At 57.8% G+C, this 121,472-nt stretch overlaps 7 protein-coding genes across 11 annotated transcripts; 2 read left to right on the top strand and 5 right to left on the bottom strand.

The window, feature by feature from the left end:
* Nucleotides 1-779: 779 nt before the first annotated feature.
* LOC144938089 (uncharacterized) lies at nt 780-12,557 on the top strand. The gene is made up of 11 exons (XM_078865787.1): nt 780-785; nt 944-1,048; nt 2,460-2,538; nt 2,812-2,865; nt 6,414-6,613; nt 6,785-6,977; nt 7,604-7,703; nt 8,290-8,377; nt 11,577-11,709; nt 11,812-11,859; nt 12,187-12,557. The coding sequence occupies exons 1-11, from the start codon at nt 781-783 to the stop codon at nt 12,304-12,306; spliced, it is 1,125 nt and encodes a 374-aa protein (XP_078721913.1). The 5' UTR covers nt 780; the 3' UTR covers nt 12,307-12,557.
* Nucleotides 12,558-13,042: 485 nt separating this feature from the next.
* Nucleotides 13,043-20,384, bottom strand: LOC144938282 (serum paraoxonase/arylesterase 2-like). The gene is made up of 9 exons (XM_078866160.1): nt 20,250-20,384; nt 18,682-18,758; nt 18,165-18,220; nt 17,552-17,723; nt 16,927-17,071; nt 16,060-16,260; nt 15,148-15,229; nt 14,700-14,828; nt 13,043-13,725 (listed from the first exon to the last, which is right to left on the bottom strand). Exons 1-9 carry the CDS (start codon nt 20,312-20,314, stop codon nt 13,555-13,557), a joined length of 1,098 nt encoding a protein of 365 aa, XP_078722286.1. The 5' UTR covers nt 20,315-20,384; the 3' UTR covers nt 13,043-13,554.
* Nucleotides 20,385-26,309: 5,925 nt separating this feature from the next.
* LOC144938088 (uncharacterized) lies at nt 26,310-46,907 on the bottom strand. 4 transcript variants are annotated; one of them, XM_078865783.1, is made up of 4 exons: nt 46,802-46,907; nt 33,265-33,527; nt 29,752-29,820; nt 26,310-26,957 (listed from the first exon to the last, which is right to left on the bottom strand). In XM_078865783.1, the coding sequence occupies exons 2-4, from the start codon at nt 33,481-33,483 to the stop codon at nt 26,913-26,915; spliced, it is 333 nt and encodes a 110-aa protein (XP_078721909.1). In that variant the 5' UTR covers nt 33,484-33,527; nt 46,802-46,907; the 3' UTR covers nt 26,310-26,912. The 4 variants fall into 4 exon arrangements, with proteins under 4 accessions (XP_078721909.1, XP_078721912.1, XP_078721911.1 ...); XM_078865786.1 differs by lacking the exon at nt 46,802-46,907 and adding an exon at nt 46,203-46,220; XM_078865785.1 differs by lacking the exon at nt 46,802-46,907 and adding an exon at nt 34,081-34,121.
* Nucleotides 46,908-53,168: 6,261 nt separating this feature from the next.
* Nucleotides 53,169-64,884, bottom strand: HSPD1 (heat shock protein family D (Hsp60) member 1). The gene is made up of 12 exons (XM_078866159.1): nt 64,729-64,884; nt 62,329-62,509; nt 60,946-61,198; nt 59,783-59,865; nt 59,046-59,141; nt 58,361-58,454; nt 57,697-57,865; nt 57,271-57,370; nt 56,511-56,756; nt 55,371-55,545; nt 54,915-55,093; nt 53,169-54,551 (listed from the first exon to the last, which is right to left on the bottom strand). Exons 2-12 carry the CDS (start codon nt 62,503-62,505, stop codon nt 54,390-54,392), a joined length of 1,734 nt encoding a protein of 577 aa, XP_078722285.1. The 5' UTR covers nt 62,506-62,509; nt 64,729-64,884; the 3' UTR covers nt 53,169-54,389.
* A 394-nt stretch (nt 64,885-65,278) lies between these two features.
* Nucleotides 65,279-68,341, top strand: HSPE1 (heat shock protein family E (Hsp10) member 1). The gene is made up of 4 exons (XM_078865782.1): nt 65,279-65,377; nt 66,628-66,792; nt 66,910-66,999; nt 67,216-68,341. Exons 1-4 carry the CDS (start codon nt 65,375-65,377, stop codon nt 67,264-67,266), a joined length of 309 nt encoding a protein of 102 aa, XP_078721908.1. The 5' UTR covers nt 65,279-65,374; the 3' UTR covers nt 67,267-68,341.
* A 1,358-nt stretch (nt 68,342-69,699) lies between these two features.
* Nucleotides 69,700-85,723, bottom strand: CS (citrate synthase). The gene is made up of 11 exons (XM_078866158.1): nt 85,592-85,723; nt 83,840-83,890; nt 81,455-81,562; nt 81,126-81,191; nt 80,842-80,973; nt 76,555-76,743; nt 75,208-75,407; nt 74,147-74,276; nt 72,802-72,903; nt 71,692-71,901; nt 69,700-70,906 (listed from the first exon to the last, which is right to left on the bottom strand). The coding sequence occupies exons 1-11, from the start codon at nt 85,637-85,639 to the stop codon at nt 70,736-70,738; spliced, it is 1,407 nt and encodes a 468-aa protein (XP_078722284.1). The 5' UTR covers nt 85,640-85,723; the 3' UTR covers nt 69,700-70,735.
* A 4,844-nt stretch (nt 85,724-90,567) lies between these two features.
* Nucleotides 90,568-113,312, bottom strand: RFTN2 (raftlin family member 2). 2 transcript variants are annotated; one of them, XM_078866156.1, is made up of 9 exons: nt 112,200-113,306; nt 106,272-106,510; nt 98,106-98,286; nt 97,404-97,512; nt 96,599-96,989; nt 95,083-95,286; nt 94,381-94,523; nt 93,821-93,924; nt 90,568-92,927 (listed from the first exon to the last, which is right to left on the bottom strand). In XM_078866156.1, the coding sequence occupies exons 2-9, from the start codon at nt 106,414-106,416 to the stop codon at nt 92,828-92,830; spliced, it is 1,377 nt and encodes a 458-aa protein (XP_078722282.1). In that variant the 5' UTR covers nt 106,417-106,510; nt 112,200-113,306; the 3' UTR covers nt 90,568-92,827. The 2 variants fall into 2 exon arrangements, 1 of the variants encoding a protein (XP_078722282.1); XR_013637833.1 differs by having other exon boundaries at nt 92,892-92,927; nt 106,259-106,510; nt 112,200-113,312.
* Between the last annotated feature and the right edge of the window lie 8,160 nt (nt 113,313-121,472).

The following is a 121,472-nucleotide window of genomic DNA, read 5'->3' as shown; positions in this document are numbered from 1 at the left end:
TCGCAATGTTCGTCGCACTGCGTTCTAACTGTCGCGCCGCCGCTCCCCACGGCACGCGTGCAGGTGTTCGCCACGTTCTCCACCGAGCGGTACGAGCGCAGGAACGCGGACGTGGACCCCGTGCGCGCGTCAGCCGAGATGGAGCTGGAGACGCGAATGGAGGCGCTGGACGTGCAGCAGATTGCGCTGCAGAAGGGTGAGGCCATGCTGTGTCCGCTCGCCACACCACTTGGGGCTGCCGCCTCTTGAGGTACAAATAAAACCAGGGCAAGCTACAGATTTCCCACGGTAGCCAACATGGACAACCCGGTGGAAACCAGTAGGGGTGGCAAACGCCCTTCGCTCAGCAACACCGCCAAGCTCGTCACGCAACCGCTCCCGGTCACCAACGCCGCTCATCCAGCCCTTAGATTACTCGAGTAATCGGATTACTCGAGTAATTACTTGGGTAATCTCGTAACGAATTACGCGAGTGATCGGATTACTCGGTAATGGATTACTTTAGTACTCGGATGCGTCCCGGCTCTCACCCAGGACTGCTGCGGCCCGGCCCCGTCTGCGTGTGCAGGGCCCGAGGGCCTGGGCATCGCCATCGTGGGCATCGGGGCGACCGCAGGGGCGCGGCCCAGGGCGGGGGCCAAGCAGCTGGGCGGCATCTACGTGCGCGCCCTTTCCCCGGGGGGAGCGGCCCACGCGCACGGAGGGTGAGGAGGGTGAGGAGGTGTGGTGAGCGACCTGGGGCAGCTCGAGGTGGGCTAGAGGATGGAGTTGGACTTTGAAATGAGGTGACAGGGTGAAGGCCAAAGGTCGTCATAGGCAGTGAAGCGCGTGGGAGATTTGATTGTGGAGTGTGACCAATACCCCAGGTGTCCCCGTGTCCCCGTCTCCCGTGTCTCCGTGTCTTCATGTCTCCGTGTCCCCGTGTCTCCGTGACCCTGTGTAGGATCTGCGAGATGGACCAGATCTTGGCGGTTGACAGCACGAGTCTCGTCGGGGCTTCGCAGGAAGTCGCCACCCGCGTCCTCCAAAGCACCGGGGAGACGGTGAGGTGAGGCGGGAACTCACCCGACACTCGCCCTCCCGTCGCGACACTCACCCCCGCTCCTTGCAGGGAGACACGGCGAAAGGGACGAGAGCGGATGGGCGACTTAGCAGGCGAGAGATGAGAGGGCTGTGTGCTGCGCGCTCCGTTAGTGGTGTGGACGTGACCGAGCCCGTCTCTGGAATGCGCCACGCGATTCCCGGAGCCACGGTTTTGCCGTTGGACCAGTCGAGCTTCCTCCTCCACCACCACGCCGCCGGCACAGCCACACCGACAACCACACCACCGCTCACACACACATACCATCAACGAGACCCTCACCAGCAAGCACAACAACAACAACCGCCATTCGCCACTAAGTGGCGGTGACGTCACCACGACGCTTGTGCCAGGCCATGTGCACCTTGAGGCTGCCACGTGAAGTGTCGAACGCCCGCTGGCAGGAGGTCACGGGGCAGACCCAGCAGGTGCCACGGGTCGACTGACCGAGATGACCGAGATGACTGGCTGATGCACCACCTGTGCCCCCTACTGTACCAACTTGCTGTGCTTTAGCCGCCCGGCGCTCCGCTCGTTGTTGTGAGCGTCGCTCCTCCGCCCTCCGTTGTTGTTGGAGGGCGACTGCCTCCAACTGCCCAGCAGCTTCTTTTACGAGCCTCCTCCACAGAGGCCGATCTTGACACTGCTGGTACCAGTCATCGGCAAGTCCACTCAGCTCCACATCCTCCTGTACCACATCACTCCATCTCTTCTGTAGCCCATGCCGTGCCCGTTTAGCCCCCTCAATCCGGCCGAACAAAAGCTGTTTGGGCATGCGGTGATTGGGCATGCGGGCTACATGGCCCAGCCAATGCAGCCTTGCCTGCCGGAGGAGCTCACCGATGGGACTTTGTCCAGATCTTTCTAGGATTTGTGAGCTCCTCACACAATTCAGCAACCACACCACCGCTCACACACACACCATCAATCATACAGTCATCAGCAAGCACACCACTGTTCACACCCACTGCTTGGACATGTTCCACTGGAGGAGTCTACGTTTTGCAAGCATAGACAAGGGAGGGCACATACATGTGGCCGAGAAGACCCAGAGCTTCGTGTGGAGCGACAGACCAGGCAGCTCCTAAACAGCATTACGCAACTGACGGAAGCATGAAATGCCGCTCGACTGATTCGGAGTGAGATGCCTGCTACCAAACCGGTGCTGGTCATGAGCACACTGCCAAGGTGTGGGAACGGCTCCATTCTGTTCAAAACGTCCCCACTTACTCACACGCGCACACCACCACCTACATCGTCACACGAACACCAGGGCCAGGGATTGACACAAGCCCCGCCCTCTGCCGGAGCTGGCCAATCAGGCTCTGGGCTCTTTCGTGCACACTGTGACGTGTACACCACTGTGTGCTGTGTGCAGGCTTGTGATTGGACGAGAGAAGGGAGCACATGTTGTGGGTTCAGAGGGCAACTCGGAACTTTCTGTGAAGTACAAAGAGGTCAGATCACCCCACCACCCACTCACTACGACACTCACCCTTACCACCCAGCCAAAATCCATGGCGACTTATGTGTTGACGATGATTTATGTATGTATGTTGAATTTCTTTTGTACCGTTCGTAGCCAACCGTGCTAATTGGAGGTGCGGGTGAGAGTGATGGCGATGATGACGAGCTTGCTGCAGAGACCATGACGATGGTGTAACTCTGATGTTCTGACGATGATGTTGCTGTGATGTTCTGACGATGATGTTACTGCCGTCCATGCACAGCTGCTGATCAGATTTGCTGCCGTCACTAACGAGGTGAAGGCGCTCAAGAAAGAGGTGAGTGCCACAATACAACCAGGGGGGTCGGCGGGGTAGCGGGCAGCGCTGGGCGACCTGAGCGCCTGTTGGACGTCGATGCCCAGAGCCACGTGGAGGGCGGCCGTGTAGCAGCCTGCAGTCGCCTACGTTCCCACGCACTCGTGTGTGTGTGTGCGTGTGCGTGTGGGGATGTGTGTGGGTGTGTGTGTGGGTGTGTGTGAGGGTGTGTGTGTGTGTGTGGGGGTGTGTGTGTGTAGGGGTGTGTGTGCGTGTGTGTGTGGGGGTGTGTGTGTGTGGGGGTGTGTGTGTGTGGGGGTGTGTGTGTGTGGACCAGCGGATGCGAGCCCATGTCCTTGACACCAGGACATACCGTGGAGCTGATCTGCCCTCTGACCATCGACTAGTCATCTGTAAGATGTGCCTGCCATTCTTCCACTCCGGTGGTGGGTGTACACCCAGGATCCCATTCCAACCAAAAGTGGCCTGGTCTCAGTTAGCTGATGAAAGTTGCAAGCGAGAATTTCATCATTGCTTGCAGCTGGGGTTGGCATCGTCCCCCACTCCTCCTGATATCGAGGGGAAATGGGCGAGGTTTAAGACTGTGACTCATGCAGCTCCAATGGCTGCTTTGGGTACGCGGTCCAGACCTCCCCAGAAACCCTGGCTGACGGAGGAGGTGTTCAGGTTAATTGAGAAAAAGCGACAGGCCCACTCTCATCGCCTACAGCATCCCACGTCAGAGAATGAGGAGGTTTACCGCAGCCTTCGCTCGGAGGTTCGGAGAGCCGTAAGGCGCTGTAAGGATGGGTGGTGGTCGCGGGTTGCTGAGGAGATGGAGTCTGCCTCAGTGGCCCGCGATCACAAATCACTATTTAACTCCATCAAAAAAGTAACCTGCAGCGCCACACCTATTACCATCATTAGAGGAAAAAACGGTGATCCAATCTCCGACCCCCAGGAACAGGTTTTCAGATTTGCTGAGCATTTCTGTGAGGTCCTGGGGGAGGGAAAATCTCTCAGCCAGGAAAACATCATGGCACAAAGTGGGGATAACCCTGCTGAGGCTGCGGTGCCTCAAATATTGGAAGAGGTCACCCCCTGTGAGTGGCTGGCTGAGGTGCCAGCTGTTGAGGAAGTACTGAGGGCGATCCGGAGTCTGAGACCAGGGAACGCACCGGGCAGAGATGATCTCCCAAGCGAAATGCTGAGGGAGGGTGGCGTTTGTGCACAGACTGCCCTACATGACATCATAACAACAGTCTGGACCACTGGACGGGTTCCGCAGGACTGGAAGGATGCCCTGGTGGTCCCCCTCTTTAAGAAGGGGGACCGTACCGACTGTAACAACTACAGGGGCATCTCACTCCTCAGTGTGCCGGGTAAGGTCCTGGCAAGGATTATTCAACATCGCCTTGCTAGGCACGCTGAGGAGAGGCTTGCGGAGCCCCAATGCGGTTTCAGGAAAGGGCGGTCCTGCACAGATGCCATATTTTCTGTCCGTCTGCTACAGCAGAGGTGTAGGGAATTCCAAAAAGACCTACATCTCTGCTTTATTGACCTGGTCAAGGCCTATGATACCATCAGTAGGACTGGGCTCTGGGTTGTTCTTCGTGCTTTCGGAGTCCCTGACCCTCTGCTCACGATCATTAAGGACCTTCATGATGGTGAGCGGGCCCGGGTAAAACTACGTGGCCGGGAGTCGGAGCCTTTCCCTGTACACCTTGGGGTGCGACAGGGATGTCTTCTGGCTCCCACATTATTTAACATCTATTTCGACTGCGTGGTTCGTGAAGCCTTCAATAGCTGTACCGGGGGAATTTACATTTGGTACAGATATAATGGGAGGCTGATCGACGCCCGGGTGCGATCAAGGGATGGCTCCCTATTGGTCAACCACGTTATGTATGCCGATGATTTGGTAATAGCTGCTCATTCAGAAGAGGAGTTGGAGACGCTGCTGCTGAGACTGGAGCGTGCCACTAAGAGGTGGGGCATTACCATCAGCCCCACCAAAACTAAGCACCTGCCTGGGTATTTTGTACCATCGGACACTCCACCCCCACAACTCCCAATTGGTGATGGGGCAGTTGTGGAGAGAGTGGAGAGTTTCCCATACCTGGGCAGTGTGCTTATGACCGGCTCCAGTTTATCAGCAGAGGTCTCACTCCGAATCAGTCGAGCGGCAATATCTTTTCATCGGTTGCGTAACGCTGTGTGGAAGCTACCTGGTCTGTCGCTCCGCACGAAGCTTCAGGTCTTTTCGGCCACGGTCATTCCCTCCCTTCTCTACGCTTGCGAAACGTGGACCCCCCTAGTGGAGCATCTTCGCCGGTTGGAAACATTTAGGCTGGCTTGCCTACGATCCATCCTGGGTTTAACCAGGCTGGATTGTGTGAGGAGCTCACAAGTCCTTGAAAGATCTGGGCAAAGTCCCATCAGTGAGCTCCTCCGGCAGGCAAGGCTGCGTTGGCTGGGTCATGTAGCCCGCATGCCCAGCCACCGCATGCCTAAACAGCTTTTGTTCGGCCGGATCGAGGGGGCTAAACGGGCGCGGCACGGGCTAGAGAAGAGATGGAGTGATGTGGTACAGGAGGACGTGGAGCTGAGTGGACTTGCCGATGACTGGTACCAGCGGTGTCAAGATCGGCCTCAGTGGAGGAGGCTCGTGAAGGACGCTACTGGGCAGTTGGAGGCAGTCGCCCTCCAACAACAACGGAGGGCGGAGGAGCGACGCTCACAACAACGAGCGGAGCGCCGGGTGGCTAAAGCACAGCAAGTTGGTACAGTAGGGGGCACAGGTGGTGCATCAGCCAGTCATCTCGGTCATCTCGGTCAGTCGACCCGTGGCACCTGGGTCTGCCCCGTGACCTCCTGCCAGCGGGCGTTCGACACTTCACGTGGCCTCAAGGTGCACATGGCCTGGCACAAGCGTCGTGGTGACGTCACCGCCACTTAGTGGCGAATGGCGGTTGTTGTTGTTGTGTGTGGGGGTGTGTGTGCGTGTGGGGGTATGTGGGGGTGTGTGTGTGGGGGTGTGTGTGTGTGGGGGTGTGTGTGTGGGAGTGTGAGTGGGTCTGCCCCATTACCTCCTGTCAGCGAGCCTTCGACACTTCATGTAGTCTCAAAGTGCACCTGGCCTGGCACAGGTGATGTCACCGCCACTCAGTGGCGACTGGCGGCTGTTGTTTTGTGGGTATGTGTGTGTGGGGGTGTGTGTGTGGGGGTGTGTGTGAGTGGGGGTGTGTGTGTGTGTAGGGGTGTGTGGGTGTGTGGGTGTGTGTGTGTGGGGAGCGGCAAGGTAGTGGTCGGCGCATAGCGCTACGGACCCAGCGACGGTGATGAATATCTGAACCAGTCCCATGCCTCTCTTAGGTCGACTCAGTCTCAAATGAGTACCTGGTACAATGTGTAAAGCATTGGCATTGGGGAAGCCTTTATAGGTGCTTTCTAACAGCACTTGCCCCAACAGCCTATGAAGAGTATACGGGGGATCTTTGTCTTTGTACGTGCGCCCGTGGTCGTGGCCGTGCTTGTTTGAGCGTCCAGGTTGCATGTCCCCGTGCCAGGTGTGCGAGGCGGAGGCGGCGCAGGCCAAGGGCGAGCGCCAGCGCTACCTGCTGCAGACGAAGCTGAAGGAGGAGCGGCGCCGGGGAGAGGCGATGGAGACCGTCATGGCCACCAAGGCGGAGGAGGCAGAGAGGCGCCACCGGGAGCTGCTGCGGCGCTACCGGCGCGCAGTGGCGCTGCTCGCGCCGGCGCTGATCAGGCAAGTTCGTTCTGTCTGGAGATGATCTGAAAATCCGAAACGTTTGAATCCAAAACGCACCCCTCGTGCACGCACGGCCGATGAGACTTGGGTGGCACTGCTCTCGCCCCGGACGATCTCTCTCCAAACGGAGACCGCGGTCGGAGATGCTGCGATGTCGATGTGCTGCAGGGAGCACGGCCTCACTGCCGGCAGTCACAGTGAGGATGGCGGCGGCGGTGGTGAGGATGGCGGCGGCGCTGGTGAGGATGGCGGCGGCGGTGGTGAGGATGGCGGCGGTGGTGGTGAGCTTGGCGGTGACGGTGAAGATGGCGGTGACGGTGAAAATGGCGGCGACGGTGCGAATGGCACTGACGCCCACCAGGTAGGGACTCCGTCGTCAGCAATCCAACCACACGCATGCACACACAAATGCCTTTCTGTGGCCATCTGGAACGCTCTTCCTTCCGCTATAAGGAAGTCAATGGAGTGATGCACTTTTAAATTTAGTTTGAAAACGAATTTCTTTAGATCTGCTTTTTGTGTTGAGTTTGTTGTCCTTCCCCCGCACCTCCGATTAGCACGGCTGCCTCCGTACGGTGCGAGAAAGGTCAACACACCTCCATGCACACAGCCGCACACACACACACAAAGACCCCCCTATAGCGTTAAGACTGTTGAGGCGAGCGCTTTAGCGAACACCTCTGAAGGCTGCAACGGCGCATGAGGAGGTGCATGACCAGTACCGTGCCCAGCCGCCTTTGTCTCCGCAGTGCTGATGTTAATACACCAAATAAGATAATCATTTAAGATTGAGTCGACCTAGGGGAGGCCCAGGACGAGTTCAGATATTTCGTCACTGATGCTGACCGTGAGCGGCAATCGAACTCGTGGTACGGTACGCTGACCGCTGCGCCACCGCTCCCCACATGCTAGAGTGAGTGGCGGGAGAATTAATGGATGTGCAGATGAGAGGAGTCTCACGGCTCGTTGCGATGATGATGTCGCCAGCAGCAGCAGGAGCAGCAGCAGCAGGAGCAGCAGCAGGAGCAGCAGGAGCAGCAGGAGTCTTCAACGGAGGAAAACGGCAACGTAACAGCCTCACAGACAGGTACACGCAAAGACAAAGAGCTTCCTTGTAGCCTCAACAGACTGTTCAGGCAAGTGCTGTTAGCCAGCGTCTATGAAAGCTTGCACAGCACACGAGGGGGTGGTTGGCCAACACCATGGCCGGCCGCCTTTGTCTCCCTCGTGGTGATCTGTACACAATGCACCAGGTTCTCATTTGAGGCTGAGATGGCCTAGGGGAGGCGCAGGACTGGTTCAGATCATTGTCACTGGTGTTGACTGAGTGGGAATCGAACTCGGGCTGCCGGGTTCGTAGGGCAGTGCGCTAACAGCTACATTACTGCTCCCCGGTGCACACAGGTACACGTACACATGCACGCACACACACGTATACACGGGCACCCACAAAAACAAAGACACACACACTTGTACACGCATGCTGGTACACAAATTTTTTGGATCTTATGTTTCGTATCAGGGCCCGATTTCTGGATTAACTAAAGACATCAACAACACATTCCTGACACGGAGGCGCGTGTCCGTGTATCCGTGTCCGCGTGTCCGTGTCCGCATGTTCGTGTCCGCGTGTCCGTGTCCGTGTGTCCGTGTCCGCGTGTCCGTCAGTCCAGGTGCTCAGGGACCCCCCGAGGACGGCCCCCGCCCCCCGGGCCCCCGCCCAGCCCCCTACATCAGCAAGGGACCCCTCTGGCGGCTAGGGTAGGAAGGGGAGGGGTACCTTGCACCCCCCCTGGTGACTTAACCACCCAGGAGCAAACGGCTCCAACCGCACCGCTCCAACCACACCACTCCAACCACACCGCTCCAACCGCACCGCTCCAACCGCACCGCTCCAACCACACCGCTCCAACCACACCGCTCCAACGACACCGCTCCAACCACACCGCTCGAACCACACCGCTCCATCCACACCGCTCCAACCACACCGCTCCAACCACACCGCTCCATCCACACCGCTCCAACCACACCGCTCCAACCACACCGCTCCATCCACACCGCTCCAACCACACCGCTCCAACCACACCGCTCCAACGACACCGCTCCAACCACACCGCTCCAACCACACCGCTCCATCCACACCGCTCCAACCACACCGCTCCAACCACACCGCTCCAACCACACCACTCCAACCACACCGCTTTAAGCGCTCCACGACTCCACGACTCTGACCGCACCGCTCTTGAACACGTTGTACACCACGGGGGTCCCCCCCACCTGGATTCACCACAGCTCCACCACCACAGCTCCACCACCACAGCTCCATCACCACAGCTCCACCATCACAGCTCCACCATCACAGCTCCACCATCACAGCTCCATCACCACAGCTCCACCATCACAGCTCCACCATCACAGCTCCACCACCACAGCTCCACCACCACAGCTCCACCACCACAGCTCCACCATCACAGCTCCACCACCACAGCTCTGGCACCAAACAGTACCACCACTTATACATTGGTTGGTATAAAAAATATTATATATTTAAAAAAAAATTCATTTTAAGTGTTATCATAAATAAAAATTTAAAACAAATTCATAAAATTCAATGATTAATTATTATGCATATGATCAGGAACAATTGTGGAAAACCATAATGAATAGTGATTACGGCTACTTAATTCAAGATCATTTAGTGAATTAATTTAAACAATTAATAGATTATCGCATTAATCAGAAGTTATGATTGGCTTTCACGTTGTCTATGGGTATGCATTATCAATTGTGATATTAATGATTTTCGCTCATCAATTATCGACAATTATGTCAGGTCTCAGAATTCAGATCTCTCCTCAGGATAGTTCTCGAAAGTGAGAAATATGATGCATGAGTTCGGAAGGAAGCATTCAGTTGCTTTTTAATCGAAGCAACTTTAATACCAGCTTACATTGACACCTACAATTCCTTATCAGAGTGCAATTACATTACAAATGCAAATACACGTACAGTACTCATCAATGCGTAGCAAATGGTTCAAAAGGCATCAACGAGCAAATCATAAGATTATACGATTTTTTTTAAAGCAACAAGGCTAACGTCCCGGGGCAATGCGACAATACACAATTGGTTTGTTACGATGTGCGATGCATGGAAGCTAAGATTCTTCAATTCTCCCATGCAAAGCTTGGCCCGCGACCTGTACATAGTACAGGTGAAATGGTGAGTGGAAAGTTAACGTCCCATCTTGCATCTTACCCGACAAATACCTCCAGTCCCACGAGGATGCGTTGAATAGCAGGGTTGGTCCACTGCTGGAGTGCGCTCGCGACCACACTGCTCGCCGCTCGCGTTGTCTGTGCACCAGTCTCGACCTGCAGCTTGAGCTCGCTGCGGCCGCGCTGGCCCGGCGCTTCTTGCTCGTCAGCAGCTGTGGAAGTGGCTTCTTGGTTTGCTGCCACCAGTTGCTGCTCACGCTCGGAGGTCAGCGGCGCGCAGGCAGCCACAGCTCCTGGCGGAGGCTGCGTGCGACAATTCTGACCACACTCCCAGCCTCTTCACACCTCGTACAATGTCAGGCAGGTTGACTTGACAACAACAGAACTCTTCCAGCCTATTGCTTCGACAAAGAATTTACGTAATTAATATGGAAAATATATAGTTCTCCTGAATTATCCTTAGGGTCAATACTTCAACACGAACTTCCATAATTCCATTATCAAATTACAGATGCTTAATCCAGACCTCATGGTAATGATGTACGGATACCAGTGATTGTTAATAAGAACACGCAAAAGTAATAAAACAACCTTCTGACCCTGCGCTGCATTGTCATGCAGCGGCACGTCCCCGAACACACATTCAAGTTGAATTCAATGATGCTCGAGAATATTCATACGCGGTGGTTGTCATTCTGAACGTTTCAGCTCTCTAAACGCCAGGACTTAATATTCATTAAAGCAGCTTAGATGCTGAGTGTGGCCGGTTTCCTGCCATGGGCCCTGTTAAAACAGCAGGGTGCCCATTTATGGCTTTTCTGGTGATGTCCGTGTTTACTCCAGGAGGGCCACTTGTTATCATCCCAAGCCATGAAGCCTCTTTTGTTTTCCAACTCCTCACTGGTGCTCATTGGTTTTTGGTGCACCAGTTGTTCTTATTCTTGGTTCTTTCGGTAAAGTCACGTAACAGATACGAGGGTTTGTGAAATTAAAAATAGATATAACATTTTAAAATTAATCTTGGAAAAAAGCAAATACACAACACCACCACCATACAGCTCCACCACCACACAGCTCCACCAACCACACATACAGCTCCACCACCACACATACAGCTCCACCACCACACATACAGCTCCACCACCACACAGCTCCACCAAACCACACATACAGCTCCACCAACCGCACATACACCTCCACCAACCACACATACAGCTCCACCACCAGGGTTGCCAACGATTCCCCAGGTCTCAATGTTGATGCTGCTGCATCAACTGGCGTCGCCTTTGAGGCCACCTGTGCCCAGCGTCGTCACCCAGAGCCCATCGCTACTTCTCTTCTGCTGCTGCCGGTTGGGGCTCGCTGCTGTTTTCTCCGCTGCTGCCGCCGCCGCCACCGCTGCTTCGGTTCCCGCTTGCGCCCGGATCTCGACCTCGCCGGCATCGCCGACCTCGCCGCTTGGGGCCCATCCCTCCCCTTCTCGCTCCCACTGTGGGCGGCCTGCCCGTGCCCAGGGGCCCGTCGTGTCGTCTCCGTGAGCCCGGCGTCACCATCGCCCGTTGGCGCCTGGTGTTGCTATCGCCTGGGGTCCCCCGTGGATCCCTGTGTCCGTGCGTCCCTGTGGGTCCGTATGTCCCTGTGTCTGTATGTCAGTGTCCTTAGTGTCTAGTCCGTATGTCCCTGTGTGTATGCGTGCACCTGGGTGTCCAAGAGTCCCTGTCCCTGTGTGTGCCACCCTCCAGTGGGCGCTCCTCCGCACGTCCGCTCTCCTCCGTGGTCGGATTTGAGCTGCCGTGGGGGCGGAGACGTGAACCCGGCGGGCGGCACCAGGCCGAGACGACCCCCGACCCCGCACGGCCACAGCAGGAGACGGGGGTACGCGCGGCCTCGACCGCTCACCGTTTTTGTCCTCGAGACTTCTCGCTCCACCGAGCATCCACCCCACGCCTGCGTAACCGCCGTTCGTTTTCCCTACAGATAAGAGCCATGATCCCGTCCATCTTCAGGCACCTCTCACCCAAGCAGGTGAGACGACACCGAGTCACTCGTCACAGCTGTCACCAACTATACCCCCAAAAACCTGATTAACCACAATCCACACCCGTCCAATTACTCACGGTGCCATCCGATTATCCGCAATCGACTGAATAAATGATCGCTGAAATGTAATTAGCCACGACTCCCGGTGCTCCGTGTTCCACGTGACCAAGCGCGACCTCACGAATGTGCGTCGCAACACAGAGGCGGCGAGATCCACGTGCGACATTGACAACACGTGGCCAAGATGGCCTATGACCCTACCCACGACTTCCACGTGACCCACGACGCTAACCTTCGCCCCTCACCCCGCAGAGGCGCAAACACGGGACGAACGGCGAGGGCGTCCAGGAGCGACTCCGCACGGAGGCTCCGGAGGACCCGCAGCAGGACCCGCAGCAGCATCCGCTCCGGCTTCACGCGGACACAAGCTGACCGCCCCCGGCCTCGGCGTCTACACGCGCGCACCGGGGTTGACGTCGCGCCACCGGGTAGACCGGAGCAGGTGGCTCATGACGAGTCGAAAAGCAGCGACAGTGAGGGAGGAGGTGAACTGGACGTAAAAGTATTTTCTGGTCGCCGACCCCGAAATGGAGCCCTGCACGGTGCCCACGCTGGCACCCGTCCGGAACCGCAGCTTGACCCGTGCCACGCCGGTGATCGGGACTCTAATCCTGGCCTCGCGAGTTCCCTACTGGCTCCACGATCAACTCGGTGCACGGAAGCACCGATTGCCGGGCCGCTGCTGCCCGCATGTTTCGTGATTAAATGCACTTGGGACCGTAGACTGGCCGTGTGCTCTGTGTCGGGAGAGAGAGGGAGAGAGAGGGAGAGAGACGACGCGAGGAGGTGGGGTCAGGTAAGGGCCAGGCACCAAGTGACCCGCAACGTGCGCCACGCCGCGCTCACGGCGCCTGCCGGGAGGCCGAGCGGTGAATGAACCGCGGAGGAGGTGCACATCCGCGGGGGCGGGGAAATAGGGGGCGGTTGTTTCAGTTTCAGCTGCGGTTCCCGACTCAGGTCTGTGGTCCGCAAGGTCGTGGGAAATGTCCCGAGGGTTGACGGCGACCGTCCCCAGAAAGGTCAGGAACCACCATGAAAACATCGTGGAGATTGTTTTTGTGAACGTGAAATTGCACGTAAGGAATAGTTCTTGATCTATTTTTCATGTTCGACACCTTTAATATTACCGTACATAATAAACCCTTAAGCGAAAAGCAATCGGTTTTGATTCCCGAAATAAGCAGCTTTCTATTACAGTAGAAACAATATGGCTCCTGTGGCACCGTGAACCGGGCGTGCCACCGGTTCCCACGACGTTCACGGTTCGACATCGCCCTCGACTCTCCCCCACGGCGTGCGAGCACCGCCGCCACGCGACGTCGCGAGCACGCGGGTCGGGGCGCGAGCCGTCTCCGAGTGGGGCCGCCACGCATATGGGCAGAGTACGAATCTCCGCAGCGATTTAGATCCGCATTACCAACTACTTTGAGGTGTTTAATTTAAAGGCCAATTACAAATTACGCATTTAATGAAATAACATTTTAAATTCCACGGTAATTCGGACAATGCCCTTGTCTGCCATCCTCTGGCTGGTGGGGGAGGAGGATGAGAGGAGGGGGTACACGGTGGGGGCGGGGGACGGTGGTGGGGTGGGGGTTGTGCGGGTGCCACCGGCGCCGTCTACACGAGCAGGTCCGCCCGGCAGTGCAGCGTGCGGTGATACACGGAGCCCACGAGGAGGTGGGCCCCGTGGCGCGCCGCCACGGAGGAGCCCTGCAGCGTCCCGTCCAAGCTGAGCAGGACCTGGGACACGCGCGGCTGCGGCGACGCGGCGTTCTCCACGCGGAGGACCTGGCAGAGGGACGGGGGCGAAGGCGTGTGGGGGGCGGCGTGGGACGCGAACCCCGGCTCCCCCACGCCGACCGCGAGCGGTGTCGCCAGTCGGTGGGCGCGGGTCAAGAGGTCGCTCGATGCTTCACTTGGGAAGTCCCCCCACCCCCCCGGCCATATTTGCTCCCGTCATCTTGCTCAATTCCAGAAACACGTTCTACTCGGCTTCATGCCGCGCTTCCTCCACCCACGTCGAGGTCTCGTGCTGCCAGACACGGAGCGCTTCGTCCCGTCGCCACACTCTCCGACCACCACACTGCAGGTCACAACAACTCGCCCACCCACTCGCCCACCCACTACGCCAGCCACGTACTACACCAGCCACCCACTCACCGCACCGCAGGGCACCGCACTTCCCTTTCTGCTTCTACCATCGCTTCCAACGTCTCTTTTTCCAAGCTCTCACAATAACCACGCTCAATTCAATTAACCTGTTCATAACGTCCACTGTGTGCTTTTTGTTGCTGGCCGTCCGCCCTTCTGAAGTGGTCACAAATATCACCGATTGACTGTAAACTATTTAAAACAAAAATAACTTTACAGGGTAAGGCCCACTGAGCTATATATATATCCTTTTCAGAAACGGCCTGGCCAAAAATGATAGCTCAACGAAGTAGCTTATCACGTCGACATTATAGCAGCCAAATACTCTTTGCGCATGTTCATTCTAAATGTGGAGGACCTGGAGAAAGATCGTCGCCACCATGGGGAGTGCATGCAATAAACAGCAAATCGAAGCCATGACCTCCTGCATACCCAACGAGGGAGTTGACGCCTCGCCACGGCGGCCCCGCGAAGGACACGGAGGCGGCACCGCGTCCTCCTCCCAGATCCCTTCCCGCAAGGAGTCCACAATGCCGCGGCACGGAGACCGGTCGGGTCACTGGGGGAAAGCGGTGGGGGGGGGGCTATTTATGGGTCACGAGGGGGGCTACCTCCATTCCGGGGGGGCTGCTGGGGTCCAAGCGGACGATCTTCCACGCGTTGGGGTGGCACGCGAGCCACACGTCGCCCGTCGCCGAGTCCACCGCCACGTTGTCCGGCATGGACGGCAGCGCCACGACCTGCGCCCAGAGACGGGAGGCTCGCGGTCAGGGTCAGGGCGCACGCTGAGGGTCAGGGTTCGTGGTGAGGGTCAGGGTGCACGCTGAGGGTCAGGGTTCGTGGCGAGGGTCAGGGCTCGCGGTCAGTGTCAGGGTGCACGCTGAGGGTCAGGGTTCGATGCGAGGGTCAGGGTGAGGGTGCACGCTGAGGGTCAGGGTTCGTGGTGAGGGTCAGGGCTCGCGGTTAGGGTCAGGGTCAGGGTGCACGCTGAGGGTCAGGGTTCGTGGCGAGGGTCAGGGTGCACGGCGAGGGTCAGGGTTCGCGGTGGGCCCCACGTACCTGAAGTGGAACGAGGCCGGGCCCGGGGCTCCTGCCGAGCACGTGCAGCTCCGCTGCGGAGACATCCGCGACGTACACGTGTCTGTGGACGGCGACACACACGGTGACACACACGGCGACACACACGGCGGTACACACGGCGGTACACACGGCGACACACACGGCGGTACACACGGCGGTACACACGGCGGTACACACGGCGGTACACACGGTGACACACACGGGGACACACACGGCGACACACACGGCGGTACACACGGCGACACACACGGCGGTACACACGGTGACACACAGGGCGGTACACACGGTGACACACACGGCGACACACACGGCGACACACACGGCGGTACACACGGCGACACACACGGTGACACACACGGCGACACACACGGCGGTACACACGGTGACACACACGGTGACACACACGGTGGTACACACGGCGACACACACGGCGACACACACGGTGACACACACGGTGACACACACGGTGGCACACACGGTGACACACACGGTGACACACACGGTGACACACACGGTGACACACACGGTGACACACACGGTGACACACACGGTGACAGCAGACAAAGATCCCACGAATAGCATGAACAGACTCTTGTGGCAAGTTGCTGTTAGCGAGCGCCTAAGGAGGCTGGCAGAGCACACAAGGAGTTGGGTGGTCAACACCATGCCGGACCAGCCTCGTCTCCCCAACTTTCGAAAATGTAACTGGTCATAACCACACTGCCCATGGATGGGAACTCCTCCACTCTCTCCACAATGAACGATAACACAAAGGATAAAGTAAACAGAGTACTAAGTACACACACGCACGGCCGCTCCCATCGACCACCGCCACTCGCTGCGGCGGCCAGCGAGTGTCGGGGAGGGTTCAACGCGGGGGGGGGGCCGCACCTCCCGTCCGGCGACCCGGCGATGCCATTGGCCGAGCGGAACCCGGTGGCCACGACGGCGACAGTGCCGTTTGGTGCGCGGAAAACCACGTTGGTCCAGCGCAGGCCGAGCAGCACCTCCAGCGGCCAGAGCGCCACGGGCAGCGCGTGGTCATTGGTGGCGTAGAACGAGTCGGGCCCCACGGCCCACACGTCGTTGACGCTGCGCGCGGCACGGGGACGAGAATCGGGGCAAGAGGTCATCGCGGCCAGGGCCACCGATGCCACCGCACCTCCAACGCTCTTTCCCCTCCGCCAGATCCCGTAGCTGCCGCACAGTCGAGACACGCGGCGACCTCCAGTCTCCCATCGCCACCGTGCGCTCCGAGGCCTTCCCTTGCCCTTGGTCACGGGACTCGTGGAGGCCGCTCCGATGACCGTCTCGGCGATCGGCCCTCCTCCATCCCCAACGCCGCCCGCGGTCCCACCCAGCGGGGCCGTTTCACCCCTCCATCTCTACGACGCTCGCCTGCAACAGCGACTTGAATACTCTCTGGTTCTTGCGGTAAAGTCACTATTTTCTATCTACGCCACTTTACCGAAAGAACCAGAGAGGATGGATTCCTGCCGTCACGAAAGCTTCAAATCAAGACAGCGACTTGAGTATCCACAGGATGTGAACTTCCGCCCACATGCAAGTGAAAAGGTCGAGACCGTTGGGCTCCTGCCAAGCACGTGCAGCTCCGCTGCGGAGACATCCGCGACGTACACGTGTCTGTGGACGGTGACACAGGGGACTCACTGGGCTTTCACAGGGGACTCACTGGGCTTTCACAGGGGACTCGCTGGGCTTTCACAGGGGACTCACTGGGCTTTCACAGGCCCTCACCTGCTCAGGAGGGGGTCCGTGACGGTGTGCTCGTGGACGAGCGAGCGCGACTCCGGCTCGTAGCGGTAGATCTTCACGCAGCTCCCAAAGGCGCCGCCCTCCATGGGGTGGTGGACGACGAAGAGACGCACCACCTCGTCGCCGCCTTGTCAGCCACGCCGGCCGCGAGGGGACAGGAGACACGCGTGAGCGAGCGGCGACCTCACCACGGGTCGTCATCTTCTTCCAAACCACAGGTCCTGCGATTCCCTTTCTCCACGAGCGTCTGGCATCCTATCCTCCCACCACCTCAGCCTCCCTCAGGGGCCTCTACCACCTCGCGACGCCGAGAACCCAAGGGGATCGTGGCGATGCCGGCTTAGCGCATCTGACCCCCGAGCGAATCAACCCTCTCGTTATTCTGCTCGTGGTGCCTCACCGGGGGCTTGGCACCCTTTCTTGAGCACGGTCCTGCTAAGTTTTCGCAGCTACCGCCGCTGCCGCCGCGCGACCGGGGATGTCGCATCCCGGGCCCGGCGGGCACCACAGCGACCCTCCCCCCGACGCGGTCAAATACAGAGCGCCAAATGCCGAGCGCCCGCAGCAGTTGGGGGGCAGAGGGGCGGGGGGGCTCAGCCCCGGTCACCTGCGTGTGACACGTGCAGGCTGATGCCGTGGGGGTTGAGGGCGGACGCGTCGGGGTCGCCCACGACGATGAGGGGCGAGGGCCGCGGGGCACCCGCCGCCGTCACGTCCACCGTGAAGATGCCGCCCGGGCGGCCCTCGTTCAGGTCGGGCATGCCGGGGTAGCGCAGGCCCTGCGGCCCGCGGGGCGCGGGAGCAGCGCACGGGAGAGGAGGGCGCACTCACGTTTCCCCCCGAGATTTAAAACAGACGGCGAACACGGGAACGGAGTGGAGGTCAGCGAGAGAGAGAGTGAGGGGGTGGGGGGCGATCGAGGGGCAGGGCCACGCGAAGCGACACGCTGCTTTAAAACACGCGAGTCTCCTCCTGCGTGAGTGCGTGAGTGAGTGCGTGCGTGAGTGCGTGAGTACGTGTGTGAGTACGTGAGCGAGCGAGCGAGTGCGTGCGTGCGTGAGTGCGTGAGTGCGTGAGTGCGTGCCAAGCCACGGGCTCTAGGTGGCGCTGGAGGCTGCACATTATTTGCTGAGTTTTAAACGTCGGACAAAACCAAAACACTTCGAGACTTTGCAAACGTTTAAAGGGTTAAGCCGTCAACACAGTGGCCGGAGACTCACGGAGGAGATGAAGGCCATCCCGTTCGGGAGGAACTCAATGTCCTCCGATCCAAACCCTGCCAATGGAACAAAAAAAAAGAAGCACAGCAGGGACGCACGGAGTCCACGTGTACAGCTGAGTGTGTACAGGTAAGCACAGGTGTGTACGGGTGTGCAAGTACAGGTGAGCGTGTGCAGGTGAGTGTGTGCAGGTGAGTGTGTACAGGTGTGTACAGGTGAGCGTGTGCAGGTGAGTCTGTACAGGTGTGTACAGGTGAGTGTGTGTACAGGTGAGCCTGTGCAGGGTAGCGTGTACAGGTGAGCGTGTAGAGGTGAGTGTGTGCAGGGGTGTGCAGGTGAGTGTGTACAGGTGAGCGTGTGCAGGTGAGTGTGTACAGGTAAGTGTGTACAGGTGAGCGTGTGCAGGTGAGCGTGTGCAGGTGAGCGTGTAGAGGTGAGTGTGTGCAGGTGTGTGTGTAGAGGTGTGTACAGGTGAGTGTGTAGAGGTGAGTGTGTAGAGGTGTGTAGATGTGTGTACCCATGGGCCCATGGTCCAGGAGGCTGCAGGCGCTGAGGTCGGTCTCGCGGAGCTCCCGGAACACGCCCAGCTTGGAGCTGGAACGAGCGGCCACAATGCTATCAGTCACAATACCTGACTTTACAAATGGAGTTGAGCCGTCATGTTCACTGCCTAGAAGTGCACCACAAGGAAGCGTGGAGGGTGCCCGCTTGGAGTCGCGCGGAGCCCGGGGGAGGCGGCAGGGACACCCCGGGGAGGGGACGCCGAGATCGGCTCGCGGGCGCTCCTTACTTTTGCGAGAGCCGTGCCAGATGGCAAATGGCTTCGGGGTAACCTCCATACAGCAGGGGATTGATGTCGTAGCTGATGAGAGAAGGCACAGCAAGTCTGGGCACTCGTGGCGCTCACTCCGGTCTACAGCGACATCTAGGCCAGCGACGATCAGGACGTCTACACGAATCGATAGGGAGCAGGGGCAGTGACGATGATGGCGAGTTGTGTTGATGGAGGCGCTCCCCTTCACGCCAGGGCGTCTCAGAGCGCTTCACGTCTCATCATCGCAACGCAAGTGAAAGGGGCAACCCCAGTGGCAGCTGCCTCTGTGCGGCGCGATGGTTCCTGCTGCGTGAACTCCCCGTGGCAGACTCGGCACCTAGCCTGGCACGAGTGGGCAGGTATCGGCTCCAACCCCCATCCCCAAGGTTCGTCCGTAGGCTGACGTTTCAGGCAAAACCACTTTTTCAGAGCAAAGACAAAGGGACTGGCTTGTAGTTGGAGATGGCCACCTTACCAGTGAGGTCCTTCTGACAAAACTGTAAACGGTTCCAACAGAAGCCACAACATCCAGGGCCTCGTCAGCAGCAGTCGGCTTGGCTTGAACCACCGCTGCTGAAATCCCGACGTCATGGGCACGCGTCCTCCGTGTCAAGACACGGGTCCGAGCTCGCCACAGACCTCCTCGATGCTACAGCGCACACACTCCTCCACACGCTGTCACTGCCTCCACACTCCACCACACTCCTCCACACTCCTCCACACGCTGTCACTGCCTCCACACGACTCCACACTGTCACTGCCTCCACACTCCACCACACTCCTCCACACTCCACCACACGCTGTCACTGCCTCCACGGGCTCGCCGTGCTTGGCCCCCGCTTCGCCTGCGACGTTCGACCCCCCCAGCCTCAGCAGACGCGCATCCTGCTGAGGCTGGGAGAGGGTGAGCGATCACCACACGCACACAGATGGCGGTGGCGGTGCTACAGGCTGCAGCTGCCGCTGCTGCGGAGTTGTGCCGGAAGCATGTTGCACTAGGAACAACAACCGCCGTCTGCCACGCGGTGGCGGTGACGTCACCACGGCGCTTGTGCCAGACTAGGTGCACCTTGGCACATTGTTGTACTACACCTCTGCACTCTCTGCACTCGCTCCACGCCTCCACCACCATAACCACCACCATCAGTTGGCCGACGGCGGTGGTGAAGACTGGCCAGGCCAGGCGCCCCCTCCCGCACGCATCGCCCCCACATCGAGCAGTGGAGTGCCGAGGCGCGCCGCGTGGCTGTGAAGAGGGCGGACGCCGCTACCTGAGGTCGTGAACTCGCGCGGCGACCACCGCCAGCGCCACCACGACCGCGACGCCTCCCCACATGGCCGCGCTGAGTTCTCCCCGAGAAGTCTCCACAAACCACGTGGGCGCTGTGGGTGGGGGCACGTGGGTGGCTCCAGTGGGTGGGGGTAGTGGGTGGGTGGGGGCACGTGGGTGGGTCCAGTGGGTGGGGGTAGTGGGTGGGTGGGGGCACGTGGGTGGGTCCTGGTTCCGAGTGCCACTGATGACGAGGTTGGAGACGAGAGCACGTGGCGTTACCCACGCCGTCATCATCACCGCACTCGCCTCCGCTTCCTTCCTGATGCTCAAACCCCAAAGAGTTGCCGCAGTCAGACACTCGCACCCCTCCCCGAGGGGGGCAGGTGCAGGTCTCAACAGGCGCTGGTCTCTGGTCTCAACAGGTGTTGAGACCAACAGATGTTAGTCTCAACACCGGCCTCCCATCCGCCACCATCATTCCCATCTGGCTCCGGGCCTCCCCATCGTGGTGATGTCTGCCAAAGTCGAGTGCGGGTCAAAGTGCATCACAGCCCGATTGGGAGTAGCCACGGACAGTCGCGTGACACGGCGAGAGACGCCATCGCGCTCGTCAGCAACCCACTCCCCACTCCCCGCGGTCGCCCCGCGTGGGCCCGCAGCGCTCCTCCCTAACCCCACGAAGGGATAGAGACGCAGCCCTGCAAGTTCTCGCTCACGCTGCTGCTGGCAGAAGGGCCTCCACTCGAGGGCACTTGGTCTAATCTTCCACGCTGACCACACGAGTTGGAATAGACGGGCCGCGTACCCACCACACGAGACCTGCCGGTCGACTCAACCCATTTGCACTGCTCGGTGCGCAGAGGCAAATGTGGGGGGGGGGGCGGTCGGGAATGTAGAATCCCGTCCCTATCGTTGCAACTGGAAGTTGGTATTGAACCGGTGTCCGATGTGCCGCCCATGACGGCAGCGTGGCAGCCACACGGGATGGAGCGGCACTGCTCAGCTCGCCGAATAAAACTCCACGACGGCCGTGGGATCAACCAACAAGAGCCGAGAAAACCGAGTTGAGGATTGGTGCGAAATCGAATTACGTCCACCGCTCCCAAGACATCGGCTGGCGGGGAACAGGCGGAACAGGCGGGACAGGCGGAACAGGCGGGACAGGCGGAACAGGCGGGACAGGTGGAACAGGCGGGACAGGTGGAACAAGCGGGACAGGCGGAACAGGCGGGAAAGGTGGAACAGGCGGGACAGGTGGAACAGGCGGGACAGGTGGAACAGGCGGGACAGGCGGGCAGCCACCACCGGGTGGCGCTCTCATTGCGCCACAGCGGCGCGCGCGCGGTCGTGGTCCTCTGCGTCGTCCGCGGTGCCCCCCCCCCCCCCGCTGACTCCACGGGGTGGCGCTGTGACCTTCGCAGCAGACGAGGGGCAGTCCCGGTAGAATCTTCGCCGCCGCGCCCTGGACATGGCTCGGTCGGGGATGGCCCTGTGAGCTTTGACGACCGACTAGCCAAGTCGTCGAGCGGCCACGAGGACGGGCCCTCCTGTCCGTGACCCGCTGCAGACTCCGGTGCCGCGAGGCCGAGCCGCCCTGCCAAGCTGCACCGAGCAAAACAACGCAGAATGCGCCGAATCCCACGGCGTCTCAGATCAAGCAGGGCTCAGCCAGGGTGGCGTTCGCACGCGTGACCACCGTGGACGCCTTGCGATGGCAGTGGCGTGAGCGACCCATTGCGGGGTTGCGCCTTCACCCACCTGCTGGATCTCCTCTCTGTTTCAAAGAACAAATGTGACCTAAGGTCTTCGCTCATTTACAGCTTCACATTCCCTATTGCCGTACAAATACTGGAGGAAGGGCCTTTGCTATTGATGCCCCCAGGGTCTGGAATGCTATTGCCAATAAACTGCAACTTGAAGCACTACCTATGAGATCTTCACTCAAAACTGCTCTAGAGGAGTTGTACACCCCTAGCTGCCACTGCAATTTAGTGGCATAAAATACAATGTTTCGCTCCGGATGATCGCTGCAACGTATGATTTGTGTTTTGATTTAGTGCGCTGATCTTAAAGGTGCATTGAAAAATGTTGATACTCCGACTGATGCTCCTGCTGTTGTGGAGTGACTCATGCAGCCAGCTATGGCTGCAGAGTTTGGTGGTACAAGTTGTTTACGTCGTTTATTGTGAAAATTCGGTCACAGTTCCTATGACCTGCACTGTTTCATTGCTTTTATGGCTTTATTTTGGTGATTTTCGAAAAGTGTTTTGGTTTGGCCAAGTTTGTTTGTTGTAGTACAGAGTTAGACTGATGGCCTTAATCTAAGTTGTCTTGTGGTTGTTGTTTCACTTGCTTGACTTGGATATTTGCACAGGGTTGGTGTACAGTGATTTTGTCTGCAATATTTTGCTGTATTTTCTTGGATTTTCTGTTTGCACATAGTCACTATAAGATGTTTTCTTGTTCATGTTTTTGTTTTTTGTTTGTTGCGGTTGCACCCGATTCAAGAGCCGAATGGCTCACAGGGCTATACCTAATAAATTAACTTTTAACTTTTAACCTTATACGCGCCCAGGTGGCTCCGCCGTGGAGCGAGCGGCTCACAGTCGGAAGGGCGCGAGTTCAAGTCCTGGCTGGGGGCCCATCGGCACTCGGGGGTCGATCAAACGAGCACCACTTCGTGGGGAAGTCAACAGTGACTGTCCATTGGAGAGACTCGCTCCTGCCGTAGGAATGTGGAATATCCACGACTGGCTCAGAGTTGTAAGCGGGAGATGAGATGAAATCCGCCAATGACTCAATGCTCATGAGATTGCGTTGGCTTTGACCAGGAGCGCACGTCCACGTGACTCTTCGGAACGGGCGGCGTGGCTTTCCCGGCGAGGGGATGCCCTCACTGACCTCCAGTACACCGATCCTGGGTCACCCCCCCCCCCCTGTGGCGCAGGGGAAGGCGTCACACCAACACAGCAAAGCGCCGCCACTGCTCACCTCGACGTTCCCGCTGAGCGCTCAAAGCGAACTCGCCCGAGATGTTTGTTCTATCGGGGCGTACCCAGAATGAGTCATCTACATTTACGTGTGTGTGTGTGCGCGTCTTTGTGTGCATGTGGGTGTGCTGGCCACCCACCCCCTCTTGTGCCGTGCCGGCCGTCATAGGCGCTCGCTAACAGCACTTGCTCCTTCAGTCTGTCAAGGCTACACGGGGGATCTTTGATCTTTGTTGTGTGTGTGTGTAAGATGGAGCGGTGGCGCAATGCTTAGCGCTGTTTGTCGCGAGTTCAGCAACAGACGAACTGGTTCTCTCCCATCGGCCAACTCGGCCTGGTGCGGCGTGGAAACACCAACTTTGAGGAAACAAAGGCGGCCGGGCGTGATGTTCTCAACAGGTGCTCGCTAACAACCCTTGCAGACAATGTCTCCTTCACGTGAGTGCCTCGCCACATACAAACTATCAAGTGTCCCCTGCACACCCCATCGGCGCCACGGCCTCCTTCTGGGAGTGAATCATTCAGCAGAATGTCTTCAACACAAGTGAACCCCTGGTTGGGTTTCGACATTCAGTGCCTCGCCAACAGCGTCAGGCTCGCTCGAATCAATACCGGTGAACTGGCAACTGTGTATCGGCAAGGGCCCTCTCTTCAAGGCGTGGCTCGTATGGTCGTTGTGGAAGATATTAAACAAATCATGAACCTGTCCCCGTGGTTCAGCTATCTCGCGTGTGGTTACCTCGCGGCCGCAGCCCCACTGTGCACACACTCACAAAGTTGCGCAAGCACCACGCGGTTGTGCAAATACCTCCGATTCAACATCCAAACACACAGAGACATTCACCCGCAGCCCTCCCTGCAAGGACCTCGAGATTCGTGGCGCGGCAAGTGACGCGGTCACCGAGACGACAACGGCGGCAGAACGTGAAGTTGCACGACCACCTCCTCGTGTTTCTTCCCGGCCTGAGTGGGCGTTGGCGAACAGCACTTGGCCCAAAAGACCTCTGATCGGCTGTTGAAGGTTGCGGCGTTACTGACGAGATGCTTCTACCGGGCAGGCTGGGTGCAGTTCTTTGGTAAAGTTGAACGGATTGCTGCGAAGCAGCAAAGCAATCGGTCCACTGCTGGATGAGGGCCCTTCCAAGGCCACGCGAGCCGTGACGCTGATGATGACGAGGATTCTGCGTTGTGCATTTTACAGTTTGCGTCGAACCAGAACCCATGTCTAACAGAGGCAGTGGCCCGTGTCTGCCAATATCTGGCAGATCAGCAGCATTGTTTTAAGCGAGCCTGACTCTGATGATGAGACAGCGAAACCAAGCACCGGTCCAGAGGTCGCTTCTAATAAACCGATGCTGTTGGTAAGATGCACCCCCGGAAGGCCGTGTGGCATATGGGATGTGTTACATAATCGTTTTCATTTTATTTTTTATGTCGAGGGACAGCTGTAAGAGGCGAATTTTCCGCTAAACTCTCCTGTAGCTGGGTGCGATGGGTGGTCGCTAACAGCGCCTGGCACGCCCGTCTGTTCCGGGGGTCTCTGTGTGCGTGATCGTGAGCCCGTTTCTACATCGACACAAATCCACAATGAGCGTCTCGTGAATGATTCACAGCGCCAGGAGGCAGGAGCCAGGGGCAATAACCGTCACCGCGATGGCAGAATCCGTGGAGTGCCACGTGGAGTGCAGGAGCAGGCGACAGCCGTGGAGTGCCACGTGGAGATGGCGGCGACGATGAGGGAGGTTTCTGATTGAGCTGCCCTCCTTAACGCCGGGGTCGTCTCCGAGCGCGTCACATCGCATCTCATCTAAAACACATTTGAAAGGGCACCCCAGTGCCAGCTATCCCTGTGCGGCACAAGGCGACTCCACACCTGGGCCTGCAGGCATTAGTCGGTCAGGAAAGTGATGATTTCTGCTGCTGCTGTGCAATCCCACGTAGTCGTAGCGATGCTATGAAGGTGACGAGTAAAGGCGCAGCCTTGCAAGCACTCGCTGAGGCCAGCGCTGGTGGAAGGGCTTCCGGTAGCGAGAGCTCGACACAGGGTATTTGGCCTACTCTTCCACGCTTTGGCTGTGACCAAGAATCAAACATTCATCAATGTATTGGACTGTCCAAATACCGTAATTGCAGCAAGATCCTCTCTAATTCCATGCAGCTGTGCGGCGGTTAGGGGCCGTAAGATAGCGCCTGGAAGGGCAGGTGTGAACTTTACAGCGGCATGGTCGAGCAGCAGGAAAAAGCGATGGCGAGGTTTGTTGACGCCACCAGCATCGGCCGTGAGGACCGCTCAATCTTGGCTTTTTAGTCGGTCGACAATGGTGGGAACACCGCGAGCCCCCCCCCCCCCCCCCGTGATCTTCACGTGGAGTTTACAACAATGGTGGCTCAGGGGCTCCAGTGAACGTGGGTTTTCGAGTCTCGGTTTCGCCGCCCGCCGCAGGGAGCAGCGACGAGGCGACCGCTCCACGCGGTCCCCACTCTCCTCTCCCGGCTGGAGCACGCCATGTACCACACACATGTCGGTGATGTGCAGCGCGTCTTCTTCGAACGCTGGGGAGCCGTAAAATATCTGCGCCAGCGTGGACGGCACCCTCGTGTTCACCTTCTGAAGCGCTCGCTCGTCACCGTGGCGTGTGCGATGACCACCACCACCACCACGTGACTTTTCTTTCGTGTGGTGCGCGGTGCTTTTAGTGCCACAGCGCGTGGATTTGTAGCGTTTATTTTAATTAGTTTGCTGGTGACTTTGTGTGTTTCATATCGAAATCGCCTCCAGTGCTGTTGCTGCTGGCGGCAATAAAAGTTGTCTAAAAAGTCAAAGTCTCCTCTCTCTCTCCCTCTCCCTGCGCCCACGGACACCGACATCCACCAATTAGAGCGCCACGACCACTCAGGTCACCGCCGATGACCCAATCGCCCGGAATGCGCCACAACTCGTCTGCGCTCAGATGCTAGGACAGCTTTGTATGGTGAAGTGTGCTTAAAATAAACCCGAGACGACCCCACACAGCGTGGCCAGGACCACATCCAGCAGCGGATAAAAACACAACAATGTCTGTCGGGGAACACACCTTGTATTTTATTGGGACCCATGAACCGTGTGCAATTAAAAAGACACACGGACAAAACCACGGAGCAAATGATCGTTTTAAAAACCACAAAAACACCACACCACTCTCAAGCGCACACACACCTCTCAACACACACACACCACCCTCAAGCACAAGCGAGGGAGATGCAGCGACTGCCCATGCCCGCAGTGGTTGGCACGCTGCGCTCAAACCCGGCGACCTCAATGAGTCCCGGGCACGGCTAACATCAGTGGCGAGGGATATCGGAACCGGTCCTGGTCGTTGCGTGCGGCTCGGGGCCAATGCGAGTCTTGTTTCCTGGCGTGTTGGGGGCGCGCTGGGATCACACCGATTATTACACAGTTGCTGCTCAGGGACAGGGAGGGCAGTTGTGGATGTTGATGGAATCTTCAGTCGGGGGCCATGCCCTGCTTCCTCCCCTGGGAGATGTTACCGTGCAGGGTGCGGGCCAGGGAGTGCTGGGCGCAAGGAGGGAAGTGATGGCTGGAGGGAGTGATGGGTGTGCGAATGGTGCAGGAGATCGAGTGCTGCGAACGGGATGCTGGGTGTGGGAGAGGGCGCTGGGTGTCACTCCATCTAGGATCTGTGCATGTTCTGTGCACCCGGTGCTTCCTTCAGCTCCTGCAGGGAGGCACGGTCATGCAGGGAGAAAGAGAGAGAGGTCAGACACGATCATTAGGCCAGTCAAGTGTCCCTAGAACCACACTGGAGCGTGCCCTGACAAGAGGCAGAACTGGCCATGTAGGTACAAGAACGAGTCTAGACGGTACAGCGAGGAGGAGTCCATCCAGAGATTCGCGATCACACTGGGCAGCGACGTAGCCATCATCGCGGTGCAGCACCAGGGACACGTGCCCCACAGGGGCCCGTGCCCCACAGGGGCACAGGCGCCGGGCTACCAAGAGGCGCGAGAAATTGGGCAGCTGGTGGTAGGGTAGCATGGCGGGGAGGGCAGCAATGCCATCCCTTGTTCTGGACAGCGATCGCTTGTTCAGAAGCCTGGGGAAGTGGGGGCAAGTGAAGCAGACGCAGCTCGGAACTGGAATGCAGAACAGAGCGGCGGAGCCAACGAGCCCAGGCCTCGCGAGCCCGCGACCTCGCGAGCCCAGGCCACGGCGCGGTCGCAGCCGACACGAGCGCTGGTGGCTGGGCCGCACGCGGCACCGCTCGGCATCCTGTAACTCAGCCCTGGAGGCAACGAGGGGTGGTGGATCGCGCACAGACGGTGTAAAACTCCCTTTCTGTAGGCGTCGAGGTGCCATTTCCTGTCTCGCCAGGAGAAGACAGGACAGCAAGTGGACTAATCGCCATCTGTATGGGGATTAGGCACTTCCCTCTCGTGCAAGGCATGGACTTTCTCCAGGTGCTCCGGTTTCCTCCCATTTATATAAAAACACTCATCATGAATTGGTTGGAAACATCTTAAAATCAAAACCCAGTGCAGCAGCAGGATCCTAATGAAAAAACGAGTCCTAGGACTGCGTGTGGCTCTACTAGATAAGTAGATTATAATAATTGTTATCATAGGCACACCACTTGGGGGCCTTGCAGCCCAACAGCTGCGCCAGACAGGAGGACAAGTCGCCGATGACAGATTGTCCACACTTGTTGACAGACACACCGGTACGTGTGTACGACCCTTTGTCAATCCACTGCTGGATGAAAGAGTCCCCACGCCGTGCGGTAGCCGGGTTTGTTTGCCCGCGCTTCGCTGCGCGGGCCACAGCGAGGGTCCGCGTTGCCGCTGGACACTCGGGCTATCGGTGGCTGGGAGCCGAACTCGAGTCACTGGGCCCATAGTGCAGTGCCCCAAGCACGGCACCATCGCCGGCACGAGAGCGGATGTCAGCAGGCGGCCTCTCGTCGCGACCGTAAAGTTTACGGCGAGCCACGCGGGACTCCCTGGCACCGCGGGGCTGTAAAGCCGCCGGCTCGCAGGGCACAGGGCAGCTTCAAGGCCACGCGGCTTCCGCAGACGGTTTGCTAATTGTGTAACGTGCATCTGCGTGCCATAAACAGGCTGCCTCCCCGTCACGGTAATGTGGAATTTTCACCACCGACTCAGAACCGCCAACAGAGCGTGTTCGAGCAGCAGTCACACTTTATCCCGACTCCATCATCACCACGTGAGCGATGATCAATCTCGTGCGACGTAACAATCGGCCCGAGCCGATTCCCTCGCTCCGTCTCCCTCTGGGGCGCACTGCCCCCCCACGCGGCCCTCACGACGGCCGTGCCTCCCGCGCGAGACGCCGGCGGCGAAGTCGACCGCGGTCGGCTCCCCGAGGTCGTGACCTTTGCCTTCAAAGGCCGCCATCCCCGCGGGCGGCGTCCGCGTGGATGGCGGCGCACGTGCCCGAGCCCCGTCGCGCGCTCCGGAGTTCGCTTTGCGCGACCGTGAGAACTCGGGAGGCCAGGACGGGAGTCTCAGTGGAAGGAGTGGCGGGGGTCCCCAAAAGGGGAGAAAAGCAACAGCACCGAAGCAAAACAGAAGTCGGAACAAAAACAACCGCGTCGTCACGTGAGAAATAAAACATTCGTGTCTGCGGCTGCTTCACCCCGTGACGCGTCACTCCTCAAACTCCCCCAGCCAGCCCAGCGAAACGTCGAACATCGTGCCCAACAACGCACAGCGCAGCGCTCCGACATCGCCCGCGAGAGGGAGTTGGCTACAAGGCTTCATAGCTCTCCCACACGCCGGTGACTCGGGGCTGCGAATCTATTCAAAAACACGCTCCCCCACGCTCCCCCACGCTCCCCCACGCTCCCCCACGCTCCCCCACGCTCCCCCACGCTCCCCCACGCTCCCCCACGCTCCCCCACGCTCCCCCACGCTCCCCCACGCTCCCCCACGCTCCCCCACGCTCCCCCACGCTCCATCGATGCCGCTCAGCCCCGTGGGCAGGGATGCCCAGACGTCTATGGAGGCTGGGGGCAAAGCCGCCTCCCCCGGGGTCACGTTTCTTAACCCCATGCCTGGCAACGCCCTAATCTTCACCTTTCGCGATTACCAAACGCTTTGGTTGCTAAGCAAATCGAGGCACTGCGCAATGCGCGCCGCGCTGGGCGTGCGGTAATCGCAGGGCGTGGACGCGGGAGTTGGGAAACGCTGCGCCAGAGGGCAGGTTTTGGGTTTCCGTTTGGGCAACGTGCCCACAACGAAATCAATGGCCACGGGTTCTGCCCGAACGTCGTGGAATGTGGCCTTCCACAACGTCAAGACTTTCCTACTGGAAGAACAATGCCCACTTGCAGGGACAGCTGCCAGTGGGGGTTCCCCCCATTGCTAGATTGCAGCAGCGCATTAGGAAGCATGACGCAAGGCGCTTGGAATCGCCGATTCATTTAAGCCGTTTAAATCCAAAGCGTTATCGTTTAAGTTGTGACATAAGGTCAGTGGGGGTGGGGGGCTCACCCTCGCTGTCTGGATGATGACGCAGCACGGGCAGAAGAGGGAGTAGACGAGGTCCATGCAGAAGGAGCCCTGCGCACACACACGCGCACACACACACACACACGCGCGCACACACACACACACACACGTGGTGCTTTACACACGACACGTATGTAGAGGGGGGGCAGCATCAAGGTCTTACCTCGCTGCGTGCGGTAGAATGCCACGTGGAGCAGCAACCAGATGTGTTGATCCCGCAGATGTATTGATCCCGCAGATGTGTTGATCCCGCAGATGTGTTGATCCCGCACTCACAAAAGAAGAACTCCAGCCAATCGTGGATAGTCGCCTCCTCGTCACTCGTTCATCTCTACTCGCATGGGGTGCCGTGAACTTCACTCTACTCGCATGGGGTGCCGTGAACTTCACTCTACTCGCATGGGGTGCCGTGAACTTCACTCGTCCATGCCCCGATACTGACTGGGTTGTCTCATCCACCACCACACTGCACGTCACACCACTCCCTCACCCACCCACCACTTGCAGGTCACACCACTCCCTCACCCACCCACTCACCCACGTCACACCACTCCCTCACCCACTCACTCACCCACCCACGTCACAGCACACCACTCCCTCACCCACTCACTCACCCACCCACCCACGTCACACCACTCCCTCACCCACGTCACAGCACACCACTCCCTCACCCACCCACCCACCTACCCACTCACCACTGCACGTCACACCACTCCCTCACCCACCCACCCACCTACCCACTCACCACTGCACGTCACACCACTTCTCTTTCAAGGTTCTTGCGCCACTTTGGGATCCCCTCTTACAGCAAGACTCCCGCACAATGCAAGACACGTGTCCACTCATCCTGGACAACTCTGATAGTGCTTTTTGTTGCTGGCCGCTGGACGTTGTGGATATTTGGCTCCGGTGCTCAGCAACCATTTAAAAATATCATCTAAAATATGAAGAATGTTCAAAAAGACAAAGATCCGCCATAAAGCAAGTGGCCAACACCACACCCGGCCGCCTTTGTCTCCCTAGTGGCGATGTTTACACACCGCCGCACCAGCTACTCATTTGAGGCTCAGTCGACCGAGGGGGAGGCCCAGAACCGGTTACAATATTCGCCACGATTGTTGGTCACGAGCGGGAATCGAACTCGGGTCGCCGGGTTCGTAGCAGTGTGCGAACCGCTACACTACCGCCCCCACCGTTACACACACACATTATATATGTATTAGTTTCAGGGCCAATATCTTAATTGGAAAATGTGTTAAATTTTTTAACATTCAAATGCGCTGGGTAAGGGGCCTGACTTCTTAGCCATATTTGCAGCCTCCGACGTGGCCCGCTGGCCCAGAGGGGCCCGAGTCGGTGGTGACGCCGCAGAGCACCGTGGCGATGCGAACCACGTGGCTCTCGACACAAACACGACGATGGGTGACGATGACGACGACGAGGATGACGAGGCGTGATGAGGCGTGATGACGCCTGCACAATACATCCGAGTGGCGTCGTCGTCATCATCATCAGCCATGATCGATCAACTGCTGGATGATGGTCGGCGGCTCCACACAGCCCCGGCTCCACACAGCCCCGGCTCCACACAGCCCCGGCTCCACACAGCCCCTGCTCCACACAGCCCCTGCTCCACACAGCCCCTGCTCCACACAGCCCCTGCTCCACACAGCCCCTGCTCCACACAGCCCCTGCTGCTCCACACGGGGAGCCGACTTCGTCGGCACCGTGGGCCGCGAAGCCTCGGGACGGCTCGTGCCCGGCAGCTGGGATCACGTCGCAACACCGCGGTGGCGGCTCACTGCGCGTCTCGCTCTCGAGGCGGGAGCGAAGTGACGCGTTGGCTTCGTTTCGTGCTCCGGGCGCGTTTTACGTGCCCGGTAAAAGCGGTAACCGGTTTCTATAGCGGCTATCGGAAATGCGCGAGATGGGGACCTCCCGCGTGCAGACGACGACGTGTGGAGGGAGTCGGCGCCACTCCCCCCGTCGCCTCGGGCTCGCCAGTCGAGGGGCGCGGGTTGATTCAATTGCATCATCACCAACACCACCGCCACCACAGCCATCGTCACTGGTGTTGTCACCATATTACCATCACCACCATTAGTTTATGTACGTGTGCGTGGGTCGCTACGAGTTTACAATACGGTCCATCGTTTGGGTTGCACGGCCACAATCGCAATACTGCGGCTCGTGTCTCTAATTTGGACATCTGTGAAAAAGCGCTTCATAGCTCATCGGATTCCCCCAGTATAAAAACATCTGCCGAGATGTGGTGCAGCATCGGGCTGTAGTTGATGTCCTGATGCGATCGGTGGTGACACCGCGAGAGTCGAGGAGGAGGAATGCGAGAGGCAGGAGGGAGTGCGACGAGGCGTGTGGGTCTGGGAGGAGGTGGACGAGGATGAGGTTTGTCTATTCCGGAGGCCCTCGCTACTCGTGACCCAGGGCGCCGCTGAGCGGCCACGCACCCTTCGCACGGCGACTGCTGCCGACGTCGGGGTTAGGATCCTGGTCCCGCGAACACCAAACGCCAAGCGGGCAGCAACAAACAGCACAATTGCCGTCGCAGTTTGTAAAAAAACACGTTTCTTAAATAGAGCGAGGTTATTTTTAGAAGACTTGAAAGAAAAGCCGCGGGGAGGGACCTCTGAAATCACAAATCGCTTAGTGGCCAGCGACGTCACCCCTGGCTGTTTATCAACTCAAAACCCTGGCGCCGTTTGCACAGGCTGCCGCCTGCCCCCTGCCCATGCTCGAGATGGCACGCACACTCACGGAGCCTGCAATCGTGTTTAATGTGGTCTAACAGCGAGCTACGTCATGAGTGCAGCGATGATCGTGGCGATAATGGTGGCTGCGGTTTTAGTGGAGGTAATGTGTAATGGTGATTATCATAGTGGAAGTGATGATGATTAATATAAGTGGAAGTAATGGTAATGATCGCGGCGATGGCGGCAATGGCGGTGATGACGATGGTAACATAGCGATAGCGGAGGTGACGATGGTCGCCATCGCCGTGATGGACGTGACGGCTGCAAACTGTTGAGTAGCTCGATGCCAATGTCGAGGTGTGCCGGACACGACGAGGGACTTCAGGAGAGTCCGCGTCGTGTCGCCGTTCCTACCCCTCCCCCGTTGAAGGTGCGCAGAAGACACTGCGAGTACTCGATATGGCGAGAGCTGCATGGCCACCGTGACACAGTGTTTGGTCTTTAACGCATCTCTGTGTCGCTGTGCATCTCCATGGGTCTACATGTGTACACAGTTTGAGTTGCATGGTAAGACTCGTCCCACCGTGGTTCGTGTTCAGTGGATCTCTACGAGTCCCTATCGTCGTGTTCAGTGGATCTCGATGGGTCCCTATCGTTGGAGTGTATGGTCCATATTTTGGCGGTAATGATGGTGGTGGTGATCAGCCAACGCGCGCGCCTACAACCGCCACCGCGTGACCCACGACGCAGCAGCAGCAGGAGCAGCAACAGCAGCGCGACTCACGTCTATGCCGCGCATCTCGCGCGTCTTGGTTCGACTCTGCGCCACGAACCACCAGCCCAGGCAGTAGACGAAGAAGGCGGCGCCGCAGAGGCAGCAGCTGCCCTGGCCCGTGTCCTCGGCGTTGTGCCCGGCCAGGATGCACGGGCAGAAGTAAGTCTGCAGGCACATGCCGCAGTTCCCGAAGCAGCCGAACAGCCCGTAGGTCCAGTCCCCTCCCATGGCCGATCGAGATGAATAACGCGCAGGAGATGGAAGTTTCGGATCTGTTGGAACACCGCGAGCGTCGCTGTTGAGCTGCCCTGCCGAGTGAATCGCGGGGCTGCTGGTGCTGCTGCTGGTGCTGCAGAGTGCGGTGCGAGCAGGGACGGCGCGCGCGCCTATATCTGGAGTAGGGAACGGGGAGGGGATCACCCGGGCGCCTCCTCCGCACCCAACCCCCACGACTCGCGATCCCACCGCCACCGCCACGCCTCGATTATTGCACTCGCTCGCTCACCTCCCTCGACAACACCCGCACAGCCTCTCCCATCGCCCAACCCCTCTGCGTGTCTCTAAGCCCTACATATATACACAGACACAAACATTCATGGACGAACCGGTAACAGTCTTCAGAATGGGTGACCAGTTCTGAAATAAATCGGTTAGGAAGGAATGCACGACCTGGCACGCGCCGACGGACAAGCCGCACGGCGAGCTGAGTCGCCGCGTGGTGCCGCGTGTGCCCTGCTGCCTTCGGAGTTCGTGCGTAGCCAACCGCGCTGTGCCACACAAGTTCAGCATACATACAAAGGGGCAGCCCTGCAAGTGCTCGCTCACGCCTATGTTGGCGGAAGGGCTTCCGCTCGCGGGTGCTCTCGTGGGGTGTATTTGGTCTACTCTTCCACGCTGCCCAGACGTCTGAAGAGGTGGGGGCGCGCCCACACTCGACCCCTACGCAGTGCGAGCTCGTCCCAGTCGACTGGGTGCCCAGGCCCAGTTGTGACGCCGGCCACAAACTCCGCTGAAGCGCCCTTCGCGTCTCAGGTTAAAAGGTCAACGTGCTGTGTCGATCACTGCTTGGCACGTGCGGTAAACCGGTAACCGTTATATTCGAATCATTGGTTTCCATTCGATTACTGATAATTCAGAAGAAACACGATTTTAATAGCCTCGTAAAATACAAAGGTCCCCCCGTGTAGCCTGACAAGGCTGCTGGGGAAAGTGCTGCCACAGCAAGCACCGAGTAGGGGAGCGGACGAGAGGCGGGGACACGCGGCTACACCGCGGGGTAAATGATTGGCCGCGAAGTCCCGGAGCCAAACAGGACGCCTCATGCACCTACCCAAGACAGTAATACGAATACCCCTTAATATTGTAGCATTAGGTTTACACAGCCCATCAGCCACACGCACGACATTCTTTGTGGGAGTGCAACATTTTAACCAGCGCCGGTTTAAACTTTAAACACACAGCGTGACTCTGGGGGGCGATTTAGACATCAAGTTACTTATCAGTGAAGCGTTGCTCGAGCCCAATGTTGGAGAGCTGCCATCTGTTTATAGGCATCGTCATAACCGTGAGATTAATGTCGATGGCTGCACTCGTGTTGACACATCCATGGAATACTACAGCCTCACCTTGTCGTGACGAGTCCCTTATCTGAACATCGAACTGAATGCCAACTTATGACCTGCGCCGTAAGGAGGAGCACCACAATCTGCACTGAGACTTTGAACCGCGCCGATGCCCTCAGCACGGAGTCGGCACGGGCCCAAGTCGAGCCATGCCCGGAGCCCGGAGCCCGGGGCCCGGGGGGCACCTGCTTGCTGCCATGCCAACTGGAGCTGCGATTCGCGGTGCGGTCTCACTCCGTGCTCAGTTCCTCGCGTTAATGCGCAACAAAGGACGTGACCCCGCACGTGACCCCGCACGTGACCCCGCACGTGACCCCGCACGTGACCCCGCACGTGACCCCGCACGTGACCCCGCACGTGACCCCGCACGTGACCCCGCACGTGACCCCGCACGTGACCCCGCACGTGACCCCGCACGTGACCCCGCACGTGACCCCGCACGTGACCCCGCACGTGACCCCGCACGTGACCCCGCACGTGACCCCGCACGTGACCCCGCACGTGACCCCGCACGTGACCCCGCACGTGACCCCGCACGTGACCCCGCACGTGACCCCGCACGTGACCCCGCACGTGACCCCGCACGTGACCCCGCACGTGACCCCGCACGTGACCCCGCACGTGACGTGGCGAGCGCAGCGTGCCCCCCCCCCCCCCCCGTGGGTGCTGTGCGGCCAGGCAGGGACCCCACACGAACTGGCGAGTCTCATTGTCACGCGCGTGGGGACCCGAGCGACACAAATGACAAAAGCAAAACGAATAAAGTGCAGCAGTGGAGAACATGGAAATGGCAGAAAACAACAATATAAGCCGGCAAATAGAAATCTGGGCAAAAGTAACATAGCACAAATCAGGCGTGTAGTAGTGTGTAGTGGTGTGTAGCAGAGGTGTGGACTCGAGTCATGTGACTTGGACTCGAGTCAGACTCGAGTCATGAATTTGATGACTTGCGACTCGACTTGGACTTGCATAACAATGACTTTGTCCCACCTCTGGTGTGTAGTGTGGTGTGTGTTGTGGCGTGTAGTGTGGTAGTGTGGTGTGTAGTGTTGTGGTGTTGTGTGGTAGTGTGGTGTGTAGTGACTTGTCCTCAATTACAGTCGGGTAGAGTCATACAGAAACGTCACAAAGAGGCGCGCCTTGTACTCTAGTGGTAGTGCCTTACGTCGATGACCATCTCGCCTGAAAGCCATCGCCACGTGCATGGGGATGTGCGGGAAAGCTTTCACGGTCGCGATGTGTTGATCTTCGACGTAGACAGTTACGCAACTCCTCCGCCTACACTCGCAATTGTCACGGACACTGACTTTGAATGGTGACATTTGAATGGGGAGGGTGGCGGCTGGGCACACTCCTACATTCTATAAAGTCCACTCAGAACTGCAGCACACCCCCCCCCCCTCCAGCTCCAACACAAACGACAGCGCCGACCTGCACCTGCATCTCGCGCGTGCGCTCTGGCGTCCCTCGCTCGCGGCGCTACTGTTGCACCGTTTGAGACTCGTGCGCGTTCTGTTTATGACCGTTAAACGCCTCCTCGTGTCCATTGTGCAACATTCCTTACGGCCCTTATCTCGTTCTCGACAATACCGACGTTGCTACTGTGCTCACGCAGCGCCACGGACCTCCCGTGTAGAATAGCCGGGCAACTGGCGAGACGGGACCTACATCCGCCTAGGTTGACTCGGCCTTAAATGAGTACTGGACATCTGTGAGCAAGGGTTTCATATTTTATTATGTTTTATTTTTATTATTTCCCTTCTACGTGACTTTACCGAAAGAACCAAGAAGATGAATCCCTGCAGTCACGAAAGCTTTAAATAGAAATTTAAGGGTTTCCTAGCTCGTCGGGTTTCCCGAGGATAAATAAAGATCCAGATTCTCAAAGCTTCCGAGTAAAAGAGGAGTCGAAGTCGAGGGCGTCTGCTGGAGATGCCAGGCGAGTCGCCCCGCGTGGAGCGACGTCGCCTCTCCGCGGAGTTTCCCTCGCGGCCCCACGTGACGAGACTCCCCCCCCCCCCCCAGGAGGGCGTGGTGCTGGCCACACCACCCCCCCTTAAAGATATGCTCTCTAACAGCACTTGCCCCAACATGCTGGTGAAGGCTATGCAGGGGATGTTTGTCTTCGTGTGCGCCATACCTGTTCGTCTGTGTACAAAAGGTGGGAAGAAGTGCGGGCGGGCGGGCGGGCGCTGTAGGCGCTAAAGCACACAGCGGAGTGACGAGCGGCACTGCTCTTGCATCATCCAGCGGTCCCACCTCATGACGGACGCTTGTGTTGCGCCCGAAACGTCGTGACTTGTTTTATTTTCTACCTACGTGACTTTGCCGAAAGAACCAAAGCGTATGGATTCCTGCAGTCACGAAAGCTTCAAATCAAGACAGCACAAGATCGTTAGGAAATCCTCTTTAAATGCCCAGCTGGTAGATAGACAAACAGCGAGTCTTGTGGATGTGTAGTTCACGCGAGATGCACGAGGCTTGTGACCAGCGCACCGTGACACGCACCAACCCGCCCCCCGCCCCCCCGGCCACACCGCGTGGCGGCTGCTGCTGCTGCTCGACTCGGCGTGGATGCGCGCGGCTCCCAGCGCAGCAACACCCAGCGGAGTGGCGCTGCACGGTCCGCCTGCCTTCACCAGCCCGCAGGGAAGTACGGCGAAATGTACAAAGTGATTGGGAGGCTCTCATCCAGCAGTGGATCGACAACGCGGACTGTGCACGAACATTTCACATTATCCAGTGGAGATGTCGGCTGTCCGCCATCACGGCTGAGGGCCCCTGCTCACGGCAGAAACCGCACCGCGCCCGGCCCCATTCTCGGCTGGGTGCGGCACCGACCTTGATCGTCACCAGTGACCACCATCATGATCAGCAGCAGCGATCAATGAACAGGGACTCGTCACTAAGATAATCACCGGTGCCCTTCATCATCACCAGCGACCCTTGGCTTCTCCAAGAGGAAGCGTGGGAGTGAAGTCGATCCTCGCTCCAGATGTTTCCTCTCCACTCGCTCCGAGGTCCCCATCACAGGGAAACACGGGCGCGCTTTCACCATCAGTGGACCACAATCCAGGGTAACGGGAACATTCAAACTCAAGTGGCTCTCGTTTCTATTTGACTCCGCGCTCGCGGGGGTGGGGAGCTGCGTCCGTCTCGTTCGCCTCCTCTGCACATTTGACAGCGCGTGTGCACACGGTGCAGAAACCACGAGCCAGTGGTGAAGAACTGGATTGGTCTCCTCCCGTCTTAGGTCGCCATCGAAGCACATTTGGTCAAATGTGACAGAGCAGCAGCGATGCAAAATGTGGACCGGGTTTTGTCCTGTTGAGGATTCCTCGGCAAGATGTAGTCCCCAATGCTCACTGCTGCAAAGTTTGCCTCTGGAAATCCTACACGTGTGGAGTTCCCCCACTTTCACGATACGAGTTTGGCTAATGCCAACCACAACAATGTCACTCGTAAGCGACGAGGCACACCTGGAGGAACAGAAACATATGGAGGGGAGAGTCTCGTCATTGACAGCCGTGACGCCTCGACGGTTTGTGTCCTCCCGTCAAGCCGAGTGGTGGTGGCGGCACGTGACTGCTGCTGCTGCTGCTGCGGCACGTGACTGCTGCTGCTGCTGCTGCGGCACGTGACTGCTGCTGCTGCTGCTGCGGCACGTGACTGCTGCTGCTGCTGCTGCTGCTGCGGCACGTGACTGCTGCTGCTGCTGCTGCGGCACGTGACTGCTGCTGCTGCTGCTGCTGCTGCTGCTGCTGCGGCACGTGACTGCTGCTGCTGCTGCTGCTGCTGCGGCACGTGACTGCTGCGGCACGTGACTGCTGCTGCTGCTGCTGCTGCGGCACGTGACTGCTGCTGCTGCTGCGGCACGTGACTGCTGCTGCTGCTGCTGCGGCACGTGACTGCTGCTGCTGCGGCACGTGACTGCTGCTGCTGCGGCACGTGACTGCTGCAGCGTTCAGCTGACAAAAATCCCAACGCTTAACAATTACACCGCAAATTACTGGGTGGATGACAACACAGGCAGGAGCCACACACACCTGACAGCAACACACAGGCAGCAGCAACACACACAGGCGGCAACACACCTGGCAGAGAACCCGACTCAGTGTAACTTTTCTGGGTAAACACACGAACTATTGGCGATCATAAAAACGTCGTCGTCATCATCAGCAGCAGGAGGGGTTGCGCAAGAGGCGCGGCCGACTCAAGCGCGACCTCGCGGCGCAGACTCCGACCGCTCGGGGGCGAGGGGGGCGGGGCTCGCGGGCGCCCCCTCCCCCGGCGCGTCTCTCTTTGCCAACACCCCCCGGGGCTGGGAAATTGTATTTACAACTCGCCCCCGCGGCAGTCACGGCGGGGGCTGCTTTACGAGCACCGGGGCTTTGTAAACTTAGCAACCAGCCGGTGGCAACAAGCCGAGTCCCTCACGCCAGGGCTCCTCCTCAAGCTCGCTGCACCCCCCCCCCCACGCGGTCTGCCCCCCCCCCCACGCGGTTGTGGGGAGCGGTGCTCCCCGCTTTCTCCCACCCACGGTCTCGAATCCCCGCGTCCCTAAAATCCCGTCCGCGTGAGATTTGAAGCGCGCGTATCTCCATGTCCTCGCTTCATCGCACCGTTGCTAATTTCGGTTCCGTTTCCGTGATCAGCGTCCACGACTGCTCCCCACCACGATGGTCCCAGCGGCAGCAGCAGCAGCAGCGTCCACCCACCGTCACCGGGGGCAAAGCCCTGCTCGGGGCGCGCCGGTGACTCGATGGAGCATTATGGGGTCTCGTGACATCTAGTGCAGGTTTAAATAAAACATTTTTTTTAATGTATCACCCTCCAGAAGGTTGAGTCAGATGTTCACACGACGGATCACACGCGTGAAGGAGACTGAACGAGCAGAACCGGTTTTGATTTTAAATCCCTCATTTCAATATTTGTTGCATATTCGTAATCACGTGACGAGATCAAGGACATCACAGCGCGCAACCCTTTCCTCGTGTTCGAGAACGGCCCGCGGATGCGGATACCACAGAACGACCACCGAGACGACTCCTCGCTCAAGTAGCCTCTGGTCCACACGCAGTCGAGGGGGCAAGCGCTCTCCCGCTCGCTCCGCAACATCGCGAGCTTCGTCGCGTGACCGTCAACCTGATATTGACATTCTCACCGCTGGAATTTGGCGGAATCAAATGTAACGACGCGGTGTGTGCGTTGGGTGTAGAGTCACTGGTGGCGGGGCTGAGGCCATCAACTCGCTGCGCTCGAGGACATCGACCTCGCAGGCGGTGGCCGAAACTCCGAGTCACGTGCAGGCCCTCGGCTGCGGCGGCTCGGCGCACGAACCTCCGAGCCACCACGGCCACCCGCAGAAGCGAGGTTTGATTGCCGTCTACCCACGCATCCCTTCAACAAGCCACAACGCCCCTGCGGGGTGAAGTATGGTCAACAACCCGCACGGGCGGCACTGGAGAGGGAGGCTTTCGTCCAGTAGGTGATTGACAAAGGGCTGTAAATCGTGATGAGGTCCATTAACCCTGGACCTTGCACGGGGCTGTTGTTTCGTATGGCGTTACCAGACAAGGGAAGTCACGACTCGCTGGACACAATCTCATGTTCTCGGCCATTCGTAGGTGAAGCTGGGAATCCGTTGGCTTTCCTCGTGACAATCGGGTGAAGTCGGCCAAGAGAGTTCCCACGAGTGACCTCTGCTGCTGCCGCCGCCGCTCACCCCCCCCCGCCTCGGGTCGCAGAGGGCCGCGACCCTTCCAGAGGTTAATGCACGCACAGCCAGAGCCACCCTCGCCTCTCCCATCACCAACATCCGCAACACCGTTCTCAAAACCACCCTCACTCAACACGCTCACCACAATCAGCACCACGCGCACTCGATGCGAGTCCATGGGTCCCTGTGGAGGTCCGAGGGACCCCAAGTGGCGGTGTGCGTCTCCCATATTCGAGTGGCCGGAGGGGAGTTCGTGTGGGTGGCGGGAGCGGCGTGGGGGACGCGAGAGATTCCGGTTCCTCCCCGCCGCCTTTCCCTTCTTCTCCTTTGAGCGGCGGCGAATGTTCAGCGAACCCGAGCGCTGCTGTGGCTCCCGTGTGGCTCCCGTGCGGCTCCGTGGTTGTGCGCGAGTCGACATCTCGCACCGTGCACCACCGCTCAGCTACGCCACGGTCCCCGCTCGCATCATTCGCCGGGAGCGTTTGAGACGTTCACCAGGAGGCGGCTACTCCTGAAACCCGCACACTGGCTCGCTCCCTCCACGCGGACCAACCACTCCAACAACCAAACCGCAGCAGCTGTACAGAGCCCTGCCCCCCCCTGTACCCCCTCCCACCTGAATCCTCACCCATTACACGGAGCCACAGCCTCACCTGCAAACAGGGACCGGTGGTGCACCACTCCCCACCACCATCACCACTCCCCACCACCATCACCACTCCCCACCACCATCACCACTCCCCACCACCATCACCACTCCCCACCACCATCACCACTCCCCACCACCATCACCACTCCCCACCACCATCACCACTCCCCACCACCATCACCACTCCCCACCACCATCACCACTCCCCACCACCATCACCACTCCCCACCACCATCACCACTCCCCACCACCATCACCACTCCCCACCACCATCACCACTCCCCACCACCATCACCACTCCCCACCACCATCACCACTCCCCACCACCATCACCACTCCCCACCACCATCACCACTCCCCACCACCATCACCACTCCCCACCACCATCACCACTCCCCACCACCATCACCACTCCCCACCACCATCACCACTCCCCACCACCATCACCACTCCCCACCACCATCACCACTCCCCACCACCATCACCACTCCCCACCACCATCACCACTCCCCACCACCATCACCACTCCCCACCACCATCACCACTCCCCACCACCATCACCACTCCCCACCACCATCACCACTCCCCACCACCATCACCACTCCCCACCACCATCACCACTCCCCACCACCATCACCACTCCCCACCACCATCACCACTCCCCACCACCATCACCACTCCCCACCACCATCACCACTCCCCACCACCATCACCACTCCCCACCACCATCACCACTCCCCACCACCATCACCACTCCCCACCACCATCACCACTCCCCACCACCATCACCACTCCCCACCACCATCACCACTCCCCACCACCATCACCACTCCCCACCACCATCACCACTCCCCACCACCATCACCACTCCCCACCACCATCACCACTCCCCACCACCATCACCACTCCCCACCACCATCACCACTCCCCACCACCATCACCACTCCCCACCACCATCACCACTCCCCACCACCATCACCACTCCCCACCACCATCACCACTCCCCACCACCATCACCACTACCACTCCCCACCACCACTCCCCACCACCATCACCACTCCCCACCACCATCACCACTCCCCACCACCATCACCACTCCCCACCACCATCACCACTCCCCACCACCATCACCACTCCCCACCACCATCACCACTCCCCACCACCATCACCACTCCCCACCACCACTCCCCACCACCATCACCACTCCCCACCACCATCACCACTCCCCACCACCATCACCACTCCCCACCACCATCACCACTCCCCACCACCATCACCACTCCCCACCACCATCACCACTCCCCACCACCATCACCACTCCCCACCACCATCACCACTCCCCACCACCATCACCACTCCCCACCACCATCACCACTCCCCACCACCATCACCACTCCCCACCACCATCACCACTCCCCACCACCATCACCACTCCCCACCACCATCACCACTCCCCACCACCATCACCACTCCCCACCACCATCACCACTCCCCACCACCATCACCACTCCCCACCACCATCACCACTCCCCACCACCATCACCACTCCCCACCACCATCACCACTCCCCACCACCATCACCACTCCCCACCACCATCACCACTCCCCACCACCATCACCACTCCCCACCACCATCACCACTCCCCACCACCATCACCACTCCCCACCACCATCACCACTCCCCACCACCATCACCACTCCCCACCACCATCACCACTCCCCACCACCACTCTCCACCACCACTCTCCACCACCCCCCCACCACCATCATCACCACCACCACCCCCCACCACCACCACCACTCCCCACCACCACCACCACTCCCCACCACCGCCACTCGCGCGGCAGCACTGCGCTGGATTGCGCTGCACCGCCCTCTGCTGCCCACACCACGCCACACCACGCAGCAGCAGCAGCCGACGACGACGACGGCACCCCCCGCCCCGCTGCTTGTGAGCGGTGGACACCCACCCAGGCACTCAGACCCAGCCCGATGCAGCCCATGGGACACCGTGACCACCGAGACGAGTTGTTGATCAACGAGGTTATCGAGGAATTCCAGCGATTCGAGAAACTCAGAAAAGCGAAGTGAACGAGGCGCGCCCCCCCCCCCCCTCATCGTGCCATGGCGGTCCGTCCGTCAGCTCGGCTGTCGTTGCACAAAGACAAAGACAACACGCGAAGCGACAACTTCCTCGTGCAATCCGCCTGCACATTCCCACCGTGCATCTAGCAACAACATGCCCCCCCTCCCCAACTCCCTTCTTTGTTCAAAGTGCACCCATTAAACACGGCGGACAACCGCTCGTCCCTCCACATTCTCATGGTGCACGCGCTGATGATGATAGAACACACGACGGGGAAATATCACGCCAGTCTGCGCATTCCCATCGTGCATCCAGTAATCGCGGTGGCGGCCTATGCCCATATCGACGCATTTTAGAAGTGCACCCAGAAACAGGGGGAGCAGAGGGAGCAGAGGTGGCCGGCTGGCTCGGAGATTCGAGCGTTGAGCCGGCACCGCCGAGGTCCGGGTCTCGACCCCGCGTGGTTGAGCCTGGCTCGCCGGTACGAACCAGGAATGCTAAAGAACAACATGCCCGCCGCGTGTCGTGCAGCGTCATTGACGCCAACCGCATCTCAAGAGTCTGCCGCGGGACTGGCGACGCGCAGCGTTCCTTGCGGAGGCGCAGGGACACACGGAGCAGCGGGAAGGCAGCCGGGACCGGCGCCACCAACGAATGCTCAAGCTCTGGGGTCCGATCTTGGGATGTTTGACCAACCCCACCGATGACGAGTGTGGGTACACGTGGGAGGAAACCCGAGGCAGTTGGGGTGCGACGGGGTTGGGTGACCGATGCGCCGATGGGAGAACATCTCCCTGGAGCAGGGCGCCCCGAGTGTGGGCGAGAGCCGCGTGAAGGGACCTCAGGAGTCGTTCTGTGACAGCTGCTTTCGCGGGACGTTCTCTGACACGACGTGGTGATGCATCGCTTCCTGCGGGAGATGTCAGCAGGCACTCTGTCCGGTGACATCTAAACAGAGAAACGCAGGCGCCAGACGACCCTTGCAGAGTCCCAGAGTCTGCCAGAGTCTCCCCGAGTGAACCTGGCGGAGCTGGCCCATCGGGGTGGACATCGGTGTTGGTCGGCCTCGTGTACGGGTCACGACGAACAACGTCGCACAGATCTTGAGCGACGCTTCGCGCAGTCTCGCTGTGGCAGCCCGGCCGAATGTGTCTCACACGCCGCTCGCAGAGTCGCAGTTTGCTTCTGTCGGTCAGATCGTCGTGTAGGTCTCATGCCGGCGGCCTGCAGCTGGAACCCGGCTCCAGCAGCCGGCAGAGCCAGCCCAGGTCGCCGTCACGGCAGGGGGGGGGGGGAAGGTGCCCAAAATGCTTCGGGTTTTCAGCAACACCGGGAGGAGGAATGTGGCAGATCGAGCACCAGTCGACAATTCTCTTTCCGAGATTTCGCTGGAGATTGCATTCAGCGTCCGCGAGCGACGGTCAATCGCGCCACAGACAGACACTGCAACTCTCTACAGAGCTACACAAAGACACCGCAACTCTCTACAGAGCTACACAAAGACAACGCAACTCTCTACAGAGCTACACAAAGACACCGCAACTCTCTACAGAGCGCCACAAAGACACCGCAACTCTCTACAGAGCGCCACAAAGACACCGCAACTCTCTACAGAGCGCCACAAAGACACCGCAACTCTCTACAGAGCGCCACAAAGACACCGCAACTCTCTACAGAGCGCCACAAAGACACCGCAACTCTCTACAGAGCGCCACAAAGACACCGCAACTCTCTACAGAGCGCCACAAAGACACCGCAACTCTCTACAGAGCTACACAAAGACACCGCAACTCTCTACAGAGCTACACAAAGACACCGCAACTCTACAGAGCTTCACAAAGACACCGCAACTCTCTACAGAGCTACACAAAGACACCACAACTCTACAGAGCTACACAAAGACACCAAAGCTCTCGCAAGAATCCAAATTCGTTGACACCTGATGATGCCGAGCGCAATCTCCAGCGAAACTTCGGGATATAAAATTGTCAAATTATGCTTGGGCTTATCAACATCCCTCCTCATCCTTCGGTGTTGCCCATATAAACCAAATGACTTGGCACATTTCCCCATCATGTGGCGACTTGATTTGCTGTCGCTGGGTGGCGGAGGGTACTGATTAAAACTGGCACCGGACCCACACGATGCAACCCAACAGAAACACATCATGAATCGGTGCAAATCGGGGCCATGAAAACGATCTCTGGTTCGCTGCCGACAGGCAAGCTGACGAGACATGGTTCCGCAAGCCTCGGAACGACAAACACGATATTTTTAGCGGGCAGGATTCTTTGTCACCTAATCCCTCTGTCTTTCACTCTTTATCTCGCGCACCTGCCATGCCGGCTATGCGCTTCCTCGTGTTTCTCTGCGCACTTCTCAGCTCGCGTGGCGCCTTCTGCGCGCCCCGCGCGTTCTGCAGAGGCAGCAGCAGCAGCAGCTCGCCAGCGGCGCACGCGGAGCCGGCGCGCTCCTCGCTCTCGACGCGGCGGCGAGGACGGTCGCCCATGTCGCCCTTGCCACAGCGCTCCAGTCCGCTCGCATCCCCACCTCGTTCGTTCATCATCTAACGCCGACCCCCCTCCAACAACACTAGTCCTGGGCATAACGACTCTGCGGCCTTTTCCCATTGCGCATCTCCGATAGGAGTCGAGTGGCGCAGTCGCACTCGGCTATTTGCGAATCTTCTCGCCCAGGAGCTCGCGTGGCCTGGCCCCACGATGCCGCGTGGACTCCCGCGGGCGGCCGCGGCCCGGAGCGCCGTCGGCCCGAGCCGCGCGCTACTCAAGAATCGCACGCACGACTCCCTTCCCATCAGCAGCAGCATCACCATCATCAGCAGCAGCATCATCATCTAACAGAGAAACTCGCCTGCTGTGGACTGACGCTGAAGCCAGTAGATCGCTGGCGGTGCGCACTCACTCACTCGCGCACGCGCACTCACTCGCACACGCGCACTCACTCGCACACGCGCACTCACACGAACAGCGGCAGTGATCACACAGCGTGGGATAAGAGATGGTCAGCAGAGCCCCGTTTGCGAGCACCAATTAACGTCGGCGTGGTCAAATCGACAGGACGGACCCACGCACGGCCGCCTTTGTATCTCCATTGCTAAGGATCACGACCAAAGCGCCGCACAAAAGAACCCTACAATTTTATCCCGAGTCGACCTAGGGGAAGCCCACCCAGCATTAATATTGTTGGCCCAATGGCCAGGCTGGAGTCACAGCCACGCACGACACCCGAGGTAATGGAGTCTCCAAAGCAGGGCCGGGCCATCCCGAGCTCGGCTCGGCCCAACTTGGAACAAAGTCGTTCTCGCAGTCGGCAGCGGTGCACAAGGCGCGGACAACGACACGAACCTAACACACTTCATGGAAACAATGTATGAAAGGCAACGTTTCGGGCAATGTCCCTTCATAGCACATGGTAAGTGCACAGTTGCGGTCCGGGCTGTTCCGACTTACGGTGGAGGCCTCAATAGGTGCTCGCAAACAGCCTCGCTGTCCTCACGGGTCGCTGTGTCGCCTTCTCTGTGTGAGAGATCGTGCAGGAATGGGAGAGATCAGCTGATTCATTCACCTCGCACGTGGCGACCCGGCGGCAGCTACAATTATATAATTATGTTACCATAATTATGTAATCATTAATTGTATGAGCAACGGGGAGCTGATTAACTGCACGTGTTGCCAGATTCATCAGGCGTGGCGCTTCCAATCAAGAGCCCCGAGGCGAATGAGCGAGCCAGTCGTGAGTCATTGCACTCCTCTCGCAAGTGCTGCGTGGGGCTACACGAGGGATTGTTGTCTTTGTGTGTCTGTGTGTCTTGTGTCTGTGTGTCTGTGTCTGTGCTTGTGTCCGTGTGGCGGGATCGGTGGCGCAGTGGTTAACGCACTGCGCTGTGAACCCGGCCTTTCGAGTTCGATTCCCGCTCACAATCAACAGCAGTGGTGAATATTTCCACCCAATACTGGCCCTCCCCGAACTCAACTCGGCCTTAAATGAGCACCTGGTGCCGTATGCTAAGATCAGTACTGGGGAGACAAAGGTGGCCGCGCGGGGTGATGGCCACCCATACCCGACGTGTTCCGTGTCGGCATTGAACGATGCTCCTCGCTAGCAGCACATCCCGCGACCATCTCACGGCGTGCACAAAGGACGAGCACGAGGCACGGCTCACGGGGGGAGTGTTTTATTGGCACAGTTCGTGACACCGCGTGATTGACACGACCAGAGGCCGAATTCGCCACACTCTACGACGAGATCGCTCGTCACACGTCAATCAAGATGATATACATTATATAGACTGTGATGATCAGATGTATATATATATGTACTGTAATTGAGGTATAATTGTATATAAATATACACCATCAGCTTGCTTTAATTGAGAACCCCATTAAATATGTTTAGTTTGCTTCGTTTGATGTCCTTCCCCCGCGCGGGTGGCTGCGCGCGGTGCGAGAGAAGTTCAAAGCAGAGGGGCGCCGACATCCCGGATTGAAGCCAGGACCTCGGCGGGTGAGGTAATGATGGGAGTGAGATGTAGGGGGTGAGATGGTGCTGGGAGTGAGATGACGCTAGGAGTGAGATGTAGGGGGTGAGATGGTGCTGGGAGTGAGATGACGCTAGGAGTGAGATGTAGGGGGTGAGATGGTGCTGGGAGTGAGATGACGCTAGGAGTGAGATGACGCTGGGAGTGAGATGGTGCTGGGAGTGAGATGACGCTAGGAGTGAGATGTAGGGAGTGAGATGGTGCTGGGAGTGAGATGACGCTAGGAGTGAGATGTAGGGGGTGAGATGGTGCTGGGAGTGAGATGACGCTAGGAGTGAGATGTAGGGAGTGAGATGGTGCTGGGAGTGAGATGACGCTAGGAGTGAGATGTAGGGGGTGAGATGGTGCTGGGAGTGAGATGACGCTAGGAGTGAGATGTAGGGGGTGAGATGGTGCTGGGAGTGAGATGACGCTAGGAGTGAGATGACGCTGGGAGTGACATGGTGCTGGGAGTGAGATGTAGGGGGTGAGATGGTACTGGGAGTGACATGACGCTGGGAGTGAGATGGTGCTGGGAGTGAGATGGTGCTGGGAGTGAGATGGTGCTGGGAGTGAGATGGTGCTGGGAGTGAGATGTAGGGAGTGAGATGGCGCTGGGAGTGAGATGACGCTGGGAGCTGTTGGGTGGCTGGCTCCAGAGTGTTGATGCAGGGCGCCGGTGCTGCTGGGTGTCTACGACCTCTGTATGGGTTGTTGAGCCGGGGGTTCTTTGAGCTCCTGGGAAACAGAGCGAGACGAGCCACGTGAAATTCACGCAGACTGACACACAACAACAACCGCCATTCGCCACTAAGTGGCGGTGACGTCACCACGACGCTTGTGCCAGGCCATGTGCACCTTGAGGCCACGTGAAGTGTCGAACACAGACTGACACACACTCAAAGACAAACACTTTGAGGGACTGTTGGGGCGAGTGCTTTGAGCGAACACCACGAAGGCCGGCGCGGCACACGAGGCGGTGAGTGGCCAGCACCACGCCCGGCCACCGGTATCGCCCTAATGGCGATGTTTACACTCGCCAGGTATTTGTTTGAGGCCGAGTCGACCTACGGGAGGACCAGGGTCGGTTCAGATAACCATCACTGGTGTTGGTCGTAAACAGGAATTGAACTCCACAAGCAGGAGGAGCCCCCCCCCCCTCTGCCCCCCCCCTCTGCTCCCCCCCCCTCTGCCCCCCCCCTCTGCTCCCCCCCTCTGCTCCCCCCCTCTGCTCCCCCCCTCTGCTCCCTCCCTCTGCTCCCTCCCTCTGCCCCCCCCCTCTGCCCCCCCCCTCTGCCCCCCCCCCTCTGCCCCCCCCCCTCTGCTTCCCCCCTCTGCTCCCCCCCCCTCTGCTCCCCCCCCTCTGCCCCCCCCCCTCTGCTCCCCCCCTCTGCTCCCCCCCTCTGCCCCCCCCCTCTGCCCCCCCCTCTGCTCCCCCCCCCTCTGCTCCCCCCCCTCTGCCCCCCCCCTCTGCTCCCCCCCCTCTGCTCCCCCCCTCTGCTCCCCCCCCTCTGCCCCCCCCCTCTGCTCCCCCCCCCCTCTGCCCCCCCCTCCTCTGCTCCCCCCCCCCTCTGCTTCCCCCCCCTCTGCTCCCCCCTCCTCTGCTCCCCCCCCCCTCTGCTTCCCCCCTCTGCTCCCCCCCCCCCTCTGCCCCCCCCTCTGCCCCCCCCCTCTGCCCCCCCCCCTCTGCTCCCCCCCCCTCTGCCCCCCTTCTCTGCTCCCCCCCCTCTGCCCCCCCCCTCTGCTCCCCCCCCCTCTGCCCCCCCCCCCCCTCTGCCCCCCCCCTCTGCTCCCCCCCCCCTCTGCCCCCCCCCTCTGCTCCCCCCCCCTCTGCCCCCCCCCTCTGCCCCCCCCCTCTGCTCCCCCCCCCCCTCTGCCCCCTCCCTCTGCTCCCCCACGTGGGTCGCAGGGCTGGCGGCGCTCGCCGACGAGGGCGTCTGACTCACCCGCGCGATCTGCACCATCGTGCACCACGGCAGGAAGCAGGCGAGCAGCAGGTCCTGGCCGAACGAGCCCTGGGCACGCGCGGACACACGGGGACACACACGCGGACGTGAACACCGCACACACCAGCCGCCGTTCGCTAATGCATGGCGGTGACGTCACCACGGCGCTTGTGCCAGGCTAGGTGCACTTCGAGGCCACGTGACGAAGGCTCGCTGCTGGAAGGAGGCGACGGGACAGACCCAGATACCAGAGGGTGACCGATCGAGATGACCGGCAGATGCACCACCAGCTGTACTGCCCACTGCGCCGTCTCGCTACGCTTTTATCCGTCAGGCGCTCCGCTCGTTGTTGTGAGCGTCGCTCCTCACAGCACACAGGCAAGTACACACACACACGTATGTGTGTGTGTACACACACACGTGCACACACATGCACACACGCGTACACACACACGTGCACACACACGTACACACACACGTGCACACTCAGGTACACACACACGTGCGCACACTCAGGTACACACACACACGTGCACACACACACACGTGCACACACACACGTGCGCACACTCAGGTACACACACACACACACGTGCACACACACGTGCACACACACGCCCATGACACCCGACTGCCATTGAGACGCAATGAAGAATCCACTCGCATCCGACTCATCAGCAGTGCTGCCCCTCCCGGCCGGGCCGACTCTCGCTGTCAGGCTGACGCGGCCGAGGGCAACAGCGGTGGTGGTGGCGGTGGTGGTGGTGGTGGTGGTGGCGGTGGTGGCGGCGGTGGTGACGGTGGTGGCGGCGGTGGTGGCGGCGGTGGTGGCGGTGGTGCTGCCCCAAGGCGAGGGAGGGAGTTACGCGCACCTCGTCATTGGGGCCCCGCTCCTCGCAATGAACAACAGCCGAGCGAGACGGTGACGGGAGGGGGTGAACAATGGACATGCGGCAGGTGAGGACAGAACAGAGATGCGGACAAGGTGGATGTGATTGAGGGTGACGCGCTACGTTCATCGAGCTGAGATGATGTTTGACGCCCTCGTTTGTTCACGATTCCCTTGGGGGGGGATGGGGGGGGCCTTGAGCTGCTTGGGGGGAGGCGCTGCGGCGGAGTTGACTCCCCCCGTGGTGCTGGCGGCGGCGTCTGTCTGGAGACGCCGCTCCGTCTCCTCCTCCCCACTGCTTGTCTCCGCGCGCTGGGGACGACGAGGAGCTGGGACCGGAGTCGCGGCGCACCGAGGCACCGCGACGTCTCGTGGAGGCTCACGGACATTCCAGGACGCGTACCGCACAGTGCGTGTCGCCCGCCTGGCCACTACGGTGCGAAACGAGTGGAACATACATGGCCACTCGGCACTGCCGATGTGGGTGATGATAGCGGTGGCGATTGTGATGGTGCTTCGCCGCGATGCTGTGTGCTTGTTGACGGCGGTGGCGACGATGATGATGATGTTGGGATGTTGGTGGTGGTGTTACCGACGTTGTGACGTGGAGAGTGTGAAGTGGCTGACGTGAGACACAGATGTCGCCGATGGCGAGAGTTATGGTCCAGCTTCTGCTGCCGATGAGCACCACCACCACCAACAAGGCAGGTGGCAGTGCTGATGAGAGATGAAGGCGGCGCTATAGCCGCTGCATTGCAGGTGGTGCTGTCGTTGAGACAGAGTTGGTGGTGGTGACGATAGCGGCCATGTGAGATGCTGGTGCATGCCGCTGGTGACGATGGTGGCGGTGGTGATGATGGTGATGGTGGCGGTGGTGATGATGGTGATGATGGTGATGATGGTGGTGGTGGTGGTGATGATGATGGTGATGATGGTGGTGATGGTGGTGATGATGGTGATGGTGGTGATGGTGGTGATGATGGTGTCGCTGCTCACATCGATGCCGCGCATCTCCCGCGTCTTCTTGCGGCTCTGAGCGGTGAACCACCAGCCGGCGAAGGGGAAGACGAGGCAGCAGGCCACGAAGCTGCCCTGGCCCGTGTCCTCGGCGTTGTGCCCGGCCGTCACGCACGGCGCCAGCCACGTGAGCAGGCACAGGCTGCAGTTCTCGAAGCAGCCGCACAGATCGTAGGTCCACTGGCCCATGGCGAGGGGTCGTGGCTGGTGGCCCAGGAGTGACACCGCGAGCTCCCAGGGGGGCTTGGTCGTCCGAGAGGAAGAGGATTTGGCCGTGGCGTGGAATCCCTCCTCGCTTTATAGGGGGGGGTAGCCCAACCCCCCGTCTACCCAGTCCCACCCACAGTCCTCGCCTCACCTTCGCGCGCCCGGCTGTGCGCGCGTGGGAGGAGGTGGTCACGAGTCGTGGACAAGAGACACGCGGAGGAGGTTTGCAGTGAGGCAGGACGAGTGGGTGGGTGGGTGATGGAGGAGGAGGCGAGGATGGAGCGAGGTGGGTGCGGGGCGTGGAGGAGTGCTCTCGGCTACACCACGCGGCGTCTCTCTCGCTCCACGCGAGGGAGGCAATGACAGCGCGAGTAGACGGGTGGTGGTGGTGATGGTGGTGGTGATGGTGGTGGTGATGGTGGCTGCGCACGTGGTTGCCTGTAATCCCGCACTGTGGAGGCAGCGAGGGTTGGTGGCTCACCACGCAGGTTTGTCCATCTCTCTTCCCCGCGGGCGTCAAGGAGCCGCACCCTGGCTCGAGAAAGCAGCAGGGGGGGGGGGGTAACACTCTAAACCCGCAAAGTTCAGAGCCCAATCGCTGTGCTGCTGTCGTCTGGGCCACCACGCGGCCCAGGAGGTCAGGAAGTTTCACAGAGATCTTCGTGATCCACCAACCCTTGGCCTGCACGACCACCGAACCGCGGGCAGTGCGTTCACGGTGCCACCGCAAGCGCCGAGCGCCGTGCCGAGGCGCGGGACGCAGCAGCAGGAAGCGGCGGCGAGGCGGTGGCGTCGACAGCTTCGTCCATGATGACCGATTGACCGAGGCCGAGAAAACAAGGTCACCTCCATCTTTTAGACCCTTGTCCAACACGCCGGGAGGGGGGGGGTCGTGGCGCTCTGGGAGAGCTCCGAATGGATTCTTCACCTCGCGACGCCGAAGGCAACAACCACGGGCCGAGAGGAAGAGGATTGGGCCCGGCGTGAACACGGCCCTCTCCACCGCCGTGTGGACCAGAGGTCACTCGAAGAGGGATTAAGATGTAGCTCAGGGGTATCCATTTTCACGGCCCATTCCAGAACACGTGGAGGGGGGGGGGCTCGCACCACCGCAAGAATCGTCTCGGGACGCCGCCAGCAATCTCGACGGATCTCCTCCACCACCCCCACCACCCCCACCACCCCCACCACCGCGCCCCCATCCCGCGTCCCCCCGAGTGAGGAGTCTGTGGTACGCCGGCTCAGCAGGTGCGATCACAACTCCACGTTTATTTTTCCTTGCTGTTTTTCGTACAAAAGTTCAAACGCGCGACCGGCCCAGTGCCTGCTTCAGTTCGCCCGGGCGCCGCGCCCGCCATCGTCACCACCACCATCGCAAGCCACAAGGACGTTAACCAAACAATACGCGAACACGGCGACACAATGAGAACACAACCTACGACCACGACACAAACATTTCCGACACCCGGCTTGACACTTTCAACGCCTGGTGGACAAACCCCGCCCGCTCCACCCCCGGAACTTTACACTCGAAGCTGGTTTAAACAGCAGCCATCTAAACGCGGCGTGAGCAGCAGTTTGGTGTAAACTGGCGATGCCGATGTTGTTACCAGGCTTGACGCCCGCATTCACCTGTGAACAACACACCACCACGGCCGTCTAAACCCGCGCTCAACGCCGACCAATTTGGTTAAGCAGGGGCCCGAATCCCGGAGACGCACGGGGGTCACGCACGGGGGTCAGGGGGTCACGCACGGGGTCACGCACGGCGCCGACTTCAGCAGCTTGCGGAAGTCTCTGCTCGGCGAGCGCCAACGCGATCGCCGTGGCGTCACCGCGCACTCGGGGAGAGGGTCATGCCGATGCTCCTGCGGTGTTTTGTTTCCATGATCCCAAGCTGCCCCGCGCCGCCCGATGGAAACGAAATCGACAAAACCACCCCCCCCCCCCCCCCCCCCCGTGAGATCTACCGCGGCTTCGCAAGCCACAGCATACGCGGGGCGCTCGCCGTCTAATGCACAGATTGGTTGGAGCGCTTTCCCCTTGGCACGCGGTGGGCACTACGGCAAGAGGTGAACACAGGGTGTGTGCACGTGCGTGTGCGCGTGCGAGAGTGCACGTGTGTGCGTGCGAGAGTGCACGTGTGTGCGTGTGTGTGCGCGTGTGTGCACGTGTGTGCACGTGTGTGCACATGTGTGCACGTGTGCGCGCGCGTATGTGTGTGCGTGCGAGAGAGAGCTGGGAGCAAGCCGCGTACATTTTTGAATTCGGGGTTTTATTAGAAAAGGGGAGAGCGGGCGAATGTTTGTGTTCACAGTTTGGCTGTCGGGGCCGCGAGAGGGGGACGAGCGGAGAGGGCGGTGCCGCCGCTCCGCGTGTCCACGCGTCTCTCGAGCCGCTGCCGTCGTCGTCGCCGCCGGTGTCGTTCGCCTCGGGTCGATCGTCGGGTCACCGCGCCGCGCTCAGAACATGTCTCCGCCCCCCATGCCCCCCATGCCCCCCATGCCGCCGCCGCCCCCCATCCCGGCCGCCTTCTCCTCCTTGGGGATCTCCGTGACGACCGCTTCGGCCGTGGCGAGCAGTGACGCCACGCCGGCCGCGTCCACCAGCGCCGTCCTCACCACCTGCGCGACGAGGACGGAGGTTGGGGGGGGGGGGGTCAGGGTCGCGCCAGCGAGCCACCGCGTCGAGAACGACGCCGTCGGCGAAAATAGCGATGGCGCCCCGCCGTCGCGAAACGCTCCGGACGGCAAGACGGACGCACCCCGAACTCGTGCGCGACGTCGGCGTGGCGATGAGCGTGGCCACAAACTCGGAGCCCGGCATCGGGACCGGTCACCGCACCGCGGCGTTACGTACGCGGCGCCGAGAAGTACGATGCCGCGGCAACCTGCGGCGCCCCTTCCACCCCCACCGTGACCCTTGCCCCCCACCGTGACCCTTGCCCCCCAGCCCCACCGTGACCCTTGCCCCCCAGCCCCACGCACCTTGGTGGGGTCGATGATGCCCTTCTCCACCATGTTGACGAACTCGCCCGTCATGGCGTCGTAGCCGATGTCATTGGACGACTGCAGGATCTTCTCCACGACGAGGGAGCCCTCCACGCCCGCGTTGCGCGCGATCGTCATCGCCGGCACGCGCAGCGCGTTGCGGATTATCTCAATGCCTGGGGGGGCGGGGGGGGAGGTCGGGGGGGAGAGACGAGTTGGAGAGTCGAAGGGTGAAGTGAAATGGCGGGAGGGGAGGCGAGCGGGTACGGCGACCGAGCGAGCGCGGCGAGCATGCGAGGAGCCGAGCCGGTGCGCGGTGAGCAGTGGATGCGGCGAGCACGGTCAGCGTCGAGTAGCGTTGCGGTGAGCTTGGTGATTGTGGAGTGCCGTGAGCGCCGGCGAGCGGTGGTGGCGAGTCGTAGCGGTGCATGGCGGCGCCCCGCCGCGCCTCACCGATCTTCTGGTCGCTGTTAGCGGCGGTGACGGCGTCGAGCGCGGGGAGGCAGCGCAGCAGCGCGCAGCCCCCACCCAGCACGATGCCCTCCTCCACGGCGGCGCGCGTCGCGTTCAGCGCGTCCGTCACGCGGTCCTTCTTCTCGTTCACCTCCACGTCGCTCGTGCCGCCCACCTGGTGAGGAGGAGGAGGAGGACACGGATGGGGACGGAGGAGGAAGAAGTTGTGGCGGGCGCATTCCACGCGTATTATTTATTTGCGTTTACTTCCTCGTTTGGGTGCGATATTCACTGGACATCTTCTTGGTTCTTTCGGTAAAGTCAGACGCTGTCTTTCCGACAGACCTGTTCTTCACCTGAGGACAGCTGCTTGCGTTGTGGCCAAAACGTCGTGAGAATTGTATTTTATTATGTTTTACTTATATTATTTTATTATTTCCCTTCTACGTGACTTTACCGAAGGAACCAAGAAGATGAATCCCTGCAGTCACGAAAGCTTTAAATCAAAATTCACTGGACACAGACAGTGCGTACGTTACAGATTTAAATTGTTTGTGTACGTGTCATGAGCTTGCTACGCTTGTGTCAGCGAGTGGGGTAGGTATCGTACCCGCCTGTGTGCATGCGAGTGTGTGTACTTGTCACGTAGTGCGTTTGCTCTGTGTGCGCGCGCGCGCGCGTCCACCGACACCCTTATACGTGAGACCCGGGTACTAGAGTGTAATTACATGCAAAGAGCCCAGCGGCAGGAGGGAAGAGAGCACCCATAATCAAATCATCGAGTCTCGTCAACGTTTTCCTCATCATGAGGCTCAGGGATGAGCCGGACCCAGACCGCCGAGCTGCCACGGCCCTGATCATGGCTTCCAATCGCTGAGGTCCAGACAGAGACCCGTAGGCTCGCATCGAAACCCGTAGGCTGGACAGAGAGACCCGTAGGCTCGCATAGAGACTCATAGACTGGACAGAGAGACCCGTAGGCTCGCATAGAGACCCGTAGACTCGCACAGAGCTAGGGACCGGCTGTGGCTAAACCGGATTCTCTGGTGAAGCCAGGCTGCGTGCGACCCCCCCCCCCCCCCGCTCCACGGAGTGACGAGGCCTCGGCTCCGTGAAACGCCCCCTTCCCGCGCCGCTCACCTTGAGCACGGCGACGCCGTCGGAGAGCTTGGCGAGCCGCTCGTTGAGCTTCTCCTTCTCGTAGTCGCTGGTCGTGGCCTCCAGCTGCTCCACGATCTCCTCGATGCGCTTCTCGATGGCGGCACGCTCGCCCTTGCCCTTGAGCACCATCGTGTCGTCCTTGGTGATGGTCACCTCGCCCACGCGCCCAAAGTCGTGCAGCTGCACGTCCTCCACGTTCACGGACAGCGCCTCGTCGCCAAACACCTGGGGGGCGGCGCGGGGGGTGGGTAGGGGTGACGAGGGGACGGGCGACGAGGGTGAAAGGGGGTGTGGGTGGAGGGGGGGGGAGGATGGAGGGTGCACGAGGGTGGAGGGGGGTGTGGGTGGAGGGGGGGGATGGAGGTTGCACGAGGGTGGAGAGGGGTTGTGGGTGGAGGGATGAGAACGGAGAGGGGATGAGGGAGTGTGGAGGTGAGATGAGAGTTAGTCAATATTATTCCACGTGTTTACCCAGGAAACCTCAACACTCGATATCAGTTGGGTGCTGCCCAGATGTTGCAGTAGGGGGCGATGTTGCTTTGTGCGCGTTTCCCAACTCGGTGAATCCATTGAGTAATTGTTTTATCTGGCCCCTGACGCCGGCACACAATGGCCGCCAGCGCCCGCGGCTGCACTGCCACCTGCTGGCACCGTGCGGCAAGCACGTTCAACCGCCCCCGCACGGTGGGAGAAGCGGCACGCACGCCACCGACAAGGCAAACCCCGCGTCGCTACGTACGGTGCCGCCGGTCGCCACCGCCAGGTCCTTGAGAGTGTTCTTGCGGTTGTCCCCGAAGCCCGGGGCCTTGACGGCGCAGACCTGGAGTCCGACCTTGAGCCTGCGGGGGGGGGGGCGGGGGGCGACCTCGGCTCAGCGCGACCGAAAACGCGCGCCCGTCTGGGGACAATCCGTCCGTACGTCCCTCCCTGCTTCGTCCATCACTCCTCCGCCGTCCGTGCCGCTTGTCCGTCCGCCCGTCCCACAACACCCGAGATGGGGTCAGGGAAAGCCGCGGGCGAGCAGGGAGGAAGCCGAGTGACGAGTTGAGAGAGCGATCAGGCGAGTCATTGAGCGGGCGAGAAAGCTGGTGGAGGAGCGAGCGAGAGAACGAGCGAGCGAGTGCGAGGTCGCGCATCCCCGTTCGTCCCGGTGCAGTGCGCGTACCGGTTGAGCACGAGGGTGCTGAGCGCTTCCCCGTCCACATCCTCGGCGATGATGACGAGCGGCTTGCGCTGCGCGTTGGCCAGCTCCAGCGCCGGCACGATGGACTGCACGCTCGAGATCTTCTTCTCGCTGATCAGCAGGAATGCGTCCTGGAACTCGCACTTCTGGCCTGCACAAAGAGAAATGTCCCCCGCGTAGTCTTTAGCGCGCTGTCGGGGCAAGAGCCGCGAGCGAATAGCCCTACGAAGAGCCGCTTGGCTTCCGGGTCACGTCTCCGCGAGACCGCAGGAGAGAACGAAGCTGGAGGCGCCGCGTTGCTCCGGCCACGGGGGCGGCCGTGCGCCTGCCGCCCCGGCGCGTCGCATCCGGGGTTGGTGGATCTCGCAGAGATTCGAGACTCCCAAACCCCGCGGGGGCCCAGACACGGCCAGGCGGCGGCAGGACGGGAAGTGGGTCGTCCGCGAGCGCAGTCGGACGTGTCGAGCGACATCCACCGGGGTGGGGGGGGTGGCGACCTCCGAGGGCTCAAATTCCCTCCCACCCCACGAAGCAAAACGGTGCAGCAGCAGGAACCTCCCGGAAGCGAGTCTCGAGACTCGGCGCGGCTTGGCTGGGTAAACGAGGGACGTCGTCGTGGTGGTGGTGGTCAGTGTGGGCGTCTCACCCTTTGCCGAGTTGATGAAGTAGGGGGAGATGTAGCCGCGGTCAAACTTCAGTCCCTCGATAATCTCGAGCTCGTCGTGCAGGGTTTTACCATCCTGGAGTACGCAGCAGCAGCAGCAGCACCACAGCACACACCACGAGCACGGTCACCACCACCATCACCACCATCACCACCGTTTTCATCGAAACCACCACGGTCACCACCACCTGTACCAACCACCTCCGTTTCCACTATCAGCGCCGCTGCCGTCACGACCGGCACCATAATTCACCCGCGATCCGTCACGGTACGATGGCACCGTGCAATTCAAGACCCGACTCTCCTCGCGTTGGTATTCTCCATTCCCTACGAGATTCCCGTCCGCCTCGCTCCGGACTCGCATACCAGACAGAGCAGTCGGAACAAACGGCACAAAACGAACCGATTCGAGAATCGCCTCAACACTGATCGAGGGCGCAGGAACGTCAATCGACGGACCGCTGTACGCACGGAGCCTCGGCCTATCCACGGTCGTGACCCACGTGGCCCGCACGGCGCGGGGGTCGGAGTGCACGCGACGATGTCAGCAGTGCCCCCCCGCCCCCGTGTCACGGCGCCCCTACGCCAGGGTGTCTCCACACCCACGGTGCCCCCCGTGCACGCGCCCCAACGCCCCCCCCGCACCACAGCGCCCCCGTGTCGTCACCTTGACGGTGATGACGCCCTTGCGCCCAACTTTCTTCATCGCGTCCGAGATGAGGTTTCCGATTTCCTTGTCCCCGTTCGCCGAGATGGTGGCCACCTGTCAAGACACCGCGTGCGGACAACGAGCACCGGTTAGCCAGACGGGCGGGGCAGGCGCTGGAGTTAGCGAGCACCTATTCAAGCCGGAACGGCACACGAGCGGGCGGTGTAGCGAGGAACTCGGCTGCCCACCCGCCTACCCGACCGTCTTTGTATCCCCGTGCCAAAGGTTTTAAACAGCGTACCCGGTTCGATTTCAGAAGGCCAAAGACTGCCTCGGATAGGAGGTGGCACTGATAGTTAATTGTGGCTGCGAGATGAACTCGGGTCGGGAGCAAGACAGTGTGGTGCTCTTACGACACAGACGAGTGTGCACATCCACACGTGTGCAAGATCACACACGTGTGCAAGATCACACGCGTGTGCAAAATCACACGCGTGTGCAAGATCACACGCGTGTGCGAGATCACACGCGTGTGCAAGATCACACGCGTGTGCAAGTGCAGTTTTTATAGACCCATGGGGGCAGGTGTTTTTTCCAAGCACCTATTAAGGCCGGCAAGGCACATGAGCGAGTGGCACGCGTGTGCTAAGCACGGCGCGAGGCCGTCGCGCGCCGCATCGCCGTGACCACAGCTCAGGCCGCGAGCGGTCCACTCCTCCTCGGTCCCCGCCGTCGCCACGAGTGCCGGCGCTTACCTGCGCTATCTCCTCGGGCGTCGTTACAGGCTTGGAGTGTTTCTTCAGCTCAGCCACCACCGCCTCTACGGCCATCATGACTCCTGCACACGCACGGTGACGGCGGAAGAGTGAGACGCAGGCACGCCCCCCCCCCCGGGGGGCCCCACCGGGTTCATTGTCGTTTCAGCTCAAATCGGATTAACAATTCCCACAACCAAATTTTTATTTCGACAGCTTAATTCCTTTGGTTGTGGTCAGGTGGTGGAGTGTCTTATGGCACAAATTTGACCCGATCATTACATAGCAAGCCAAAAATCTATTGTGAACCTTAATATTGGTTAAAATTTTTTACTGTATTACCATTATTATAATAAGAGTTCATGATTATTATCACCAGCCATGATCAATCCATTACTGAAATAAAGGCCTCCCCAAGCCGACACCATCTCTGACAATCCTGCGATACCAAACATCCAAACCACGGCAGGATCCCCCCTGAAAACGAGTCTTGAGCCTCGAGGAATCCTTGCCGGATAAAAGACGCAGATCGTCGTCATCACAGGAGCCGACGCGCAGGGAAGTCGCTGTGCCAGGAGCACGACTCCCTGGGCCCTACGACTACGACGTGACCTCCTCCTGTGAGGACGGGAACCAGTTCCCACCGGTTTCCCGTCCCTGTGCTCTACAGGAACCGGTTCGGACCGGTTTCCCGTCCCTGTCCTCTTACAGAACCGGTGCGGAGCGGGCCCCGTAGTCACGCTTCTTGGTGGCCGTGCTGCCAGAGCGATCCGGTACAACGCCGGTGCGGTGCGAGCCCGTCCTGCTCACGCCGCCCACAAACTCTCACTGCCCGTGCTCCACCACCGCCGCCACCCGACATGCGCCGAATTACACCATTCCGGCAAAGGAACCGATAGCCATAATTTGGGGGCTTTGAATGATGAATGAATTAAACTCACATTATCGACGAACGTGCGGAGGTTTTGTAATTTACATTCCGCGGCGCGTGCTCCTTCCATTGGGAGCGGCACCGCTCTCTTGAGCACGAGGTCAGCTCAAGTGCAATTACGCTACGGAAGATCCAGCCATCGGCAGGCGCCGAGCGGTTGCGCCGTCGCGCAGGGCACAGCACCGTGGCGGCAGACGGTGCTGCGCTGGTAGGGGGAAGGGGCGGCACCCACCTCTGCGGATCTCCACGGGGTTGGCGCCCTTGCTGATCTTCTCGAAGCCCTCCTTGGCGATGGCGCGCGCCAGCACCGTGGCGGTGGTGGTGCCGTCTCCGGCCTCCTCGTTGGTGTTGTTGGCGACGTCCTGCACCAGCTTGGCGCCGATGTTCTTGAACCGGTCCTTGAGCTCGATGGCTTTGGCCACCGTCACGCCGTCCTTGGTCACCTTGGGGCTGCCCCAGCTCTGCTCGATGATGACCGTGCGGCCCTGTTCGCGCGCGCCGATGCCGCCGCTGTTAGCAGGTGCTCGGCGTGGGAACCCGCGATGGCTCGGGTCGGTTTCAACAAGAATCACCGATTCCCAAAGACGGGAACCGGAATTGGATGCCAGTGGAATCGTAAACGCACCAATCGGCACGTACAAAAATACAAACCGCACCGCGGTAGGCCCAATGGCTCGCTTACGCTACTGCTGGTGGAAGGCTCCTCCAGCACAGTGCTCTAGTGGACAGTACTTGGTCTACTTTTTCACCCGAACCCGATGTGTCGCAGAGGTGGGCGTGCCCACACTGTACCAAACCACACGCAACCTGTGTCCCCATTCATGCCGCTGGGTGGACAGAAGCGGATTTAATAAGCTCGCTGGGATATGGACTCTAACTGGCATCCTCTGGATCCCAAGTCCCACATCAATAAAGGCAAACAACCACCACCGCCACCACCACCGTGTGCGAGCCCCATAATTCCGCACGCATCCTTGCTCGAGTGATGCGGTGGCCGCGTCGCACCAAGGGAATCGAACCACGTGTTTGGATCTGTGCAGGGATTCTACCCGTGGCCACGAGAGCCCGGAACAAATATTAAACATGCAGAGGAGATACCGAGCCGGGGGTCAAGGGTCATGCAAAATCCACAAACCCACAAAAAAAATAACTAAATTATTGATAAGTCAGGGTTTGTTTTCCAGAAAGCAGACAATTAACGAGAGAGCGAATGGGCTGAGCAACGCAGAATTGGGCTGAGGTGAGCGAGCGGGTAGGAGGCCGGGTGAGCAAATGAGTAAGTGTGAAGCCGAGTGAGTGAGCGAGCCAGCCAGTGAGCGAGTGTGCGAGCCGGTAGGAGACGGAGCTATTGAGAAAATGAGAGAGGGGGTGTGAGGCCGAGTGAGCGAGTGTGCCAGCCATTGAGCGAGTGACCTGGTAGGAGGCAGAGTGGGCGAGCGGATGAGAGGGCATTAAGAAAGTGATTTAAGAGGTGCGAGCTCTAGTGAGCAGGCGGGGAGAGGAGCGTGGCCTGTGGAGAGCTAGCAGTGAGAGCGGGTGGGCAAGCGGAGAGGCGGGCCAGCGGGCAGTTGGACGTGCGGGTGAGCTGGCGAGCCAATGAGCGGGCGAGGGCCACCTTGGGCCCCATGGTGACGGCGACGGCGTCGGCGAGGAGGTCCACGCCCTGCAGCATGAGGGCGCGGGCCTCGCTGCCGAAGCGGACGTCCTTGGCGTAGGCGCGGGCTCCCCGGGGGGGCGCCAGGGCGCGCGTCACGGGGCGCAGGGAGCGCGCGAGAGCCGGTACACGGAGCATCCTTCTGCAGCCGCCGCGGTGGTGAACAACAACAAAGGGGCAACAGGAAAACCGGTCAACAACACGCATCAATAACTCGGGTCACATGCGTTTCTGCGCAAGGTCACATGCCCAAGCAGCTTTTGTAAAGGGGCGTGACACGGGCTGGAGAAGAGATGGGCCGATGTGGACATGGAGCCGAGTGGACTCGCCGCTGTGAGAGGCACGAGAGCCTCGATGGCTGCCGTTGAGCCGCTCGGCGCGTGTGCATCCCCCCCTTGTTTGTGGCCGGGGTCTTTGGGTGGCAGGGCGCCTATCGGGGTGGGCCCTGGTAGGGGAGGAATGTGGGTGGGGGCCCTTTGCCCACAGGCCCAGAACAAATGTTTTACTTGATGGTCCCACTGAGATGGCAACACTCGAGTGTGGGAGTTGTACCGACGGATTCAAATCACCAATGAAAGTGAATTATTCACGAAACTTGTTTGATGAGAACGACATCACCCTCCTAGCCACATACACAGACTGGCGACTCCTGTTTGCCTCCACACGTGGTGCCCACATTCGCTTCTGGCTCAAGGGCTAAAGGTCCCCGGGGGAGGATGGGCAGCCCCTGGTAGGGGCAGACTCCCAGAGGGGTAGGGGACCCCTCGTGGACTGGGGTACTAGGCCGAGTGAGACCCCCCAGTGGGGGTAGGGGTCCCGATGGATATGGTAGAAATGCTGGTTGGGTCTCTGCGGGGACCGCTGCGACGGCCAACACTCTGGGGGGTGGGGGGACCTGGGGGGCGAGGGGACCTGTGGGGTGGGGGGGACTGGGAGGTGGGGGGACCCAGAGGGTTGGTGGTGGGGGCGGGGTGACTGGATCAGGCGAGCCGAGATGAGGATCTTCTGCTGCTGTTGTTTAGAGAAAGTTCTGGAGTCGTAATCAGCCGTGTGACGCAAACCTCTCGACACGCGCGGTGCCCACGACGCACATGGGGGGGGGGGGCTCTGCTCCAACATTCTCTTCTCGGGAGATTTCTTGCACCGATGCATTAATATCGAAGCACATCAAACAGGCACCATTGTAGCAATCTCTCTACAATAGTTTGTTATTCTAACATTACAAGGTGTACGTTTAATATTGGTGATCTAACCTCATACCCCAGAGTCCTTGACTTGCAATCCCAAGGTCACGAGTTCAAATCCCAGTCGATAATCAACCCATTATCACCACCATCATAATCATTCATGCTGCTGAGTCGCAATACAAATTTGTGCCGACTGTGCTTGTCCTACTGACAGACTGGGCACTGTCGTGGGAATGTGGAATTCCCACCAGTGGCTCATGGCTGACATATCTGACGAGTCATCATAGTCCTGCGTGAAGGGGGAGAGCGGTGAATGAGTTACCCGCCAGAGCAGCGCCACGCGGCTCCGGCGTGTCGCGTCCCCTTGGATCTGACAACAACACGTGGTGGTGGGTGGAGGAGGAACAGCTGGGATGACCTCTGCACCACGTGGCGCCAGGGTCAATGAGCGAACTGGGGATGATCCCATTGCGAAACCAACCCTCCACCACTCATCGCCAATTAATCAACTCGCTAATATCTCACGCGTGGGTCAGACAACGACCCGGGAGGGGTCCGCGAACAGGAGACGAGAGCGGCGCTTATGTAACCCACGAGCAATGTGTGACATCACAAGATGGTGAATGCGGCTGCGCCAGGGGAGGCCGAGGAGAGGAGAGGGCGGCCACTCGGCCGCCCTCAGCGAGACCAGCGCGGGGTCACCGCGCCCGGCGGCGACGTCTCCGCGTCTCGCCATCGCTTCCTTCCCTCTGCCGCATCAAGATGTTGCCAACTTCACGTCGTCGGCCATTATCTATCCACTGCGGGCCGCTCCCCGTCCATCTCACTCCCGACACGTGGACGCGCTGCACGAGTTGACGACTGCAGCCGTCACCGATTGCCAAGGTCTAGCGGCGTTACCGGCGCGGAGATGCAGCGCCGGTGGCGTCGCTAACCCGTCCAGCAGTGGATACAGATCGATGCTGCTGCTGAACCGCACGTGCAGTGCACGTGTACCCGCGTGTCCCGCACCGCGTCTTTATACCCACGCGACTTTAGGAGCGGTGCCCACGACAAATTAATGAATGGGTGAAGTATTCCAGATGCCTTCATCAAGCAGTGGACTGGCCGTGTGTGTAACTATGATGCTGATCGTCGTCGTTATTGACGCGCGGCCTGCAAGGAGGGCTCTCACCTGAGTTACGTGGCACGAGGTGGTTGCTGCTGCTGCTGCTGGTGCTGCTGCTGTTGCTGGTCACGGCGTGGAGTGACACCGCCTCGGAGCTGCAGGGCGAATGGACGGGGCCGCGTGGAGCCCAGCGACCACGTGCGGTGCATCCGGGCACCGGGCGCGGGGCCCCGAACCCTGCATCGAGCCGCGCCTCCCGTAGCCGCGCGCGCGGCCGCTGCCGCTATGCAGGGTTCGGGGCCACCCCCTCCCCACCCCCTCCCCGCCCCCTCCCCGCCCCCACCCGCGAGGATCCCCCGCTGCTATTTCCGGCCCCGCCCCATCTCTCGGCGTTTCCAGAAAATTCGCTCTGACCTTGATGCGTGACGCGGCCCGAGGACGTGTGCGTCCGCACCCGCGCAAATAATCCCCTCCGCCCCTCCCCCCCCGGCCCATCAGCTCCGCTCTCGGCGGGGAGCGCCTCGCTCCGCCAGCCGATTGGCTCATCGAGCAGCGAATGAGCTCCGTCGGCGATCGCTTTGGTTGCGGTTGTGGCTGCGCGTGACGCGACTCCCTCTCCAGCGCGGCGTATCCCTCCGCGCCCGGTGGGGTTACCGCGCGTGCGCAGTCGAATCCGCGCTCCACGTGGTCAGGACGGGATCAGCTGAGAGTCATGGTGAGCGCCGCGCTCTGCACCCTCGACACAAACTAACGAGAATTAAGCTGCTAATTAACCGCCAATTAACTGCTAATAACGAGTTGATAAGGATATCAGTCTGGCGCGTTCGTTTAGCAGCTCTGCGTGCTGTAGCAGCGCTTGTTACTGCCGTGGTGGTGATGGTGATGCTGATTGTTGTGCGCGTGGCTGGCGCGATTGCGTTTGCCATGAATGACACTCCGTGTGCAATTGCAATTTCAGTCGGGAACGCTTCTGCTGCAGTTGTGATGGATGTTGTAATGTACCACCTGTCTGGTGAAGGTTGAAGTGTGGTCTGGTGGCGCCGTGGCTAGCGAGGTAGTTGCGCTATGATCCCCGGCGAAACCCGAGTTCGAATATTACCGGCCTCGGCAAGCATGAGTGGCAAGTGATGAGTGCCTCTGACCAACGCGGTGAAGTATGGGGAAGTGTTCAGTCAGCAGTGGATAGACCTGGGGGGGTGGGAGGAATTGGCGTTGAAGAGTGCTCCTTGTGTATGGTTGGTGCTGTATGTCAATGGCGTCGTTGCGTGAGGCGCGGTCCATTGTGCAGTGCTCGTGACGCAGCGCGCCGCCGCCGCTGCTGCTGCCGATGTCTCTGCGCCCTCGGTGGGCGCGGGATCTCGGAGGTCCATTCCACAATGAGATTATTTTGACTTAAAACTTTCGTGACTGCAGGAATTCATTTTCTTGGTTCTTTCGACTTTACCCAAAGAACCAAGAATATGAATGGGATTATTGGCCGACCTTGGGTTAATGGGGATATGAATTGACGCGATTATCCGGAGGAATGATGAATGATCAACGTCTTTGGAGGAGGATGCTGGTAATGGTAACGCTCTCCTTGGGAGCTGTGGAGGACGCTGATGGAGCCGCGAGTCGTCGTCTGACGAGAGCGGAGATGCTGCGGACATCGCAGCTGACGATGTAACCAGTTAATCGGGATGGCGGAGGAGGTGATGGTAGGTGAGCACGTGCTTTGGATGCGATGGTGTTAATGGCGGTGACGGTGGTCGAGTTGTACTCAGGGTTTATTTTCACACTCAATGTATTCCTGGTCTGAGTTGGCACGTGACCTGCAGTAGCCACAGCTATCGCGAGGTGTTTACCGATGGCGCTGTGCCAGGGGCGGATCGCATACCTGGACAGACCGGGCAGAAATCAGGACCTTGGTTGTGCTGAGAGAGATGGTCATCCGTGGCCCTCTCGTACCGTCCCCTCCACCCCCAGGCAGCTCAGGCGTTCAAGCGATTCCTGCCCATGTTTGACCGGGTCCTGGTGGAGCGCTTGGCCGCGGAGACCAAGACCAAGGGCGGCATCATGATCCCGGATAAGGCGCAGAACAAGGTGGTGCAGGCCACCGTGGTGGCGGTGGGGCCCGGCGCCACGACGGAAGTGAGTCTCGCCGGGAGGAGACGCGATGCGCACTCGGCTCACGCGCACAGCCCTCGCTCAAAGCAAAGAGCGCGCAGAAATGACGGGATGCATGCACCCTGTTGATTCGCTCTGCAGAAGGGGCACGTGAAGCCCTTGAGCGTGAAGGTCGGGGAGAAGGTCCTGCTGCCCGAGTACGGCGGCACCAAGGTCACGCTGGAAGACAAGGTCAGCGCACCACGTGGGCACAGCTGCATGCCTTTGCGCCGGACACCGGCAGCTTTGAATGATTACAGAGGGGGGGGGGGGGGAGATTAAACATTTTACTGATTTGTTTTGACGTAGAATTTTTGTTTATTCGCGTGGTTTGTGCAACAAAAACATGAATGCGGCGTGTTTTTTTTATGTAAACCCCACATGACGTGGTCTCATTTTCTCTTTTAGGAATACTTCTTGTTCCGAGACGGTGACATTCTTGGAAAGTACGAGGAGTAGGTGGGCGTGTGGCGGGCGGGGGTGGCGGGGCTGGGGAACAAAGCGAGAGCTGAAGAACGAGGGCGTCGTGCAGCCCACACGCTTCGTTTATTCCGCGCGAAAACTTGTCTCACGATTCCGTCTGCGTGATGACAGAGGGGGAGGGTAGAGGGGAGTGTATGGAATGGGAGGGGGTGTATGGAATGGGGGCGGTGAGGGAGGGTGTGTGGCAGTGTCGCTGGGTCCTCGTGACCTTGAGTGCCGTGTGCTGCTCTGGAACGTTCCGCACGCCGGGGACCAGGAGGGGGCGCCAGCAGCGCGCTGCTTTTCCAGAAAATAATAAAACGTGAAAAAAATGCAACCTTTGCCTGAGCATGTAGTGTTTTTTTTACTCTTGTGGTCTTGTTCAATTAACACGTGGTCATGGGTTCATAGCCATGCGAGATGTTACACGAGGATGCATTACGTCAAGATAATTACTCTGTGATTTCAGACCACGTACAATGTCCGGAAACCCCAACGGGTTATGTGGAATTTCCACCGCTGGCTCAGGGCTGTAATAGGAGACAAGTTCGAGGCCCGGCACTCGTTTGAGCCAGGGGACGACTACGAGGGGGCTCTGTTTGCCCAGACAATGCAGCCTTTGTGTGAATCGGATTAGTGGCGAGTGGTGGCACTTATTTAATTGTAATACATCTTGCATTGGGTGCAACCCAAGCCACACATCTCTGGAATCAATATGGGTCGAGCAAAGCATGGCATTTTATCATTTGCCCCCCACACCTCCGATTAGCACTGTTGGCTAACATGCGGTGCAAAAAGTTGAACCAATACTGTACACGAGACTGAGCGGCACATTCCCCTGTGCTCTGGGGGCTCCGCAGCAGCAGTGCGGGTCACAGCGTGCACACTGCAGGAGATGATGACGGGGGACAACTGGAAGAGTGAAGGGTTTGTGATGGCTGGATCTCCCCTTCAAGTGGCAATTTGTGAAGACTCGGGGTCGACTGAATATCACGTTTTACCATTTGGCCAAACACCTGTACATCTAAAGTCATTGTAATGTCTTGTTCAATAAACTGATGTCTTGTCTCAATCTCCTGATGCGACTGCCTCGACTTCTATTCATGTTTCTCCACCCTCCATCTTTGTCTATCTTATCACCCTCCGTCTCGTCAGTCATGATCAATCCACTGCTGGACAAAGGCTTCCCCAAAGCACTGCCACCTCTCGAGATCCTGCAATGTGACTGCATCCAGCACCTGCAGCCTATCCATAGCTAGGACCAGAGCAGCTGTGATAACTTAGTAGAGCAATGGTTATACTGGTAGGAACCTCCTGGTTACACCAGCCCACAGCAGATTATTGTGTCCATCTGTCGTGCATAAAAAAAATGGAGGGGAGGGGCTGGTCACCCCGTGGTGCCCTTAAAAAACTCGACGTTTAACCTACTCACGCCAGCTTGTGCCCACCCTCAGTGGGGCATATTTGCGGAATACACCACGCCGCCATTGACCGAGCAACCCAACGTTCCTACCAGCTCCCTCCGCAGGAATGTCTTCGCGCAGCAGTTGTCTCGCTGATGGCAGTGGGAAATGAGCACACCACCTTGAAAAGCCATGTGACCTTTGGTTGATTGGAAGTCGCCCAACTCGAGGGAGGCGCAATCAGATTTGTCCATATTACAGCAACATTTTATACATTAAAATGGTGCAACAATTTCCATTAATTTCCTACAAATAACGCTCTTATCACCTTAATCATGTTCAATCCCAACCCAATATCCCATTTTCCCCACACATGATCATGTCACAGGTATGAGCAAACCTATCTGTGCCCCAATATACCCAAAAACGAATTCTGATTGACAAGCAGTACGTTTCAGTGGCAGTATTATTCTCCACTGCTATTTCAAAATCTTACACCTGAGGTTGCCAGGTAGCTCAGATCAGAGCACTGAGCTGGTTCCACGGATACCCTGGGGGTTTACATCCATCCAGGCAGCACCCTCCAATTAAAGCGGGTCCTCCAGTGAGTGAAGGGAGGGTTTGTGGTCTCGGCCAGGCTACAATTGACAGAACAAAAACCTTTCGCATGAAATGTGGCTATACGCTTCATTTGGCTATATTCTATCTCGGACTAACAAACACGGTGCGTGAAGGACATAACTCAGCAGCAGCAGCAGTGGCTGAAAGAGGGCTTCTTCCTACCGTGTAGAAAACAGTCACAGGTCGTTAAGTGGTATCCACTCTCCCGTGAGATATTTTACATGAACGCATCTCTGCCAGAGATCCCAATGGATACTTCGACTCACGGAACCAATCGCACAATCGGGATATTGGTGGAAAAACAACTCGATAAGAATCCTTGTGTATATCCGACACTTGACCGCGCACCCATTCACTGCAGCACCGCGCGATTTGCCGGATTGAAACGAGGGGCCACACCGCTGTAAACGGGAAAAAAACTGGTGTTTATTGTAAGATTCGGAGCGCACGATCTTACACAGGGGGGAGGGGGGCACGCAGATCCCCTAGGTGTCGAGGCCTTCTATGTGCACAAGCCATTGGCCAAAGTCCCTTTGCAGCCAAGAAGAAAAACGACAAAACACGATCGAAATAAAGTTTACAGGATTTAGCCGTAAAATATTTCCTCAAACAAGGTGACTGCATGTCTGAGCAGTGGGGTCAAGAAATTTATTTTAAAAATAAGCATATAAATACTGTATAGCCAGACAAGAGAGAGGAGGCCCACCACGTGGTCAGTGAGAGGAGAGATGGTGATGATACCTTCACAAACCTGATGATCGGGCCCCGTGTGAGTGTGGGAAAGCTTGGAGAGGACAGCACATTCACCAGATTCACCGGTTCATTTCTTAGAGGAAAAAATCACAGCAGCCAGCTCGTGGACACAGCTTACACCAGAGGTGTCAGAGATCGGGCTGAACGGGACCAACAGAGAAGACGAGCCATTCTAGTAAATTCCGCTCAATATATACTGTAATTTGTATACCTAATAATTACATATGCTTGGTTTAAAACGTTATTATCTCACCCTTCGTCTTACAGTGCAGACATATCCCTGATGCTCTCTATTGTTCGTGGAACAGGTGCGCGATTGGCGGGATGACCAGGTTTGTAAAGCACACGTTGGGCTGCGATGACTGCAATGGTGGTTGATATGGTGGGGGGGGGTTTGTGCGGGTATTCTGCTGGGGCCAGGCCCGTGTGCAACACGACGCAACGCAACAGGGCTTGATTTCTCACCGAATAGTTTCCGGGTCGCTGTAGAGACTGGAGTGGGAGGCATGTGACTATTAGCCAGTCATAGCAGCGAGAGGGTTATACTGGATGTGGTGTGCCGTGAGGCGCGGAAATATTTTCCGGGTCGTGGATATCTTAAATATTTTCTGGAGCCAACCCGGACGGACACGGCTGAAATCAAGCCCTGGGCGCGGCGCGATGTTGGCGCTGCACCGCGTGCGGTACGCTCAGCCGGATTTCTTGCCGACGAGCTTCATGAGGCCGTCCGTGCTCATAGACTTGGGCCTCTCGAGGGGGAGGCCGAGGGCCCGGTCCCACACGAGGGAGGCGAGCACGCCCAGCGCGCGCGACACGCCAAACAGCACCGTGTAGTAGTTCATCTCCGTCATGCCATAGTGCTGCAGAGACACACGGGGAGACGCAACGGTTACGTACAGGGAGACGCGACATTGAGAAATCATGAGACATGACGGGGAGACACGCGGGGAGATTGGACGAGACAGACGGGCAGAGGCACATGGGTAAGATATACACAGCGAGACGCGACAGTGAGACACGACGTTGAGACAAAGATCCCCCGTATGGCCTTACCAGACTGTTTGGGAAAGCTGTTCACAAGCACCTACTAAGGCAACCACAGCACATGAGGGTGTGGGTGGCCAATACCACACCCGGTCGCCTTTGTCTCCCCAGTGCTAATGTTCACACACCGCACCAGGTACTCATTTGAAGTCGAGTTGACCAAGGGAAGGCCGAGAACTAGTTACAATATTTGGCACTGTTATTGGTCATAAGTGGAACTTGGGTTGCCGGGTTCATAGCACAGTCCACTAACCACTGCGCCACCCCCACCGTGTGTCTCACACGGAGATGCAACGGTGAGACACGACTTTGAGATGCGACAGTGAGACAACGGGAGGGCCCGGTCAGACACGCGGTGACAAGGCACGTCTGTGAATATTGACGCTCTCAGCCCAGGTGCATCGATGGTGCCGATGACAAAGACGACAATGCACATGATGACGATTGCGGCATGTGTGATGATGATAAACATGTTGACACGTATGACGAACTAAACAACGACGGCGAGGACGCTCATGACAATGATGGACAGCCACGATTACGACGACGATCGACGCAATAACGGCAACGATGACGAAGATGGCGGAGGCGAGGCGGGCACCTGCAGCAGCACGCCGCTGTGCGCGTCCACGTTGGGCCACGGGTTCTTGGCCTTGCCCTGCTCCAGGAGGATGTTGGGCACGATCTCGTACAGGTGCGACACCAGGCGGAACATCGAGTCGTTGGGCAGGTGCTTCTGGGCGAACTCGCGCTGGCACATGTACCGCGGGTCCGTCTTGCGCAGCACCGCGTGCCCGTAGCCCGGCACCACCTGCACCGCCGGCAACGGTTCATTCATCCGGCAACGTCACGATTCCTGTTTGTTTTTGGGAGCTCCAGACGATTGGAGGTAGCAGTCGAGAATTAACTAATTATTATTTTAATTTGCGACAGCACTTTAATGAGATGGATCGATTAGATCAGCCTTCGTGCAGGTGCTATATGCACTGTTACATTACAGGAATCGTAGGGTGGCGACGGCTTGGGGAGGCCATCATCCAGCAGTGGATTGCCCATGGCTGCTACTGCTGCTGATGATGATGAAGCCAATGCGCTCAGCTTAATTTCTTTGTCCCAATTAGCGGCACCACACCGCCCAAGCGTGCAATCCCGCACACACCCGCTAGGAGCGGTGCGCTGCACGAGGAGATCGTGCAGCATGGCGGAGGGCAGTGCAACAGCGCCACCTCGCGACGTTGCCCAATCACAGGCGACGCGGGTGTCAACATTCGCCCCTTCGAGATTCAGTGAATGTTTGCAATTCCAGAGCCTTGATGCATTCAATAATCAGTTCCTACTTTAAACAGTGCTGGGGAAGCGAACCGTCCCCTAGCATCTGGAGGAATTACGAGAACCCAATTAATACGACGTACAAATCTAAAACATGATAATTCTTACACCACCACTCCAGACACGCATCATCATGAGCCAAGCAATGCAGATTCATATCCATGCGCCGGCCATCAATAAAAGTACTTTACAGCCAAGTGAGTAAACAACTGGAGCTGTCTGTGGGACGAATCCATCGAGGAGACAATAGCAGACTCGCCGGACCTGAGACTGTTATTGTTGGCAGACCAGGATTGAGAGACTGGGGAGTGGAGCGCCACTAAGACTTTAATCAGTGAACGATCGACTGCCTGGCCACGGCTCGTGTTGTGACGGGACTGACCCGGCCGCTCTTGAGCGTGTTCCAGATAAAATCGCGGAGCTTCTCGATCGGAACATCTGCGCCCAGTTCCTTCTGAAGCTGCGTCAGCCACACGAGCACCTCCTGCGCTCACCGGACACACACACACACAGTGTCAGCATCGCTGCCATTTCAGATTTACAACCACGCCTCCCGCACAGCAACTACATCTCGAAACACCAGGACAGCAAGGAAGTGACCACAGACCAAATGCAACACGCATCACCCTCCCTGCAGGACCTCTACGGTTGTTAACCAAATGTTCAATTTGGATGATTGTTTTCAGAATCAATAATCAATCCCGAGAGCGATGGAATCGATTATCCGGTTCATTGCGATGACTGAACTCCACACCAACGTTCAAACTGTGCGGCGCATCCAAACGTGATTGAAATTTTGATGTGGCAACTTGATCATTATCAAAATTTAAACTTTTTAAAACATCGTTATTGATTACGTAAACATGCAAATTTAACCATCCTTAGGCCCACCCCCACATTTTGACATTATCATCAGCCACGGTTATTCCACTGCTGGATGAAGGCCTTTCCAAGCCACCGCCACCTCTCACAATCCTGCGATGAAACTCTCCATCTGGCACCGTTGTTGGCAAACCCTCAGACACGTTTCCTTCCGTGGTGGCCACTCCATTATGCTTGACCATGGTCCCCCCCCCCCTTGTAGCCATGACATGTCCTGCTCAAGGCCACTTGCTTGACAGTTGGAATAACAACTCTAGTCTGCAAATGTTCTCCAACCCATCTCTAAATCTCTCCAATTCCGTCTCACAATGTAATTCTAAGCATAAGTAACATTATTGCTGTGACAAAATCTTGTGTGGTACGCACGGAGAACGTCTTTCGTACAATTCGTAGCCATCCACGCTAATCGGAGGTGCAAACGAGTATGCAGGAGTGCAGGTAGTTCCCACGTTTATAGCAAGAGAGCTGGTGCATGTGCCATCTTTCTGGCACGTATTGCGCTGCCTTGTGCCATCTCAGTGCATCCGTTTCGTGTTCATAAATAGTTGTTATTTTTCGGATTTTTTTTAATTAGGCCTTGATTTGTAAGAGCGATCCACCAACCCTTGCAGCCTCCACAAACACTGGATCGCAGGAGTACATAGCCACCATCGCCCATCTAATTTATTCCTTAATAAGTCTGCTATTCATTATTAATTGTGAAAAGTCAGAATATTACAAAAAACGTATAGCACCAACGATAATAGCGATATTTTGAAAAACGGACAATGCGATGACCGCTGACCTCATCGCCGTGAGATAATAACACGGCGACCCGCTACGAACATCACCGCAGGGTGCCGTACCTGGTTGGCGAGGCCGTGCAGGGGCCCGGCCAGGCCGTTCATGGAGGCAGCGAAGGAGAGGTAGGGGTCGGAGAGCGCGCTACCCACCAGGTGGCAGGTGTGGGCACTCACGTTGCCTCCCTCGTGGTCACTGTGGAGGGCACGGGGAGAGGGGTGGGGTAGGGGGGGGGATTGTCAGCTGAGTCCGGCTGAGATGATGAGTCAGCGGTACCGATTAATGGCCCCTGCTGTTGATGTCCTGCACAGTGCTTCTGGTTTTATTAAATGTAAGTTTTTCCCAATGTTACCCTGATTGTGCGTATGGCGTCATGTCACACGATTCAAGTTGATGCAATTTCCATGATTTGGTGGCGTAACCGAGTGCTTGGTTGTGGACCCGGCTTAAGACACGCTCCTGCTGCAGGTGACAAGCCTGTGCTAGACAGCACAAAGAGCCCCTGTATAGCCTTTTTCAGGCTGTTGGGGCAAGCGCTGCTATTGAGAACCAATGAAAGCGGGCATGGCACATGATGGGGTGGTGTGGCAAATCATTACGTCCCAACCACCACCGTTGTCTACCCAGAGCCTATATATACACACACACACAACACCAGGTACTAATTAAAATATTATTCCACTTAGGAGAGACCCAGGACCGGTAGAGACAATCACCTTTGTTAGCCGTGGCCATGACTCCAACTCGGGTTGCCGAGATCGTTGCGCAGAACCCTAACCACTCCATAACTGCTCCCTATGAGGCAGTACACACACATTGTCGTCACTGCTACTACACCAAGGGTCGTATTTTTTTAGTCACAGCTCAGCTTGGGGTTCAGCAGCCCAGTTGCTTACAAAGACGCATGGACGACTCCGCTCACGAAAATCCTGGGACCATTACTCAGAGCCGGCTCCAATTAAGCGTGGCTCAAAGCTGGCTCACTCGAGGCAGATCTGAGGCAGAGCTGAGGCAGAGCCGAGCCGTGACTAAGAATATGGGCCCGAGCAGCAGACGCGCAGTCGTGGGCGCGGTCCCTCCCCTTGCTTTTCCCGCCGGGTCCACCTGCGTGGAAGGAGGGGCACACCTGTGAATGGTGAGGTAGAGTCGCATGAGCTCGGTGAACTGCACGTCGCTGTATCCCAGCATATTGGTGAAGTTCTTGGACCAGTCGAGCGCGGGGTCGATGGCGCCGATGCTGCTGCCCTCGCGGTACAGGTTGCGGTAGATCTTGGCGGCGATCGTAGGCAGCTTGGCGATCAGGTCCATCGAGTCCTCGTACGTGTACTGCTCGCAGCGAGGGGCGACAACGGGAGGACACAATTACGGAGAGCGCGGTGCGGCAACCACCCTCCGGCTTGGGACGCGCGGCACTCGACACCTGAGGTCGCACGGCGGCCCCAACCAACGGCCGTCCAGTGTCGAGGGCTGCCTCTCGAGCCAGTGGATGTAAAATGTTGTGTCGTAGACCCTCCTCTTCTGACACAGCCAAATAATAAAGTTGCCAAGTGATGAATAAAAAATCGATTTATTATCACTTCAGTGGCAGCAGTGTTGGATAGCGATCTAACAACATTTAACAAATGGGTATGAACGTTTCTCTGGAAACTACAACCAGCATCATCAGGCAGTTGTCAACTTAATGTAATTAGTTCTCTGTGTTGGGTAGAGGAGGGTTTCAGATGCACATTTTATAATTGCTTCTATATCCACATGCAAGCAATTTACTTGATTGAAACCAAGTTACGCAACAAATCATCTCTCTAGCGATGAGTTGGCTTTGGTGGGTGGAATAAAAAGACAACTTCCATTGACCAGAGTGGTGAAGTATGGTCAAATAACCCCCACGATCAGCAGGGTGTGGGGAGGCCCTCATCTAGCAGTGGACTGACGAATGGGATGTGCAAAACAAAACGTGATTTCCTGCTCACATGAGGATTCAGGCACTGGTGCTCATTTCTTGTTAACATCTCAGAGCCAGCAGTGGAAATTCCACATTAATATGATGGGGGCGAGTCTACCAACAGGACAAGTACGTTGGACTACCTCACAAAATGGTATAAAATGTGTCAACCCTTGCGGGGTGATGGGCAGAGTCCAAAACAGGATTTTAACTCTCAACCTTCGGATTACAGATTGCCGCTCCCTCTACCGCCGAGCCACGCAGGTGGCTAAAGAGCGAACTGCAGGCATCTCTCTCAATACCAGCCGTGTACACAAACTGCAGGCATCTCTCTCAATACCAGCCGTGTACACAAACTGCAGGCATCTCTCTCAATACCAGCCGTGTACACAAACTGCAGGCATCTCTCTCAATACCAGCCGTGTACACAAACTGCAGGCATCTCTCTCAATACCAGCCGTGTACACAAACTGCAGGCATCTCTCAAAACTGGCGGCGCAGGGCGCCGCACGGCAGTTGCCGCCGTCGTACCTCCCAGTACTTGGCCTTGTTGACGCCTTCGCCGTACGCCGCCACGAACTTGCTCTCGCTGTTGAGCGCCGTGACCGAGGCGCTGAGTTGCGACATGGGGTGCAGGTTCGTGGGGAAGTTGTCGATCATGGTGACCACGTGGGACGGCAGGGCGGCACGCTTGGCCCACTCGGCAGACACCCAGCTCACCTGCGCGTCGCGGAGGAAGAAGGGGGAGAGGCGTGCACCAATAGAGAGTGAATAATCTGTTCTTCTTTTACGCTTTTAATGCATTTGCTCTGTCTGACCACTCTGACCACCCGTAAACATGGGGTCACAAACACTCCTAATGATAATTAAATTAATTTATTGTACAGCCGCTCTGCCATTAGGAATGTCACACATCACGGACGCGCCCAACCTACCCACAGGATGTCACACGTCGCACGCCGTGTCTCGTTACGCAACTAAGTTGGTAACGATATTGAGGCCAATCGAATACATCCAGGGACACGTGCAAATTGCACAGTGTTACAGAATCTGGGGGCAAGAGGCAAGGATAAGCTTTATGCCAAAGACCAACGACCACCGATTGTATAAGCCACAGATGTGAGATGGTACACATTTGGTTTAGTCACGCGATCATAATTCTATGTTTCTGATGCTATAACACGGACCTGGTGACCCCAATACCAGGCTCCCATGTAGGTAACGATGCTGTAAACTGGATTTGTGTAGCCTTGGCGATGCTATCACCACACATCCTCACACGACCTGACTGTTCTGCCCACACCAAAGTGCACATGCAACCCAGTTCAATGGGGCAAGTGGCAGTACTATTTCACTGTCTGCTTCCCATGACGTCATTTGAAAAGAACAGGTCATTGTGAGCTGATGATACGGTCCAAATTTTCTAAATTTTAAAATGTACCCATAAACAACTCAATTGAGATTTCACACAGCAACATCAGCCCCCTGCCCTCCTCTGAAACGAATGAAGACTGTCTTTGAAACATAGCACATTGGAAACAGCCTTGCACAGTTAGGCTAATAATTCAATAGCAGATACCATTTTCAGACCCACAAATACCCACAGCCATACACAACCCATCAATAATTGATCGTGCAACAGAAACAGTAAATAACTTTGGTTGGCATATTTTAACACGGGTAATTCAAGTTACATTATTTGAGTTTTCCTCTCCTGCGGACCTTGCGAAACGTGTTTGAAGAGTGGCGCACACACAAGTCACTTCCTCTCAGCGGACGTCACTCACGTGTAGAAATGCGGCACAAACAGAACCGGGACCGGTTTGTGTCAACCACGCTGTCCGGCAGCAGAGCATTATCGCGCGTTCCGAGTCTTTGATTCATTCGAGAAAACTCTTTTCATTTATTGATTTGTAATTTGACCGGTCAGAGTTAAATGGAGATGAGTCATCGTGGGATGAAGCTCGGATGAAACCGGCGCAAGCAGCCTCGGTCGGCTTGTGCCGGACTGGCAGAATCGCCCGGCATTCTTTCATGCTCACGATAACGCCCCGATGTCCGATACGGTGACCTTTTAAAATGTAGTTAACAGAAGGTCGGCCTGGGTAACAATGTCTAGTCGACATTTACATCTGAGACAATTCATTTGGGGTTCGGGTCTCTGCAGGTTGCGAAACTGTGACTATGCGAAGCAAAGTGCAAAGATGGAAAGGGACCATACTGTATTAATTTGGAAAATGAATACAGTGTGTGTAATGTGTATGAATTCTACTTGCTAACAGAATAAAATGTGCATCCACTACATATAATTTATGTATTTAGGATAAGCAACACTAAGGACTGTTATAAACAGTGCACAGATGCCTTCAGACTGTTAAACGAAGACAAATTGCCAACTTGTTAGATAATAAGTGACTCAAACTACATGAAGAAAACCAAGGCAGTGTCGATTCAAATTATCTGACTTCTAAATCGAGGGCATCAAGAGCATCGAGAGGGTCACCAAGGCCCGGGGTCGAGTGCACTCAGCCAATTCGTACCGGCTGGTTCACCTTCGCGCCGGCGCCCGTGCCACTGTGCAAGGTGCTGCGTGCAAGGTGCTGCGTGCGATCTTATCGGATTCCCGCTATGGGTCTTCCGTGTTAAATGAGCACGTGCGAAACGTGCAGCAACGCCGGTTAACAAAACACGCGAGCGAGCGGGCGGGGCGGCCACGCCGGCTTTACCCGGATTACGAGACGGGGAAAACCGGACGCAGCAGGGGTTCAACTGACTGTATTGTGGTTGACACGTGCTGCTGTTGCTGCTGCCGCTATCGCCACGGCTTCCACCACAATCCCTCTCTCGATAAACCGGCGCCGCGCTTGCGAATGCGGCCGCCCACCTAAAACTCTCGGCGGCGCAGATCAAAGTTCAGGACTGCGTGACCGCGTTTGCAGAACTCGGCTGTGGCACGTACGTCAAAAAACCCAGTCTGACAACCATCACGTGCCTTGCTGCTCAAACAGGCCACCCGTTTCGCAACAGGAGGGCTTTACAGCTACATTTTAAGAGAAAATATGGGTGGCTCAGCACACGATTCAAACATGAGGGAAGTATTCTTATCATCTCGCAGGCAGTAGCATTCAGAGATTGCTGGCTTTCATTGCTGTGTGGGCACCGTGCTGCAGTTGTACACCATGGTGTCACGGTAACTTTTAGTTGGTTGCGAAACAATATCTAATCAACAATGTCTACAACTCTCATCACGCAACAATTTGTATGGCTACTGACGTGATTATTCTTGTACTCTGTGGAAATAAATTAAGCAGAAATGGTTCAACTATGTTCACTTTAAGCACTTCTAAGAACATGCTTTCTGGTTGCTCCTGGACGTTAAAAGTTTATACGGAGACGTTCTCGATGACTTTAATCGACCGTGTGCTTCATGGACTACCCCACAAGCACCACAAATTTGTAATTTTTATCGCACGCCTATAATACTTTTCACGAATATCCGCCGATCTCTCTTCCAGACCTGTCGAATCACGACCAGACAACAATTTTACGGGAGTGGAAGGAACAGGGGAGAACCAGATTTTCTGGCAGGGTTTCACAAAAGCCGCAGCTGTCGACCGCCCAGGCCCCTCTACGTGCAGCACGGTGGCTTTGAACCAGCGCATTCGGAATCCCTTGGTGACTTGTAGCTCCAGACCGACAGACGCGAGCAATTTAAGCAACGGAGCCTAAGCGCCGGAGTAATCGAGTACAGTGCCATTTCTTCATCAACCCACTCGGTGTTGGCTTATGAAGCGAGCTGTCCACGGATCTATTGGAAGAGTATTGCTTTGTCTCCTATTTCGTTCATCTCCTCCAGTTCACACAATGCCGCATCTCTTCCCCGCTTCTCCCAACTGTCCCTTGGTTTGTTTTTTCATTTTGTCTAGGGCCAGAAAATAAGACATTGTAATGCACTTGTCTCTACAATCGCAGTGACTTGAGTTTTAAAAACATGCCAAATATGTTAAGAGCTTGTTGGACAGACAACTAAGCTGGGTAACATGTTTATAGTTACAAACGCTTTTTAAAAAATCATATATTTTAAAAACCCAAATGCTTAACCCTTGTACTAAAAAGTGTACTTGTAAGTTGTACTATTGCACTGTTTAGTGGTCTCAGTTACAACGATACGAACAGAGGCCCATCCATTGCCAAGAGACGTGCCGAGAGTGAACCAACCCGTGTGTAAGTCTGGGTGGAAATAATGTTCTGGTCACTCTTCATCACGTGTCCCTGGCAACCCTGCCAGCACGCCAGAGGTGCGTAGCCTAATGGAAATGCAGCCCAGTCTCGGAGCACCGAGTCCTTGGACAGAGCATCCCTGACCACCGTGCCAACTCGGTGACTTGGAGGCAACGTGTGTAATGTGGGTCTGAAGGCCAGGCTCATCAAACATGAGAAGCTGCTGGGATTTAACCACTTTCTGATCACAACACCCTTTTTTTTCTTAACATATTATTTAATTCTCCCCAATTCAGATCACTCTTCCCTTGTATTCAAGAACGGCTCAAGGAAGTGGATATCAAAGAGCTTCCTCCAAGTTCACTTTAAGTGACCTCTTGTCCTCTCAGTATTGGGCCACACTCTCCTGCCCACTCTGCAGAGGACAATGTTTATTGCATAACAGTCTTACCTCACATCTTCATTCTCAAAACTAAAATTGTTTTCGTTTAAGCTCGTGGTTTTCTCTGGTGCTGGCTCGACGCTCGGACCTCCGAGCCGCCGGCCCACCTCCTGATCCAGCACTTACAATGCAGCAACACCAAACGTGGCACCCACCTGCTCCTGCGTGGGGACACTCCCCGTTATCAACAGCCAGAAGAGGCCCTCGGGCAGGGGCTCTGCTCCACCGGGTGCCTTGGGCAACAGCTTCTGGCACTCGGGGATGCTGTAGCCCCGGAAGCGAATTCCCTGCAAGCGTCACGCGGCACACCACAGGGCCGTCAGATCATCACAACCGCCCTGCTCTGCTGCGCAGTGTCACAGCGACCAGCGTGGTGCAAAACCGCAGCCAGGCAATGCCACCGATCGATCGTCTCTTCTCAGCCGAGACCCCGCCTCACCTCGTCCGGGTCAAGCACCGATGTTTCTGTGACCAGGCCTTTGATGCCCCTCATGCCCCCGTAAGCCTGCGTGAGAGGGCCAAAAAGACAAAATTAAATCCGGTTTAGGCGCTGGCATATTCCCGCGAGCGACTTTGCACGAGTGTTGAGAGACTTTGCACGAGTGTTTATCGACGCAGCTATCTTTAACACATTCAAGCCGTGACCATGAACGTAGCTCGCAGTGAAAGGAAAGGGCGATAGGTACAAGGCAAACCGTGCCACCGTGAATGAATGATTAACTGTCGGGGGCGAAGGTGGGGGGGGAAAGCATGCGGGAGTCCACGCACCATGTCCACAGTGACTTGGCCGATGACTGCATTTCCATTCTCCTGCCTGAAGTCACGTACTCGTGCCTGCTCCTTGGGAATGATCTCCGAGAGGACATCTTTCAAGTTCTGGCAATGAAAGGTGGCACACGTGCAAACGTCACATCACAGGACGTCTCGACACGCATGCACAGGCAGGCGACCGGCACGTGGTTGTGAAAGTATTGGGAAAGAAATTAACTTGCCTGCACCCAGGCCAGTGCATCCAGACCACACTGTGCACTGAGGTTGGTCAACATCACACCAGTGAGGGCTTCATTCGCCACATGTGTTCCATTGTATGGAAGTGAACGGATTGTCCTCTGTTTAAGAATGCAGGAGCCCATTAGGTCACAGATGTCTATTTTGCAAGGTAAATCTGAGAAAATGTACAAATAATAAAGTCTACAAACCCGAACCCTCCATCTTTTCCCCAAGTTTGAACCGGTTCCACATGTCACCGAGTTGGAACATATCATAATTATTTTTTGTCCATGAATGAACGGACTGTGTGCGTTTGTTGTTTAAACCTGTTTTAATTCAACGTGTAAATTAAGTAAAAAAAGACTCTCCATATTTGTAATTTTACCTTTTTAATTGCAACATATTTATGGATATTTGTAGTTGCGTAAGGATGGTTGTAATAATAATTAATATATATCTTGTAAATCGACTGCTGAACGTAGGCTTCCCGATACCATGCTGGTTATGGGGATTGTTTGAACAGACCTCACCAAGCTAATCAGTGCGGGCTGGTAAATGGGTGGTGGCGAGTGTGCCGAGGCCTGGTTCGGATATCACTCACCACCGTTATCCATGGCTGGAAATCGAACTCAGGTTGTAAGGTTCACAGGGTCCTGCGCCAACCACTGCACCCCAGTTCCACCCATTTTTCTGGTTGTGTGTAATGAAACATTTGCATTCCTATACAAGAAGCTGCTCATATAATTGCTGTCACAGGGTCTGCCGTGAAACTCACGGTGGTAAAGACAGTCTGAAACTGAACTGAACTTTGTGACATCCTGCAGAAATTTCCGGGCAGCTGCCAGAATTGAACCAAAGTCTCTGTGCAATTTAACCCAGAGTCAAGGTCACCGGCCAGTGGGTTAAACAGAGGAGCAGCACATTACGGCCACCAGTTTTTCTTAATACGTAGCTACGGTCTCTATGCACAGGAATCACGGATCCACACCACGCAACCCCTTGCGACACACATAGTAATATGTAACAGCGATGCGGCCTCGCTTAACATCGCGCACTGATGGAGCCATAATAGAGCTGCCAGTGAGCAGAACACCTCCATGCCCCTCTCATTTGCATGCTTTTATTAGAAACACAACCACTGGGGCCAACAAATGCAGCCAGTTTTATATAGCACGTAGACATGTGGCTTCCAGTGGGCGATCAGCTAACCTTAAAAGTGGAGCCACCAATCACAGCAATGGGCCTCCATATGTATGAGTGTGTCAGGCCCGTTATCAATCCACTGCTGGATGAGGGGCCTCTCTCAACCGTGCAGATCGCGGGGTAATTTGACCATACTTCTCTTTGGTAATTGAATGTTTAAGGCAGGGAGCAAAGTATAGTACAAAAATTACTTGCACTGACAAAGGGCTGTACATGTATATACATATGTTAAGTAGTTGTTGCTGTTGTAGACGGAGGTACTCGGAGACGGAGGTGAGTTAGGGGCTTCCGCCAGGGTTTATTAACAGGTATCACTATAAGGGTTCCCTCTTCACCCCTTCCACTATCCCCGTTCCTCCAGTGACCCCGCTTACGTCACGGGGTCTCCCTTAAATACCCTCTGAGGCGAGACGTCACGTGCACTGCCCGGCGCGTGCGACCCCACGTCCCGTGATGTCACAGCACCGGACAGCGCACGCGACGCCACCACTCTCCTCTACTCCTCTACACATATATTATAATATGTATATTTCCTCGCAACATTATTTTAAAAAAAATTATTCAACGTGTGTTCACATGAAGACAAGACAAGTCCGTAAAGGTTAAACAATAAATACTGCAGAGCATTTTATTGTCTGTGATAAAACAGAACACTGCCACTCGTTGGCAGTCGACCTTTGGGCCTCAGTATCTTGGTTTACCCTTTGCCATCTTGTGACCCTAAACTCACCTTGCCGGAGATCAACGGCAAGTTCAAAAACATTCTCACGTGACGACACATTTTTAAGGCACTCAAGCCGGTTCACCAAGTCGCGCTCGCAACAGTCAACCTGTCACTACCATGGTATGCTCAAAGGAATTCCGATCCTTTTTTAGAAGTTTGCAGACTTTTTTTTGGTTCATCATGATTTGTTATGCAAACTTTTGCAAAAGGCGATGGAGACACGGAACTGAACTCACCGTTGTAGATGACGAGGAGTGTCTGCATGCGACAACCAGAGCCCCTGCATGCTGAAATACAATCATAACCATGTCACGGATCAGTTCAAACGGACACCTTTTAAAAAGCCACAATCACTTCAGTTGCCAAATGTTTGTTTTTACGGACGCGTCACAACGCTTCCAAACAACCTCTCTGCGCCACTGCCGCAGCAACAGCAGGAAGCAGCGGAGCGGACGGAGACTTTGAGAGTTCAAACAAACACAAGCAGCGCACCTAAAACCGCCCTTGCTGCCCCGGACAGCTCAACAGCAGGCGGTGGTAACGCGATCACGCGAGCTTTTCCTGGCACGGGCTTCCGTGGCATCAGTATGGGGCCACTAATAACCCCTCGTCACACGTGCCCTGGTCAGGGGGCAGGAGGCGCTGCAAGAGCATTCCGGACGGCGCGGTTTGCCCTCAACTGTGCCGCACGTACCAACCAGGAGGGCGGCCACCCTCTTGGCCAGCCCTGTGGGTTTCAGAGCTCGAAGAAAGCTGCTGGGGGGGCGAGGGGGGCATGAGCCAGGCTGGGTGCCACACGTGTGACACACGTAGACGCTGACGAATGGCGCAGCGGACATTTAATTGAAGGGTGAGAATTATCTGCGAGGTTGTTTTGCCGCATCGCGTCGTAACATCTCAAGTACGTGAGATCCATAACCAACGCATGGTAATGTGCCCGTTTGGTAGGGCACGTGCGAGTCTGCGGACAGCCCCAAGTTGTATTGTAGTTGTATTGAGGAACACAGCACAAGGATAGACGCCTGTTTAACCCTTTGGAGGTCAACAGTCTCTGTGGGTGCTCGGGCCCGACACTCGGACACCATATGGATCTTAACCAAGACACAAGTCACGCACACATCGCGGGGCCAGTCCACACTGGCAGAGACAAACCCACAATAGACGGACAGCGAAGTCTAAACCTAAGCGGGCTTTGGTTTCCATTCCGATTACCAATTAATCACCTCAATGTCAATGAGCTTCCCTGCCAGAACTAGCACTGGCGACAGCTCATCTCTGCCGACGACCTTGAGCCGAAGATGGAAATTCGACATTCCTCTTGTGAGGGCCAGTCGAGACTTTTCGACACGATTACTGTCGACGATTCTATCGACTTCAGACGATGATCCGCATCTGCGGGCGGATTAAACGCCAATGACAGTGGCGAGGGCATTCACATTCAGCCCGAGTGGAGCTGCCGTGTTAAACAAAAACGACGCAAGTTCACGGCCACCGCAGCCACAGCGCAGTCAGTCACACACTCACTGCCCCCACGGTGGCGTCAATGAAGTCACACAAGTGCTGTAACCTAACGCGACATTTCACTCCGAGCCACGCGTTAAAACACCATCGCGCCAGACGCGAATGTATGAACTTACTGCAGGCGGCCGGCGTATCCGCCCTGAGGGATCAGACGGCGCGAAAACTCACACCAACCACGAGCATTAACAAACATATAATTAACAAACATGCATTGCATTACACACACGCGTGAGCGAAAACAAATTTCACACCACCGCCGAAACCAGGGCGCCACCGTCGGCTTCGCGGCGATCCAAGCAAGAGTCGAGGCTGCGTGCGGGGCCTACCCCCGCCCCGGGGCGGCCACCGCCCGCGCGCGGGAAACTGCCGCGCCGGCCATGCCGCACTCGCCGGCTCGCTCGCTGAACACGGCGAGAGGGGCTCGCGAGAACGTCGTCGGCGTGGTGGTGGTGGTGATGGTGGTTCACCTTGGCGGGGTTGAGCAGGAGGAGGCGCGACGCGGCGATGAGAGCCATTGCACTGCGAGTTGCCGGGCTGCTGCTGCGCGCCAAGGTTGTGAGCAGCTGAGACCTCGAGCCCCTCCCCTAACGCACCACGTGACCCAGCCCGCCACAAATACCGTGGGTAGTGCCTACTGCGCACGCGCGGCCACGCCGCTTATCATCGGCATCGCGCTGGGGAGAAACGGGTTGGGTGGAGGGGCGGGACTCAGCGCATGCGCGTTGAGGAGAGGTGACAAAGATTTGGACGGAAGCGCGTTTTCCGCACGGGACGCCGATGGCTCGTGACGTCACAGTCCTTAAGATGACCCTGATCTTGAGGGGCGGGAAGCGGGGGCTGTGGGGGACCACGTGACACCACCACGGGGCTCACGGAGCCGATCAAACCGTGGCATGTTCCAATACAAGACGTGCCGCTCTTAGCACCCGTCCACATGCTCGCAGCCGACAAGGACACGGGCCGCACGTGAGCGTGTGGCCCACACGCTCATGTCAGGGTCACTGGACTTGGTCGGACCGCAAGTGACGGGACGCAACCCGATTCGCGGTCCCGCCTGCCAGGAGGCGGCTAGGCCGGCAGAGGGCGGCATTCCCATTGCCGAACACGACAGCACGGCTCCCCTGATGCAGTTGCAACGGTGGGTCCCCTGGTTTACATGATTTGCTCTTGCCAATACATACATTCTGGCAATCCAGCATTTGTTTAACAAGGTTTTCTCTCCTAATGAGACCCAGAATGTCGAAAAAAACCGGTCTCGAGTTTACGTGCGCTGAACCAATGCTGCTGAAAGAATCACTCCCAGAAGGCCGTCCGGCTGTTGGGATGTGTACAAAATAGAGTTTTATTATTTATGCAGATGGACAGCTATGAGGTGAACTGTCTGCTTATATATTCTCTTACTGTCCATATATTATGTGTTTAAATACATGTTACAGGGTAATATTGAGTCTGAAAAGGCAATAGGTGGATAGACTAAACTCCAGAGGTGGGACAAAGTCATTGTTATGCAAGTCCAAGTCGAGTCGCAAGTCATCAAATTCATGACTCGAGTCTGACTCGAGTCCAAGTCACATGACTCGAGTCCACACCTCTGCTAAACTCTATATTACGTTTATCTGTGTAGACAGAATAACATATTTCCGATCTCTTTTTCTCTGTTTGCCCACGAGTTAACGTGAACTCAAGTGGCTCTCAACCCCCCACAGCAGCGTGGAGGAGAGGGGGGGGGCACTCCCGTCCCACGATGGACACTGGCACTCGGCGCAGGCAACACACGAATTCATACTCTCTGCTTCTTTTGGTAAAGTCACGTAGGTGAAAATAAAACATACAAATAACTAAATTAAATCACGACGTTTCGGAGGCAACACAAGCTTCCGTCATCAGGTGGGGTTTGAGAGCCACTTGATTCGTGACTTCACCGAAAAAACAAAGAGTATGGATCCCTGCTGTCACCAACACTTCAAACTTAAGAATTGAGTTGTTTTTTCTAGGAGAGCCACTCTTTTTGCACGAGGGTCCTGCTACACTGCGTTTTCATTTTAAGATGTTTTCAGCCAATTAATGATGAGCGCTTCATATGAACGAGAGGAAACCAAATTCTTGGGTCTTTCGGTAAAGTCACGTAGATAGGTTCAAAGAAAATAATAAAAAAAATAACAGAAAACTACGACGATTCGATCGCAACGCAAGGGGTCGTCTTCAGGAAACGGGGGTTAACAACTTCCGAGGGAAACTGTTTATGAGGGTTTGAAATGGGCGTAGCCCAAATGTCAGCAGCCAATGAGAGTGCAGTGCTGGGCAGCGAGCACGGCGGTGGTTCGTTTTCCACCAATCAAAGGGCTGCCAGGTGAAAATTTGCATATTCTTTGGTTCTTTCGGTAAGTGACGTCGGTATAAAATAAAATAGATCACGACGTTTCGATCGCAACACGAGCGGTCGTCCTCAGGAAAAAAATATAATCCAACAGTGGAACTGTAGTTCCACTAACTACGTGACTTTACCGAAAGAACCAAAGAATATGGATTCCTGCAGTCACGAAAGCTTCAAATCAAGATATAAGATGTGCATGTTAAAAAGAGACTAGCATGTTAAAGAGAGACTAGCATGTTAAAAAGAGACTAGCATGTTAAAAAAAGACTAGCATGTTAAAGAGAGACTAGCATGTTAAAAAGAGACTAGCATGTTAAAAAGAGACTAGCATGTTAAAGAGAGACTAGCATGTTAAAAAGAGACTAGCATGTTAAAAAGAGACTAGCATGTTAAAGAGAGACTAGCATGTTAAAAATAGACTAGCATGTTAAAGAGAGACTGGCATGTTAAAGAGAGACTAGCATGTTAAAAAGAGACTAGCATGTTATAGAGAGACTAGCATGTTAAAGAGAGACTAGCATGTTAAAGAGAGACTAGCATGTTAAAGAGAGACTGGCATGTTAAAGAGAGACTAGCATGTTAAAAAGAGACTAGCATGTTAAAGAGAGACTAGCATGTTAAAGAGAGACTGGCATGTTAAAGAGAGACTAGCATGTTAAAGAGAGACTAGCATGTTAAAGAGAGACTAGCATGTTAAAGAGAGACTGGCATGTTAAAGAGAGACTAGCATGTTAAAGAGAGACTGGCATGTTAAAGAGAGACTAGCATGTTAAAGAGAGACTGGCATGTTAAAGAGAGACTAGCATGTTAAAGAGAGACTGGCATGTTAAAGAGAGACTAGCATGTTAAAGAGAGACTGGCATGTTAAAGAGAGACTGGCATGTTAAAGAGAGACTGGCATGTTAAAGAGAGACTGGCATGTTAAAGAGAGACTGGCATGTTAATGGGAGACTGGCATGTTAAAGAGAGACTGGCATGTTAAAGAGAGACTGGCATGTTAAAGAGAGACTGGCATGTTAAAGAGAGACTAGCATGTTAAAAAGAGACTAGCATGTTAAAGAGAGACTGGCATGTTAAAGAGAGACTAGCATGTTAAAGAGAGACTGGCATGTTAAAGAGAGACTGGCATGTTAATGGGAGACTGGCATGTTAAAGAGAGACTGGCATGTTAAAGAGAGACTGGCATGTTAAAGAGAGACTGGCATGTTAAAGAGAGACTGGCATGTTAAAGAGAGACTGGCATGTTAAAGAGAGACTGGCATGTTAAAGAGAGACTGGCATGTTAAAGAGAGACTAGCATGTTAAAGAGAGACTGGCATGTTAAAGAGAGACTGGCATGTTAATGGGAGACTGGCATGTTAAAGAGAGACTGGCATGTTAAAGAGAGACTGGCATGTTAAAGAGAGACTAGCATGTTAAAGAGAGACTGGCATGTTAAAGAGAGACTGGCATGTTAAAGAGAGACTGGCATGTTAAAGAGAGACTGGCATGTTAAAGAGAGACTAGCATGTTAAAGAGAGACTGGCATGTTAAAGAGAGACTGGCATGTTAAAGAGAGACTAGCATGTTAAAGAGAGACTGGCATGTTAAAGAGAGACTGGCATGTTAAAGAGAGACTGGCATGTTAAAGAGAGACTGGCATGTTAAAGAGAGACTAGCATGTTAAAGAGAGACTGGCATGTTAAAGAGAGACTGGCATGTTAAAGAGAGACTGGCATGTTAAAGAGAGACTGGCATGTTAAAGAGAGACTAGCATGTTAAAGAGAGACTGGCATGTTAAAGAGAGACTGGCATGTTAATGGGAGACCGCAGAGCCGCAACCAAGGGTTTGGTGCGCGAAGCGGCTGTGACAGCGCAGGTTTGAGATAAGCATAAAGCACAAAACTAACATCGGGAGGTGGTAGGATGGGAACATCACAGCCAGTTATGACTTAAACTGGTTGATAACGTCGTTCCAATGATTGCTCAGTTTGTACCCATCTTCTCGGTTTAAAGTGTGTCTGCGTCTATATATATGGATGGCTTCATGAACGAATTCCTGCAGTCACGAAAGCTTTAAGTCAAGAGAGGAAACCAGAGAACCCGAAGAGAACCCTCGCGCACGAGGGGGTAACACTAAATCTCCGTAGAGATGGAAAGAGATGGCGATTAATCCACGTGCTTTGCTGCGTTCTCCTGGCGAGTCAGGGTGTGGCACCTGGACGTCCACTGTTGTTGTGTGCGATCCACCTGCAGCACGCGGAGCATCGCGAGGGCTTGGGCCGAGAGTCGGCGCTGGAACTCGTTGACCGTCGACCTCTGAACCCGAAGCTGACACCAATGGATGTATCGATGCAATAGATACACTGCCCCACCACAGAAACGTGGAGTTTCCACCACTGTCTCAGGGCCATCAACGGAAATGAGTGGCACCCCATGGTCATCATACAATACAGTGGCCATCCTAGGGCTATGGATAAACTCACCCTCAACCATAGCAATGTCGAATTCCCACCACTGGTTCAGGATTTACAACAGGTGACCGCCCACGGCCCCAAACTCACCAGAGCATGCGGGCAACGTAAACTTCGGTTCACTTGACACACGTTCGCCAAACAAAAGCGACCTCTCCGGACCGTTGATTGGCTGCGCAGGGTTCTGTTTTTATTGCAACGGCAATGGCCTCCTGGGTGGTGGTGGTGCTGGTGGTGCCACGTGCAGTCGGGCGGCGTGGCACGCGCCCCCACCGCTCGACCGGCGGCTTCACGAGGGCTGCCGCGACGACATCGCTCTTCCCCACACGACACCACAATGCGCATTTCACGAAGTGACCATGATCGCGATATCGGTTTCCCTTTACTCTGTAATTAATTCACATTATTTACATCGTGATTCTGTGCATTGATGAACTTCAAGTACGAATTGGAGACCGCTCAGAAGTTATTCGACTCCCGTTCTCTCGCCGTACACCTGCTGCGAGTCTCCGAATGGATCCTCTGTGGGGCGTGGGCAGCGCGTACGTGGTGAGAAAATCACGACGGCGCGTGACCACCAAACGTGCCGGCAATTTATCCCAAACGCATTTTGAAATACGTGCATTTAACGGATGGCCGTACATTTTATTGTAGAAATATTAATAATCGCGTTTGCCATTCCGTAAATATCGTTAGGAAATGAAAAAAATATATACGAAAAAACGAAGCGAGCAAAGGTAATCGTGATTTGAAGATATTTGTGCAAAACGGACGGTGCGACGTCGCCGAGCGGACGCGGCGATATCGCGCGGCGCGCCAGGAAGCGGCCACCCCGTGGCCTCCGTCGCGAAACGTTCTCTCCGGCAGGGCCCTCGCGAGACGGAGAGAGACGTTCTCTCCCTCGCGAGACGGAGAGAGACGTTCTCTCTCTCGCGAGACGTTCTCTCCCTCGCGAGACAGAGGGAGACGTTCTCTCTCTCGCGAGACGGAGGGAGACGTTCTCTCTCTCGCGAGACGTTCTCCCCGGCAGGGACATTTTGGCAGCAACCGTGAGTCGCGTACAATGGCTTAAGAGTCCGGCAAACACGCGTGAACAATCGTGCGGACGCCTCACGTTAATTAAATAGCGAGCGATGCAGATAATTATTAGCCCTTCCTTGGAAGCAAGACACACACTGGCGGGCGGCATCGTAATTCGTTAATACTGCGAAAGTGTAAAAAGAAACAAAAAACGGTTTTCGATATAAAAAATACTCTCATCAAAGTTTTTGACAATCTTGATGATTACCTCATTCCCATAAACAAGATGCTTCAAAATACAGATCGCTCTGCTTTCTGAAGGCTAAACAGAGCACAGTTTGTAACATACCGTGGAATCTCGAGGAAAATACTGCACGTTAAAATTGCATATACGCTTTTAGACAGAATATCGTTCTGTGGTTGAGAATGATCGTTCTCAACCGCAGACGCGGGGATCTGGGAACGCTGCCGCCCTCGTCTCGTTCACCGCCCACAGCCGACGGGACAGGGGCCAGGCGGGTCACCGTTTTTAGCGTGCCCAGGGGGAGCCTGACCCCAAAACCTCAAATCCAACGTCGAGCCCCCCAGCCCCGCGGGTCGCCCCGTGACCCCGACGGCGTGCCGGCTGCCCGGCCGGCGTGGCCCACTGCCTCGTGTCTCTCTCGGCCACGTGCCGGCGGCGTCTCCGGCCATGGCGCTGCTCGCGAGTGGCCGGGCTCTGCCCGTCGGAGCTCTGCTGTCGGCCGGTGCGAGAAAGCATTTGGACCCCACAGAATTTGGACTGGTATGAGAAGAAATATAATTTGAACCCTGGGTTAAGCGTTCTCCAAAAGTAAATTGACCCCGCCCCCCACCGTGGGTCATAATCCTACATCGGTGTCGGGTGTCCGCTCAGGTGTCCCCACACTGGCGGTTGTCTCTACAAAGGTGCGAGAGACAAACCGGCCAACCCCACCATCGCTGCAGCTTTGGGACAGCGAGAACGGCGCGGACCGGCTAGAGGAAGAGGGGGTTGGGTTCAAATAATGTATTACATTGTGACCCTGGGATCAGAGTTCCATGGACCTCCAAACACTCTCACGTTGGCACGGCGACTGCGAAGGAAAAGTATTTCGAGAGCGCACGTTGCATTTACTGGTCGCGGCCACAGGGGGGCCCTGGTGAGGGGGGCGCGATCTTAGGAAGAGCCGTGAGCGAGCGACTCTGCGTCCGACTGTTCACGCTGATGCGACCGTGTCCCGCGTGCGTGCGGGGTCACGGCCTTGATCGCGGCGTGGTGGCGCGCGTGCGTGTGACGTGCGCGCGTGTTCGTAATGGGCACAACCACTCAACGTGCACCGAACTGACGTTGCTGTCCTGTTCTGCAGCGTCGGCGTGTGTGTGTGCGCGTGTGTGCGAGTGTGTGTGCATGCGCACAAGTGGATTTGTGTGTATAGCTAAACGGGGGATCTGGGTGCGTGCGTATGGGTGTGTGTGCGCAGAAAGATGAACAGGCTTTGATATATTCTTTGGGTCGTTTGGTAAAGTCACGTAGATAGGATCAAAGGAAATAACAAAAAAAGCCTTTGACACTTCACGTGGCCTAAAAGTGCACATAGCCTGGCACATGCACCGCGGTGAATGAGGGGGCCCCATGTGGCATTGTGCTGTGGTGACGCCACCGCGGTGACCGAGTGGCGGTCGTCATCGTCGTCATCGTTCCTGTGTGTGCACACATTTGCTGTTCCGCATGGCTCCTGGATCTTCTTCCAGCACCACCACCATCATCATCATTACGCCTTCCACCAAAATCATCATGACCACGCCTTCTTATAGCACCACCACCACCATCATCATGACGCCTTCTTCCACCATCATCATGCCTTCTTCCCACTCTTGGGGGTGTCTGGTGTGGGTCTTGCGGGCTGCATGGGTCTCTGCAGGAAGACGATCTGCTTGCTCACCAAGTTTCCTTCGCTGTGAACAAACACAGAACACGTGATCACACAATCACATGATTCCCACGTGTCGGCCTCCTTTGCTCCGTCAGCTCAGCTCGCTAAAGTGTAAAGTACACACACGCTAACTACGCCACTGCTCCCCACACAAAGACAAAGATCCCCCATATAGCCTTAACAGACTGTTACGTAAGTGCTGTTAGTGAGCTCTAATGAAGACCAACATGGCACATGAGGCAGTGGGTGGCAAGCACCACGCCCGGCCGCCTTTGTCTCCCGAGTGGCAATCTTTACAAATAACACCAGGTACAATACTCATTTGAGTCAACCTAGGGGAGGCTTAGGACCAGTTCAGATAATCGTCACTGGTGTTGGCCGTGAGCGTAAATGGAACTCGAGTCGCTGGGTAGGTAGCGCAGCGTGCTAACCACTCCACGAATGCTCCCCAAAGACACAAACCACATACATCACATATACACTCACCCATCTCACACCCACACATGCTCTCTCACACTCTCTCACACGCTCTCACACGCTCTCACACGCTCTCACACGCTCTCTCTCACTCTCACACACTCTCACACACTCTCTCTCTCACACTCTCTCACACACACGCTCTCTCTCACTCTCACACACTCTCACACACCCTCTCACACTCTCACACACCCTCTCACACTCTCACACACTCTCTCACACACTCACATACGCACTCACACACGCACTCTCACACACTTTCTCACACACTCTCTCACACGCTCTCTAACACACTCTCTCACACACTCTCTAACCCACTCTCTCACACTCACACTCTCTCTCACACACTCTCACACACTCTCTCACACTCTCTCACACGCCCTCTCACACTCTCTCTCTCTCACATACTCCCACACACGACGACACCACCGGCCTCACCTGTCGGGCTTCACGACAGGGGTGGGCAGGATGGCGGTGAGCAGCCAGCCCGACTCGGCGAGCGTGTGCAGCAGCGGCACGTAGTCCGTCTTCACCTCGCAGCCCTGGACACGAGCGCACGCACAACGAGCCCCTGTGTAGCCTTGCAGACTGTCGGGCTAAGTGCTGCTAGAGAGCACTGACGCAGGCTGGCACGGCGCACACGGGGGTGGTGTGGGCAACACCACGCCGTGCCACCTTTGTCTCCTCGGTGCTGATGGTTTACACGCCGCACGAGGTAATCATTTGAGGCTGTGTCAACCTAGGGAAGGCCTAGGACTGGTTCAGATATTTGTCACTGGTGTTGGCCACGAGCTGGAATCAAATTCCGGTAGCTGGGTTTCTAGCTCAGCGCTCTAGTCGATGTTGTTGTTGATACTGTTGTTGTTTATGTTGTTGATGTTGTTGTAGTGGATGTTATTTATGTTACTGTAGTGGATGTTGTTATTGATGTTGATTTTGCTGTAGTGGATGTTGATGTTGCTGTAGTGGATGTTGTTGATGATGTTGTTGTTGTCCACCTCAATCAGGGTGAGCTGCTCCACCACGATCACATCGTTCCCCGTCCTCATCTCTGGCGACGAGCAGGAGGAGGAGCACGAGGACGTGTCGACATTTTCTTCGAAGACGAGGAGCCCCTCCAGCGCCTTGGGTCCTCGGTCGCCTGTGGTGGTGGTGGGGCATGGTCATCGTCACTATCGTCATCATCGTCATCAATAATATACTCGGCAATATTGCCGTCATAATCATCACCGTGATCACCACCATCAGTCACACTTTGTGTGTGTAGCACAAGCGAGGCTGCCCCCCCACCCCCCTTCTACTGCTGCATGATTCATGATTTCAGGAATTGTCAGATTCCGGGCCACGATTCGAGAGTCAATTGTTGATTGTCTCACTGTCTGCCACCGCCAGTGCGGCGGCGGCGTCACCTGCCCGTCCGTCTCGTCCGTCTCGCTTGCTCCGTCTCTCCTGCTGTGTGCTCCCTCTCGGTTCATCCGTTGGCTCGACGCTAACAATTCATAAACCATTTGCACAACCCCTGACCGGTCGCCCGCTCTGCGCCCGGCCCCGTGTGACGGACGAACCGGTCACCAACCCTCAAATCACGACCACGTATTGTGAACCACACATCCTCGCAGCCGCGATTCCAGACATCTCAGTAGGGGGCAACCCCGCCCCCCCCCTCCCACTGTGACCCCCACCCTCTCCCCGGCCCCCACCTCTCCCGGTGAACGGCAAGATTTGGGCGTCGGCCAGGGTGGCCCCCTCCTCCAGGTGGCGGCTTAGGCGGTCCAGCCAATCGGCGTCGAGCGCGGAGAGGGCATGTCCACGGCGGGTGACTCTGATTGGCAGCGTGTCCGTGTAGTAGGCGGGACCGGGGCGCTGGTCCTCCGGCACGTTGTAGAGCAGGAACACGCGCAGGTCTGCAGCAACGGGGGGGGGGAGGGGGGTGAATGGGGGGGGGGTAGGGAAGGTCAAATGCGGGGACCATTTTTACTTGGGCGAGCAGCAGGATACGGACAACGTGTGTGCAAGTCTGAGCGTGCCGACCTTCATCGGTGCTTGCTAACAGCACTCGCCCCAAGAACACGTCTGGCGATGAGGGGGCCTCTCTTTGTCTTTGTGCACCGTATTCCTCTGCGAGAGGGAGGTGTGTGGGTGGGTAGGTGGGCGAGTATGCACATGTAGGTAGGAGGGAGGTAGTTAAGCAGGTAGTTGAGTGAGTCAATGGCTGTGGTGATAGGTATCAGAGGTAGGCAAGAATGTGAACAGGGGGGTAGGTAGGGATTTAGGTGGACAGACAGGCAGGCATGCAGGTAGGTGGGTCAGTAGACAAGTGGGTGGGCAGGAGATTTGATAGGTAGAGAGCCGAGTAGGTAGTTCGGGAGCTAAGCGAGTAAAGCAGGTGGATGTGTACGTAGCATGGAAAACGAGCACACAGGGAGGGGCAGGCAGGTAGATAACCACACTACCCATCTATAAACCGCCGGGCGAGCACCCGGTCTGACTGCACGTCTCCTTGGCAACGCGGGAGACCTGGGCTCGACGCTAACGGGCCCCGGCGCCCACCGCTGTGCGTGGGCGAGGAGGGGTGCCGGGGGCGGCCGATTTCCCGGTCCCCGATTCGCCGCTCCGCGTGTTGCTCGCTGCACCTGCTGCTCAGCGGCCAGCGCGATATCGCGAGGACAGCGCCACCGACGCGGCACAAGAGGGCACCCCGGCCACCCGTACCACCGCTAGCGACGCCGCAGGAGGAGCTCGCCGGCAGGGGGAGTCCAGTGCCCGTGGCGCAAGGCGTGGGGATTCAGTGCGCTCGGAATTCACCAACCCGGTCCCGGTGAACGTTGGAGAAACGGTTTCAGCTGCGTGAGGGTCCTGTGATTGTTATGCTGCGGAGCCTTAGGAAGGTCTCAAAACATTGGATGGTGCTCGCCAGAAATAAAACTCTTTGTTTCGTGAATTACCGAAAATATTCTTCAGATTGTATGACCAGTGTCCAGTCACAAGACGAAGAATACATTCGGAGCCCTCGCACAGTGGGACCGCCCGTGTTGGAGAACGGCCCGCGGAAGTGGATATCACGGAGTTACCTGCGAGATCCCTGCAAGTCATCCCCGGGTGCTGATACTCTGCCAGCGGTGGTGATGTCCATCGCACGAGTCAAACCGATGGCCTCGTAAAATCTGTTATTTATTGGTGAATCTTGTTGGCCGGGCGCGAGTGCCGTCGTCTTACCGTAGCCACCGCCGTGGCCGCCGCTCTCCGTCGATTCCCCCTCGAGTTCCCGCACCGCTGCCGCCTCCTCCTCCGGCGAGTCTTCCCTCCCTGGCGCCGCTCGCGCGTCGGGCGTCGTCTCGGCGAAAACCTCGTCGTCGTCCTCCTCCTCCTCGTCCGCCTCCCCCTCGCTGGCGGCGGCGGCGGCGCCGTGCTCCCCCTCGGGGGATGCCCCATTGCTCCGTCTCCCGGGCGGCGTGGCGCGCTCGTCCGAGGCGAGCGAGCGGGCGGACGGGAGCTCGCTGGCGACGCTGCGGCCGGAGCAACGGGGCAGCGAGCCGGCGCCGCTGGGGGAGTACTGGGCGACGGCACCCACGTACGAGTGGCCCCGCTCCACCGCCGCCTCCAGAGACTACGGGCGGCGCGGGGGGGGGTGCAGGTGGGGGGGAGGTGGGGGGCAAGTGGGGGGGGGTAGAGATGGGGAAATTGAAAGGCAGCATGCGGAAATGGAGAGAGAGAGATGGGAAGACAGGAAGATGGAGAGGCAAGGGGATACAAATGCAGGGAGACAGCAAAATGTGGGAGATGGCAAAACAGCGAAAACACGAGACATGGAGATGGGGAGAAAAGGAGACGGGGGAGGGCGAATGAGAACAGACACAATAACCCCATCAATAGCCATGTATGCAGAGCCAGTGATGTAAACTCCACATAACTATGGCAGGGATCAGTCTGTGCATCGCACAACTGACGTTAACGCTCCACCAGGCGGTGAACCGGAAACTCTGTGGCTGAATTCTGGGCGACGGTGCCCGCCCCGACCGACCTTCTTGAGGAAGGTCTTGAAGGCTTCTGTGGTGAGCTCCGGGCTGGAGAGCGGGCACTCCTCCACCAGGAGCCGGAACCTCCCTGGGGGCTCCGAGCCGGATCCAGCGCTGCTCCCGGTCACAGCGAATGCACAACCACAAATGAGCACAGGCGACGGTGAACACGATGGTTTGTGTCGCCGGTGAACACGATGGTTCGTGTCGACGGTCAACACGATAGTTCGTGTCGATGGTGAACACGATGATTTGTATCGACGGTCTCGTCCTGCCTCCCCCTCCCGTCCCTCAGGGCTTCACTTCACACGAATTAGTGAAAGGCTCCTCAACAGGACGGCTGTTTGGCTGTTTCCTGGTTGGGTTTCGTGAGCCTCGACTCTGGTTTGTTTATTAATGGCAATCGATGGGGAATTGATTGCAGTGAAAGTGGGACGTGGAATCGATTCCCTGACCTATAGGAAGTGGATACAATCAGGCAGCACGTGGGCAGCAGGGAGAGGGGAGGCAGGAGACCCCCACTGGCGAGACAGACTCCCCATGGGCGAGCCGATGGCTGAGGACGCCTCTCCTACCAACTCACCTACCTACCACTCCCCTACCCATCCACATAATCACTCGCCCACCATCAACTCACCGATTCAGCCACCACAATTCCACCAACCCACCCAACCACGAGCCCCGTGGGCGGTCGCGCGGGGCGTCACCTGGGTGATGGACGCACGAGGACGAGGCGGAGCATCTGGTCGAGCAACGAGCGGCGGCGTCCCCACGGCAACAGCAGCGGGTGGACCGCCGCTACCCAAAATCCCCGGCGACCGAGGTCGTGGAGCCGCGCCGGGAGGTCGAGCACGGACGCCACGGCCTGCACGCCCTCGGGCAGCGCATCTGCATGCCACGCCGCAACCACAAACAACAACTACAACAACCACAACAACCAGAGGACACGCTCCTCGGCCTATACACCGTCGCACAGTGCGTCTGTGTATCCCTGAACAATAATAATTACAACAACAACAACAACAGCGTGTTCTGCACAGCCTGCATGCCCTGGGGTAGAGCGTCTGCGGCCACGTAGCGACAAACGACTACAATTACAATCAATAACAAGGCAAAATGACAAGATGAAGTTACAGAAACATTAAACAGATAAAGGGGGTGACTTGTAGCAATGTGTAAACAGATGACGCCATGCGAGTCCAATGCAGCAGTGCACATGACTACTGGATCTGGATCTTGAGGAATCTGCATCGTTGGATTCTTAAATACACTGTGGGGGTCTCTCTGCTGAAGCAAGAGAGACTTTGACGAAGCCAATGATGGCAATTCCACATTCCCATTTCTGATGATGATCATGATGGTGATGATAATCATGATGACAAAGGCTATGACGATGGCAATGTTGGTGGTGATGATACGAGTTGACCCCCGACTACACTATGACCTCGTGACCTTCACACTGCGAGCCGTCTCTGTGAGCTAGGAGCCATGTGGCTGCGAGGGATCATTATCTCTCAGGGTACACAGAGAACACACCGCTCGCCCCGTGATGGACGCTAATGGCTGAGACAGCGTAATTGGTGCAAAATTTAAAACAAAGCAGACGAGACCGAACAACTCGTACACACGCCTGGCACGGGCCGCAGAGCAGGCCGGAGGAGTGGCCGGAGGAGAGGCCGGAGGAGAGGCCGGAGGAGAGGCCGGAGGAGTGGCCGGAGGAGAGGCCGGAGGAGAGGCCCACACTCTTAAACGTCACGGCCGCCACGGACGCTGTCTCCCAATCTTCTACCAATGGCTATGAAGCCGCACGGTCAAGCAGTGGAACACGTGCAGATATTTAGGACGAGACAAGCAGCAGCGTCGCTGCGGAGACTCTTAAGCAACACGTCCCATGTGCCTGCGGGCAGAAGCCAAATGCAGAGCATAGAGAACTTCTGCAGATGGCAGCATTGACGTAGAACGATGAATAAGCGGGCACAATATACGCAAAGGAGGCGTAGTGTCTGCCATCTCTTCTGTTATGCACGCTCTCTACAACGACGCCCACGATTATCCTGCGTTGCGTGTTGTAGAATTTTGCGTCGAACTTGGACCCTGCGCCCTTAAACATCCGGCGATCACCAGATTTTTAAGAGATAATTTCCATTCTTTGAGCGTCACGGGGTGAAGGGAAACGCACGTCCCAGAGACGGCGCTCCGACTTCACAGCGTAAAAACAAAGAATACAGCAGCGGCAGTAGCAGTGGCAGCAGCGGCAGCAGCAGTGGCGGCAGCAGCAGCGGCAGCAGTAGCAGCAGCAGCAGCGGCAGTAGCAGCAGCAGCGGCAGCAGTAGGCAGCAGTGGCGGTGGCAGCAGCCACGGCGGCGGCGGCAGCGGCAGCAGCCACGGCAATACTGAGCTCAAGAGTTAAACAGTCGCGTGCATCAATGCATAATTCACGAACCCTAACAGATTGTGAATACCATTACCGCATTCAAATTGCCCTAATTGCGAGCGCTGCGGAGAGTTCATCGCGCACAGCTGCAGAGGAGCGCGCTGGCGCTCGGGAGCAGGGTCCTGCCAACAACGAGCTCTTGACAAAACCGTGGAGACACGAGAGCACGCGAGCGCCGGGCCACGTGCTCGCACGCACGCCGCTTCTCGAGTGATACGCGCAGCCGCTGTGTACGTGCATGGGCACCACCACCAGCAGCAGCAGAAAGACTGCCGTATCACCATGCTCCCCACAGCATCTATCTTTGTCTTCCTCTTCACCTCCTACCTGCAGGAGAGCTGCCTGTGGCTATGGCACGACATGCCGGAGCTCCACGCCACTTCCTTCCCCGTGTCTCAACCTCACCATCGTTCTGTTCATTGCTTTTGCATCCCATGATTTTCAACGCCGCTTTGTTCATCGCGTTTCCTGTCCATCCCATTCCCAATGTCCTCTTAACCCACCGTATATATTCGACCGACGGGCATAGGAATCGGCGCCGGAGAAGGTAAAGTGAAGCGGAGAAAGACAACGGAAGACGAGGTGAGAGCAGCAGCAGCAGCAGCATGGAGACGACATCGCAGAGATCACCGCTGGACACGAGCAGCTGGGGACGGAGGGAAGGGAGAAGGATGGGGGAGGCCACTGCCCAGGAGAGGGAAGTTACAGGCCGACCGGACATCTCTCGACCGTAAATGCCTCCGTGCTGTGAGGTGGGGGTGACGGCGAGCGGGCAAAGCGAGCGAGGTGCAGGGTTACCGAGCGCCGGCGTGCATCGCTCGCCCCCCCCTGCCCCCCCGGCGTGACCGCTTCGTTAGCCGTGGCCCCAACGGCGATCTCTATCCTGCGATAGAGATCGCATTTTTCGGCTCGCATATATTTATGCGATGCGGCAGGCAGTGTGCGTCTGGGAAACAGGGTTGGGGGGGGGGGGGTAGAGGGGGAGGGCCCCCCTCCCGGCAGCTGTTGCCACTGCTCCCCCCTCTCCTCCCCCAGCCGCCCCCATTCTCCCACCCGAGTTTGGATGCCGGTGCCGGCTGAACGACGCGTGTGTTTAAAATTCCAATTCTCGCCTCTCGTTTCATACATGGGCCTCCTTCCAAGCTTGTGCAAAGCGGGCGCGTGTGCATGTTTGTGCACGTGTGTGCATGCATCTGTGCGTGTGTACGCGTGCGTGTCAGAAGGTCGAAGGACTCATTTGCTCCAGCAGAATGACGGCGCAGGTCTTTGTACCGGAGGAGTGGTGGCACAATGGTTAGCGCACCACCCTACCAACCCCGCCACCCGAGTTAGATTCCTGGCCGTAGCCAACGTCAGTGGCGAGTGACATCTGAACCAATCCTGCCCCTCCCCCCCACGCCAGCCCACGGGGGACACAGCAGCCAGGGGACTCAGCAGGGCAGCAAGGTAGTCTGTATGGCAGCCAGGCTAGGCTGTATGGCAGTCAGGGTAGTCTGTATGGCAGCAAGGTAGTCTGTATGGCAGTAGGGTAGTCTGTATGGCAGCCATGGTAGTCTGTATGGCAGCAGGGTAGTCTGTATGGCAGCCATGGTAGTCTGTATGGCAGCAGGGTAGTCTGTATGGCAGCCATGGTAGTCTGTATGGCAGCAAGGGGACTCTGTACAAACCGAGGTCCGTCGCGTTGACTTCACGCCCACATTTTGCCGAGGCCCAACCGCCTCAGCGGTCAAATGAGAACAGGGCTTTGTTGGAGTTCTTTGATGGATCCAAGCCAACGGTGGAATTTCCACATTCTTACGGCAGGAATAATTCTATATTGCACCGTCTACAGCTGATCTCCCCCAGGGCTGCGGTTCAACCTTGAGAGACGTTCGCGTGGCCGGAGCAAACAGAGAATGGCACAGACGAGTGCCAAGTTAAACCACCACCAACAACACTCGGGCCGGTCGTGTGCGAGCTGAATAGGAGATGTTTAGCTGCAGTGTGGAGATTGTCCCCACACGCAGCCATTCCGGCTCCCGCTCGGCCACGGTTTACTGCGCCGTCCGTCACAGCCACTGGCGGCGATGGTGGTGTTGGTTATGGTGTTGGTTGTGCTGATGATTGTGGTGGTGATAGTGTTGGTAGTGGTGATGTTGGCGGTGGTGGTGTTGGTTATGGTGTTGGTTATGGTGTTGGTTGTGCTGATGATTGTGGTGGTGATAGTGTTGGTGGTGGTGATGTTGGCGGTGGTGGTGTTGGTTATGGTGTTGGTTGTGCTGATGATTGTGGTGGTGATAGTGTTGGTGGTGGTGATGTTGGCGGTGGTGGTGTTGGTTATGGTGTTGGTTGTGCTGATGATTGTGGTGGTGATAATGTTGGTGGTGGTGGTGGTGTTGGTTATGGTGTTGGTTGTGCTGATGATTGTGGTGGTGATAGTGTTGGTGGTGGTGATGTTGGCGGTGGTCGTGTTGGTTATGGTGTTGGTTGTGCTGATGATTGTGGTGGTGATAATGTTGGTGGTGGTGGTGTTGGTTATGGTGTTGGTTGTGCTGATGAATGTGGTGGTCATAGTGTTGGTGGTGGTGTTGGCGATGGCGGTGGTTGCATGCTGGCGGTGGCAGTGGTGGTGGTATTGATTGTGGTGGTGGTGGTGGTGGTGATGGTAGTGTTGTGTCCGGATCCAGTTACCCTTCTTGCAGACAGAATAAAGATTTTAAAAACATTGTGGCGAGTGCAGCGACCTCTAGTGACTGCAGCAGTCATAATAACCCAATACATGTGACAGTGTCACTCTCTCAACCACCCAGCCACCCAGCCACCCCTCACCACCACCCAGCCCCCCTCTCCCCCTCTCAACCACCCAGCCCCCCTCTCCCCCTCCCCCCTCCCCACCACCCCTCTCCCCCCCCTCTCAACCACCCAGCCCCCCTCCCCCCTCTCCCCCCTCACTCTCTCCACCACCCAGCCCCCCTCTCCCCCCCTCACTCTCTCAACCACCCAGTACCCCTCTCCCCCCTCTCTCCCTCTCCACCACCCAGCCCCCCTCTCCCCCTGTCCCCCTCTCACTCTCTCCACCACCCAGCCCCCCTCTCCCCCCCTCACTCTCTCCACCACCCAGCCCCCCTCTCCCCCCCTCACTCTCTCAACCACCCAGCACCCCTCTCCCCCCTCTCTCCCTCTCCACCACCCAGCCCCCCTCTCCCCCTGTCCCCCTCTCACTCTCTCCACCACCCAGCCCCCCTCTCCCCCTCTCCACCACCCAGCACCTCCTCTCTCCTTCTCACTCTCTCAACCACCCCAGAAAACAAACGCCCAAAGCACTTTTACTCTTTGTCGATTGTCTGCGTGCCTCTCTCTCTCCCCCTCTCGTGCGAGTAAACGCTCATGATTGGAGACACATTTTGGCTGGGTTGGGCACATTCTCTGGCTGTTGGCGGTAGCGGCGGTGGTGGTGGTGCGGGCCAGGAGGGGAGGGAGGGCGAGCGAGAGTGAGCGAGGGCGGGGGAGTGTGGGAGAGTTTACAAAACAATGCCATATGTGTGGCCCTGCGGGCAGGAAGTGAGGCCCGCAGGACCTTGTGGGAGAGGGAGACTACGCGCCGCTCCGCAGACCCATGGCCATAAACGCCCATCATGAACGTCTCGCAGAACACATCAGAGAGAGAGAGAGCGAAGCGGAGGGCTGACGTGCCACAGACCGTTAAACCGCAACCTCGCTCCCTCAAACGCTGCCAAAAATGTAGAAGTTACAAAACAAGCCAAATTATTTGCCGTTGGTTGTTGCCGATGGCTGCTATCGTGCACGAGGAGGAGCGGAGAGAGATCGCGTTGTTTATGATGAGTTATTTCCTCTTTAGGGCTGCAGTGTGCTTGGCGACTGAGTAAGCATTATTATTTGTGCTCGGGCACCACTGCTGCCAACGCGGCATCACACACGTGTTGTTGTTGTTGTTTTCGAATGCCCCGACACAGCCGGCCGTGACCGAAGATGGTAAAACGCTCTCACTTCTCTGTGCTCAGGAATCCAAATTCTTCCGTTCGTCCAGGGACCGCTGATGCGGCTGCTGCGGCCAGATTAACGACATTCGCGCATTCATTTGACTTTGTTGTCTACAAAACCCAAACCGTGACTGTTTGACCTCCTCAAGAGTTTCGCTGACGGGGCCCGGCCTCCCGGTCAACCCGGCGCGAGCTTCCTGCTGCCACTCACGTGGGAACACTCTCACTTCTTCCTGCGAGCTACGCACTGCCGAATCCTGAAAGACTCCGTGAAGAGGAGCAAATTAGCTGAACGCCTCCGAATTGGCCACGGTTTTACTGATCTGTACCACACTCCTAGGACTGAGGAAACCCACATGGTTTGAAACTGGTCCAAAGGGACTCCAAACCAGTTTCCGTCAGGCTGAGGTACAACAAGTGAGGGCGAGTGGCCCCGAGCGGAGGTTAGCGTGGAGCGTAAATGAGCGTCGTCGGCATAGGTGCGAGAGTTTGGAGTTCACGCCGCGACTATGGACGAGGCGACCAAGTGGGGAGATGCCGACCGAGGACAGACGAGGGCCCAGGACGGATCCCTGAGCAACGCTGAAGGGGCTGGGGGGACCACCGGGGCCGAGGAGCCGCCGACCTCGAGGTCGCAAGTTCTGTCAGGGAGACGTGGGGCGAGCCACCCTATGGGTGTGCTGCCAAGTTGTGAAATAAAACCGCAGGCGGAAAGCGGCCGACACGTCGAGGCCGACCGGAGCGACGATGCCTCGAGACGTCGACGGCCATCGAAAGGGTGCGGTGTCGGCGGAGTGGGCTGGGCGGAGGGTGGCCTCAAGTGGGGAAAACGATGGGGGGGTGATCTTGGATTATGCTGAGGGCGAGGCGCTCCAGGAGTTTGGAGACGGTTGACGAGGTGGTGACGGGGCGGTAGTTTGCGGGGTCCTCGGGTTCGGAGCGAGCTGCGCTTAGCGGAGGAGGCACTCGGCCCGGTTTAAGTGACGGAGGGAAAGGACCGGACTGGACAGAGGCATTAGCAACGTGAGGAACCACGATCGCAAGTTCGACAGCGCGATGCTTGGAGGCGCTGGCCGGCGGTAGACCTGGGGGGGGGGGGGGGGGGGGTAGAATGAGAGGAGGGTAGAATGAGGGGCGGAAGAAGGAATGGCCGGGGTTGGCCATGACAGGCCGAGAGAGGTTTCGTGCGGGTGGAGGCGAGCGCGTGACGTCGTCTCCGTGACAAGCGATCGAACTTAACGGCGAGCGAAGAGTCGGCCGGGCGATGGCGCCAAGTCGCCCCTCGGTTGCGATGGAGAAGGGCACGCAGAGTTGACCAGAGGCGACGCGGACGGTTTGGCTGAGGAGTTATACCCAGAATGCTCTACAGGAACACGGGACGAGTTGTGTACGTTGACTGTGTTGAGCACTCCGCTGGTGGATGAGGGCCTCCCCAAGCCGTGGGGGTTTTGACGATACTTGGCTACGCTGGTGAGTGTGGGTTCGTAAAGGAGGGGAGCGTAGAAGTGCAGTCAAACAACACGCTTTGCTGCACCGCCCTCTGCTTCCCCGCACATCGTAAGCCTTGTGCACCGACACGGACAGCACAATTTCACCGGGGTCTCCGGCCCAAACACGTGGACACAGTGACCGGTGGCAGGGCCTCGGGACCCATCCTCGAGTCGGAGTCAGCTGCGCAACAGCCTTGAAGCAGCAGCAGCGGCAGCGGCATTGTTGTTGTTCCTAAGAGCTAACCGAGTGCGATGAGCGCGGCGCAACCATGACGGACTGGACTCTCAATAATTGCGCATGATAACAAGTGTCCCCACCCCGCTGACACGGCAGTCATACTTTCGAGTGCTGGAATGTCCAGGCTAAGCCCTGCTTAGCTTCCAGGGTCTGATGAGATTGGGCGCATTCCGGTGATCACCGACTGACGTTCACGAGCACGCGATAGCGTGAGCGGTCGTCATCGCCTTCACGAGCGGATCTCTCTGACTGGCGAATGCCGCTCGCTCCAGCTGACGGCTCACGATGGAAGTCGACGTAGACCCGCGAGCGCGACAAAACGTCACGGAGACTTGGCCGTCACGGCCACGTCTCTGTGCCTCGCGCCATCTCCGCTCCCCGTTACGTTTTTAGATTCACATTTTCCCGGCGCCTCCCGCGGGGCCCCATCTACTTTAATTAACGTCCAGTAATCGCCGTTTCTCCGTGGCGGGGCACGCGGTGCTCCCACACGAGAAGGCAGATTCCGCAATAGAAGCAGAACCACGCACGCCGCAGCAGTCCCGTCGCTGACCCCGTGACCCCGTGAACCTGACCCCGTGAACCTGGCCCCGTGACCCCACTCGACGCCTCAAGCAAGATTCCCGTGCGACCGCGGCCGTCCGTTGAGACCGGGATGCTCGCGTAAGGCCCAGCGAGTACCCGCGGGGGGCCGAGGCGGGGTACCTGAGCGGGGTACCTGAGCGGGGTACCTGAGCGGGCGGTGGTGAAGTCGAGGGGGAGGCACTCGTACGCCGGGCTCACGCGCGCCTCCACCTGCTGCCGGTTCAGCGTGGAGAAGATCTTGCCGGGGCTGCCCTCGTCCGCGTCCTCCAGCTTGCGCAGGCCACACCCCATGGCTGCTGGCGCCGGTTCTGGCAGCACGGCACCGCCACCACCGGCGTCACCGCTGCTGCTGCTTGCTGCTACCGCCTGGCACAGACGCGGGTCACTGCAGGTGTCGCACACAAAGACAAAGATCCCCCATGCAGACTTTAACAAGACTGTTGGGCCAAGTGATGTTAGAGAGCACATATTTAGGCTGATGCGGCGTAGAGCTTAAGGGGGGGTGGCGTGCCCGGCACCTCGCCTGGCCACCTTTATCTCCCCGGTGCTGTTTACACACCGCATCAGATACTCATTTGAGGCTGAGTCGACCTCGGGGAGGCCCAGAACCGGTTCAGATATTCTTCAGTAATGTTGGTTGTCAGTGGGAATCAAACTCGGGTCACGGGGTTTGAAGCGTAGTGCGCTGAAAACACTGCACCACGGCCACTTTGAACCAGGTGAAATGTACAATGCTTGTGCACGCACGGGCACAAGTCCACGGCACTATTGGGCCAAGGCTCCCCAAGTCTGCACCCCACCCTCACTATCACTGCCCTCCCCCACCACCTTGAGTGTGTACAGTGAGCGGTGTCCGAGTGCGAACACCAAAACCACCTCTCCCGTCACACAAACACCCGGTGGTACGTATCTTCTCCAGCGGTCCAGATTCCTCGGTGGAAATTCCACATTCCTAAGGCAGCTTCAAGGTATCCCCATGCCACTACCTCTGTTGGTTTTATCACAAAGCTGTCGTCGTTTTGCAACCCTGAGAGATGATGTTCTGAGCAGACCCCGAACGAGATTCGTGCACGTTTGACAGGAAGTAACGTTGCGATGAAAACACGATCGGTGAAAGCGGAGATGGGAACTGCGTTTTATTGCCGTTGTGTAAACACTTGGACACCATTCCCATCCTGCTCGGCTCCACAAACATTCAGTCACAACCGGGGCCTCATCACCCACCTCACATTTTGACAGCGAGAAATGTGATCGGTCGTCTCGCCATGGTAGGTGGCAAGCGACCAGTAGCCACAGCTATGGTGTAGGGTATACTGTATGTGGTGTGCTAGATGCACAAACATTATCCGGGTCACTGACCCGAACAGACCCAGCTGACACTAAACCCTGGCTAGATCCTAAACCCCAACAATGTTGACGTGAAACCGACACGTGGAGGATCATGCAGATGAGACGGTAAAGCGGACCGAGGGAAGAGAGAAGAGACGGGAGAGTGGATACATGGGAAGGGAGAGGAGATCAAGAAAGGAGGGAGAGACAGGAGGAGAGTGGAGAATGAGGGGGGGGAGATGACTGCACTGGTTCCATCTCCGCCAGTGCGCGAGTGACTTCACCGCGGCCCCGCGCTGCTCGGGTTAAACGGCTGCAATTACAGCTCGCTAATTAGAATTACAGCACAAGCCTCTCCTGGGCCGCTCGTCCACATGGAGCCGTTGGCCAGGGCGTCCACGTCTCTCAATAAACGTCGCACTGCACTGACCAGTGCCAACTGGGAGATCCCGGCTCGTCGGACTTCCTTGTCATATTTCCCACAATGTGCATCGCGACACTATCGGTGTCACGAGGCGAATCACCGTTTGGAGATGTTGCAGAGCGGCGTGTCCCTGCGTGTTAGAGAACGGCCCACGGAAGCGGACATCACAGAGCTACCTCTGAGATCACCCTGAAATGACATCCATTCTACACAGTATGGGGCACCAGCACCTCTTCACTCGCTCTGCCACAGAGCGCAATGTTTGTCACGTGACGGTCAAACCGATGTTTCTTATTCTCACGTGGAATTGATCCAAGTGCAAAAACCATTTTAACGTGAATCTAGTTACTTTCTGCAGTCACTGATGACCGGGCAGAGACGGCCCGCTACACTTGGGCACCCAGGATTTAAACATCTCTTTGGTTATCCCAACGTTCATTTGGTATGTAGCAGCACGAGTGTTTGTTTGTTTAAACTCAACGCTCCCTGGGACTGCAGGCCCCGTGTTTCTCGATGACGCAGCGGCCGGGCTGTCCTGGCCGCAGGACAAGCCTCGTCTCCCCGCCCTGGAGGCGACGGCCTGAGCCGATCCACACAGCTGGGATTCAAACTCGCGAGCTTCCAATTACTACGACCCTCATGACCTCTGATCGCCGTGCCGTCTGGCTCACTGGCAAAGTTGAGCGTTACTTTTTAAAAGGGCAATCTACATATTTCTCGAAGCCTCTGCTAAGGCAGTCAATGGCCAGCTCTCTCGCTACCTCACCTTCCGTCTCACGCCTGAGCAAACAATCAACACAAAATAAAATAATGAAATTATATTCGCGGTTATGTGGGCAGGAAGTGTGGCGTGACCCTAGGTGTGGCTCCTAGCTCCGGCTTCGTAGGGAAACTAAGTCCACTCCAGGTTTCCCAGTCCCCGGTGCCACGAGAGGAGGATTGTAAATGCGCGGCAATTTACTAAATTAGTTTAAGCGGTGTGCAGCCTCGTTGTTGATCCACCGATGGATGACCGATCGCCACCGCCCTGGTTTGTGCGTCCCAGTGAAGTGGAGGAGTGGGGTTGGAGGCACAGAACCGGTCTGGAAATCGCTCGCGCCTCACTTTCGCCGTGGCCGGGAGTCAAAATCAAGTCACCCGGATCATAGAGAGGTGCGCAAACCACTGCGCCACCCCTCGTTTAAAAATTAACGAAATATTCCGGTGCCTTCATGAGAGCCTCCTCCACTGGACAGCAGCGGTGGGGAGGCTCTCTGATGCTTCATCACCCGGTCACTGGTGGTGAAGCATCAGCTTCATCATCATCAGCCACGGTCAATCCACTGCTGAATGAAGGCCACCCCAAGGAGTCGCCATCTCAAACAGTCCTGCGATGCAAAAATCCATTTCGCTCCTTCACCAAAGTCGACTTCTTCGCTCCATCGCCGCTACATCCTCCCCTGTCACACCGACCAACAGCACCACGACACGAGTGTGCGCGACACGAGTGTGGCGCGAGAATCCGCGTGGCCCCGAGCCATCGGGTGCTGTGAACAGCTGCCTCGCAAACCCCGCGGGTTGTCTCTCTCTCTCTCCCTGATAAACAGCAGCAACAGCAGGCTCACCAGACCGTCCCATCAGCCCTCGCTCACCTCGCGTAACTCGACTCACACTCTCTCACACTCTCACTCACTCTCTCTCACACTCTCACTCACTCTCACTCACTCTCTCTCTTCCTCACTCTCACTCACACTCTCTCACACACTCTCTCACACCCTCTCACACTCTCTCTCTCTCACACCCTCTCACACTCTCCCACTCTCTCACACTCTCACACTCTCTCACTCTCACTCTCACACACTCTCTCACACTCTCACTCACTCTCACTCACTCACACTCTCTCACACCCTCTCACACTCTCTCACACTCTCACTCACTCTCACTCACTCTCTCTCTTCCTCACTCTCACTCACACACTCTCTCACACCCTCTCACACTCTCTCTCTCTCTCTCACACCCTCTCACACTCTCTCTCTCTCACACTCTCACTCACTCTCACTCACTCTCTCTCTTCCTCACTCTCACTCACACACTCTCTCACACCCTCTCACACTCTCTCTCTCCCTCACTCTCACTCACACACTCTCTCACACTCTCTCTCACTCTCTCACACTCTCACAGAGAGAGATGAACATCCCCCCCCCCCCCGGTCACCTACTTAGACTGTTGGGGAAAGTCAGACGCACATCCACCAACTAACCAAGGTGTAGGGGCTGAAACGTCAAACTTCTTTTAATAGGGCCCCATAAAATTATAAAAAAACATGCAATGTGTGATCTCTAGTAAGTATCGATCTCCCAATCGCGAATGATTCGACACTCAGATACTCTTTACGTAAGGCCAACAAGGCCAAGCAAGGAAGAGCGCCTCGCCGCTGACGCGAGGGGAGCGCACGGCGCGGCCCATCCCTGCGGGACGGGGCCTCTCGCTCCGCCACACGACGCTGATCTCACTGCCTCATCTCCGCAGGGGACCCATTCTCAGGCGCTCTCCCTCCTTCGGCTGCCATTCCATCGCCGGTCTCCGCCGTCGGCCGTCGTCCCCTTGCGGCCCTGTCGCGAGCTGCCCCCGCGCTGCGAGCGGCAGACGCGCGCTGCTGTTTGTCTGCGAGCCTCCCCTTGTGTGTATGTCCACACGAGCACCGCGCAGGGCCGCCAGTTTGCACAACAAGCGCGGTGAGGCAATGGGGCCGGCAGATCGCGCGGCGGGGAGCGAATCGCCGCGGCCGCCTGCGGAGCCGAGGTCGGCCCGTGGTTGCGTAACGTCGGAGTCGCCTCGGCCTCCACAGTCACGTTCCCCTGCTCGCTGTGCCTGGCTCGCTGTGCCTGGCTCGCTGTGCCTGGCTCGCTGTGCCTGGCTCGCTGTGCCTGGCTCGCTGTGCCTGGCTCGCTGTGCCTGGCTCGCTGTGCCTGGCTCGCTGTGCCTGGCTCGCTGTGCCTGGCTCGCTGTGCCTGGCTCGCTGTGCCTGGCTCGCTGTGCCTGGCTCGCTGTGCCTGGCTCGCTGTGCCTGGCTCGCTGTGCCTGGCTCGCTGTGCCTGGCTCGCTGTGCCTGGCTCGCTGTGCCTGGCTCGCTGTGCCTGGCTCGCTGTGCCTGGCTCGCTGTGCCTGGCTCGCTGTGCCTGGCTCGCTGTGCCTGGCTCGCTGTGCCTGGCTCGCTGTGCCTGGCTCGCTGTGCCTGGCTCGCTGTGCCTGGCTCGCTGTGCCTGGCTCGCTGTGCCTGGCTCGCTGTGCCTGGCTCGCTGTGCCTGGCTCGCTGTGCCTGGCTCGCTGTGCCTGGCTCGCTGTGCCTGGCTCGCTGTGCCTGGCTCGCTGTGCCTGGCTCGCTGTGCCTGGCTCGCTGTGCCTGGCTCGCTGTGCCTGGCTCGCTGTGCCTGGCTCGCTGTGCCTGGCTCGCTGTGCCTGGCTCGCTGTGCCTGGCTCGCTGTGCCTGGCTCGCTGTGCCTGGCTCGCTGTGCCTGGCTCGCTGTGCCTGGCTCGCTGTGCCTGGCTCGCTGTGCCTGGCTCGCTGTGCCTGGCTCGCTGTGCCTGGCTCAGAGAGTCTGGCTCAGAGAGTCTGGCTCAGAGAGTCTGGCTCAGAGAGTCTGGCTCAGAGAGTCTGGCTCAGAGAGTCTGGCTCAGAGAGTCTGGCTCAGAGAGTCTGGCTCAGAGAGTCTGGCTCAGAGAGTCTGGCTCAGAGAGTCTGGCTCAGAGAGTCTGGGTCAGAGACTCCAGCTGCGATCCCCCAACAATTATATTTGCTACCGTCATCACCGGTACTCTCACCACTTTCAGCATCACTATCGCAACCACCAACACCACTACAACTACCGACATAACTACCCACCACCATTACCATCACCACCAGCACCACCACCACCAGCAGCACCAATGCCGACAAACGTTACCAACCCACCGCCTGCCCTCTCTCTCTCTCTCACGGGCGCGCGCTTTTACCCACAAAACTTTCACGGAATATTCCACGCGGCCGCCCCCCCGGCCCGGCCGGCAGGGCCCCAGCAGCCTCAGCAACAGCGGTGACAGTGGGAAGCCCCCACCTCCTCACCTCCTCACAGCCCCCACCTCCTCACCCCCCTCACCTCCTCACGGCCCCCACCTCCTCACGGTCCTCACCCCCCTCACTCACCCCGCTCACCTCACAGCCCCCACCTCCTCACGGTCCTCACCCCCCCCACCTCCTCACGGTCCTCACCCCCCCCCCACCTCCTCACAACCCCCACCTCCTCACCCCACTCACCTCACAGCCCCCACCTCCTCCCAGCCCCCACCTCCTCACGGTCCTCACCTCCTCACACGGCGAGTGGCGGCGGCGGCGGTGAGGAGGAAGAGGAGGCAGAGGGCAGCAGCAGCAGTGGCGGCGGCGGCGCGAGCGGCATCTCTGCCGGGCTGCTGCTGCTGCTGCCGGCGTCTCTCTCCGCCTGGCGGCTCCACGCCCCCCCGGCACGGGCCGCGCCGCTCGCACCAAGTTTGTGGCGAGCTGGAGGGCGGCGAGAGGCGGCGAGAAGGAGCGACGATGGTAGCAGCAGCGGCGGTGGTGGTAGCGGTGCTCGTGGCTGTGCCTCCGTCGGGGACGCAGTGGCGGGGGGGGGGCGGGGGGAGCGAGAGGGGAAACTTCCTCCCCCCTCCCCCCTCAGCCCGGGGGAGCCAGAGGAGGGGAGGGAGCGGTGGCGCATCGGTTAGCGCCACCGCATCGCGTTCCGAACTCGGGCAGCCCGCGTTCGAACTTCTCCACTCACCGATGACAGTGACGGCCAATACCTTGAACCCAGTCCCGGGGCCTCCACTAGGTCGACTCGGCCTTTAAAAGGCGTCACCCGTTGCGGTGTTTAAAGTTACAAACCTTTGCGAGTCGTGCGCCCTGGCGGCCCGGAATCAGCGGCGCTGGTTAACATCGCCCGCCCGACACTTCGTGAGAGGCTACACGAGGAATCGTTGACATTGTTGGGTGCGAGCGAGCGGGCGAGCGGGCCAGGCCACCACCCAATGAGGAGCAGAGCCTGCCGCGAGCCTGCCGGCCATGTGGCATCGCTTAGCGGCGGCGCAGTGGGACGGGCCGGGGGGCAGGGAGGGGGGCACGGTGTGGGTGGAGGGCGAACGGGGAGTCATTGCGAGTGCCGCCAATTACAGAGGCGTGCCCTGCCGGGGGCCCCGGCGACTCTGAACCCGATGCCATCTCCCGTGTCTGCACATGGCGAGAAACTCCATCAGCGGAGGTGTTGCAGAGCGCAGAGCGGTGCAGGCTGGAGGCGGGGGAAGATGGGATGGGCGCCTTTCGTCGACAGCTCTCGTCTCGTGATGGCGACTCCCATCTGGGCCCAGGGCTGCCGCTTCCCCGTCGTCTAATTCGTCTGACAGAGGCCGCCGCAAGTTGCCGGCGATGTTGGCCGCCGCTCGGGTTCGACCCCCGCGATATTTCCCCCTCGACTTTCCGGTGAAACGTCGTGACCACGTGGCCACGTGGAAACAAAACTCGATCTGCTTAAACGAGTGACACCTAAACTGCACGGTTGTTGTTATCGTGCCAGAATCGCGTGGGAAGAAACTTCCATTTCTCGTTCGGCGAGAAGTTTCCACGACGCGGCAGCGCCCGTGCGTTGGTGGTGCTGGGTGGTGGTGCTAGGTGGTGGGTGCTGGGTGGTGGGTGGTGGTGCTGGGTGGTGGGTGGTGGTGCTAGGTGGTGGTGCTGGGTGGTGGTGGTGGTGCTGGGTGGTGGTGCTGGGTGGTGGTGCTGGGTGGTGGATGGTGGTGCTGGGTGGTGTTGGGTAGTGGTGGTGCTGGGTGGTGTTGGGTGGTGCTGGGTGGTGGATGGTGGTGCTGGGTGGTGGATGGTGGTGCTGGTTGGTGGATGGTGGTGCTGGGTGCTGGGTGGTGGTGCTGGGTGATGTTGGGTAGTGGTGGTGATGGGTGGTGGTGGTGGTGGTGCTGGGTGGTGGTGGTGGTGCTGGGTGGTGGTGGTGGTGCTGGGTGGTGGTGCTGGGTGGTGGTGGTGCTGGGTGGTGGTGGTGGTGCTGGGTGGTGGTGGTGGTGCTGGGTGGTGGTGGTGGTGGTGTTGGGTGGTGGTGGTTCTGGGTGCTGGGTGGTGGTGGTGCTGGGTGGTGGTGCTGGGTGGTGGTGATGGTGGGTGGTGCTGGGTGGTGGTGGTGGTGGTGGGTGGTGGTGGTGCTGGGTGGGTGGTGCTGGGTGGTGGTGGGTGGTGGTGGTGGTGCTGGGATGGCCGTGACCGATGCCACGGGTTGGTCCGGGCCAAGCAAGGCCCTCTCTGTGGCACGCGGCCAGCGCCGAGGCGTCCGAGGCAGGCGGACACGCGGCGCTTGGAGTGCGCGAATGTTTATCACACTGCCAGCACCGACAACCAAAACACTATTTTAGGCCAAGCTGACCGAGGGGAGACTCGATGCCAGGTACGCGGTGTACCCACGATGCACACACAAACACGGAGCGTGCGTGTGGGTCGTGACGACGACGCCGCCGCACGCTCCGCGAGCTGCGCTCAAATCACTCAACCCGCGCTCCATCATCCACCAGCCCCGCGGGGGGGGGGGGTGCTGGCGGTGTCGTCAGTTGGTTGGCGGCGGTCGTGGTAGATGCGTAACGGTGGGTGGCGCAGTGGTTAGCGGAGTGCTACGAACCCCACAGTTCCATTCCTGCTCACTTGCCAGCAGTGACGAATATCTGTAGCGGTCCGTGGCTACCCCGAGGTCGACTCAGCTTGACATTCGTTCCCGGTGCGCTGTGTAACCACGAGCACCGGGGAGACATCGGCGGCCGGGCGTGGTGCGGGCCACCCACGCGAGCAGCCTTCATAGCTGCCCCAAAAGTCTGTGAAGGATATCTTTGATGGTGGGTGAGCGCTGTCGTTTGGTGGTGGCGCCGTTGGCTTCATGAATGGCCAGGGCAGGGTAGGAGGGGGGTCGGCGACTCAAGAGACGCAGCTGGGATGCGGGCTGTGGCCGCGCCGAGCCTCCCGCCTGTCAGCGGGAGCCACGTGGCCTCGGGGCGTCACTCACCACCGGGGCGCGCGGCTGCCACCCCGCGCCGTCCCAGACACTCGCTCCCTGCCCTCATTAGGAGGCGGCGGTGCCGGATGGCTGCGGCTGCCCGCCTCAAATCTGCAGCGATCACACAGCTCGCGTCGTCCACAAACGCTGCCCGTGCGGTAATACCTCGACTGGCGAGAGAGGTCACGACCACCAGCACCATCATCACAAGCAGCACCATCAATCCCCGCCATTCGCCACTCAGTGACGGTGACGTCACCACGGCGCCTGTGCCAGGCCAGGTGCACTTTGAGGCCATGTGAAGTGTTGAAGGCTCGCTGACAGGTCTCCAGACAGACTCAGGTGCCATGGGTTGGCTGCCGAGATGACCGGTAGATGCACCAGCTGTACCCCCTACTGTGCCAATTTGCTGCATTTAATCCGCTCGGCGCTCCGCTCGTTGTTGTGAGCGTCGCTCCTCTGCCCCCCGTTGTTGTTGGAGGGCGACTGCCTCCAACTGCCCAGTAGTGTCCTTCACGAGCCTCCTCCATGGAGACGGATCTTGACACCGCTGGTGCACCAGCACCACCACCAGCACTACCACCAGCACCACCACCAAGCACCACCAGCACCACCAGCACCACCAGCACCAGCAGGAGATCGCGCGGGCAGCCCAACTGGATCGATGAATTCGAGGCCTTGGCCGCGTCAGGGCACCACGTGCTCTGCTACTCAAATAGCAAATTCAAATTAAATTGTCGCGTTGCAGTTGGGCTCATTATTATGATTCCGCTATTTACCCAGGAAGTCTCACCGAGTCCCAAGGCTCTTCGTCAGAAGGGCCCGGCCAAGTTTTCGCATAAAGCGGGATGTTGCTGCAAATGTGCAATCCTAAATGCGTAATTTGCAGGTAGTGTTTTCATCATTGGGATGTTTTGGCCAATACGAGTTACATTTTGTTTCTTAGCTATTGGAGGAAGCCGAAGAACCCAGAGAAACCCATGGAGAACAGGAGGAGAACAGGAGGAGAACATACCAACTTCGAACTGAGAGGCGCCCAAGTCACGAACCAGGGGGCTTGTTGCTGTGATGCACGACTGTGACCACTGCGCCATCACCGTGCCGCCCTGCCGGAGTCAACGTAACCGCACAAACGAAACACGTGAACGAGGCCCCATCACCCCCGACACTCCGATCTCTCCACTGGCCCCCAATCCAATCGAAGATCAGTTTCAATACCGCGCTCATCAGCGGCGGCGTCGGCGGAGTCGACGCGTTCGCCTCGGAGCGTGCGAGAACAGCCCGCGGAAGCGGATGTCGCGGACCTCAATCTGAGATCCACCTTCAAGCGACGTGGGCCCCACACAGCAGAGGGAAGCACTTTCCCAGCAGTCCTAGCGCCCTGCAGGGTAATGTCCGTCGCATGACGGCCAAAGTGATCTTTTTAAATCTCAGAACTGGAATTTATAGATGACCGGGCTGAGACCGTCAACTAATTACAATTGCTACAATTGAGAATATAGTTTATTCACAACTCAAGTCTACTGAATTCGATTGAATGCTATGGGACTCTTTGTAAGTGTCTGGGTCTCGATGTGGGTCTGCGAGTGTGTCGATGCGAGTCATTCGTCACGGGACTCCGACCGTCGATAGCTCACAGCTGGGAACCCAGATGAACCACAGGCGGCTCAATCCCGATCTCAGGCCCAGGATGTCGGCAGCGGTGGCTCTGAGCTCTGAGCCACCCGGCAGCCTCTTCATGGCAACACGGACTCGCATCACCGCTCCCATCGCGATGGCCTCTTGCATCGCCCCTTCACTGCAACGCCGTGGCGTGTTCTGTTGTGATGTCTCTGCTATGATTGACGTTTGGTTGTTGTACTGTACTTGTTTTGATGCCATTGCATTTGTCATTGTGGTGACGCAGGTCACCCCTGCAAATGCGACTCATATCCTGTTCTCTCGAGGCCTCACCCCACCCGATCACACGGAGTCGACTTGGATCCGAGTCTAAATGAAACCATCTCGTCTCTCTTGTTAGCGCCGTGGGGGAGGGGGGGGGTCGCGGCGTTGGAGGATCACGCAGAGATGATCAGCTGGTGTGCTGAGACGCATACACTGCGCCACGAGGAGGCTGGCGGGAGGCGGTTCAGCAAGAGGGATGATGACTGCTCTCGATGTACGCCGCTCGCTGCCCTTGGAAGTGGAACGCGAGAACGAGCGGCGCCATCTGTCGGCACCGCACGGGGGCGGGGGGGCAGGGAGAGGGCGGTGGGGGCTCGATGGGGTGTCGCAGGAGGTAGAGGGCGAGTCCGGGGAGTGGGGGAGAGCGGGGAAGAGGGATGGGTGACTCGGAGAGCGGGGGGGGGGGGCAGGGGGGGGGCTTGTGGGGGAGACAAGAGGGATGGGTGACTAGGAAGGGGGGGGGGCAGGTGGGGGGCTTGTGGGGGAGAGCGGGGAAGAGGGGATGGGTGACTCGGAGAGCGGGGGGGGTAGGTGGGGGGCTTGTGGGGGAGGTTCAGAGAGTGGGAGACTGGGTTGGTGGATGATTCCTCATTAATCCATCGCGGCGCCAGGTGTCGCTACCGGGTCAGACGCCACGATCCCACGCCTCCCATCGCATCCCACCTCACCGCATCGCCACCATCGTCGGCCATAATCAATCCACTGCTGGATGAGGCCTCCCCCAGCAGACGCAATCTCTCACGGTCTCAAGACACAGGAGGGACGATAATTGTTGCCGATGATGTTGCTGCTGATGATTGATTGTGCTGCTGATGCTGATTAAGATGGTGGTGCTGATGCTGCTGATAGTGATGAAAACAGATACAGCCGATGATGACGAGACAAGTAACATTGCAGATTCCAGTCCGGACGCATTTGAGGGTGGTGCTGTCGTGGCCACCCTGCAGACGGAGGCACGGCCACGTCTCCTCGCCCCCCCCTCCGCCTCGTTTGTAGAGAACGGGGGGGGTGGCCCATGCCCCACTAACTCGTGATGAGCTCTCGCACGCAGCGTCGGCGTGTTACCTCGGCAGGTGTGTGCAGGTGTGTGCTGTGTGGGCGGCGGGGAAGAGGGGGGGGGAGGGGTCTGGGCCTCAGAACCCCCCCCCCCCCCCGTCTCTCCCCGCGCCATCTGGAGTCGCCAGCCACACTCCGCCACCCCTGCAGCTCGCGGAGGGCGGGGGACTTGGGAAGAGGAAACGGAGCCCCCCCCCCCCCCCCAGTTTCTTAGTGCGGGGGGGGGGGGCTCAGCCCCCCACTCCCCCCTCTATTCCACGTTTGCAGAAAACGAGTTTGTAACGTGTTCCACGTGTTCCACGTGCCTGACCATTGGTAAACACGACGAGGGCGGCGCCAGCCACTCGCCAGCCAGCCAGCCACTCGCCAGCCAGCCACTCGCCAGCCAGCCACTCGCCAGCCAGCCACTCGCCAGCCAGCCACTCGCCAGCCAGCCACTCGCCAGCCAGCCACTCGCCAGCCAGCCACTCGCCAGCCAGCCACTCGCCAGCCAGCCAGCCACTCGTAGCTGCAGGGCTCTATCCCAAAGTCGCGCTCAAAACTCCAGGCGATGCAACCCCCCCCCTTCCACCCCCCCTTCCACCCCGCCCCCACATCCCCCGCCCCCCTAAATTGATGGACGAGCAGCCGAGCCGCGGACTGCTCATTGGCGCTCGAGTCGGGCGCGCCTGGAGATCCCGCGCCCTCGTGAATAATGATTAACGAGCTACGGGGAGATGGAACGCAACGGACTCGCCCCGACTCGTGCCCACCACCCGGTGAAGGAGACGATGCTGGATGTGGTGCGTCGGGCCGGGCGTGCCGACTCCGTTGCGCGTGCAGCGATCTCGCCCTGCTACGGCTGCTGCCCACCCACGTGCTCTGCAAGAGGTAGCGGTGCGGCCCTGCAATGCCTCGCCCACGTCACTGCTGGCAGAAGAACCTCTTCACCAAAGGGCGTTCCAGAGAGCCCCTCGACTCTTCCACGTCGACAACAATCCGTCCGAGACCTCGAATCCCCCCTTGTGTCATCTCTCTGCTATGACAAAGGTCAATTATCCAACACGTTGCCTATTACAGCTCCTATTTAGGGCCGGTGTTATTCACGACTGCGTGAGTTATTTACACTCCTATGCGGGTACGTGTGTGTGTGTGTGCGCGCACGGGTATACGTGTGTGTGTGTGGGTACACGTGTGTGTTTGGGGGGGGGGGGTACACGTGTGTGTCTATGAAGTCTGTGTGGAGACACAAACCCTGAGAAGTTGTTTCAAACGGAGCTCCAGAGCAGTCGGAGGATCAACCCCCTCCCCTCCCCCGGCCCCTCCCTCCCCTCCCCCGGCCCCTCCCCCCGTAATTAGGGCCCATTCTCATGCAAATGCGCCTGCGGCTCATGAAGCGCGTGTCGTGATTGGCGAGCGCGTGTGGAGCGCGGGGCTCTCCCGGCCGCAACTCGCGCGCCTCCGGGGCCCATGCGGCCGCGCGAGAATCCGCATCGCTTCTCGACCCTCTTCGCGTCTGGCGAGACGGGCCGCGTCTGGCGAGACGGGCCGAGCCTTCGCTCTTTGCTTGTGCTTCAGAACCACGGCCAGAGCACTCCGAGCACGCGCCTCCATTCCACTGCGGGGCTCAGAGGACTCCTCCCCACGCCGTGCGAGTCCTGGGGGTGATTTGACCATACTTCACCACTCGGTGCAGATGGAGTTCATGCTCCCCGCTGCAAACGCAGCGTCGCACAGCATGCGCGCGTGAAGTGAAGGGATCGATCGATTAATCAGTAAAATTGTATTAATTAATCGACCGCAGATGGCGATGGCATGAACCCAAGTAGATGTTTGGTTCGCGTTTGTTGGATATAAATTAAATGGTTTTGCATGCGGAGCGCATCTGCGAGATTCATCTCGGCTGCTGTAGAGGGGCCGGGGGGGAGGGGCAACGTCGCCTCTGATCGGCGCCGCGCGCTGCGACACCAACCCGGCGACCCAAGTTGGACTCGCTCTCGGCGAACACCACCAGGGACGCCTGGATCGAGTGAGCGCCTGATGCGGTGTGTAGTAAACATCGCCACTGGGGAGACAAAGGCGACCGGGCGCGGTGCTGGCAATCGACCTCCTCGTGTTCCGTTCCGGTCTTCATAGGTTTCTCGCTCGTCGCACTTGCCCCAACAGATTGTTGAGGCTATAGGGGGGATCTTTGTCTGGTGCACGTGCATATGTGCGCGTCTCGCTCCGCCGCCGCCGCCGCCGTAATTCCCTCTTCGCGGTAATTGCCCATTAAGAGGCGCGTGCACCTGGCACACGTGGCGCCCTGCCAGGAGAGCGCACTCATGGGCACCACACACAACCACAACCACACACACCCACAACTACACACACCCACAACTACACACACCCACAACTACACACAACCACACACACCCACAACTACACACAACCACACACACCCACAACTACACACACCCACAACTACACACAACCACAACGACACACAACCACAACTACACACAACCACACACACCCACAACTACACACACCCACAACTACACACAACCACCACCACACAACCACACACAACTACACACAACCACAACTACACACAACCACACACACCCACCACCACACACAACCACCCCCACACACAACCACCACCACACACAACCACAACTACACACACCCACCACCACACACAACCACCCCCACACACAACCACCACCACACACAACCACAACTACACACACCCACAACTACACACAACCACCACCACACACAACCACAAATATACACAACCACAACTACACACACTCACCACCACACACAACCACCCCCACACACAACCACCCCCACACAACCACCCCCACACACAACCACAACTACACACAACCACCCCCACACACCACAACTACACACAACCACAACTACACACAACCACCACCACACACAACCACCAACCACCACACACAACCACCCCCACACACAACCACGTCTACACAACCACCACGAGCTCGGGTTCTGTCTCGACACACCACCACTGACCGTATCCACCGTCATCGTCACCAACACGACCACAACCAGCCAGGGTTCTCTGTACACCACAACAACCACAACAACCACCACCACGAGCCCCCCGGATTTAGATACACCACAACAAGCACCACAACCATCATTGTCACCACAACCATCATTGTCACCGCCACCATGAATGCCAACACCGGCAACGCCACTACCACCAGCCCGGGTCATCCACCCAACCTACAAAAACACAACAACCGCCACTCGCCATGAAGTGACGGTGACGTCACCACGACGCTTGTGTCAGGCTATGTGCACCTTGAGGCCACGTGAAATGTCGAACGCCCGCTGGCAGGAGGTCACGGGACAGACCCAGGTGCCACGGTTCGACTGACTGAGATGACTGGCTGATGCACCACCTGTGCCCCCTACTGTACCAACTTGCTGTGCTTTAGCCACCCGGCGCTCCGCTCGTTGTTGTGAGCGTCGCTCCTCCGCCCTCCGTTGTTGTTGGAGGGCGACTGCCTCCAACTGCCCAGCAGCGTCTTTCACGAGCCTCCTCCAGAGGCCGATCT

The sequence above is a fragment of the Lampetra fluviatilis genome, chromosome 21 (assembly GCF_964198595.1).
Source record: "Lampetra fluviatilis chromosome 21, kcLamFluv1.1, whole genome shotgun sequence".
NCBI classification, from domain to species: domain Eukaryota; kingdom Metazoa; phylum Chordata; class Hyperoartia; order Petromyzontiformes; family Petromyzontidae; genus Lampetra; species Lampetra fluviatilis.
The sequence above is the reverse complement of the archived record's forward strand: the minus strand, read 5'-3'. Positions and strand labels throughout refer to the sequence as shown.

Excerpts from the sequence above, each read along its gene's own strand:
- LOC144938089 (XM_078865787.1), top strand. Across the intron at positions 1,049-2,459 it reads AGCACCGGGGAGACGGTGAG|GCTTGTGATTGGACGAGAGA; the intron begins GTGAGGCGGGAA and ends TGCTGTGTGCAG. Across the intron at positions 11,860-12,186 it reads GGCACCTCTCACCCAAGCAG|AGGCGCAAACACGGGACGAA; the intron begins GTGAGACGACAC and ends CTCACCCCGCAG.
- LOC144938282 (XM_078866160.1), bottom strand. The coding sequence starts at position 20,314 with ATGTGGGGAGGCGTCGCGGTCGTGGTGGCGCTGGCGGTGGTCGCCGCG. Across the intron at positions 17,724-18,164 it reads GGATGGCCTTCATCTCCTCC|GGCCTGCGCTACCCCGGCAT; the intron begins GTGAGTCTCCGG and ends CGCGGGCCGCAG. Across the intron at positions 16,261-16,926 it reads ACGGACCCCCTCCTGAGCAG|CGTCAACGACGTGTGGGCCG; the intron begins GTGAGGGCCTGT and ends TGCCGCGCGCAG.
- LOC144938088 (XM_078865783.1), bottom strand. The coding sequence starts at position 33,483 with ATGGGAGGGGACTGGACCTACGGGCTGTTCGGCTGCTTCGGGAACTGC. Across the intron at positions 29,821-33,264 it reads GCGAGATGCGCGGCATAGAC|GGCTCCTTCTGCATGGACCT; the intron begins GTGAGTCGCGCT and ends GTGTGTGCGCAG. Across the intron at positions 26,958-29,751 it reads TCATCATCCAGACAGCGAGG|GAGCTGAAGGAAGCACCGGG; the intron begins GTGAGCCCCCCA and ends GCCTCCCTGCAG.
- HSPD1 (XM_078866159.1), bottom strand. The coding sequence starts at position 62,505 with ATGCTCCGTGTACCGGCTCTCGCGCGCTCCCTGCGCCCCGTGACGCGC. Across the intron at positions 61,199-62,328 it reads CCGTCACCATGGGGCCCAAG|GGCCGCACGGTCATCATCGA; the intron begins GTGGCCCTCGCC and ends GCGCGCGAACAG. Across the intron at positions 58,455-59,045 it reads AGGGCGTCATCACCGTCAAG|GATGGTAAAACCCTGCACGA; the intron begins GTGACGACACGG and ends TGCGTACTCCAG.
- HSPE1 (XM_078865782.1), top strand. Across the intron at positions 66,793-66,909 it reads GGCCCGGCGCCACGACGGAA|AAGGGGCACGTGAAGCCCTT; the intron begins GTGAGTCTCGCC and ends TTCGCTCTGCAG. Across the intron at positions 67,000-67,215 it reads AGGTCACGCTGGAAGACAAG|GAATACTTCTTGTTCCGAGA; the intron begins GTCAGCGCACCA and ends TTTCTCTTTTAG.
- CS (XM_078866158.1), bottom strand. The coding sequence starts at position 85,639 with ATGGCTCTCATCGCCGCGTCGCGCCTCCTCCTGCTCAACCCCGCCAAG. Across the intron at positions 80,974-81,125 it reads CGGTGCTTGACCCGGACGAG|GGAATTCGCTTCCGGGGCTA; the intron begins GTGAGGCGGGGT and ends TGACGCTTGCAG. Across the intron at positions 74,277-75,207 it reads CTCTACCTCACCATTCACAG|TGACCACGAGGGAGGCAACG; the intron begins GTGTGCCCCTCC and ends TGCCCTCCACAG.
- RFTN2 (XM_078866156.1), bottom strand. The coding sequence starts at position 106,416 with ATGGGGTGTGGCCTGCGCAAGCTGGAGGACGCGGACGAGGGCAGCCCC. Across the intron at positions 96,990-97,403 it reads TCAAGACCTTCCTCAAGAAG|TCTCTGGAGGCGGCGGTGGA; the intron begins GTCGGTCGGGGC and ends CGCCGCCCGTAG. Across the intron at positions 95,287-96,598 it reads CGGCCACGGCGGTGGCTACG|ACCTGCGCGTGTTCCTGCTC; the intron begins GTAAGACGACGG and ends CCGTTGCTGCAG.